The sequence below is a fragment of the Streptopelia decaocto genome (assembly GCF_964273445.1).
Source record: "Streptopelia decaocto genome assembly, chromosome: 1".
NCBI classification, from domain to species: Eukaryota; Metazoa; Chordata; class Aves; order Columbiformes; family Columbidae; genus Streptopelia; species Streptopelia decaocto.
In genome coordinates, this window is record NC_138663.1 from 161168734 (window position 1) to 161312912 (window position 144179).

Below are 144179 nucleotides of genomic sequence, written 5' to 3' on the forward strand. Positions count from 1 at the left end.
CTCCTAAGTCTAACTCCCTGCTCCTTGCAAGACTACCTAGAACTATATGCTCTTATATGACTAAGAGCATTGATCTAGATGTTCCTTGAACTTTGACAGGCCTAGTGCTGTGACCACTGAACACTCTATCAGTGAAGAACCTTTTCCTTATGTCCAGCTGTCCATTCACACTCAGCGGGTTGAGGGCAGAGTTAAATTTTTGGTACTCTGTACGGTAACAACAATTGCACAAGAGGTTAAAATAAATCATGAATTTACAAAAAAACTTAGCAGAATTACGGTGAATAGTGGCTTGACAAAAGTTTTTAAATATATCATAAAACTTAACAAGACTTCAACAACAAACCTCACAAAAATATTACCCTTATGTGCCCAGAATACAGTTAGAAATAGAGGAAGAGAGAGAAAAGAGAGATAGATTAAGATATCTGAAGAAAGGAAAAATTTCCCCACTCTATAGGTCAGTCGATGCAGCAGTTGATCCAGTGACCATCTCTGTTGTTGTCTTGGTGGTGAGTGTGATGAAATGTCATAATGCCATGTGCACATAGGTGTCCTAAGTGAAGAGTTTTTATACTTTAATCCATTTGCATGCAAGATAGGAGAGGGTGGCTCATCTTCCTCTGCTTGCTCTTCATGTTAATTAAGGAGATTGTTCCAAAAATAGGTCAGTGGTCTTGCAAAATTGGTCAGTGGTCTCAAAAGTGCCCAAAAGTGAGGAGTTTTGTCCTCTAGGGGTAGCTGGTGATTTGTTGTTTCCCCTAGCTGGTCAGTGATCACTGAATGACCCTGCCTTGGTTCCATCCCAATAAATCAGGAATGAGAACTAAGGTCTTGGTAGACCTCAAGGAAGTAATACTGTTCTAGCTTTTATCTCAAAAAAATATGTCTTCATTTTGCAAAGACCTTCAGGATCAAACACAAGTTCTGTCTCCACAGCACTCATCTATTACTGCCAGAAGTTACAAAAAAACAGCTGTTTAAGGCATAACAAATATCGTTAATGAGACCTTTGTTTTGAAAAGAATAGGGAAGCCTCAAGGCCATCACACCAGTCTAAACTTCCACTATGTTAGCATCATTCCACTTCCTCATATCCTATCACTGGCCACCAGAGAGGAGATCAGCACCTCCCCGTCCGCTTGAGGAAGTTGTAGGTGATGAGTTGTAGGGTGATGAGGTCACCCTTCAACATTCTCCTAGTTAAACGAACTGAGTGACCCCAGCCTGAATCTGAATTGATGCAGTAATAATTGTCAAGACTCTATCCTGTCTTTATATTAATATTTGGAAAGATTTGTGACAAGAGACATGCTGCTCTCTAACAGAAGGCAGGTGGGGGTCCCCATGGGGTTACAGCACAGGATCTCACAACCAGGACCCATCCCACCCCACATCCAAGAGCAGAGCAACCGCGAGACACCAGGGTAGCCCCAGCTCTGGGCATTGGTCATCTCCAGGGGTAGTACCAGACTGAAGCTGGGCCAGGCCACTAGCCTGTGAGTGAATCCAGCTTGGGGGGCCCACGGCTGGGCAAAGGAGGGCTGTGGGTGGCCTGAGACTAGCCCTGCTGGCAGCATCACTGGAGTAGGAGCTGATGACTCCAAGACACTAACATGGGGTCCCTGGCTGTGGGTAGGGTGAAGAGACGCCTGGGGGAACGGGCAAGACCAGCCAGACCTGGTGATGCCCTCAGAAACCTTGAGATACATGTGTGAAGACAGGACTCTGGCAGCATGAAGATGACTGGAGGGCTGAGATGGATGGATACCAGCTCTTTAGGTAAAACAAACATGGAATAAGATGAGACAGGTTGCCTTTATATGAAGAGGCAATTTAAATGCACAAAGTTTTGTTGTAGAAAGGTCAACAGGCAGTTTAATAGCTTAGAATTAGAGAATCATAGTTTCATCTGAGTTGGAAAAGACCTTTTATATCAAGTCCAACACTGCCAAGTCCACCACTAAATCACGTCCCTAAGCACAAAATCTAAAAGATCTTTTAAATACCTTTCGGAATGTGGCTAAACTGTAACTTCCCTGGGCAGTCTCTTCCAATGCTTGATAAAACTTCTGGTGAATAGGTTTTTCTTAATATCCAATCTAAACCTGTCCTGGCACATCTTGAATCCATTTCCTCTTGTCCTTGTATGGTTTACTTAAGTATGTAGCAGAAGTGCAGTAACTAGAAATGGAATGAGAAGAAAGAACAAGAGATAAATATTTGTACTGAATAAAAATAAAAAGGATGTATTGGAAAATACATGAAAATGCTTTATTGTCATGTAACATTTTATTCTATGGAAATATATTAAACATAGCTCCAATTTCTATTAATATATTAAGAATGTTTTAAAGACAGTCTTTATTCTAAAGTCTGATTTCATAAAATATATTGGAAAAAGGTTCTTTTTAGTTAAACTACTTGCTTTTCAATGTATTGGCTATTTAGGTCACTGTTACACCTCAACATTTTTTCACTGAACCATACCTATTAATCACCAAAATTTTAAACTTAATGATTTTAAGAAATATGTAGATGTCTTACAACAGGTTTCTGTACCATCAGTTGTCCATGAAGCACAGTTTAAGAAGTACTGACCCAAACCCTTACTAATACATTAATTATCTATGTGACATTGCAGTAAAATCTAAAAGATAGAGGGTTCATACCAGATTTACTGTTGTCTTGAAATGGAAGTGTGTTAAATAAAAGGAAAATCAGATATCATGTCATTTCAGATGTTATTTTTTTTTAACTAAGCAATCAATTAAAATTCTGTCTAGTCATATACTACTGACCTTTAGTGAGAATGAAATTATTTTTAAAACTTCTTTTTTTTGTGGATAAAAATTGGATGTATAATTCTTATCTTCATGTCTGAAGCTGAGACATGTTGAAAATCATTTTATGACATTTTAAAACTATTTTCATTCATTTTAAATTAAAAACAAATATTAGGAAACACTAAGGAATGTTCAGTTTACTGGTATGACTGAACATACCACTGAATAGCTGTTATGGTAGCAAAGTAAAAAAAAACTGTTAACTTACGGTAAAAGGTGTTTGATACATAAGGACAGATGGCACTTAAACCACATATGGTGTACATATATCTCATTAATTCAAAAATTGCCAAGATAAAACAGAATAATGTAATATAACTGATATAATAGAGGCAATAATAGGGCCTGATATATGGTATCCAAAAATCTCTACTAAGTAATGACCAAAACCCTTTTGTCTAGTCCTTGACAACCACTGACTTTTGTGAGGAAAAAAAAAAGAAAAAAAAAAGGTCTTTATTTTACAGAAAATTTCAATTGCTTTTGTCAGGCTAATTAATTTTGTTTGTTGTCTCATCTTCCATTTTATTAAAAAAAAACAAAAAAATTCAAGGCACTGTCAATTTTGACACTGCCACTCAGTTCAGCAGACTATTGAACTTCAAAGAGAACAAACAAGAATTTTCCAAACTTTTTGGACTTGCCTTCACCCGAATGTAAAGTATGGAACCCTCCATATTCAATGAAAAGAAGTACTGTTTCCATAAAACTATTATTTCTTTCCAAATATAAATATCAGAAATAAGCTTAAAGAATCCTTCAAATGGCATTTTCTTTCTTTGTGTGGGAAGTCTTGTTCAAGCAAGATGGGTTCTTCGGTCATCTCCTAAATATGAAGGAAATTATCACCTATATATCGATGGATTTTCTTCTCACAATGCTGCATGTGCTCTCTACCCGTCCTTGTTAACCTATGTCATACCACATCCATTACTATTTGAAACATAAAAGAATGAGGAATAGATGTGAACTCTTCATGCCCAGCTCTCCATGTATCTGTAATATTTTCATTTTGTAGGGAGTACTAACTTACCCTTAATTGTTATGTTGCTGTCACACCTGTTGCCTTTTTATCTTTTTAAACACAATTCTCTGTTCTGCTGTTTATTTAAGGAAAAAAAAAAAAAAAAAAAGGAGTGGTAAATATTGTCTAGGGATTCAGATTCACAAATTGCTGCAAGTGAGCTGAGTTACAATATAAATTTAGTGTGTTCCTTGATTTCAATGTAAATGTGAGGTAAATAAACATATTTTAAAGATCACTTACAACTTTCTTTCTAAAGGTTTAATTTTGAGAGGAAGAGAAAAAAACAACTCTAAGAGGGAAAATGAAGCACTGCCAAAATTATGTTTTTTTACTTTATCAGCACATATGAATATCTTATTGATGTTTATAATAAGTAACAAAAACATAATTTCAAACCTTTCACTGTTGTGTTTTGTTTTGTTTTGTTTTGTTTTTTCTCAAGTTCTGTTCTTTAAATAGAGCTCTTAGGAATCCCTGCATGTGCAAAAACACCTGTCAAACCTGAGAGAGCCAGCTGTAAGTATTTTAATTCCTCAAGGAAATATTTTTATAAGACTTCAACTTACAAAAATACAACATAATCAGTAGCACTTCTTTAATAGTGGAAGCTGATATGCACACATGATTTTTGAATGAGAAAAAAGTGCTTTTTTTCCTGCAGCCTTAGAAACCAATTACACAAGACATTTTTAAAAATTCATGTCCCACATATTAATATAATTTTTCTGTTGTTCTTTCCATATGATTGAACTATCTCATCTTCACTTTTTGTCCTACTCTTAGTCAAGTGAAATTTTCGTAGTGCTACAGCATCAAAAAATCTTACACTTTTTAAGTAAAAAGTGTATCACATAATTTAGTAAAAAGTTTTCAATATTTTTAAAACTATTTCTGTAACTTTTCATGACCTGTTCTTATCATCCCAGTTTTATTAGTCACATGTATGAAGATATAACAGATTTTCATGACTTCGAGATAATAATTTTATTTTCCAGTGAAATATACGTACAGAAAATGTATTATAACAAAATTGATTTGGTGTCAATAACTAATTAAACCACTGAATCATCCTACGGTCAAAGTTCAATTATAATTCTCAGAAATAAATAATTATGACAGGATATTTGTAATTCGTGTTCTGGTAATCATAACACCTCTCATAAATATAAGAATTTGTTTTTATCATCTCTGTATAAGGAAATGACAAACATTCAGGTCCTGAAACTGGAAAACAGGCTTTAATTGAGTGTTTCCTTTTCTTGTTATGCGTTGTAATTTTTATTGATTGGAATTTATATATTTTATAGGTTTTCATCTGACAGGCTACTTACAATATGTAGCTCCAGCTGAAAGGAAAAAGTTGTCAGTATATAAAGTGTTACTGATAATCAAATATCATTTAAGTCAATAAAGATCTGTAAGGGTGATTGTGAGGAAGAAAGCTAAAAGCTATTCAAGAGAAAAAAAGATATTATGTTGAAGGAATAGTATAAAGATTGCCTGTTGTTATTTGGAAGTCTGGCCTGTTTGCACAATCCCTGATAACCCTACTGTTTCATACAACAGGAGAACAGCAGGGACTTTTCAGCCTCTTTTGACTAGCTGTTCATTGTAAAGAGTGAGGTAGTTCTCAGGCTGAGCTATCTGATGGATAACTTACTGCAGCATGTGAGATTTAGATTTCTCTGTTTTTCCTTGACAGAGTATAATACTATGTAAGGCAGGAAGATGAAAATTCATGAAAATTTACTAGCCCAGGGATAAAATCTGTTCATTGTTCTTCCTTTATGGAAGCAGAGGATAAGTCAAGGAAACAAAGCAAATCCAAAAAACAAAACAAAACTGCACCTAACAGCAGTTATGCATTTGATCATCAATATGTCTGAATTACAAAAAATTCTCTGGTCTTACCTTCTTGGTTACAAAAGTATTTTCCTCTCTTCCTGCACTTATCAAACTGATCGTGTAATTTGAGGTGAAGGTAATTAATCTTCAGGTTCTTTCCCAAAGGGGAGGCTTAATGGCTTAGGTAAAATAAATGTATTAGCATAACACATGGGAAAAAATAATTACAAATCCAAATGGATCAGTTGATTGTACACACACACACGCACACGTTGTACATATTTTCATTCAGTGAAATGACCATGCAAAGAGAAAAATACATTTTTTCATCATTATAGAGAATGAATTGGTCAAAATAAGATCACTAAGATAAGAAAAAAGGACATGGAGCAATAAAACAAAGACATATTGGTTAGGATGCTAACCAGGGCCTTGGCACATCCGATTTTAACTCTTCCGATAGCCCCAGCTTATCTAGTGCCCTGTGACACTAGAAAGGGCTAGATTCAAAATGATATTTTTGGTCAGCTCTTTTAGGAAAGACTTTATTTTAGGCAACCTGGGTTTAACATAAAGCAATATTTCAGTGCATTGAGTGCAACTTGGGTGTAACAAGTACATAATGTCAACAAGACACCAATATTAAAAAGCCCTGTCTTAAAGTACTTTTATAACTTAAGAAAAGGAAAGTTAATTAGGAATCACTGCAAGAGTCCAGGGGTTAATTTACAGGTTATCTAGTAAGATAATCTTTTGTTAAAAAACATATTTTCTAAACTCTCGTCTCTGAGAGAGACAGCTGTTAAGGTTTAATGAAATTTCATTATTACCTCTGTGACCATCCTTTCAGATTCCTTCCCAGCATGGTGACAGAAAAATTAGTCTGGATTCACATTTAAAATAGAATATTTAGTTAACCTAAGCAAACTGGACATACGCAAATCCATGTTCCCATACAAGAAGCACTCATGAGTGCTGAGGAAGTTGGCTGATGTCATTGCAAGGACACTCTCAAGGATTTTAATCAATCATGGTGATTTGGAGAAGTGCCAGAGGACTGAAGGAAGTCAAATGTCACTCCCATCTTCAAGAAGGAAACGGAGGACCCAGACAAATATAGGTCAGTCGATCTCACTAGATCCCTCGGAAGCAGACGAAGCAGCTAATCCTGGAAACCATTTTTAGGCCTATGAATGACAAGAAAAATCATCAGGCATAGTCAGCATGTACACACCAAGGGGAAGTCACGCTTTACCAATTTGAGAAACTTCTCTGATGAAATATCTGGCCTGGTAGATGAGAAGCAGGCAGTGGACATTGTCTATTCAGACTGCACTAAGGCTGTCTGGACATAGTCCTGGGCAAACAATTTTAGGTGACACTGCTTGAGCAGGCAGGTTGGACCAGCTGACCTCGAGGTGCCTCCATAACTCAACGATTCTGTGATTCTATGAACCTCAAACATGAAAACACAGAGTAGCTTCCATGTTAAGTTGAATCACAACTAAAATCTTTCCATGTAACAACTTATATGTAAATAGTTTTATAAATATACACCTTTTGGAAAACCATCTCAGAATATTTACTTAATTAGAATAACAAATATTGATTTCAATGTGCCCATTGCAATAAGCACAGTTATAATTGATCTGTAATTTTCTATTCTCACTGTGTTCAATAGTTTTAACAATGTAATATGGTATTAACTTCCACAAACATTTAAAATGTCTTAATACTTTCCAAATTAAAAACAAAGAAAGAAGAAAAAAAATCTCTAGTTCATAAACTAGTTACCCTCAGGTAGCTTGAAAGACTCCAAAACCAGAAATTTTGTTGTTGATTTGAAACATGCCACACTATGACTAACTATCCTTGTCTCCTTTGAGAAAGTTCAAAATCTTGGTAGCACATAGTGACACAATAAAGTAAGGGAATGGCAATTCACAGTAAATCAGTAAATATTTTTAAATTTTATATCCCATAAAATTAGACAAAGAACTCATGTCTTTACTTGAGGAAAGTATACATAAGAAATTAGCTCACTATTTTTTTTAATGCTTTAGCAGCTTTAGTATCCTTAGAGATAACGCCCATACAACTTAACAAAAACAAGAAGGAAAACAATGTAGAAGTTAGATAACTCTCAACTCAATCGTTTCAATAGAATGTATTTTTCTCCAAACTGAGTAGCTATGGCATTCAATTCCTTGACAAGAGAAAAAAATCTGACTTCCTTCTAATTTTAAATATTCATTGTGACAAGCCGTACTATTAACAGCTGTTTGCCCGAGTCACTAGATGACAACGTTGCACCTAGTGAATGACTGTGATTGTTCAAATATTCATTTTTAAATAGACATCTTGACTAAATATTTTCAAACTGAGAAATACTTTTGCATGTGTTATTGCCACTCTAGGCCAGGCAATTGCCTTGATTCAAAGTTGGTAACATTCTGTTAAGTGGACACACTGACCTGTGCAGTTCAATACTAAATTTTGCTTTATTTAAAGATGCAGGTATCATTAAAAATCTCTGTACAGATGGAAGGGAGCTAATGAATCAATACATTCAGAACTCCAATAAATAAGACACAAGCATCAAGTAAAATCAGTTACAATGATTAATTTTTTTTTTTTTTTTTTTTTTTTTTCAGAAAACAGCTGCAAGCATCCTCAATTTAAACTGTGACACCTGAGTGAAAATTAATTTGGAAGTCACCATAATAGCTTGATGAAGTTAGGCAGATTAGTCCTACCAGCTGTTTTATCTCATTCTAATACAAATTTTCTGGAATTCAATTAAAGGGGAAAAGGCTTTGTCCGTATACTGCAAGTTGCAAGAATAGGATATGATGAAAAGACCATGTTTATTCCTTGGTCTTGTTTGTTTATTCATGTTTTTCCCCATACATGATAATGTCACATCTATCCTGTTTCCCCTAAAATAAGACCTAACCCAAAAATAAACCCCAGGATGATTTTTCAGGATTTTTAAGGATTCTTTTAATATAAGCCCTACACCAAAAATAAGCCCTAGTTACAGTTTATAAAAAAGTTAATTTAAATAGTGTCCAGGCAGCTATATATGTAGAAAAATAATAAGGTTTGCAGCAAAAAATAATATCAGATCCTGTCTTATTTGGGGGGAAATAGGGTATATGTTTTAAGTTAAATAACAAACTCAAATGCCAGCATTTGTTACTGAAAGTCACAGAAGCTTTTCTTCTGAAAGATCTTTCATTAGAAGCTTACTTTTGTTGATTTTCCACCCCCCCTCAGTAGATACTGCCTCACCATATGGCAGCAGGCTTTTAACTAATAAGTTGGCACTTAGAGAAGAAAGGGAAGAATATTGTTTATGGTTAACTTTAAATCACAGGTGCAGTTCCAGATAAAAGGACTGTGTTCAAGTGCCAGCAAGGCACAGCACATTTAATTATATTACTTGCCATCTCAATGAAACAAACAAGGACTGATTATTCAGTTTTGACACATTTTAAACTATGTTATTTTCCCTCATGTCCATGAAACTTCTTTAGTATCAAAGTGATGAAAGCTTATTAAGCTTCACTAAAAAACTCCAGGAAATGCTTTATCATGATATGTCAAGGTCTGGGTGTCTCAGGAAAAGGTATTTTATCAAAGCATTTAGACGAAACTGCTTTTGAAAAGCTTGTTGGCATGGAAGTAACCTATTGTTTGCTTCAGTTGGTAATTCTGCCTATGCCAGGGAATTAGAAGAGGTAGAATTACTCTGTGGTTGTGAGTATTACTTCTAAATGCCACCTCAGTATGGGAAGGACAGGCTGGCACAGAAGGTCAGGCTAAGATGAAGAGACTACCAGCTAAGTTAATTTTCAGAGGTGCTCACCTGAAGCTCTGCATCAGTCTTTAGAGTGGGACATATATCTAATTGTGCTAATTGAATGACAAGTTAGACAAGTTAATCAGAACATTCTCTGAGGGTTACTTTGGATACAGAAACGAAGAGTGGAATTCAGCTCCAGATTTTATACCCCTAAATTAAAGTGTCTAGATGTGGTCTGTGTTGTTTATGAGTTTCAGCTGCTATAATACTCAAAGAAAAGCAAAACCACAATTCTTTGGTCTCGTCATAGAGATCTCATGCCTCTTGAGGCTCCTTAGGGTAAACCACTTGTCTTTAAACTGGTGATCCAGAAAGACACTCGTGTTCCTTAGGATCTGTATTAGGCTCTTCAGCCTTAGGAGAGTGCTTTATATACATAGCCACTAGGCATATTTTTAAGCAGTTATGTTTGACCCCTATTCAATATGCCTGATGGAATCTGAAGATCTAAATTGTCAAAAAAAAAAAAAGGGATATTAAAAGTTCTTCGTTAGTAGTAATCTTGATATGTTGCTATAAAAGCCTCACTTTGGAAAACTTAACAGGTCAGTGTTGGAAATATAAATACAAGTCATAGCCAGTGTATTACTTTATTACTTTTTTTGTCTGGTGTCCTCACAATGTGATATATTAATCATCTTCTATTTGTGGACATGACATCTAATTAAAATGTTCCCAAACTGCCCCCTTGCCACTCCTTCCCAAAATAAATCTATGGTGGATGATAACATACATAAAGGTAATTATGCTGAAAATTTATTTGTTGAGTAATCTCTTTTCTCTCCTCCGCATTACTACCAGAAGACTTCAATTTTATATTTGGAATAGTGGAGTGTTTTATAGTTCTTTCTTTTTATTGCTATAAAAGCAAGTTTAACAGCATTGATATTTCCTAGAAACCCAAATACAATATTTGTAAAGACAAGTGTACATAGATAAATAGTAGTACTGGCTCTGCACTGCAACATCTATGTTACAATGTTTACTGCCAAATGTTATGTTTTTCCACCTGGAAACAATGTTGTCATTTGTGAATTTTCCAGAGTAAAGAGTTTGTATGCTCTTGAAAAGAAGATAGCCACTTCAGTGGCTGCATAAAGAAGCCTCTACAGTTTGGTAAAATAAAATCAATTTGTTACCTGAAGGAAGCAGATCAACATCTTCTTTATTGTCTTTTTAGGCTGAATAATGGAGCAATGACTCATGCTCAAGCTACAACACTGGTTTCACAGAGATATATTGGTATAAAAGCTAGAGCAATGGAAGTGAATCAAGACTATGTTTTAAAATATCTTGCAATCATCAATTTATTAGACCCTATTAACAAAGCTGAATGAATAAGTGCTTAGCTTAACTTAAAGTCTGCTGTCTATCTAATCCAGTGAGACCTTGCTTTTTACCATAAACAAGCATATCAGGGAGGGTAAATGGAAAGTTATTAATATTTATATGAATATCTATGTAGATTTTGATTTTTCAGGCTAATTAAAAATGGATTCACAATGAGCATTTGGAAACATTTGTTTTCCCTGCATCCTGCAGAGGAATTTGTCTGTAACCTCCTGTGTCTTATTTTTCCTTGAGAACAAGAGATCTACCTATTGAAAAAGTTCAGGAATTTCCATACAGAAGTAAAACTGAAAATGGTATCACTTCATTGCATCTGCAAAAAAAATGTTTTTCTTGGTATTTTAAATCCTTCCAAGACACTTTTCACAGATTTCCAAAAACACCCCTCAGAGAAAGAAAGACAAGACAAAAAATCTTAATTAATATCAAATATTTTTTTTCCTAGATATGTATTTCCAAAAGTACAATGTTTCTTCCTTAATTTTCTCAGAAAGGATTACATACACATGGAGAAACACAAATAGTCAGTAGTGATTCTAAGTGGAAAACTACTGCACATCGAGGAGTTAGTGATCCACCAAGGAAGCACGTTCAGGCCTGTGCTGTGTTGTGAATAGCACTTCATCTGTGTTGTGTTGAATGTATTCTTTTGCCGCTGGATAAACTTAACCAGGTACTCGTAACAGATAGACTTGTAGGCGGCTACTACTTACCAGTGGCATTGCACCACCTGCATGTCCTTCTCTTTATGTTAAAGTAAAGCAGAATGTTGCCGTGTGAACATCTTGTGCTTGACACTAGAAATGATGAATAGAGTTGCTTTCTTCTAAGACAGTGCTATCAAAACTCTTAAGATGAAGAAGCCAGAGAACCTTTTCATGGACAAGATGTTTACTATGGTCTTTGCCTGAATTGGAGCTCCATCCAATGCAGCACAATACGTAAGTTTATGGAAGGCATGTACATTTACCTATACTCTTATCTGGTTTTCATGTTAGCTGTGTTATGGTGTTTGAGTACCTATTTTTTAAATTGGTACTATCAGAAACACTTGCTCAGGTGTGTTACATCACCCATTTCAGATCTAGATCAACGATTTAGTAGTTCATAGACCTTTATTTAGGATATTCTTATGAATAATTTTTAGTGGATTTACAGTTGGTTTAATTCCTTAAAGTTTGGCATTAAGTATTCATTTTCAAGGTAAATATGTCAGAAAAGATGAATGACTCTGAAAGCATGTAACTTAACACAATACCAACATTTTCTTTTGTCTTGAAACACTTCTGAAAAAATAGATCATTAGCTTCACATCCAGACACCAAAAAGTATCTCAATATTTATCAATGCTAAGAGCTTTCATGTTCCTTTTTTAATGTATATTTTACTTATATGAGGAGGAAGAAAAAAAAAATAAATTGCTGTTGTGTTGATTTATCTGCTTGTATTTAAGAACTGTAAATGTTTAAAAGCACAAACCCTGTTTACATACTTTGCATAACATTTAAAATAACATCTGAGAGTGATCTTACTTTTTGACTCTTAATTCAAAATCAATAAGATTTAATTGCATACTTAAGTATTTTGTTATGGTGCTAAAAAGCAAATGGTCAAATTATTCTATTTTCATTTTAAAAAAGAATAGCCCATGAGGAAAGATCATCTAAATTTTCTCAGTCTTTTTTGCTAACCTTTCTAGTTATATGCAGTTCATTAATTTAACAACCTTGAATATTATAGAAAAGAAATTGTTTATTTCATTAGGGCTAGTTCTAAATAAATCATGAGAGACAAATGTTCTATTAGCATCTCAGACGTCTTCATCATTAGTGACTTCTGTTTATATTCTGCTTGATACCGCTTTTCCATTGTGATAGTTTATATTTGTACAGTGCATTCTTATTTGGGATTTTTGTCTCCAATAGAAATAGAAAAAAGAAAAAAAATGTGTCCTCCCAGGGCAATAGTAAGTAGTGGAGATGTCATGTGAATGTTTTGAAAAAGGGTGACCATATGTGACATAACAACAAAAAAGTTAGTATTGTACCTTATAAAGGCCTACTGATGTGCAGTTCTTTACATGGTGTGCTAAAATAGAAATGTTCTTAATAGATAAGATTATGTCTCTGTGCTCTTAAGCTTGGCAGGTTAGAGGCTGTACCTGCCTATGTATTAGCTATATGTGATTTGCTAGATTTGCACTCCATTAATCTGTTTAAGCCTTCAAAACTGGGTGTTCTTATCCCACTGCTAGTTGCAAACTGTCTCTGGCCACGTCCTGATTTTGTTTAAAACAAGACCAGTTCTCTTTTAGTGAATTTTCCTTTCATTTAAGTTCCTCTAAGTAAATGCACTTTTCTGAATTTGGCTGCATGTTTTTTTCAGACACTGGAGTCACTGCTGCTGGAGTAACACCAGCTCCGCTGCGGAGCTGCTGTGCTACCCCGGGAAATTCAAGATTGGTTTTGTAAATTTCGCATTCTCTTCTCTATTTATTTGTAGCATTAGTAAAGCATTTTTAATTTTCTCCTGCAGTGATAAGGATGTTGCATACAGAGATGCAGACATAGCATTCATGTTAAGAGTGAGAGCAGAGCTGAGCTGAGCTGAGCTGAGCCTTCTTTTATTAATAGTTCTCAATGTATAGGTTTAGAGATATGGGCGTGGACCAAGAGGTTAGGCAGGATGTTTTTTTTTTTTTTCAAAAAAATGTTATTCCAAACACACCACACTCGTGACTGTTTTTAGTCATGTTCCCATGCATACCTTGTGGGTGGCATTACGACCCATTCATTCACAAATCCAGACCCAACATTTACACATCATACATACCGGGGCAGTTTTCTGTCCCAAGATATCATTCTCACTGGCCTGGGCTATTACTCCTTACAGTCATAGAAAACATACTTCTATATAACGTGTCCAAGGGCCTGTATGTTTGACTAATTGCTGTGATTTAATCATGTTAGTATTATCTCTTTTTGGACCCTCTGGATGGTCATGTTGGTATTGATCTTCCTTTATCATCCAAGTGGCTGGAACTAAACATCCTGCTGTTCCCACAATCTCCATTTTCTTCCTTTCCTTAGTGAGAAGCGGGAGAAGTTAAGAGAGAGCATCTGCCACAGTTTATTGTTGCCCTGCAGTAAATGATGACAGCCCAATATCCTACCATACTATGTGTAGGAGTTGTTCCGGAGAATGCCTTTTAGCATGGTCTGAAGCTGTTTTGAACAGTTTTGCACTATAAATAGCCAGACTCCAGGGACAAGGAATGTTCTGTTGCAATATTTAGTTTAGAAGGATGCCTTTTCCAGATTAAAAAAAATATTTGCCTTACAATAAAAGTCTGCTCCCACAGTTATGATCCTGTAGCTCTTTACACAGTAGAAAGGGTTTATTCACTCCTTTCTCAAAGGCTTTTTGAATACATTAATCACAGTTAACTTTTTCATTTCTATATTGAAGACATCTACACTTAGGCTTTCCTTTACACTTTAGAACCTGAGTCATCTGAATTCTTTTAGACTCTACTTTAAAGATAAGGATTAAATGTGCCCTAAAGATACCTATTTTTTTATCTTCTGACTCTAAATAAAGACTAGATATTGAGCTCAAGAGTAGATGTGTACTTTACAGAGATTTAGACCAATTCCTCTAAAAACACAAAACATTTTAGAAGAAAATGCAAACATTCCTCTCCCACCTATGGTTTTAGGATTAGTAAGTCTGCGTTAAATCCACTTTTTTTTTTTTTTTTCTTTTTAAATCCCACTTTAAGTTGTCCTAAAATTAAGATAATTATTATATTAGTTATGAATCCTGATAAATATATTGATATTTGATTACTGTAGACATACATATCTCTATTTTGGCACAATCTTTCCCCATATCATACTATAATTAGCAATTATACTATATATCATAGTATTTACTTAGGTTCTAGTGTTTAAATATATATTCAGTTGGAAGATTCAGTTTCTCAGAGATTATTCCTTTAACAAGTTTGGTGCACTATGGCTACAGAAATCCCCTCAGAATGAAAAAACCAACAAACAAAACAACAATGACAAAACAAACAAAAACAAAAACAAACAAACAAACAAATGACCACCATCACCAAAAAAAACCTTAAAATACCAGATAATTTAATCTTTTTACTAATTATTGGTGACTATGTAATTTACTTCTGTAAGAAGGTAGGATGGGTCCTCTGCTCTAATTTAACTACAAATTTTAAATTGGATTTTTAACATAGGATCTTAAACCCAATGTATATAAATACTTGAATCTAAAGAAAATTCCAGTCATTAGAACTAGTTATGGAGTACATCTCACATACTCTAGAATAAAAATTTTCTTTATATTTTCAAAACTGTAAGAAAACATACTTGGTTGCCTAGGGTCTAATATATTTTTAGTTGAATGTATTAACAAAATCTGAAGGAATATGTAATGATTTCCTGAGGCACCAAATCAATATCTGAGATTTGCTCTGGCTACCAAAATGTATTGTCATCTGTGAGTCATCTTCAGCATGTAAGAAGGCTCAGATAATCGAGGAGACACTACTAAAACAAGTATATTGAATCTAAGAAATTCCAAGGACTTTCATTCAAAAAAGAAAGTTGAAAGAGCATATATGGATTTCCAGGAACCACACACAAGCTGAAAAACTTTGAAAACTTTCAAACATCTGAAAAGCTCTGGTGTAAACATTATAACATTGAGGGAGGATTTCAAACACTATTAAAAGAAGATTAATAAATGCCTTAAAAGTTTCTGCTAATGGTTCAAAATATTTTGATTTATGTCAGAATTTTTCTCTAGCTTTTAGTGTCAAGTTTTAATCCCAGCTGTCAATCAAGTGCCATGCAGCTGCTCCCTCACTCTTCCTACTGCCCTAATGGGATAGGGAGGACAATCAAAAAAAGTAGAACTCATGTGTTGAGAAAAGGCAGTTTAACAGGAAAGCAAAGAAAGAGAAAGCAAAACAAAAATAAAGCAGACACAAACAAACCCAAAGAAACAAACAACCTCCCCCAAAAAACACCAAAACCAACAAAAACCTAAAACTAAACCAGAACAAAAAAATAAAAGATGTGCAGTGCTATTGCTCACCCTCGTTGATCGATGCCCAGCCAATCCCTGAGAAGTGATCCCCCAGCTAATTTTTTCCTAGTTTATATACTGAACATGACCTCATATGGGATGGAATATCCCTTTGCTCAGTTTGGGTCAGCTCCCCTGGCCGTGCCCCTTTCCAGCTTCTTGTGCATCTCCAGACTCCTTGCTGAAAAGTCCTTGACTTGGTATAGATATTGCTTAGCAACAACCAAAACATCAGTTTATTTTTAAGATTCTTCTCATACTAAATCTAAAACATAGCACTATACCAGCTTCTAAGAAGAAAATTAACTCTATCCCAGCTGAAACCAAGACAACTGATTTTACTGAGAAATTGTAGAACTGATAATAAAATATTATTAAATTTAATTAAAAACTGAGTAGAGAAGTTTTAAAGAAATATTTTATTTTTCAGTAAGTTTATTGTTTGAAAAAGGTAAAAAAAAAAAAAAAGAAAAAAAAAGACAAAACTAGACTATCTTGGATATATTTATTGACTAAGAAATCTGTCCTGTTTATTAAATCTTTTCCTCAGGTATAGTCTTATAGGATGTTAGTAAAGCTAATGTGTTGCTTGGTGTTCAACTAAGAATATATATGTACTTATGAGTAAAAGGAAAATTACAAAATGATAAAAAAAATCACTCTTAAATATGTATATTTTAGCTCTGTATTGTAAGGACCAAATGGAATCTCCCTGAAAACCAAATGCACAAGATTTACAAGTGAATACAGAGGCATTCATTTTTAACAGGTGTTTTGTTTTTGAATATATATGCAGACTTTTGCCTGGAAAACAGAAGAAGACAGCGTAAACCACTTTTTTTTTTTTTTTTTTTTTCCCAAAAAATAAAAGTATAGACTTATGAACTCCAAATTAAGTGTGGAAATGAGATTTTACATGTATGACAACCTCTGATTTGAAAGTCAGTTTGAGTAACTGACAGATGAACTTTTCCTGCGAAAGATTGCAATAATTAGGCTACAAAAATAACTTCTGAAGAGGCAGTATTTTATAAATAGTATTCAACAGATACAGAAATTATAACTTTAGGTCTATGCATGCACACAGTGGGAACTATTAAGCAATCATTGTCTGAGATTTGTTGTTGCTACATTATTGAAGAAAACCTAGACTAATAACAGAATATGAAGAAGTAAAAGGAAAAAAAAATCATAAAGCATGGTTCACATTTGTATCTTATTTATTTTATATCAGTTTCTAAAAAAGCTTATAGGAATATGGTAAGCAATAAAACATGTAGAATATATTTGGGTGGTTTAGTATGCATTATATGTCACTTTACAGGGAATGCAAATAAAAGGTATAAAAATATATAAAAACAATGTGTCTGTTAACAAAAATAATGCTACTTTTCACACAAATATAGCATAGTTTAGAATTTTTTAAAATACATCCTTATCAGTCTTTAAGACAAGCTAGTACTTAAAAACTTGTCATAGTTACTCTGTAATGGAATGGAATTTCAGTAGATTTTCTTCCAACGGAATTTCAACAATAATTTGTTTGTTTTAAAGCTCATTTATCCACACCCTCGGATTTCAACTGTGCATATTTAAACGTACTACTTTTCTCATAGGCTGTTTTCTATTGTTGTTGTCATTGTTGCTGTTTTTTTTCCAAATTGCACTGACATTAAGACCATCTGTCAAGTTGTGAAGTGAATGATACTCAAATTGAGAATGATATCTTTGATAATATACATATATACCACCTATGCAATAAAAGCAGAAAAAAATAGATTGCATTTAAAAATAATAACTATTTAATATTTAGAAGGTTCTGTGATTTAATTTAATTTTTTCTGGGGATCTTTTTGCTTGTTTGTTTTTGTTGTTGGGTTGTTTTTTTATCTATGTCTTGGAACATAAATTATCTGAAGAAGCAACAAGTTTCTGTGTTTCACTGGCTGAATATTAATTATTAATATTTCAGAGATGCTACACAATGAGAAAAAGCTTTTGCTAATGCAGATCAAGTAACTGTGCCAGTTTTAGTAGAGCACATCAAAATGAAAATTTTGAGTTCTAACTCATTATCTCTAAACTATAATTTGGTTACCAGATAAATAGATAGTTAAACCATAGCATTTTATTTTAGTATTAGCTATCTGTGCTTCATTTATACATCTAATAATAACTGAGCTTCTATAAAGCAAACTTGTAAAATTCCCTAAAACCCAGAACATTCAGTACATCCATGACTGCTGTCATATAACGGCTACAAGAAAGGAATTACCTGTCAGAGATACGTAAAGAACGGTAGCTAAAAGGAAATGGTAAATAATACTGTTAATGTAACTGTGTTCTTTATCCAGCTATATGATCTGAACTAGTGACTTCCAGAGATGAAAGGATTTTTCTTTAAGAGACAAGTTCAATAAGACATCCATACTTCTACATTAATGTATGATGGCTCCATCTTCTTAAAAATGAGGAAAAATGTTACAAGAAAGTCATGGAATGAGAAGGTGGCAAGCATGTGCTTTTGGACCAGAATGCTTGGGAACTCAGCAACATCTATAGAGAATCATACCTTAAGGAGATTTATTCCATGAAATAATGTTCAATATGTTTTTTTCTGAATGATAGATAAAATATCGATAATGAAAAACAATTTGATTCCAAGATAAAAAACATTTAAGTCTCAACAATCTTCTTACTTGACTTTGATTTGAACTTTAGAACTACACATTGAAAATGACATCTATAGTAGATCCAGATATTTTATGACTTTGTTTCAGTGTTTAAAAAAAAACACTTGGTAATTTGTGTTCACAGATACATATCAAACATTTTCAATTTTCTGCTCAGATTAGTCTGGAACTAGAGCTATAAAGAAGCATGCAGACAACAAAAAAAAATGTATTGATACTCTATAAGCCACTCTTCAGTATATTATACTAATGAAACCTTTACATTCTGACTTGGTCTTGCAAAATTTTAGGAGTTTCAGAACTGAGATTATTTACTCTTGTATATATATATTACAAGTTCACACATTAGTTATTGCTATAAAAATGAATGGTATTTATATTTACAATATTTTATATTTACAATTTAATATATTTACAATATTTACATGAGTCAAATACTTGGACGTATAGAGGAATCTCATGGCACTCTGCTTCATGGTTCAGTCCTGTGATCCCCTAGGCCATATGCTTTTATCATCATAAGTATCATCATTTCAGGATATATTCATTTGGTCATTTTAGAAGTAAAAAAAAAAAAAATATATGTAACATTTTAATCGGATTATGAAAAAAAACCTATGAACTCGAAACCCTACTTTATTTTCCTCAGCTGTGATTGACTGCTTAGTAATATAAGACTAATTTTTAAAACTGAGCAGACAATGTTATAAAAAGAATTTAAAGATTAGCTACTTTTTATTTGTCCTCTTGCCACAGAATGTAGGATGCATCAGGCTTAACTTTCAGACTTTCCTTAGACCCCTATATTTACGTGAATCAGGAACAGGTTCAGAAATCTTTGCTGAGGACTGGAATGGGGACTGTTCTGATTGGCAGGGAAGTACTGATGAGCAGAGTTTGATTTCTTGTATCAGGATACTTAGGTCTGAATGCAAAGAAACTGTGGAACTGGCATGAAAATGGGATTCAAACAGGGCCTGAAAGGAAAAAGAACAAAGGGGTTTTTGTTTGTTTTGGTTTGTTTGTTTGTTTGGTTGGTTGGTTAGTTTTTTTTGTTGTTGTTGTTTTGTTGTTGTTGTTTTTATAGTATCTCTGTGGGATGCACTTTGAAAGTGTGTATCATCTCCTGAGGTAGAAATCAGCACAGGGTTCAGTGTTCACAAACCTGTCCTTAAGAACCCTGTTAGCACTGAAGTGCATACTTACTAAATATAATTAATAGCTTTGACTTGGAGCTGTAGGAATACACTCAAACAGGGATTGGAAGGTGAGTTTGACAGGGGGTGTGCGTGAGAGCTGGGTGGTTGGCTTTGGACAGAAACAGAGAATCTGATCTTGATATACAGTGTAACGCTACATGCATCCAAATGCATCCATAGTTACCCAAAACACTTGTAATGACAATACCTATGGAAAGGTTTTTGGCTACTGTCATCTAACTCTCTATTAAATGAAAATATGCCAAATAAATCACATTTAAGGAGTGTTGAAATAACACAATATAAAAAGATAATGGCCCATTTTTATTGCAGTTGCAAAGGAGATGAAGAAAATATCTATTTGTAGTTACACGAATGGATAAGTGTTGTTTGCTTTATCTACTATAGAAATGGGGATATCTATCACAAGTGAGAAATGTTGTTATAGCCTGGGGGAATCCAACATGTCAGAGTCTAATGTCCAGTTCTCGATTCAGTAGCCATTCAGCTGACTGCAAAGAATGATTTCTCAACTTGGAGATCAGGCAGAAAAACTGCATATTCCTCATGGAATAAATATTTATTATACCAAACATATGGACAGTTAAGATAGCTTGGATTCACTGACCCACATCAAAACATGTAACACAGAAATGAATAGAGAAAAAAATATCTCTCAAAGTATCAAATGAAGGATTAATGTTGGTAGTGCTGAATTAGTTGGACGATACTGATAGACAAAGGAATTTGGTCAGCAAAAGCCTTTCTGTTCATTTACAGATATACAGGTGGGCTAGAGGCCCACAACTCAACATCCAGCACTGGAATGAACAGAAGTGATAGTTCTGCATATGTTGACATTAATATTACAGCTGAACACATACACCTTCTTGAAATTGCTAGCAGTTACACAGCATGTTTAGATGATTTTTTTTTCCAAAGAAAATTAGGAAAAAGTGCTTGTGACAAATGTGTATTCAGTTATCCCTGAATTATCTAATGTAGCAATTCAAACTATACCAAGGTATTTTTCTGCTTCTGAGTCCTCTTTTTATATGTCACTTACAATGTTTCATGTGTTATTTTAAAATGTTCTCCCACATGACTACATGTACCAAAAAAAAAAAAAAAAGTATCAGTGGTATAAACTCAAGTTCTCTCCCTTCTGTGGTCCATCCTTAACATTCTTAAATACCAAGTGACTTTTTCAGCTAAGGAGTAGAAAAGTGCTATAAGAATGCTGGTACTCCTGATCAATTGTGCTGAAAGTCCAGCAAGTTAAGCATTTAAAATTATTCTAGCCTCTGTTGGTTAATTATGTTTTTTATTGCGGCATTGAGCTTGCCTCAAACAGACTGTAGCTACACAGACTGAGGTTCTGTCCCGAACGGTGGCTGTTCAGGTCTCCGGCTGCAGGGAGTGCCAGAGCCTGCTGCTGCCGGGGGAGGGAGGCCAGCACTCCACCTGTGTGAGGTGTGAGCAGGTGCAAGATCTGCTCGACATGGTCGTCAAACTTAAGGAGGAGGTTGAGATGCTGAGGACCATCAGGGAGTGCGAAAGGGAGATCGACTGGTGGAGTAACACCCTGACGTGGCAGTCGGAAAGGTCCCAGGGAGGTACCTCCCAAAAGGAGATGGACCTCCTCCCCTCTCGGACAGAGGCAGAAGTCCTGAGACGGCCCCACCCTTGTTGCTCTCAGGCAGAGGTAGGGGACCGAAAAGACGACGAGGGTTGGAAGCGTATTCCGGTTCAGCGTCATGGGCAGCCCCCCTCCCTGCCTGCTTTGTCTCCCCAGGTGCCCCTCCGTAATAGGTTTGAGGCCCTGGATCTTGAAGAAGAGGTAGGTGAGGAGGTGATGCCAAGCCTGCCTACAAGATCACGTAGGAAGAGGCAGTCGACTTCACAACTTAAGACTGCCTCTGATAAGAAAGAAAGAAGGGTGATTGTAATAGGAAACTCCCTTCTGAAAGGAACAGAGGGCCCAATATGCAGAGTTGACCCTCATCTTAGGGAAGTTTGTAGTCTACCTGGAGCCCGGATCAAGGATATCGCTAGAGAGCTCCCCAAACTGGTGCACCCGACGGACTACTACCTGGTCTTCCAGACAGATGGGGAGGAAGCTGCTTCCGTAGTCTGAGGGGGATGAAGAATGATTTCAAGGTCTTGGGAAGGATGGTGAAAGACTCAGGGGCTCAAGTGATCTTCTCTTCACTCCTTCCATCTTCAAGTGATGATGTGGGATGGAATAGGAAAATTCACTCTCTAAATGGTTGGCTCCAAGACTGGTGCTACAGGCAGGGCTTTGGATTTTTTGATAATGGTTGGTTTTATAAGACACCAGTCCGGACACTGTCACGTGGGAAAGGTTTATCTCGCAGGGGCAAAAGGATGCTGGGGCAGGAATTAACTGGGCTCATTTGGAGAGCTTTAAACTAGGCTCGAAGGGGGATGGGGTTGTAGCTGGGCTTGTCCCAGTGGGGCTGCATTCTAAAACTGATGAGGACCGGGTGGCCTCCTATGCCCCTAGGGAGAAACTGGTGTGCTCTGCTCGCTCCCTGAAATGCCTGTATACCAATGCGTGCAGCATGGGGAATAAGCAGGAGGAGCTAGAATCCTATGTTCGGTCGGGAGATTATGATCTGGTGGCAATTACAGAAACATGGTGGGACAGTTCACATGACTGGAATGTGGTCATGGATGGCTATGCCCTTTTCAGGAAAGACAGGCCAGCCAGGCGTGGTGGTAGAGTTGCTCTCTATGTGAGAGAGCAACTACAATGTACTAAATTCTGCCCAGGAGCGGATGACAAGCGAGTTGAGAGTGTATGGGTCAGGATCAAGGGGCAGGCTGGCAGGGCTGACACTGTTGTGGGTGTCTGTTACAGGCAACCAGATCAGGCTGAGGAAGTTGATGAGGCCTTCTGTGGGCAGCTGAGAGTGGCCTCACAGTCACAGGCCCTGGTTGTTGTGGGTGATTTTAACTTCCCTGATGTTTGCTGGAAGGACCATTCAGCCAGCCAGCCACAGTCCAGGAGGTTCCTCCAGTGCATTGATGATAACTTCCTCATGCGGTGGAGGAGCCGACTAAGAGAGGTGCACTGCTGGATCTCATCCTCACTAACAAGGAGGGTCTGGTCGAAGCAGTAAAGGTTGAGGGCTGCCTGGGTTGCAGTGACCACGAGATGGTGGAGTTCAGCATCTCGTGTGGCAGGAACAGAATAGCAAGTAGAATTGCAACCCTGGACTTCAGCAGGGCTAACTTTGGCCTTTTCAAGCAATTGCTGGGGGAAATCCCATGGGCAAGACTGCTTGAAGGAAAAGGGGCCCAAGATAGCTGGGTGCCATTCAGAGATTGCTTCTTCCATGCTCAGGATCAGAGCATCCCCACACATAGGAAGTCAAGGAAGGGAGCCAGGAGGCCTGCGTGGTTGAATAGGGATCTGTTGGGTATGCTCAAGCAGAAGAGGAGAGTTTACAGGTCATGGAAGCAGGGGCTGGCTACTTGGGAGGAATATAAGGCTGCTGTTAGAGGATGTAGGAAGGCAGCTAGGATAGCCAAGGCCTCCTTAGAATTACAGCTGGCGAGAGGGGTCAAGGACAGCAAAAAGAACTTTTTCAAATACATAGCAGATAAAACTAATACCAGAGGCAATGTAGGCCCACTGATGAATGGGGTGGGTGCCCTGGTGGCAGAAGATACAGAGAAGGCAGAATTACTGAATGCCTTCTTTGTCTCTGTCTACTCTGCCGGAGGCTGTCCTGGGGAGCCCCGTACCCCTGAGACCCCGGATGAAGCCAGGTCAATGGAGGAGTTTGCTTTAGTTGATGAGGACTGGGTTAGGGAGCAATTAAATAGTCTGGACATTCATAAATCCATGGGTCCAGATGGGATGCATCCGCGGGTGCTGAGGGAGCTGGCTGAAGTCATTGCTGGACCGCTCTCCATCATCTTTGCCAAGTCTTGGGAAACGGGAGAGGTGCCCGAGGATTGGAGGAAAGCAAATGTCACTCCAGTCTTCAAAAAGGGCAAGAAGGAGGACCCGGGTAATTATAGACCGGTCAGCCTCACCTCTGTCCCTGGGAAAGTAATGGAACAGCTTGTCCTTGGTGCCATCTCAAGGCATATCAAGGATAAGAGGGTTATTAGGGGCAGTCAGCATGGCTTTACCAAGGGTAGGTCATGCTTGACCAACCTCATAGCCTTTTATGAGAATGTAACAAGGTGGATGGATGATGGCAGAGCGGTGGATGTGGTCTACCTTGACTTCAGTAAAGCCTTTGACACAGTCTCCCACAGCATCCTCACAGCTAAGTTGAGGAGGTGTGGTCTAGACAATAGAGTAGTGAGGTGGGTTGCAAACTGGCTTAGGGAGAGAAGCCAGAGAGTGGTAGTCAATGGTGCGGAGTCTAGTTGGAGGCCAGTATCTAGTGGAGTGCCTCAGGGGTCAGTGCTGGGGCCAATATTATTCAATATATTCATTAACGATTTGGACGAGGGAATTGAGTGTACTATCAGCAAGTTTGCTGATGACACTAAGCTGGGAGGAGTGGCTGACACGCCGGAGGGCTGTGCTGCCATCCAGCGGGACCTGGACAGGTTGGAGAGTTGGGCGGGGAATAACCTAATGAAATTTAACAAGGGCAAGTGTAGAGTCCTGCATCTGGGCAGGAACAACCCCAGGTTCCAGTATAGGTTGGGAGATTACATATTAGAGAGCAGTGTAGGGGAAAGGGACCTGGGGGTCCTGGTGGACAACAGGATGACCATGAGCCAGCACTGTGCCCTTGTGGCCAGGAAGGCCAATGGCATCCTGGGGTGTATTAGAAGGGGGGTGGTTAGTAGATCGAGAGAGGTCCTCCTTCCCCTCTACTCCACCCTGGTGAGACCACATCTGGAATATTGTGTCCAGTTCTGGGCCCCTCAGTTCAAGAAGGACAGGGAACTGCTGGAGAGGGTCCAGCGTAGGGCAACAAAGATGACTAAGGGAGTGGAGCACCTCCCTTATGAAGAAAGGCTGAGGGAGCTGGGTCTCTTTAGTTTGGAGAAGAGGAGACTAAGGGGGGACCTTATTAATGTTTATAAATATATAAAGGGTGAGTGCCATGGGGATGGAGCCAGGCTCTTCTCGGTGGCAAACAATGACAGGACAAGGGGTAATGGGATCAAGCTGGAACACAAGAGGTTCCACTTAAATTTGAGAAAAAACTTCTTCTCAGTAAGGGTGACAGAGCACTGGAACAGGCTGCCCAGGGAAGTGGTGGAGTCTCCTTCTCTGGAGACATTCAAAACCCGCCTGGACATGTTCCTGTGCGACCTCACCTAGGTGTTCCTGCTCCAGCAGGGGGATTGGACTAGATGATCTTTTGAGGTCCCTTCCAATCCCAAACATACTGTGATACTGTGATACTGTGATACTGTGATGATACTGCATTGTAACATGCATTCATGTAACATTTTATTGTTTCTGAGTCTCACTGAATGAAGTCCAGCTAATCCTCAGGAAGAAACTAACCAACCAAAAAACTGCACCCACAGCTCTAAAATCTAACATATTTACGTATCATATATACTGGTAGTACTATATCAAAGGAAGAAGAAAATATGAAGAAATAAGGGGTTCATCTCAAGAGCTGAATTTGCATATAGGTCAGCATAAAGTATCTCTCTACTATCTATCTAAACCCCATTTTACCATGCCCTCTCGAGATCCATCTGCTGCCTAGTATGGAATCAGAAATACCATGCACTGCAGTGATTTCTTTCCCTTAGTGTTAAAGAATGAATCAGTGGACATGACATTAGCAAAAGCTGTAACTTTTGCTATTATATATCATTGCTTCCCAATCCTCCAAAATCCCATAATGTCATTTGCTAGTCTCATACTGTAAAAATGCTCTCTGGTTAATATGTATGAAGGATCATATCAGTCAGTCTGATTTGTATGTCTCTTACATAACTTGGGTCATCATCCAAATAAAATGTTTAGGATTTTCTTCCACTTAGATGAGAGCTGTGTTGTGGTCTGAACAGAAACCAACTTGAGTAATCAATGAGAACTCTAGAAGACATCATGGTGCATAATGCCTTGTAAGGGCTGTTATAGCGTTGAATATTTTTATACCCAGTAGAGGCAAACACTATTTTCAAGGTCTTCAGAAGAACATGTTGTTTGTTCTGTTAGGAGTATTTCAGAGACATCAAGCTCTGTTAACTAACTGTGAAAAGCATTTAGGAATTTTGAAAGATTGTCTCACTTGACATCTGTAGTTGAGATCCCACAAAGCAGGAAATCTGGATCTCTTCCCAGGTGACTCAGGATGACTTGTTCTGCACTGTGAAGCACTCCAGGACCCTTCGCCACAGAGAAGCTGTAATTTCAAAAAAAATGCTACTGCAAGGAACAGAACAGCTTCTAACTGAAATATCTGCTATTGTCTGCTAGATATGGTTGTTTGGATGTTGCCATTACATTATTAGTTAAGCTTTTGTCACTTTTGAAAATAAATATTATGGGTAGCTGTGCTTAAAGGGAAGGATAAGAGTTCACATGGTTTCCACTTAAAATTTTGCTTTAGTTCACAGAACAGATAATTATAATATCCTGTGATACAGGGAATTGACAATTAACTAATTAACACTTAAAAAACTAACACTTGACACTTAAAGAACTAACCCTACCCCACATCACTAAAGACACTTAGAGAGCTAACCCTTTAACCCACATCACTGTGGCCTACCTAACCAACTAACTCATCACACTAGACCAAAGGTGACCGTGTACAGAGAGAGAGGACCTGGGTTCATGATCACTGCGCAGCTGCAACCAGGAGGAGTCAGAGGTGGAGACTATGGAAATGGTCTCCAGGAACTCATTGTAATAAGAACCGCTTTCTCGGGGACAGGTTATGAAAGTTCCTAAAACTTTCATGAATATGTAACACTTTACTGCATTTAACCAAGCTCGCAGGTACTGTAATTTTACACACGCATTAGGTGAAATGATTCCCCGTGTGTCTGGCATTGTAAATAAATGCATACCTTCCTTATAACTTCAAGGGTTGTAAGGTCATTCTGCACCTCACCTGTTCATTCTTATATGCTAAACAAAGTTTTTTCAATCTTATAAATTTGCTGTACTACTTCTACAAAAGATGCATGTATAGTTAAGATGATTGGCAGATCTAGGAACACTTGCTGCTGTTTGGAAAACTAGGGATGTAACACTAAGACATATGGCTTTCATTTATCATTAGGACCATAGGTTTGATGCTATATTGACAGTTGCTGACAGTTTGCTTTTTGGTAACACACAAGACATTATCACAAAGAAGGTAACGTAGTTGTTTTGTTCTAGTCCATTAAACTTGGTATGAAGTTACTGTAACAGAATAGTAAGTGGAAATAATTTGACATCCTTTATATCAGACGTATAAGGATGACACCTCTTAGGTTTTGAATGTTATTGTTTTTCATTAGACACTTTCTGGGAGTTGTTGGATCTCTGGTGTTCCCCATAGTGAGATCCTGGTATTCTAAATCTGGGTATATAACCACAAATGTTCACCAGTCCACTCACTATATGGGAATCATGTCCTGCACTTCTTGAATGTTCCTCTCAGCTTTCAGAGAAAAATATCTATGATGGGAACACAGAGAAATATTTTTTACTTTCACTAGTAGCTGTGCAAGACTTAAAATACAAAGACCAAGTACTTCAGAATTTTCAAAATTTATTCTGTTCACACATTACATTAAATATATACATGTGATGATGGAATTTTTTCTAAACACCACACACAACCATTTGCTCACCCCTTCACCTGCCAATGGGATGGGAAGACAATTGGAAAAAAGGTAAACCTTGTTGTTTAAGATAAAGACAGCTGAATAGGATGGAAAGGGAAATATATATATGTATATATATAAAAAGTGATGCACAACACAATTTCTCACCACACAGTGATCAATACTCAACCTGTCCCCGACCAAGCATGACATCATATGATGTGGAATATTCCTTCGTACGGTGGGGGTCAGGTCCTCTGGCTGTGCCCCCTCCCAGCTTCTGCACTTGGTATGGCACAAGAAGTTGTAAAGCCCTTGACTACCTAACAACTAAAACATCAGTATATTATCAACACTATTCTCATTCTAAATCCAAAACACACCACTATACCAGCTACTAGGAAGAAAATTAACTCCATCCCAGCCAAAACCAGGATATTACTTTATAAACAGAGTAGAACATAGTATATGTTCAAACCTGTCTGTCACCACAATTTCTAATGTATAAGTGTCTAATTAATCAAATGCTAAAAAAATAGTGCTGTCCATGATAATAAAATGTGCTCAACTAGTTCTAACATTTTGATCCTAGATTTTTTCTAGCTCAATTTTTCCATTGACATCATTACTTCCTCAAATGTGACTTGATAAAACAAAATGTTGTTGATGTTGTAGGTCAGCAAAATGTGTCAGATAAAAGCTGCTGTTTGACATCCACCTCTGATGCAATTTTCTTCCAATGAGCACACTGAGACAGAACTATGGGCAACCTTCACTCATCAGATCAATCTGTGCAAATCCACATATTTCCTATTAAGTTTTTCATCTCTGTTCATTTATTTATGGTAGTATTCATTTTACCATTTTAGAAATGCAAGGTGATGTCTTAAAATTAATCCATGTAGGTTCTACTACCATTGTTTCTTTTGGAAATTTGCTTTTAGTTATCTTTTAGTGTTTCACAGGAGACTCTGGGTGTTTAAGCATGTGTCTTTTTGAATTGTAAGACACACAATGTTTCTCTTTTTCATCTGTCTGACTCTAACTGAAAGAAACCTTTATATATATGTTTTCCACAGCTGATATCTACACTGGCTTTTCTCTATTTGATATGATTTATCTCTCCCAGTCCTTGAGGCTCTAACAATGTTTGAATCATGCTTCAGACTGTCAAAAGTGGTGGTATACTGTCTTCTAATTACCATCTCTGATGCCATTCACTTCAGTAACCAAAGAAAACTTCAGCATAAATTAATCTGCTGCATAACATCCTAAAATAATCATTTATACCCAAATCTGGTCAAAAGACAGAGATTTTGTGGAAGAAGCTTTCTTTTTTTTATTTGAAGTGAAATTGAAAATTTATTTTTCTAGAAATGTATTTGTTAGATTATGTGATAGTAAATATTGTGTCCACGCCCACAAAGGAACACAGAGAGAACAGGGTAGATAAGAAGCCCCAAAAATGCTCTGCCCAGCTATTCCCAAGGTCAACACAGGGGCCATCGGGCCATCAGGCCATCAAAGGCTCATCTTCACAGGCACAGAAGAGCACAGGGAGGCACAGTGGCACATGAGATTCCAAATTTAGGACTCAGAGGAAAGGACACCCTGTCCAGGCCCCTGCTAGATCTGTCCCAAGAGACCTTCAGCCCCATGTCCAGGCATGAATCCATCAAGAAGAGTCAAGGGGAAAGGTTCTCCAAAACACCCTTTGGACTAATGAAGGTTGCTGCCTGGGAGTGTGGGAGCCTTATAAAATGCAAGGGAAGTTTTTTGGGATTGCACAGGACTCATTATGGGAAGTTCAGGGGAGGAATCAAAGACTGGGAAAGGGAGAGGTTTATATGACTTGCAGAGGCACAACTGTGTGAAACAGAGGGATAGCGGAATAAAGGTTCATGTGCAAGCAGGGGCTGGTCAGTGTACTTGTCTGGCTGTGCCCTTTGCCCAATCAGAACTATCTGTTCTGTCTTCACATTAAATTCCTTTCTAACTCTTCCCTGGATGAGGGGTATCGATCTTGTGTGTATGGGGGGGGGCTGGAAGTGGTTTAGCTTTCTTGAACTCCAGCAAGGGGCTCTCATCCATGTGTGTGTTTGTAGGGAGTCTGTATTGCCAGCAACAGGAGCATGCACAGCTGTGTGAGTGTGCGTGATTCCAAGTGAAGATTAAGATGAACCAGTCAGCTAGCAGGTGAAGTGACCTGAGAGTGTGTATGTCCCTAAGGGCCAGCCTGAGTGCAAGAGCACCTGTACTTCTCTAAGTGTGAGAGCATGGGGCAGGGGGGTTATAGGACTGGGGGCGTCCTGGTCAGATTGGGGCAGTGGGGGGAGAAAGAGTGTGTACTTATGTACAAACAGACATACATAGAAATGTATCTTCTCACTAGTAAACCACCATCCTGCTCAGCCAAAAGGGAGCAGGATGAGGCCATTGGTGCTGTCTGTATTCATGTAAGTGCTTTGAATGACTGTCTGTGATCTGAGGCCTACCTATGTATGTACATATGTCTGGTGGGGGGTGTGTGTGTGCACTCTCTGTGCTTTCATCTGCTGGGAATTTTCAGACTCACTTTTAATCTGTCCTACTAATGACATTTTATTTTATTATGTTATGCTAGATATTAAGTATTGCTGTAATTTAAACGTTTAATCTTCTACTTTGATAGAATCACTGACTGCTGGCTATTCAAAATGCTTTAATAGATAAACTAGAAGAAATACAATGTGAAAGCACTTTATTATACTTTGACAGTAAAAAACAGTAAAACCGCAGAATGTAATAGTAATATTGCAGTTTTGTGAAATATTATGTAATAACATTAAAATAAAAATAATTCCAAAATAAATTTTTAAAATTAAAAGGTATAAAACAACAAAAAATTCCTGAATGTTTTTTTCTTAAAAGATGAATAATTGTATTTATCCTCTTTATTTTATTCCTTGCCACTGTTTCAATCTGTAAGAGTTACATTACCATTGTTTTTTAATATTTTTAAGCACATTTTAATAAAAGAAAAATATTTAGAAAGATAACCTCAATTCATTTTTTCAGGTTTAACCCTGAATTTGTATGAAAAGCCTTACCATTCAGAAAGAAATAATATATTTATGTTACCTAATATGAAGGAGAGCTTAATCCTTTTCAGTTTTCTGCTGGAAGAGAAGACAAAATGAATTTGTTTAAGAAAAATACTATGCTAAAGCAATAATGGAAAATGATTTAGACATTTTTTTTTAAAAAGAAATCTTTTCTAAGTAAAATGACAACCAGTCTAAAGTCAAGAAACATAAACATATTATACAGAATTGAAATTCTGTGCCTTTATATTTTATCAGAACATTTCAAACTATGCATCAAAGAATGAATGGAAGAAAAAAAAATGGAAAAAGAAAAGTGCTGAACTATTGAAAAGGCTGAGTGCTGGTCACAGAAATGTTTTTCAGTCTTACCAATGTTAAATGACTTATTGTGTTACATTTGTTAATTATACTTCCACTTGTTTGGACAAACTGTAAAACAGTTCTGAGAAATGGTTTTCTTAGATTTGTAACACAGAATACCACAAGTTTTTGAAAAGGAATAGCTGCAAGTTGCTTTTGCCTGATACTGTAGTTCTTCATTCACTTTGATTTTGTTTTCAGAGCTCTTCTCAGAGTGCTTGGAAGTGTCAGTGTTATTTTTATAGAATTTGATTTAACATTGATGTTACGTCTTTCAATAAAAGATGGAATCTTAATGCACCTTGAAAAACATTTGATAATCCTAATTTAACAAACAGTTTACCTGCACTACTTTTCTACTTCCGTGTCATGTAAGAACTTTGTAGAAATGTCTTTCAAGACTTAAATATTTTGTTATCTTCTATGATTTTATATGTGGAGAGAAATAAAATAAATTCAAAGAGAGAAGAGCAAAAATGAACAATTGAGATGTTCTTAAATCTGCTATGAGATGTTCAGGTTCACAAAGATGTAGTTAAAAACTCAAGAGCTCTCCGTTATCCATTGAAATGGTTATACCTAAAATTTAATTTAGAAAATATTAAAGGATTTCAGAATTTTAAAAAAGTTTAAATTATGTCTTCAATTTTTTTTTGAAATGTAAGTAATAACTTTTTACTACTCTCAAACATTAGTAGAAATGTGAGATTACAAAGTGAAACTTTTAAAAACTGGAAAAAGTGTTTTTTTGTTTTGTTTTTGTTTTCCCAAACAACTAAACATTATATTAAACACTAAAATAATTTTTAAATTACCTTAAGAATGTTGACTGCTGCTGAATAAAGTTCCTAAAGAACAGAAGGTCTTAGAACCTTTCATCAATGAGGAGATTTATCAAAGACTACACCACTATTATGAGAAATAAACATGGATTTACATTAAAATTATTTCAGTTTATTTTTGTATGGAAGCACTATCATTCATTTATTACATATATTAAACAACAAAGCATTAACACAGCTGTGTGGTTTCCTGTTCCTAAGCACACATTTTCTATGTCTAATTTACTTGCACATAAAATGATTCACATAAACATCTATCTGCATGAACTTTATATTCCTCAAAACAAGGAGAACAAGCAGTTTTCAGTAGCAATACCTAGATCACTGGGAAAAAAATGAATTACTATATAATTACTACAATATCATAACTTTGAGTAATAAGCAGCTTAAAGGATAACAACTGTGCTAATTAAAGTTCCATTTCTTGAACTGGAGTAATTTAGAGCATGTATTCTATTAAAAATGAATGTGTTTTACTTTCACAGAATCACACAGGTGCAATCCTTTAGGAAAGGGAGAACAATACCATGAATATTTATTTATTGGTGAATTCAAAAGATCCTAGGGGAGAGTGCTTTTATGCATACAGATTTATAAATTGATACAAATTATTACTAAGGGATACAAGTGGGAAGAACCACCTAAATATTATTTATTAAAAAGAAACTAAATACTAAGTGTAGCATTCAGCTTCAGGTTTTTTTTCCAATGTAAATGTCTAAATGTAAACTAGAGGTGAAATCCAGGTGCTTAAATCTTGATGTTTTAGTAGCATCTGAAATGCTCAGGTGTTTCATTCTTGAACTCCACCTACTACTAGAAGAGGTCATGATTATTTATAGGTGCTTCTTTTGTCAGCCCAGACAAAGATCCCGTATACCATAGGACATCTTAAGTGGCACAAACCCATTCAAATTAAGGGAAATAATTCAGCTGATTATGAAATGAAGAGCTAGTCTTGTAACTAGATTGACTATTATAGGAACTTAGGCACTTTTTCACAAGTAAGAACAACATGTAAATTAAAAGGGCAAATATAAAAGAGCCTAAGTGAGTTTAACATTAGCATGAGAGTGACTTAGGTGTACAATATTAGATGGAGGAGAGAATGGTAAGAGTACAGGTGGGACAACTTGTGGCTTGAGGAAAAACAAATAAATTATTCATTTTCCTCTTAGTTGTTTTATTATTGTACCTCTTTTCAGGGAACAGACTTTCATGAGATCAAATGTGATAGTTACTGTTCTGATTTGAAAACATTTTGCACTGAAAAAAAATACAAGTAAATGCAAATGTGAATCAGGTTCTGTCATGCACAAGTGATTTAATAATATGTACAGTATCAATGACTTCTGTGTAGAAGATGACTTCTTCAAGAAAAAACTTTCATAATGGTGGATGAAAACATATATTGGAATAATTTGTTTCTTAACTTTTTTCTTAAGGGGATTTTGTTGTTCTATACATAAAAGTAACAACAGCTTCAGCTACTGAAAAACTGTATCAATCCTCATAAGATACACATTTTGAGCTATCTTAAATAATAAAAACAGCAAGAATCAACATTATTTGGTGTATTTGTTGAAATCTAATAACAGTTTTCCAAAAAAAATGCATTTTTTCTTTTGATTTTCATTTATGTTAAAAAAGAAAGTAAGAAGGTTAAAATATTGCTTATCTTTTTTAAAAGCTTTTGAATTATATAGGAAAAATGGAAAACATTGATCTGACCAAGTATATATTTTATAGTTGACTAAATCATTCTAGGTTATCTCTCATGTCCAATAGAGAGAAATAGAATCTATTGGTATGAGTTTCATCTCACTCTGAGACAGTGTGGTGGATTTACCTTGACCTCAGCAGGACAAGGGGAGAAAATAAGACAAAAAACTGTGTTGAGATAAAGGCAGGTTAATGAAAAGAAGGAAAGGCTGCATGCAGGAACAAAGGGAAAAAAAAAAAAAAATCTCTGCTTCCCATCAGCAGGGCCTCAATACACTTAGTGCTTGCTTCTAAAGACAAACGCCTTAATAATAAATGTCCCATTCCCTTCCTCCTTTCCCTCAGCTTTTATCGCTGAGCAAAATATCACATGGTATGGGATATCCCTTTGGTCAGGCTTGGTCAGCTGTCTCAGCTGTGTCTCCTCCCAGCCTCTTGCCCACCCCCAGCCTACTGGACTTTGGGGGAAGGAGGGGGTTTGGAGAGACAACCTTGATGCTATGCAAGTAGTGGTCAACTGTTACCAACACCATTCTAGCTACAAATAGAAAGCATAGCACTATGAGGGCTGCTATGAAGAAAGTTAACTGGTGTCACAAAAAGTTGCAAACAGTATGCAAGAGGATTTTTAAATTTTCTACAAAAAAGACAATAGTTGTCAATCTATGATCCTGTTTGTGAGCAGCTCTTCTCACTACTTGGATTTTATATGAAACATAAGCACAACCTTGCTTCCTTCTGTTGCTGTGTAAACCTAGTTAAGTTCTCTGTAAAATAAAAATCTAAGATAAAACTAATTTTAGGTTTGTACCCCAAACCAGAAAGAAACAGTTCTGAATTAAAGTACTTGAGTAATTTACATCTTGTCCTTTTACTCAGCACTTTCTAATTAACATATTCATGCAGCCATACATTGAATTTGCTGACAGACTCCTGAGGGGTTCAGCATGTTTACTGCTCTAAACTGCCATTTGGGATGCCAGCATCCTACAGCGTCATTTTACCTTGTTCACCCAAAAGTATTTCTGTCTGTATTTTCAGCTCCACAGTGGGAGTACCTTAATTACACTTAATTCCCTACTTTTTTGCTCAACTAAATGTATTCAGCCCCTGTCATCTCAGGATATACAATATTTTCTGTTAAGATGTGCCTCATGGTGTCTCACATAAATCCTATTTAGACATAAGACTATCAGGACATGTTTTGCATTCTGCATGGTGGCTAACATTTTCCTTCATACTATTTCAAATGGAAATATATTCTAAAATATGTTTGTTTCTGTTTTGTTTTCTTTGTTGTGTTGCTTTTGTTTTGTTTGTTTGTTTGTTTTTAATAAAACTATGAACTTTAAATTTATTGATTTTTTTCCCCTATAGAGAGCCTAGGTTAATTTCGAATCTACTAACGTATGTTTTGTTGAAGCCTTCCTGGTGACTGTTTATGACTAATGTGTAGCTGTACACTGAAATAAAAAATGCTTAGAAATCTAAATTCATAATCAAAGTAAAAGAAGTAATCTCCCATTTTTCATTCCCTCATAAGACACGAAAACACAGTTCACTGGATGTTCGTAATGTTCTAATATAGAAATAAACAAACAAAGCACAAGCAAGGTGGAAGAACTGAAAAGCCATTAGACAGCTGATAGGATTTTGCCCTAGTTCATGATTTTAAGAACAGCCAGTAAAGTTAAGAAGGAGCCGTTCACCTAGTCTAGTTCACATTTTCTCATTACTATATACTGCTTTGTTAGTCCAGCAATAAGTCAAGATATTCTGTCCTACTTAAAAAGTTTGGTTTCTCGCAAGAAGCACAATGGACTATAGGCTAAAACACCACATTTCATTTATCAAAATGGTTCGATGGTGAATACCATTATGACAGTGATAGTAACAAAAGAAGAATAATGAACTCAGTGCAATGTTTATGAATAAAATTTACTGTCTGATTTGATAAGATAAAATACCTTTTCTATACCCTATGGAAAATTACCTGTGGATGGATGCTTGCACAGTTTTTTTCTAGGAAAGAAATTCACTTTCTTCTTCTAAATTTGTACTTAATTTCAACTATTCTGAAACACTTTTTTCATTGCTGAACTTAATTATGTTAGCAAAACTTCTGCATGAGTACATTAAAAAAAACCTCAGAAATATATTCATGAAAGATACCTTCTTTGATTATTTTAAGTTTCTCTACTTTTGATCATTTTGTTGATCCATATATATTAAATAATTATTTTAAACCTGATAATTTTATATGGGAGTTAGTTTGCTGTTTAGTATTCAAAAATGACTAAGAAATTATTTACTCTTAATTATGAAGCTTTCACGGGAGATAATTATGAACTATTATTCATTATTAGTAATGATATATATATTTAATCTTGAGCTAAAGCTAGTTCTAGAAGGAGCTGTATCTGGTGTAGTATTAGCCATTTTCTAAAATTCATTAGCTATTTAACTCTTATTGGAATATTGCTAGTAAGTCATACAAATATTCAAAGAGTATCTTATGGCGGACCAGTTTGATAATCTGCCTAAAAAACATCTAGTTTCAATCAGAAAGCCGTTTTGTTAACAAAAGAGAGAAATTCATTTTCCCATGAGGATTGTCACTAAACAAAAATAAAATATGTAGAAAATCTGATCAAAAGTACCCACTTAAAAAGTAGAGGAAAGAAATCTCAGGAAATGCAGCCACCACTACATCACTTGAAATCTGTCAAATAAGAGTTTATATGAAAGATCAGCAAGGTTAGGAAGTCATAATTTCATTTTACATCTACTACACTGCCTGGATATCCAGTTTCAGATGTGTGTTTGAGTACATTATTTGTTCAACACAAGAGGTTTGAACTATTCACCTCTTGAGACACGTATTGAGTACATTTTTTTTCTAGTACGAAAAAACATGGCTAAAGATCTGAGAAAAAAATATTTTTAAAGGTTTATCAGCAAGATTTTATCACATAGATGTATGATTTTGCATTTACAAAATAAAGTAAAAGTAGAAGATGTTATTAGTCATTAAGAGATCAAGAGGAAATTTTTCAAGAAACAAATAGTAAAAAAAAAAAAAATTAAAAAATCACTTTTTCTTGATATATGAATATTACAAGGTGTCCAAGGCATGGGTCAAGATTTCAGTTTGTATTCCAGACCTGTAGTTTTCTGTTCAAAGAGAGAACTGTAAGTCTTTAATTGGAATAGCAGTTATATTTGTGTTCATGGACAAGACAAATAATAAAAAATGCAGTGAGGTCAAGTTGTCCCTTTATAGATTGAAGTCCACATAGCTCATATCCTATTTCATATGAGGACCAACTGCAGGCACTTCTAGGTGCCTTGCCTTGCCTTGCCTTGCCTTCCTGTCCTGTCTCACCTCACCCTGCCTCATCTCACCTCTTTTGAAAATATGTAGGAGATATGCAGAAAAGCCCACTAAAATACAGATGGCAATTACAGAATCCAGATTAAATATAAGTGTGGAAGTTGAAGGTCACCATTTTCAGAAAGCTAGAAGAGGTGCTGCGGAGAATGCCTAGAATAACGGAAGGATAAAAGACAGAGTAATAAATAAAGAGAAAGTGGTGTAAGTAATGGTGGAAAAGTAGAACAGGAGAAGACATGTGGGAGGTGAATAATGAGGAAGACTCTAGACTAGATCTGTGTTATCACATATCAGGATAAAGAAGGAAAGAGTTGTATGTGGAAGCAATAGGAACTGAAAGTTGAGAAAGGAAAGGTAACATGGAACGATAAATTGAGTGGAAAGAAAAGAGAGAATAAAATAAAAGGGTAAAAATAGAAAGCAGATAGAGTGTAGAAACATTAAACTGTTATAAAAGTTTTCTCTCTGTAAACAAATACAAATGTATATACAGACAGAACCTTGAAGAGCTCTACAACAAAACTTAATGTTTTCTTTCTTGTATACAGTTTGTTTTCACCATTAATACAATGATGTGGCACATTAATGCATCATCACAGTGACAGCACTATAATGATATACTATACTAATACATCATCAGAATAACTTTGATAAGAGCTGTCCCTCTGGTGATACATTAGTCTAACCCATCATAATAGAAGCATGTATTCCAAACAGATGTAGGACAGATATCACTTAAATTTTATTGTCATTGTTTATTTATTCATTCACTACAGAAGATAATATCAAAAGCAGAATGCTTTTTAAATTTCATTAAGTAAAATAAATAAATAAATAAATAAATAAATAAATAAATAAATAAATAAATAAATACAGGAATATTTAAGTACATACGATACATAAGAAAGTAGGAGCTCAGCCACTAACTATAAAACTTCAGAACAGCACATGCTACCACGTCTCATTAGAATGAATCTAAAACCATTACTAAATTATGGAAGTGTTTTTAAGTGTTTCTGAATAAATACTTTTTAATATCCAGACTCATAATAACTTATTTCTACTTGTATTTATAAACACTAAAAATACAATAATCCAAAGCATATATGATCATTAATATATTAAAATAGGGAAAGGCTGTATCTTCACATGTATCTGTAAACTCTGTAATATATGTTATTATCAGCACCAGTGTTTCTGAAAGGGTAAATAATCTAAAGTATGCCTGAATTTGACTTAATGATCTCAAAGTGAAAATATTAATCAATATTTCTGACACTAAGTTGCCTCATCACAGTATCATTGGACCTGATGTGGAACAGAAGAAGTGGATCATAATCAGTAGGGTTCACCATGCTTGGCAGCCTCTCAGTAATGTGCAAATGAGAGTTCCTGGTAGGCAGCAAATTTGTCTAGAGATAAATTGTCTGGACAATAAATGGGTGCTTTGGTGTCTCTCAGTAAGTAACCACAATCACTACTGCTTTACATGGTTTTCTGGTGGCACTGGTTCTAATGTGGGTGGGCAATTGGATCTACTTTGGTCAGCTTTTGCTGGATTGAGTCCATTACTCACATGCTCTTTATTCTTGACACCCAGAGCATCTTATCTGTTACGCAGGGACACTTTAGTGGAAAGAGGATGGTTCCTCCTTCTTCCTTGAACATCAACAAGGGTCCAGTCTCTTTCATCTCATTAATTACTTGTGTCAGCCAGCTCAAGGCTGAAATCAGGCTCACCTTCCACTTACGCAGCCTTAAGACTGGGCTGTTGCTCAGTCTGAGACAGCATGCAATACCGTGTAACTATCTCCCAATCACATTCCCGGATACTATGCTGATTGTTGAGCTCATCTCATAACATAGCTACACTTTTGAAGAGTTCTGGGCACACTTGCAGCCATGACATCCACTGCTGCTTTCATGTGCTATAGGCAATTCCAGGTGCTGGGGCTCCAAGCGGCCTGACATCGGGTCATTTTTTTCAGCCTTTGAGGGGTCAGTTTGGGTAGACATGTCAGCAGAGCTAGGCTGTAATGCTTCTGGGTTTCAGCCTCAGCCTTGCAGTTGGGGCAGGTAGACACCATTTTCTTTCAGCCGGACACAGTCACCTTGTAGTTTTATAAAATAGTAATTCTTTTGAAAGATGTCATCCTTCTAATCTTAAATCTCTGGTGACCTCAAGCTTCCAGGTGCTATTGCATGGCCACCAGCTAGCTGGGGTGATTGTGAGGAGTGCAGCCTAAACCTGTGGGTGAACAGAGCAGGCAGCAGACTGACAATGGTCAGAGCAAACCCCCCGGCATGAGCAAACTGCCAGTGCTGCTCCCTGTTTGCACACCCTGACCACTGCCTCTCCCTAGGGACTTGCCCTGTGCAGCCACCCACTGTGTGAACTGGCTGCAGGGACTGACAGCACTGCCCTGCTCTTGTCAGCCCTTCTCACGAGATCTGTTGCTGCCAGCTGGTACCTTCCCACACAGTCCCTGATTTTGCCAGTTGAAATCCTGTAGTGTTTAAGCCATACACTTGGTAGAAGTGCTAACTGTGAGACCATACTTTAAATAGAGTCCTATTAAATTGCATTGGAATAATCTTAGCTCAAGAAGATCAAAATCACATAGAAATGTGGTTTCTATTCTGCTGACTAGTATTTCTACATTTTTAAAAACTTTCTGATAAGCTTTTATGCTGACTCAGGTATTTTTATTTTTTTACTTTTTCCTACACAGCATTCTTTGAGATCTTAAAGCATGAATTGAATATATTTTAGCAAGCATCCATCTGCCATTCTGCTGGCAATTAATTAACAGCCAAACAGAAATATTGGAGCACTATATACTTAGTTTATTGATTTTTTGTGCAATATAGTATGTTATAGCTCACTATACAGACTTTCTGTTGTCATACACAGAAACCGCATTAACTGCTGACAGGTTTGCTTCATATATTAAAGTGTCTAGAAAGAATGAAGCAATGAAGTTTGGATGAAATTTTGATAATGAGAGATTAGAGAAAAGAGGATTTGAGAAAAAAAATCATTGTTGAAAGAATCCAGTATCACATGTCACTTCATTTTAATACACTTCAAGTATCAGCATCAACGTCACTGTTTTATGTGGGAGCTAGGAAGTATTTATCTTCTATTTCACCAGTGCCTACTAATTTAAAATGAAGTCTTACAATATAAAGAAGATACTAACATTCTTTGGCTCAGGAGTGATACAAATTTTATTACAGATAATTTTCTCTGTATCTTTCCCCAGGTAGCTACTCAGTTTTCCACAAGTAATATTCATCTGCCTTTCCATATCTTTATGAATGTTAATGGATTTGTTACCTTCTCTGTTGTTGACATGCATTTCTGCTCCACATTTGCCAGCTGTCCTTTTGACAAATTATTTAAGTGATTAACTAATTAACATAATTAAGAAGAAACCTGTAAATTACATACTTAACTTCATGTTTGCTGCTTATGAAGAAGAACCTGTGTGTTCTCCTCCCACAAAGTGTGGATTTCTTGGTAGCAGTCTCACAATTCTTGAGTTACTGAGACCATCACAACTGTAAGTCATCAGTGCATGTAAAAGGAAAAATGAAGTGAAATAGTGATAAATTCACACACAGAATAAGAAGTAAACAGTAAAAAATAAATAAACAAAAATGCTTATATTTTACCTAAGATTCAAATCAGACCCTTGAAGCAAATCAAAAGGATTAAATAGCGGAGTATAAGTTTTACTGAGGTGGCAAGGCAGGTGGCAAGACATTGGCATGGAGAGTCATAGAGGTGGTCTCTATGAGGTGAGGCCATGGGTTGCCCCATTCTGGACACAGTCTGCTCTGGCCAGCTCCAACCAGTCCACCACAGGGCACAGCTGAAACCCTCTAGCCAAGATGGTAGTGCCTCTGGGAAAACATTTTTAAGAAAGGGCAAAATAGTACATGGCAGTGTGAGGATGAAGGAAAAAAAGCTATGAGAAACAATACTGTGAACACCAAAGTGAGAGAAGAAGGAGGGAGAGAAGATGCACCTGCAGGTTCCGTGGTGGAGCAAGTATTTTTCTGCAGGGCATGGAGAGGATCACAACAGAGAACATATCCACACTGCACCCCATGGAGAGCCCATACTGGAGGAGGCTCCTGGCAGAAACTCTGATCCATGTAGAGGTGCCTATGCAGAAGCAGATTTTCTAGTAGGTGCTGTTGCCAGTGGACAATTTACACTGGAGCAGTTTGCTCCTGAAGGACTTCAGAACATGGAGAAAACCCACACTGGAGCAGTGGAAAAGTATGAAGAGGAAGTACTAACAGAAAGAAGATATTATTAAGAGATTCTGTGTGCGACAAAGCACATGGGGACTTAATGCCACCTCATGGAGAGCTCAGGTTCTCTGTGCTGCCAACGGAAAGGGCAGATTTGTGGAGATTTCAGGGAAGCTGAGCTAGAACTATTCAGAGATAGCCAGAGAGCTGAAAGCATCTGTACTCTCATACTTCCCTGGAAGTTTGAAGATGGAAGAATCCTGAGGAACCTGATGCAAATAGGCATATATGATACCCTTTCTTGAGGAATGCCTTAAAGTTTCATTAACTGACCAAGGAAATCTCAGATCTGAGTGAGACATCTTAAATTAAAAGACATCAAAACTTTCCTTCCCAGTAAGCTGATGTATGCTGGGTCCCTCAGTCTAGTCTAGTTTCTTATTCAGCAAGTTCAGTGCTTTCCTGCATTGCAGTGCAGCCCATAACATTCCTTCTGGTGACTTTTGAGGCTTCAGAACTGCTCCTTACCAAAGTCCTACCTGTGATTCTGGAGGCATCTCCAAGAGTCTATGCAGACAGCTGTCTCCCTCCTTTCTACATGTCAGTGCTGACTCTCCATGGACTTTCCCTGCTGAACAGGTACAGTTGCTAGAAGGAAGAGGCACTCCCTTCTAAACATTTCCAGCAAATGGAGTGTGCCACAGGTAGGACAAGGGAAACATCATCCTAAGAAGTTCCTATGAACAAATTAAATGGGCATATACTCCCCACAGAGTTATTGGATGAAAACAGACAGGCTTCTGGCTTCCTAATGAAGATTATGTAACTGGAAAATAGTAAATACCAGGGATGTATTTCCCTGTGTTGCTGTTTCTCAGACTGGTTTTGTTAATAACAATCACAGTGAAAGGAAGATTTCAGGACAGGCTTAAACAGGTATGAGAACACCAGACAATTTCAAGCAATATGGTCTGTTTTGAACTTAGTTTTCATATTTCCTCATTAAGTTAATATCTGAGTATCTCTTTCGGTCTTTCATTTGTACAAAACTGTTTTTTAAGTGATAAGCTTTGCTTTTCATTAAAAAACATGTTGCAAGAAAATACCAAAGATCTTCACAATCAATTTCAGCTACAGAGATTTATTCTTAACCTAAGGGAACTTCCAATAGACTTGTATTCCAATTCATACAAACAAGCTGTAAAAACAAATTGTTTTACTTTAATCCTATGGTCATCATCAGGGTTTCTTAGTTACTCCACTGTGGCATTTATGGTAATAAAGATTTCTCAAGCTTTACAAAATATTTATAAGGTTGCTCCTGTTGGGGTTTTTATGGTATTATAAAGTGCTTTAATTTCTAGGTTAGGTAATATGATGAACAACTCAACAGCAGTTTGCACTGCTGAAACAGCTCAGAGAGGCAAACCAGAAAGAAAAAAAAAAAAACAAGCAGATGAACACTTATGTAATATAATAAACATTTTTTTCTTTTCCATTCAGTTGGTTATTTCCAAACTTAACTTTTTACCTGTTCTTTTCTTTTAGAACATATTGCAGTGTATACATTGTTGCTAAGAAGAGCAAAGAGTGCAAATGCATTTGTGTGTGTGTGTGTGTGCACAAATTGGAATTGTAGCAATGCAATGAGATGAAATGATTGAAAGACAGTTCATGAAACTGTGTCACTGGGTATAAAGTGCTAGATGTCTGACAGTGAAGTTATTATTTTTGTTAACTTTTCCAAGTTTCTTTTAGAATTACAGAATCTTTTAGGTTGGAAAAGACCTTTAATATCACTGAGTCCAACTGTAAACTTAGCACTGCCAAATCCATCAGTAAACCATGTCCCTAAGCGCCACATCTATATTTATTTTAAATACCTCCAGGGATGGTGACTCCACTACTTCCCTGGGCAGCCTGTTCTAATGGCTGAAAACCCTTTATGTGAAGATTTTTTTCTGGATATCCAATCTAAACCTGAGTAGTCTGAGTGAAGAATCATAGGATGCTAATCACGCTCAACTACTCCTACTGAAAACAGAGTTGCCACTGTGAGTCCATCTTTAGGGAAGCTTCTGGCATGTCTTCTGGCATTACCCTGTCTTTCCACTGACTATGGAGGAGGAGGACAGGTCAAAGAAGTACCTCATTCAATTTCTTACATAATTTTCTTACATTCAGGTTCAGAAGTTTGTTTTTTTTTTTCCTGGAACACAGCTTGAATCCATTATGACTCTTCATATTGCTACAAATATTTCTGCTACCAACAACATTCTTATTCTCTGTGTGTGTGTACATTCATAATTCCTTTACATATATATATGTTACACAAATGGTAAAAAGATGTAATTGTATTTTTTGTCATTAAATTTTCAGTCATATGTAAGTATGTATTTCTTATCTATGTATTCTTCCACCACTTTCTTAGATTCATTTATTTCTATTTTATCTTTATTTATGGTTTCTGATACTACAGAAATACTCTGCTGTCTGGTGACTTTTGCAGTATAAATTCCAATGCCTTTTTTGCAAACCAGTCTTATCTTCAACTTTACTAAAATTTGGTTTAGCTTCATTTAAAACAAACAAACAAACAAACAAACAAACAAACAAAACTGAAATAGACCTCTTCTAACTTCCTGAGAGAACCTGATTTTATGTTTTTACCATAGGAGTTAACCAAATATCCTGTTAGCACGTGTAGCTGAAAAACCTAGTGTCGTTAAGATACTATTAGCACATTAATGAATATGACAATTTAGAAATCTACTCCATATTAAGAAGTAGTGTTTCATGGTAACTGTAAGCAAAATCTTAGCATAAATACTCTCTGGATTAAGCCTTATATGTCCTACAAAATTCCCAGCTGAAAAAACTGAGCTGAAGTTGGAACACATGTATTATTGGAGATGTAAATATGAACTGTCAAATATGAACTGGTTTTACTTGAAATTTATTTCAAGATTTTGCTATAAAATCTAAGATTTTTTTTTGCAATTTATTATATGGTTTTAATCTCTGCTAATCAAGTAAGCTTTGAGTGTTTACAGTTATTCCATTACACGGATAAAATCCTTAGTTAATAAAAGTTTAACACAATTGAAGCTTCCCAAGACCATTAAATCTCAAAGTTGTAGTGCTATCAGATGCACATGTCATGAGAAGACATTCAGAATTTAATATTTAAGCATTCTACAATTATAATGAATGTAAATCTCCATAAGAATAAAAGATATTTCAGAATCAGGTACAGAATATTCCAAGTGAGAATGACCAAACTTTATCTTCAGTTACTGTCCGTAACTGACCAGGCATCTTTAATTAGCAAGTACTTATGCATATTTAATAATTTAAAAGTGATTTAACAACAATACAATACAAGGCCTTTGGTTATTTGATCATTAAAGGTTAAAACACTTCTTGATACAGTTGCATAAAGCTGATTTAACTTTTAACAGAAAGAACCACCTTCTTTCTCACAGCTTGAAGAATGTTGGATATAAAATCAAAACTCCAAGAATGACATATAAAATACTTTTTACTGTACCAATTCATCTCCATGGAATTACACAAAGTTTGGAATTTCCAGGAAGTTCTTTACATGAGCTTAAATTTATGTACTCTATTTCTGTGTCTTTCTTTTTTTTTATCTATTAAATGTGTCTAATGATATCACTGCATAGCATCAGTTGACTGCTTCATTCTTTCTGGTTGAAGTAGAAGGGAATTAAGCAGTTAACTATTTTTTTATAAATTTGTCTCAATACATAAATATGTTTCCCTTACATAAATAAATTATGATCACAAACATTTCACGACAATGAATTATGTGATTTTAAAAAGCCTTAAATTTTTATGTCTACATATGTATAGTAACATTCTATTTGGAAGCATTGCGGAATTTGATAATCAACTGATAGTTAAGCCTGAGTCCCTGCAGTCCCCTGAGTAACCTGGTGAGCTAGACTGAACACATGTTGACAAGGTGAAACTCTGTCCCACACAAATTACTGCATCATAGAAGGTCTGAGACTGTTTATTGCACAAGTACACCTGAGCGAAATATTTTATTTCAACCTCAGTGTTTTCTTCCTGGTTTCTCTTTACCAGGTCTTTGTTTAGCATATGGTGTGATGTTATTCTGAAGTGCCTAACTTTGCCTATAGACCTAAGGTATGTAGTAAAGAATTACTGATAGACTGGATCTTGCTTAGCTTCTAAACACAGAAGTGTTTTTATTTTAATTTAGTCTTAAGCAACAAGCTTATGAGCTTTTTATTATACCAATGACATTATAGAATTCCATTATAATTATACATATTATATATATTATGTGCTATTATATAATTCTGTTATAACGTTATACATAGTATAGTAACAAAAAAAATTATCACAGTCTGGTGAGTGTAAATTGGTGAAGTAAGAATACCAAGCTATGCATACAAGACTGTTTTATTTTCATATTGAATATTTTAGCATAAAGTCTATACCCTTCAATGCTTATTTTTGCAGCAACCAAGGAATCTGTGGTGTTTCTGCAGGTGTTCCTCTACTGGTTTTGCAATAACTACTTTAAGAGATAATAGATAACTGAGCCTGATAAGTCTCTGACTTCAACTGCTTTTCAAAACTCTTAGATGGAGAGTGAGATGATCATAATAAGAGATCCAGCAAAACAGTACATCATATATTTGCTTTATCTGTCATTGATTTTTAATATATTCTACAATATAATGATCATACATCTCTATTAACTTTTATTATATCTTTATTTTTCAAGACAATGCTAGTTCAGCCTGAACTGGAGAGGTTTTCCTTTAAGTAGCTGTAATTCTGAAAAGAGAAAAAATAATTTTCCCCAGGTAACTCTTTTTTAGGGACCACTAAACCATGTCCTTAAGCACCACATCTACACGTCTTTTATTTACCTCCAGGGTTGGTGACACAGCTACTTCCCTGAGCATCCTGTTCCAATAGTTAACAACACTTTCAGTGAATAATTTTTTCCTAATATCCAATCTAAACCTCCCCTGGGGCAACTTGGGGCCACTTCCTCTGGTCTTATCACTTATTACTTGGGATAAGACACTGACACCGACCTCATTACAACCTCCTTTCAAGAGAGTGATAAAATCTCTCCTGAGTCTGTCAGGACTGCCTTCCAAGGGACTCTGTCAACCAGTGTCCTAAACAGGTCAGTCTGTCCTCCGGAAGTCCAAGACAGCAGTTCTGCTGACCTCCCTCCTCACTTCTCTGAGAATCAAAAACTCTATCATTTCATGATTGCTATGCCCAAGACAGCCTCCAAGCATCAAATCAGTCCTTCTTGCTTCAGAAACAACAGGTCCAGTGGGGTACCTTCTCTAATTGACTCATGTCACGTCCCACCAAGAGCCGGGGAGAGGTGACTCAGATTCATCAGTCCCCTTTGTTGGAAGAGAGTATACATGACACTTAATGTCTGTAAACAAAGCGTTTTATTTTGCAGCTCGACACAATTGGTAAACAATTTAGTGGCAGAAAGTATTATGGCATATGTGGGGTTTTATACCTTATGTTATTTATTACTTATTAAAAGAAAGGCAAAAGAATAGAAGGAGAGAAAGAGAGACAGAGATATCATCACTCTTCCGGCTCCCATGATGTGGAGGATGGGGTTTGTATATTTTAGTGAGTCCTCCAGTGCTTGACTCAGTCCCTGCAATGAGAATGATGTGGTTCATAGTCTTGGATCCAGTGATATGTAGATGTGTAGCATCCTACAGCACTTGGCTCAGTTCCCATGATGAGAATGGTGGGCAGAGTAGTCTTCAGAACGATGGGATGTCTGCCAGTGCTTGTACAAGTGCACTTTTTATAGTCAAACTCCTGCCTCTCAATTGCCTGTTTATTTAAACTTTGATCTTCTGTGAAGGTATTACTGGGGGGTGATGCAAAAGGTCCTGAAGGGTCTCAGGTGACCTTGAAGGATCTCAAAACATCTTCAGAGGTCTGGTGTCTTCTGCCTGAGTGTCATGCTGGGCTTATCAGTATATGGAACCTGCATGCCCCTGCTTCCTGTTGCAGCCAGTCTTTTGCTTGCAGCTTGTCATTGTCATGTAAATCACAACTCACCCTATCATGATGTCCTGTCTCCTGCTGCTCATTGCTGCAGAACTGATTTTGCCACAATATCTGAGACATTACTCTTTCAGTCTCTCACAGCTGTATCAGGAAGTTAGCAGCAACATACTAATAAAGTTGTTTGACTAACTGTAAATGTTTATATATGTATGTGTATTTATATAATGTATGCAAATATATGTATATAAATATGTGTTTGCATATGCATACAAACACACAAGTATATATTGCCAAAGAATATGGGAGTTAGTACTTTTGTTTTGCTGTTTTCTTTTATTGCTTCAATTTAAATAAAGTATGGCCCTGAAATGTGGAAGAATTTATGTCTGTGGCAGATATGAATCTTCTAGAAGCTGAAAAAGGAGCATATTAACAGAAATTATTCACCATATTTATTACTATTCAAGGCTATTTCAATTTAAGTAATCCTTCAATAAGCAGAAGAAAATGTCTGTCATTATCAAATATTGATAGCTTCATATATCATCTTTTATTTTTATACATAAGTCCTGTTGAAAAGCATCAAAATTTTATGGTTGTTCCTCTGCAGAGGAGAAGATATTATATTATAAATTACTTTCTGAATGTAAGCTAGTTGGCCAGATTTTCATCTTTGTTAATGATTTCTAATGATTTTCACTGATAGCAGGCTCTAGTGAAGATATAGCCAAATTTTATTTACATTGAATTTTAATTTAGTTCAGTTCAGTCTATACTAAATTTATAGCTTAAATATTCTGTAGGTTGTTTTGTTTTGTTTTATTCTTTTAAACTGAGGAAGTGCCCATTAGTGGATTAACTCTCCACTTTGTGTGGCAGTATGTTTACTGACTTCATTGTAAATGAGATTATTCTTACCTTGCAATGCCTTTTCACATTGTAGTAGACAGCAGAATTTCTGAGATAATGTAACTAAATATTTATTAACATTATTTTATTGTGATTGACAGATACCTGTCTTTTTAGTTTATTTTAAGGTTTTTTACATGTATGTAACAGGTCGCCCAGACTGTAGGGGTATTTTTTACAAACTCTCTCAGGACACATAGGACTCAACTACTCCATGTTTTTCTGCCGTTTCCAGCAGATCTTTCCTGATTCTTGCAAGCCACTGGAGAATACTTTTTCCTCTTCTGACCACCTGCACTACTGTCTGTAAAAGTAGGATATAAAGATTGAGCAGAAGTACTGTGCTAGCTTTCAGGTATTTTAGAGTCTTGTCTTGGCAGCTTAGAACTTACCTGTGATGGCCTAATAGAACAGTGGAAGGACAAGACTCCTTTGGGATGGATGTGCCATGAAATGAAACACTCACTTGGAAATCACACTTAACAAAACCCAAGGCATGACAGGCTGCAACTCAAATATTTATAAGGCAAGGTCCCCAGCCTTTTGACCACCTAAAATCTCATTGTTAAGACAGCGTAGTCTTTTGTTCTGCCTCCTTCATTTCCCTTTGTGGGGGATAGACTGTTCTTGTGCTTTGAGAAGGTTGTTCATGCACAGTTCCTGTTACTCACAAGCTCTTTTGATGTACATGGATGCTTCACAGGGAATCCCTCATAGCTGGTCTCTGAGCATTTTCAGTCAGCTATTCCAAAATCCAAGGTCTTTGTCCTGTTATGGATCTTCTTTGTGCTCAGCAGGATCTTAAACTCCACAATGTTGCGATTGCTATATACAAGGCTACAATTTGTAGTTATGTTGTCAAGTAAGTCTTCTCAGTTTGTGAGCAGGTTAAAACTAGCCATGTGCTTTTCCTGGTTGACATGTCCAGCATCTGTAACAGGAAGCAGTCCCCAAAGAATTTCAAGAACCTGACGGGTGAGTTGTGCACCCCTGTGGTGTTAATGTCCAGGTAATTATCATCGCGCATAAGGACCAAGTTCTGTTGGTCCAGGATTTCCCTGAACAGCTGAATTAAGGTTTCATTGGCATCATCATCCTGACTGGAAGGTCAGTAACAGATGCTTAACATAAGATTCTGCCCTGGTGGTGATCTCTAATCTTGATTCACAGGCATGCAATATAACTTTTGTAGTCTCCGCAGCTCACCTCCCTACACTCAGATTTCTCTTTTACATAAAGTGCAACCCCACCTTCTCTTCTTCCTTCCTGTCTTTCTGAAACAGTTTGTAGTTATCCATTGTCATCTTCCAGCCATGTGAGTTTTCCCACCAGGTTTCAGAAATTGATATGACATCATAACTCTCAAACTGGGCACAGAATTCCAGTTCCTCCTGTTTGTTGCCCAGGTTACCTGCACTGGTATACATGTACTTGAGGTGGTTGGACCCTGGTGTTTTTTTTTTTTTTTGCTTTGGAAAGAGTTGGAGAGCATTCCTCACTACTCTGGTAAGAGTGATCACCCACCCAGTTGCTTTACAGGTGTCACAGCTTTGAGTACTATCCCCCAAGTTAGTTTAAAGCACAATTTACTAAGCCAATCTGTTATTGAAGATTCCTCCACCTTTTCTAGATAGGCAGATCTCATCCCTCCCCCATAGCCTGTATTTGTCAAAGAATGTCCTATGATTATAGAAACTAAAGCTTTGATGATGACTTCAGCCATGAAGCTAGGTATTGATCTGCATGAAGCATGGACTTCTACCTGGACCCCTATGTCTGACTGGCAAGACAGATACTTAGCAGACTGTTTTCACTGGGTTAGAAAACCATAAACAAACCTAAAACCTGTTAACCTGGCTATTATTTTTAGTAAAATGCCAGTCATTTCCTCTGCAACATTGCATACTATTTTCTAGTTATTTCTTCTTTAAACATGTACTACTAAAACTAAACACAGTACTTCACAGAATAACACAGACACATACTTAGTGGTCCTTTGTACTAATGTTTCAATATTTTTCTGTCTCAAATTGAAATAACATCTCGGGCCGGGTTGGACGGGGCTCTGAGCAGCCTGATCTGGGTGAGGATGTCCCTGCTCATGGCAAGGGAGTTGGACTATGGATGGACTATAATGGACTATGATTTAAATTTATTATAAAAAAAAAATTCTGGCTTTTGACACATCCTTATAGATGTGAAACCTGAAAAAATCTGATTTTCATGTTACATAGACAACTTAGGATTTAACAAAACTATCTCACAACACGACAGGGTTAGACCAAAAAATATTTCAATAAGACAAAAAGAGGGAGGAAGTGATCACTTTGATCAATGTAATGAAATTAACTCACCTCACTGTTTCCCCAAGAAGAGATTATTTTTATTATTTATTTATGTGATGCAACTGGATTACTTTTCTTTCGTTAAATGCTACAGATTTATCAGCCAGTAGGAATACAATGTGTGCTTCCGCAAGAGTTCTGGAGTCTATTTTCTAGCCTCAGAATAACAAATCTTACAAGTGCTTTAAAAACGGATCAGCACACAGAGGAAAGAGGAGATGCAAATTTTAGTTTAGGGATGCATTTTTTCTATTATATTATTACATCATTTTGGGGTAATTTTGGTGGTTTATATAGTATTTGAAGTTCTATAGCTGTAGCTTCTAATGAAAAAAGAAAACAATAAAGCCCATAGCAATTCTTCAAAGATGACCTTTGAAGTTCCATTCCAACCCTAACTATTCTATGATTTTATGACTCCTGCTGTGCAGAAGCAAACACAGGTGCGGAATGGTGCAGGTTCCTAGGAAAGACTTACATTGCACAGGTGAGAGAATTCAATTTCCAGGGGTGTGAGGAGAGACAGAGGAAATGGCTTCACAATCACGGAGATGATTTTGGAGTTCAGAACAGTGCTGTTCCTGGGAAGAAGAAGAGAAAGAGATGCTTTAAATGGGACAGAGGGAGTTTTGCAGAGGGGTGAATCCCACTGTATTGGTCACTGGTGCTGCAAGGTTTGGTGTACACAGTGCAAAAGGACTTGACCCCTTTACCTTAAAATACCATCAAAGACACTTGCTGCTGATGGACCCCATCCTCTGCCCTTTGATCTCTCCTCATAGATACTTTACATTTATGAACCACATAGACCCCTAAAGCCTTTGGACTTAAAGGCTGTATCTATCCCAGTATTAAAATGATCCTGGACCCATTTTCTGTCCCTGACATGAGGAAACAGAGCTCATTTAATATCCTTTGAAAAACAACCCCTGTTTCCCCTCTGAAAGGCTGGCTTAATCTGCACTGCAGTAAGTGTTGGTCATGGTGGCCATTAAGAGCAAATCCATGGATCAGCCCATGATCCTGCCCGGCTCAGGCACTGGTGTGTATCTCCATTCTCTGAGGATAAAAAAAGAGGGGGAAGGGCAAACCTTTCATCTGGATGTCTAAATGTCTATGCCCAGAAAAATACTCTAATAAATCTGTCAGCCCTAGGAGATTTGGCTGTTGTGAGGGGCAATAAGGGAGGAGGTATCTCCCATACCTGTGCTCTTGCTCCTTGAAAAGTCAAAACCTTTGTCAACGTTTCCTGGGACATTAGACACCTAAATACACAGGGGTTCATTGCATTTCTGCATCAGGAAAAGACTTGGGTGTTTAAATAAGGAAAAGTTTCAATAAAAAAAATTTCAACCGGTGTTTGAAAATGCTGCCTGTTAGTTCAACATGAAGGAACTGGTAGTAGAATAATAACCAAGCATCAGACTACCTCCTGTGTAACCTCATCTAGATGTTCCTGCTCCAGCGGGGGGACTGGACTAGATGATCTTCGAGGTCCCTTCCAATCCCTAACATTCTGTGGTTCTGTGGTTCTGTGGTTATCTGGGATCACATTAGTCTTCTCCTTTGTGAATGATCTCACACATGCAGGTTTTTGTTTCAGTGGTATTAGCAGCTGCTCAGATTCTAGCTGATAGCAGAAATTCTGGGTTTTTGTCTCTAAATTCATTACCTTGCACTTTCTACAATTATATTTTTCCAATTTGCTTTAGATAACTTTTCATACTATGTTATATAGCCCATCCTAGATAGCATTCAAGTCATCTTCTATCTTGGCAATAACCCAAAAATTTGCATCATCATGATATTTTGTTAGCAAGATCTGGACTGTTCTCAACATAAAGAATTAAAACACTAATAACTGGAGCACTAGTCTACTATCAGTGTTTCCAACCTGATTCTCAATGCATCAAAATTTGTTGTCATGTTTGCCAGCTCTACTGCTGGTAGAACTTCAGAGTTTATAATATGTAGGCTTTGTTTTCTGTAATTGTAGGCTTTATTTTCTCTAATTATGTCAAGTTTATTGAAGTAAAAGAAAGCTTCATTCAGTGTCTTACATACAAAACTATTCTTACCTAGAGTCTCCTAACAGCCACCAACTGCATTCTTCCATGTTTGAGGCAAAAAAACCCCACACAAATAAAAGGTGGTAAAAATGAAAGCAATTAAAACTTTTTCAGTATTCAGTGACTATACCATCAAGCTTTTAGAAATATTTAATGCATGTGAATAGGGAGAGGGACATACAGTGTGCTTTTGCTGCCAATTTAAAATAATTGAAGAAGTACTACAAAGAAATCCACAGAAGAGAAATTACCTGCGCAGAGCAACTTCCTAAGTGACTGACATGAAGAAAAAAGCTGCAAGCATGGAGCACCACTAAAGTTATTAATCTGAATGACAAGTAAGAAAAGAAAAGAAAACAGTAGATGCTGACAGTGCACACCATGAGCAATGAATCAATTTAGCTTGACACTGACACTTTAGAAAAGACTTTCATCTGATCACATGGTTAAATACCATCATTATCTGCATACAAAAGTGAGGCATTACAGCTTTTCCTTTTTCCTTTTTTTCAGGTTAAAAGCATATTTTTCCTTCCTTCCTTCCTTCCTGCCTGCCTGCCTGCCTTCTTCCTGCCCTCCCTCCCTTCCTTCCCTGCCCTCTCCTCTTCCTTGTCCTCTTTCCTTTCTCTTCCCTTTCTTTTCACAGGTAACAGAATGGCTGAGGCCATAAGGGACCCCGAAAGGTCATCCTGGTCAACCTACCTGCACAAAGTAGAGTCACGTAGAGACAGCTTCTCAACACAATGTCCAAGTGTCTTTTGAAGATCTCCAAAAGCAGAGACTCCACAACCTCTTTGGGTGACCTGTGGCAGTGCTCTGTCACTCACAGTAGAAAACTGTTTCCTGATGTTTAGATGGAACCTCCTGTGTTTCAGTTTATGTCTATTGCTTCTGGTGCTCTCTCTTCTTCCTGCCTTCCTTCCTCTTTTTTTTTTTTTTTTTTTTCCCCCAGAGTCTTTCTCTTTGAACTTTCTTACTTTCTTTTATTTTTCAAGCTTTTTCTTTTTTTTTCTTTTTTTTTCTTTTTTTTTTTTTTTTTTTAAATAATAGTTTCACTTTCTCACTCTATTTAGTTTATTATTGAAGCTTTTATACAGTTTTGATGACTTTCTGGAAAAACACACAGTGAAAATATGCTCTTGATCAGTGCCATCATCTCCACCATGTCATCATCCCCATAAGAGAGGGAGATTCTGAAAAATGAGAGCATTGTCTCACTAATTGTTTGGTTCATGTGCTGTGATGACCAAAATACTTTGTCCAAATTTTCAAAATCACACATTCTTGTAAAATGTAACTTGAACTGTCTTTGTGTATGGTTACTGCTTTTTACAGCACTCTCCTGAGGGGGAGAAGAGATTTATTTCTGTCCAAGAAGCCAAACTTCCTGGCTCCAGATTGTGTACCGTTATCCTAAGGGTATTATATAAAAGCTAGATGGTGGCCCAACAAATTCCTCTAGCTGTGCTTCAAAATAACAGCAAAATTTACTGCCTATAGCAGGCTCTAGGCTGCAAATCGTAAAAAGCCTTAGTCAGGATTTCAGGTACTTAGTTTCCGGTGCTTTAGATGGAAAATTTATACAGATAATGTGTTCATCTTTTTTTCTAGAAAAGTAGAAAAGTCTTGTGCCACAGTTTCTTCCCTGTACATATTTGGAGAGGTGTATCAAAAACGTAGGCCAAATGTAAAGTCCTTCTTACATCCAATGTTTCTAGTCAATAATATATGAGGTCTTCTTAACATTTCACAATGTTAAGGGTTTTTTTACTGAATATAGACTTACTATATTTATTATCAGTACTACACTATTTTACAAGTTTTTAATGATTTTGACAGATGGGTGAATCTAGTCTATTTTTACGGTCTTTATTTCTTTTTAATAATAATTACTGCTTACGTTATTTAACCAAGCTTTAATTGTTTCACATTTGTAGGTAGAACCAGGGGATAACCTGTGCTTCCTGTTATTTTTTCCTTCTTGTGACAGACTATTAAGGTTTTTAGGCTATTTACATATTTACATTCTTTGTATTCCGTTTTTAAAGGAAATTACTGAGAGAACTCCACTAGACTCTCTCACTGCAAATACCAGTAACCCTTGTCTGAAATTCCTGCATTACCTAGTCTTGAAACAATACTTTTTGTTTCTAACTTATTCATCCTTGGACCATATTTTCAAAAGGAAGCTACCATGTTACATTTTTTTTTTAATTGTAATCCGCTTTTGAAATGAATCATAAGGAAAACAATATTTTACCAGTAGAGGGAGATATAATGCTAGCAAAATATTTTTCTTTTACGTGATTTATTACATGCTGGAGGAAGACTTTTTTAATTAGGATTTCTTTGTGTTAATTGACCACAGCTCAACAAATATTTCCAGTGCTGCAAAAACATAAGCATCTAAATGGCAGTGCTAATGGAATATTTTTAGTATGAAGTATTTACTGGAGACTAACTGAAATTGTTCATAACAACAAAAATATCATCAGGTACTGGAATTAAGATTAGATCCTTTGACGCTCATTTCCTGCACACATTAAAATTAACAGGTCGTGCATATACAAGAGATGTGAAGTAGTCCATATTGTTTCAGAATATGAGCTTGGAAAACTTTTTATTCCAGCAAAATCATATCAGCCTTATTTCCACTGCACTTCCTTTATTTTAACTTGTTTGCTACAATTCTATGACTGACTCTGTTCTGCAATGAACGACACCACAGAACTCCAGAAACAATAAGGACAAAAAATTCAAACCAACAAGGTGTCCCTTAAGTAGAAAATACATTACTTTTACTAGTGTGTTCAAGTACAATCTTACCATCTACAGTATTAGAAGGGCTAACTAAATATTCTCATGGGACAATATTTTAAAGTCTTGGATTGTGTGCTTCATGGGCTACCATATAGATTTCAAATAAAGTCTTTTTGCAAATACAGTAGAATTAACACCATTATTTATTCTTTCTCTTCTCTCCCTTTTTCCCCTAGCCCTAAAATAATGTATGTAATCTAAGCGTCATCAGAAGGGCAAAGACTTAGAGGAACTTTATTTAAGATTTTTTTAGTGAGAACTTCTCTAAAAATTAACATAACAAAAGCAGTGTTACCATTAATACTCTTTCTATACTCATATTCATGAAAAAATGAACTTCCAAAAGCAGAGAAAGATAATTTACCCTCTTCATTAACTTATACATGTCAGCATGTCATATACAACTTCATTGTTCTTAATGTCAATCTTATTATTGTCCAGCCTTTTCTAATATTAAACAGTTGAATTCATATCACTTTAAATTCTATATATATGTGTTTTGTGGTTCTTTTTGTTGTTTGGGTTTTTTTTTTCCCCCCCATAAGAATTCTGCAGACACCTCTGCAGAATCCTAATAATATGACAGCAAACACATTCATACGGTGGTATACAGATTAAAAGAAATGGTTCACCTTTGTGAGTTTTAACTTTAAAGGTGTCATGATGTCATGATTTACCTGAAACAAACTTTTCTCTATTAGCTAGTAGCTTACACAAATTGTTGTTTTACAATCTATGCTTCCTGGAACAGAGAAGCTTTCTTTGGGTAGCTGTTTTCACTTTTAAATGAACATGGATTTTCAAAATCAGCAGAACTGATAGATCTTTCAATAATTTGGCACATTATCCTGTCTAGACTTCTCTGTTAGTTCCACAGGGAGCAGTAGAAGATAAAATTGAAAAAAACATGATGTACAATGTCTTATGAGATTCAGTAAAAAAAAAAAAATAGATAACAACAACAAATACTTCTGACAGTGCAATTTTTTTATGTGGGCTATTCTCATCTTGATATGAACATAACAGTTTTAATCATAATTTCAAGAACATTTGAATAAATACTTTTGGGAGTTTGGAAGCAAAACTAAAATATTGCTTAAATTATTCCTGCTACCAAGGATGATCAATATAAGATAAATTATATAATCAGAGATGTACATTAGAAAAGCCCATTAACTAAAACAAGATGTTAAAATTATGCTATATGAGATAAATTAACATATATTTGGTTTCTTTGTGCTGTTTATCTATCACTGACAAACAGATTACACAAAAATACTGTTCACTTAGCAGCTGGTTTGATTAAAACTGCAAATACTGCATCTAAGTGTTGCTGAAGAGTAACCTTTGTTGCTTAGTAACACCACATATAATCCAAGTGGTGACACAGAAAGCTAGAATCCTGCTGACTATTAATCACTGAATTTGCTATGCTTTCAAACATTTTCCTTAGTTTGGTTTAGTATGCTTCACTCTTTTTAATACTTGCTCATAAAATTTGCTATCAGCATTATCACAGTCATTTTTACATTAATCTGCATATATTATTATTATTAGAACTTATATAATAGAGTGCAGCAGATTTTTATTAATATGTGAAAACCAGCATTCTGGTATACAATAAAAATAGGAAGTAAAGATCTTTATATTCCTATATAGAACATGAAAAAGATAATTTTTTTATCAAACACAAAGATTCTCATTAGGGACTGAGAGGTGAAAATAATTGTGCTTCTAGTATCATGAGTTTATTTACAATCAGATCAACATCTGGCACTGAAAATTTAACGTGCAGAAATCTGGTTGTTCAGTGTTGTATTCTTATTCAAAGACTGCCCCCCCCAAAAAAAGGTAAAAATCTTAGAAGGGATTTTGAAATCAGGATTTGCAAGGAATTAGAATTATTTGCATGGTAGCTTTAAAATAGATGCTTCACTTGTTATCTCCTGATATTTCTTGCTGACTTATTAGGTTTTCAGCATTTATACTAGAGACCTGAGGGGTTTTGGTTTTTCATCTGACTAAGCAACCTGGGACTACATCAAAGGACCCAATTTCTTTCAGATATTGGAAATTAAAATTTAACAGAAGGCTAACTTTAGGTGGAAAATGCATCACCATTCAGTTACTCTAACTGTACGGAGAATATATTTGAGAACCATAACCCTTTTCCCTTAGGAATAAATAGTTATGGTGTTGTGAAAGAACATAGATTTAAATTAGGGCAGTCATACACTGATACACAGCTTGAGTTGTGATTTCAATCATAAATACCTGTTTTCTGCAGTTTATCAGTTGGTCATAAAACTTTGCTCAAGGCTAAAGAGTGTTGCACAAGATATAGTTTTACAGAATAAGCTATTGGGATTTTGTTTGAAAAAAGAACACACGGAAGAAACAGTGCTATTCTTTTTGACTAAAATGCTGACTAAACATATTTTGACTGTGACTCAAAACTATGTATGTAAAAATTTCCTAAAATTGTTGTCATATTGGACAAGGAAAACAAACAGGATAGAAACTGGGACAATGATGATATATAAATTGAAAACACTGCATCTAAAATTAAAACAATATTTTTATGACAGAAGAGCAGGATACTCTCCCTTAGAGAACTCTGGAAAACCAATAGATGAACTGCAAAAGTGATTGACAAATACTGGTATTTACAGAGGACAAAAATTGACCTGTACTCCTCTGAATATTTTTGTACTGAAATTATGCGTGTTTTTAGAACAAATATTTAAGGGAAAATTATTAAAGCCTCAAGGAATTAAATAAATATATGATCTGAGCTTACACAGGAGTATATTGTGTTACATGACAATTGCTGTTTTGTTATATTAAAGAGAAAATATTAGACCATGGAGCAGTCATTATTGGAATTGATTGAGGATTAGGAGCAGTCTCAGTATCTCAATCTTCAATTCTGACCTTGGCTCAAAAATTGAACTGAGGTAATGAAATTAGATGATATCACAAAGTTGGCAGTCATTTTGAACAGAGGGGAGCAGTGAAATATTATACATAAATAAATTAATAGCTTTAGGGAGTGAAGTAATAGGATGAGGGGGAATTTATGAGAACAAAGTGTTCAGGTCCTTTCATTTAGAGGCTCGGCACAAGAATCTATAGTGCAGTCTTGGACCTAGAAACAAGTTGGATTTTTTTCAGCTGGGAAGAACAAATTAATGCAAAACAACCCAGGTATCTGTATATTTGTAAAGTATGTTTATAATACTGACAGTAAATCAATAGCAGAATAAAGCTCTGAAAAGGGCCTATGGTCCCCCAAACCAGTAAGCAAGTTGATTCCAGCTAAGCAGAAGTCTTAGTACCTTTGTGCAACCTATTAGTGAGACCTCATTTAGAGTCAGTGTACAGATTTAGTTACTCAAGGATCACAGGCTACTATTTAGAATTTAACAATTAAAAACAAAAAAAAACCAAAAAAACAAAACAAAACAAAAACAAAACAAAAACCAACCAACCAACCAACCAAAATAACTAGCAAAATATTACTTACCTAGCAAATGAAGATTCAGATATTGTGTCTATCCTCTCAAGTAGAACACACTAGGTGAAAAGCTCCATCAGTTGATCCTAAACTATTCACACTGCTTAGTTCCTTAACTCTAGTTTGGACTAGTTCTATAATATTAACTCTTTCTGAGATAAAGCCTCACCCCATTGTTCTGAAGACAATTTACTTCTATGACCACTCTTAAAGGTCAGTACGGACAACACAAAGGCAAATACCTTTCGCCTTGCCTTACTTTTTCCAAAAACCCTATCAGAAGGATTTGCACCACAAGACTAACAATATTTATCTCCAGTATTATACCATTAAAAATAAATAAATAAATAAATAAATAAATAAATGAATGAATAAATAAATAAATAAATAAATAAAAAGCCATGCCGCAGTCTCAGACTTTCTGAATTTAAAAAAAAAAAAAAATCATAGCAAAACTGTTTTCTAGAGTCACAGCAGCAGCATAAGATGCCTAAGAGAAATCCAAGGACAAATTTTATGGAGCCAATCTGCTCTAGAGTAAGCTTGTTCTAAATTTTGTTGACATACATCTTTGTTCTTCCTGGCCATAAATGGAAGGATGATGCTGTGGAACTGATGTGTTTAACAATATAGACACAGATAGAGGCAATACATTTGCTCTCTAGAAATGCACCAAGGGGCAAACACTATGAAAAAAACTTGAGGACAGTATGGGCATAGAACCTTAAATATATACATAGTCCCAAATATACTGCAAATTAAAAGCAATTATTTACTAATGATGCAAGTAAAATACTGGAGCAGCAACCCAAAGAAAACAGTGAACTTAAGAAAATGGAAATACTTTGTGGGCAAAACATAATGATTTTATGAAAGCCATTTTATGAGATGATTGTTTGCAGTAGAAATAGACAGAAACAATAAACCAAGTTGTTCTCAGGCTTATGTTCTAAAATGAAAAATGTTCATGACTGAATAAAAAGTTCATAATTTATGTCACGAAGATTCATATGGTTCCGATTTTAAAGTAACACTAAACTTCACAAACTGAAGATGAATTTCAGGCCTGGCCTTCCCAAAAGTTTGTTAATATGCTTAACTTTAGCATGCTGACCAACTTTTTTAGTGTAGTTACAGAGACTTTCTTCATTACCAGTAAAGAAGAGTCCATCCAAAACTATTTTGGCACATACTTCAGGTGCCTTATCTCAAAGTCACCTTCTGAAGGAACCTTTCTTTCTTTCTCTTTCTTTCTTTTTCTTTCTTTCTTTCTTTCTTTCTTTCTTTCTTTCTTTCTTTCTTTCTTTCTTTCTTTCTTTCTTTCTTTCTTTCTTTCTTTCTTTCTTTCTTTCTTTCTTTCTTTCTCTTTCTTTCTTTCTTTCTTTCTTTCTTTCTTTCTTTCTTTCTTTCTTTCTTTCTTTCTAATTTTACACAAATATATAAAGTAAGGTATAGCTAAAGATTAAATATTTTTGAAAAATACATGTTTGAAAATCTAACAGTAGCAACCTCTCAAACATCATTCAGCATGAACAAAAATATTAATGATAGATTACAAAATATTAATGAACAAAAACTATTAATGATGGATTTTATATGCTTCCTTTACTACTTATTTGCATTTATCTTTATATATATGAAATTTAAGATTAAATAATTTACACTGTCATGGGATAAATATCTCAAACATGACCCATGACGTAGCTTTTCCCATATTAAAAAGATAACTGATCTCTACAGTTGATAGTCCCCAAAATTTCACGGCTACAATAAACAGAAATTAGATTTCTTAAATCAATATCAGAGCAGAAAATTGTTCTAATACAGAAGTGTCTAGAACCCCCTTTTTATTTTAATAGAAACTCTTTTTGTAGAAAGGTTGCATTGAGTGCCTGGAAGTGCAGGAATATCGTGATGACTAGTAATTACAGAAGACTATCCAAATTCTTACCAAGGTGCAAAAAAGTCCTCATTGGCTGCAACATCATCTTCTCTCCCAGGAAGAGTGAGCAGTCTTCTAAACTCTTGAATTTGTGAACCTATGTAAAAATATTATTTATTCTTTTTTTTCTTTTTGCCTATTTAATCCTATTATTGTACTTATTTCTTACAAACATAAAAATTGTTATATTGACCATTCAGATAGAAGATCAACTATGACCAGAGTTCTGTCTAGAGGGATGAGCAGCAGAAAAGGCAGGAGAGATCACCAACACAGAACAAACGTGAACCTGTATTTATATCAAGCTGTTGTAAACTGTGCTTCAGAGCCTTAATGAGCCAGAGGTGATGACTTCATATTGGCAGAATATTTTTTTCTCCATTAATTTATGCAAATGCTGTCTGAATACAGATAAGTACATGGACTTCTGTACTGTATTAGACCAGGAAGCCAGCTGTGTGATATCTTGTTGTGAGAGGAGCCACACAAAAAACCCAATGACGTAGCATGCAAATATAATGATTTCCTTAATTCTTCTCCCAGATCTGAGTTATTTACAGCTCAGTTACCTTCAATAGGTTTGCTTAAGTACCTAATTACCCCCTCTGGATTCCATTTCTTGCTAAACCTTGAGTGTATATAAAATTTAAGCATCTTTGCAGTAAAGTAAGTCTTTGGTTCTGAGTTTTGTGTGATTTTTCTGTAAAGAATCATCTTTTAGTACTTCACTTAGATGTTAATAGTCTCATTTGATGTGCCCTGTTTCACATATTCAAATGAACTGTTGACCTATATGTACTGACTCTTTGCCAGACTTAAAACTGTACATTTATTTCCTATCCCACTCACTTATTGCTTTCCAAGCAGAGGAGTTTTACTACTCATTTCTTATGTAAAAATTGGTTTACAACTTTAGCAATCTTCCTTAAAGACCATATTCAATATGCGCTTGATACAGGAATTTACACTGGAAAATAATTTTATTTTTGCTTCTTTCCTAATAATTTCCAACATTTGCTATTATTTTCTGACCACGACTGAACTGGTGCCAGTTTTTCTTTATTACAAGGTCTCACCTCTGTGGTAATAGCCAATGCAGGGTGCATATGTTATATGTTTGCTTTTATTCCAACCACTTTATATTAATCTACACTGAGATTCATTTCTCCATGCTGCTGCACAGTTTCTCGATGACATAAAACCTGTTTTTAAGGTCTTTTTGCAGTTCTGCACAATCTGGCTGTATATCCTCATTATCTAGAGTAAGTCTGTACTATCAGCAAATTTTCTGCACTTGGTGCTCACATCTGGTTCGCTTATGAATATGTTAAACAGCACAAATCCCAGCACAGACCATTAGTGAGCTGTAGTGACCTTTAGTGACCATTTATTTTTACTGTGTTTCCTGATTTTTACCCAATTATATACCCATTCAAGGCTAATCCTATATTTTCTTTGGCTGTTAAATTTTTTTAGAAGTCCTGAATGAAGGGATGTGTCAAGAGCCTTGTGGACATCCAGTGAGACTAACTGAATCCTCCTTATCCACATGCTTGTAGACCCTTTCAGATTATGCCAATAAGTTTAGAAGGCAAAACTTCCTAAAAATAAACCAATTCACCCATTCCAAGTAAATCACATTTACAAAGGTATTAACTAATTCAATTCTTCCCATGTTCAGGTGCTCAGGTGTTTTAAGAGATGCCAGTATTAGCCCAATACATTTTTAAATTGTCTCAGAGCTCTTTGATGAACACTGGTAGATTCCTTCAATTAATTGTTGATTCATTCTATGTTTGTTCAATGACATCTTCTACAATGACTGTCTGATGAGTCCCCTACAAGTTTCTTTCACAATATGAGACTAATGTGCAGGAATTTTTTTTAGTTTCTCTGCAGTGGTCTTGTTTTCCCTCAGCACTCTATTACGTATTTTGGCCCTACAGACATCCCAGGAGCCTTTCTTCACTCTTGTATTTGAAGAAAACTTCAGTACTGGATTTTATCCATTTTGATATCTGTTCCACAAATTATTTGTGGACCTCTTCATTGTGCTTCTGCATTTAATCTGCTCTAACATTTATTTCTGCTTTCTCGAGTTTAACATGCTATTAGTATTATTTGAAGGCTGTCTTATTGTTTCTATTAAGAAATTAGCGTGAAAACTCTTCTGGCTTCAGAGCCATCAGAAAGCTGTTTACCATTACAAACAGATTCTGTTTACATCCTGAAGAAAGAGGATATATTTATTTAAATGTGGAATTAAATGAAAATCCACATAGAGGAATCCATAATCATTTTACAGGGTAAGTTTATGTACTGATGCTTATTTTTCTTGAAGATGATTTCATTATTAGCATTAATTACTTGTAGAGATTTGATAATTAAAATGACAGGTATGTCAGAACTTTGGGCAAATGGCTAAACCTGGCAAGCAATATGTATTGTTTTACTAAACTGCAATGAGTTTTGTTGTTTCTGGCATGGCAACAGTGTTGGATGCTAACCTGAGAGAAGAATTTTTTTGAATACTACGAAATGTAGTTTTCCATACTGGTATTAGCCCTTAATGCTAAAAGAAAAAACAACAGCCTTTCTTAATTCTGTCATAATTGGGAGATGAAAGATCTCAAAATTTCTAGATTCAAGATTTCTTCAGACTTGAACCTTCTTCTGTTTCCTGTGTTAAATTGGAAGATTTTGTTATTGTTATTGATGGTGATTTTTTTTTTTTTTTTCTGACGGCCCATTATATATTGGAGTGACCTTAAGGAAATTGTCTTAATTGCAGCCAGAGTACAACAGCGATAATTGCTGGGCCGATCTCAGGGCCAGAAGGGAAAATATGTTGTAAGTACGAAATGAGAAAAAGAAAAAAGAACATTCTAAAATTACACTATTGCTAACACTCATGTTTATATTTTTTTTTTCTGTATTTATTTTGCTTGTGTAAATTTATTTAATCCACTTCCACCTCTTCATAATTCATTATGCTAAACTCTATACCAATTTATAGTTTTTTCTTTTAGCAAAATACATTACCATCACTGCATAACATCCACAGCCCATCTATATTTCTGAGTAACAGGGTCTGTAGCATTTTTTTGTAATTCATTATTGGTACATTGTAATACCACTTAATAGCATAACACATGTTTTAAGCCTCTTCCAGCTGGCATGGTCAGCTACTGCTAGCTCCCAAGTTCCTAGATAATGTGAATTTGATGATCGTTCTCTGTTGCAGAGATAGAAGAGTGCATAGCAATCGAGCTAATCACTAGTTCTGTATCTATAATGTTCCTATAAAGATTTGTCACAATGACATAGATAGGGTAGGCTTAACTCTCATTTAAAATGTGAGCTCTCTAATCTCTGCAATTTCAAACCTATTTAACACAAACCAGAGGACTCTGATGAGTACTAGCAGAAAGGAAAATCAGGACAAGATGATGTAAGAATATTAGTAAACATTAATGAACCTTTTTTTTTTTTTTCTGCAGACATAGCAGTTATGAACATGCGTACATGGATACATATCTGCTGTCTTCCTTTCCAGACAGTCTTTACAAATTTGTGTCATCTAAATATAAGAAGACACTCATAAAGTGCATAGATTTGAAGAACTCCTAAGTCAATTAAAAAGACAAGAGGCTTTTTTCAAATTGACGTATGCGTAAAGACTTGAAAGAAACATTAATGATGGATAATATGAAATCTCCAATACTAGTCTAACAAATGAAGTCAAGAATTTTATTAGTGGAAATATTAACATGTTCCTATCTTCTCTGAAAAAACATAAAACAAAACAAAAATCAAATGAACAAAAACAGCAACAACAAACACACAAAAATATAAAACAAAAAAAAAAAACAGTTTAAAAATACCTCAACTGTAAATATTTTGATATGCACAAAACCTCATTTTGTGCATTTTTGATTGCTTATGCAGGAATGGCAAAATAAAGAAAAATACTGGGAAAAAATGTTTAAGTAAGTGCTTGATTAATAGGATGAATAGAAGCATCTTTGTTATCATACCGACATTCATTATAAATGTTAACTTTTTTTCCTTTTTTTTTTTTTTTGTATTGGTTCTAAATGGAGCATTCTGAATCAACAGAAATTCTTATTATTTGACCATGTTGATTGGAAAATAGCTACCTTTAGGCCTTAAGATACCTCTGCCAATGATAAAAGGTTCTGCTAGGATTTTTTTTTTTTTTTTGAGAAATCAAAATTAAAATTATGCTTATAAAATTCAAACATTCAAATAAGAGAACTGGGGTAAGGTTTCTGACGGAATGTTTTTATATAACATAAAGTTATTTCTAAGGCCTTCCCAGTTTCAGCTATGTAGATAATTGCATCTTGACTAATCAACTAACTTCTCTTTATAATTCAAGGAGATACATATTGCTTTCAAAACAAAAGTTCTTCTAACCATTTTAGATATCTATATTATGATGAGATTAATCATGTTCTATAAGTGCTCATTTTTATTCATGGAATAAAGCCTCTAGCTGGCAAGTGCAGATATAGATGTCTGCATCCTACAAATTTAAAGGTAGATGAGATCAATCCCACTGTATTTGACTTATCTTATTGGAAAAGAATATGAATTGCTACATAATTCTTGCTAAGTATCTCATGTTGTGGAAGGAAATTGCATTATCAATTGTATTAGAAATAGTGGAGCCAAAGATAACTTTTGCTGTCCATGATGACTGCAAATATTAAATCTACTTCCTGTATCCTACTGCAGAGTTTTTTAGATTAATTGTCAAAATTCTGCCTGAAGAAGCCTAAGGAGTAAGAGGGCTGCTTACATTATTTCTGCTCCATTAAATTCAAAATGCCCTGAGCTTGTTGTCTGACAGTAGTCACATAATGACTGGTACCCACACAGTTGAACATGCTGATACACACAACATCAGTAGATGTGTCAAAATTGAATTTTGATAAAGGACCCTGGCCCAAGCTAACTCCCAAACCATGCCCAGGAATTACATGCAAAAGTGTTAGCAGCAATGGGCAAAGATCAAGCAAAGGTCTGTTGTCCAAGTTTGACTTAGATCAAGTTGGAGAGTTAGAGAAGTTAGAGAATACCCTCTAACACTATTTGTACCTATAATCTAGACATTCCCTTAATCCCGTGAATAGCTCTGATTCATACTTAAGAAATTGAAACAATGAACGCACCATACTTTTTACTGCAATAGCTGGTTTCTTGCTTGCATTTTGGATATAAATATAGTGGGAATAGAGAGTGCTTCATAGGTCAGTCTTCTTCACTCATTTGCCACCACTCCTAAGAAATAACAACCACACATTTTTACATTCACAAGCTCACTAGCTTCAGTCTGTTGGAAAGAGTGTACATTTTGGTAGAAGGAGACAGAACAGATTTTGGTATCATTCCCTCTGGTAAGGGTTGCCAGCCATCACTACATAAAAGAAGAGAAAGGAAAGATACAGGTGGAAAGGAAGAGAATTCAGGAAGGACAATGGTGAAGCAGCAAGGGTATGGTTATTTTCAGAACTTTTTGGCATTTTTTTGTCAGGAGAAGATGGCTGTCCTCAGATAAGAAGAAGGAATTATTGAGGAATATTAAAAAATGACAGTTTAGACACACATTCATTTACTGTGTTCCATCAAATTCCATCAAAGTTTCTTAGGAGAAATGAGTTTGTACATATGCTTCCTAGAATATCATACGTCATATTCAGGAATAATTTTCCCCTATTCATAGCTAAATTATATAGAATGTGCACTGGTAGTTAATTTTATATTCCATAAAAATTAAGTCACTGAACAAATATTTGTCAATTATGAAGTGGTGACTTTTTTACCAGAGTACTTTTTGGTCAGTTTTCTTTTTCACTGTTCAATGTCAAACTTTAACAGGAAGTACAGAACCATACAGAGAAGTATAGAGTTAGGAAAATGGCTTCACTTTTGGTAAATAAAATATAAATATAAAATGTTCAACAATCTTTTAGAAAACAAATTTAAATTTGCTTTGACTAAACTGATGATTGAGCTTTTATTTTTGAATGTGCCTAATGCCTATTCTTCAGCTGTTACTCAAAACTGTATTCTAAGGTTTTATATTAGGATAATTTGACTATACAGCTTCATAGGATTTTTAGAACTACTTTCAGCTTTTTCAAATAAACATGAGTTGTAGTAGATACTGCAAATTAGGGGAATTTCAAGTAAGTCCCTTTTTACGACTTCCTTATAGCATTTCCCAATAATTATTTTAAAAAATACAATAGTTATTGAGAGAAAGTTTTCAATAAAAAGTTTTAGATCCTGTCACTGACATAACTGTAAAATCTATTTTCTAAGTAGTACAATGCAGAATATTTCAACTTAATTCACAATTCTTCCTTTATTTGTTCATGTTTTACATTTATTTTCCTGGTCACACTTTGTTTTTGTTGTCATTGTTGTTTTGTTTGTTTGTTTGTTCTGGTTTTGTTTTCTGATATTATTTGCAATGCACATTAAAAAAAATATACAAGCATAAGTAATGTCTAGTATATTCTACCACTGAAGTGCAGCATTGCTACTAAATGTGTACCACGCGTTAAGAAAAAATGGTACGATGCTTGAGCTATTATTTGACACTAAGTCCAAAAGTTTAAAAGAAAAAAATAGATATTAAAGTTTAATTATAACCTATTTCCCTTCTTTTATACAAATCACATAGTCTCTAGGTTACCCATGAAATTTCTAGATCAAGAACTACCAGTTTCTTTGAGCTGAAATGTAGCATATATTTTTTTTCCTAACACAGTTGTCACGGAGGCACCCCAAAGTTAGTTAGGGGACAACAGGGTCCAAAACAAACTTTTATTCAGCAAAAAAAAGTACAGCAGACTGACTGGTGGAAGATGGGGTTTTAGCTCTCCAAAGTGACTTGAATACAGGTACAAATATCAGATGAGGTAATTATTAAAGGTGCAGCAACTAATACCACTAGAGATCCACAGTGTGCATACACATGGCTTCACCAAAAACAATGTCAGAGCTGTCCCTGAGTCCAGGAAGAGTACACACTTGCCTGAACATGGTGTGGTATTATTTTAAAGGAATACATGTACTCGTATTGAGTACGGAAAGTGTACACTCGTGATTATGTGAGGATTGATTTATAATACACTTGCAATCCTGCGAGGAGAAATACACATGCAAATATGCATGGCATATTACACGTGCTTATGCGGAAGCATGGGAGAAAAATACACTTGTGATTATGCGAGGAAATAATTTATACACGTGCTCGTATTGAGCATGGAAAGTATACGTGCAAATGTGCATGGAAAGTAAATACACTCGCAATCCTGTGAGGGTTAATTTTACTCACACACATGGTGGCAAGGCAATCGGAATCTCCATCCCGGGGTGGGAAGTGGCTCCTGGTGGCAGCAGCTCAGCTCATAACGCCAAGAGGATCATGCAAGGGGCGGGCCTCGACAAGAATCCTGTTTTTATAGGCTGATCAGATCTGACTGTAGGCATTCCAGAAGCTTCTCTGCATCCCCACACTGGCTGTGGGGTGTCCCTGAAGCTTCCAAACATCCCCCATACTGGCCGTGGGCGCCCAGTGGCTCCCTGGTGCCTCTGCGTTCCCTTCTCCTCTCCCTTAACGACCCTGGCCAGCGGGCTCTGGGGTCAAAAAAAAGAAGCTGTTAGCCTCAAGCAGCAGAGAGACAGGGAGATGTGTCTAGCCTTCCATATCGAAGGAAGGGAGGGGGAGAGAGGGGGGTTTGCATTCTGCCACAACAGTAAACATGAATCTTAGGATGCTGAAATATTATCTCAAAGGCATTGAGAATTCTGTCTATCATGTCTGGTTTTTGCTTTTTTTTTTTTTTTAGCAAAAATCTCTTAGGGATAACTATAAACATTTAATCCAATTGATTCTAGTCTTCTTTGAAGTGTATTTCCCAGCTGATATTGTAGGACCATCTCTCAACGGATTTCAGGGGGAATCTGAATTAGGCCTTAAGTTACTAAAGAGTTCTTTTTCTATTTGTATTCCGTTTCACTTCGGGTCTCCAGCACTTTGGTGACATCACTGAGGCAGGAGAGGCAAAATCTTAACATTCCCTTTTGACATAAATCTTTGAAAGGAGACCAAATCTTGCTCACTGAATTATAGAAAACATTTCAGATGAAGTCTGAAGAAGTGCTGGTTTTGGATGACTTGAGTAATTAAGCTTGACCAATATTTCTGTAAGTAAATAAGAATAAATTATGTTTTTCTTAGGTATTCATAGTTTGTTCAAGAATAAAATTCCTTACTTGGTGGAAAACAAAATCAGTAGCATGTCATTTTTGGAATTACATGCAGTGTCTGCAGTCTGACTCACACATACAAATCAGTTGAAAAAGGATTATTGTTTATTATTTAATGAATCAGAGTTTTGATGTATATTCCTAAAGTGATTTATAGTTCACAATTTTCTAACTATTTCAATACTTGTTATTGATAAGATATGTATTTGGGGAGAACAAGGGATAAATATAAAACCGCATACATTTTTGTTGCAGAATTTATTTGCAGTATCTTGCCCTTTTAATGTCCTTAAGTACACCCTAGACCCCTTGTATAAGTTCATCTGACTTTTCTCAGCAGTACATTTCATGTCTCTTAATATCAACAAATTAACAGGAATAGTTATACCAAGCAGTCTGGCAAACTATTGTCTATGTTTCAGGGAATGGTTTATCCCTATGAATTGCAGTAAAAGGCAATTCTATCTAATTGCAGTGAGCATATTGATTTCCCTTATGGGTACTAACACCAGATTCGTAATTGTTGCTGGTACTGAATTTAAAATGTCCCTACATTTGGGAAACAGAAGACCCAAGTCTGCTCTTGATCATATGATCCTTACTTGTTAAAGTCTGAAATATCCTCGCTGTGTTCTTACAGATGTCTTTATGCTACCATGAGATAAAGACTTCATTTTTCCAAAAAGAGTTTCCAAGTTTCAGTTGTGATCTGTTTTACTTGATAAGCCATACACTTTATTAATCTAGTATAGAAATTTAAAAAAAAGATATATAGTATACAGGAAGGTATGCAGTCATCCCTATGCACATGCCTTCACCTATACTGTCCTGGATGATAAGCTATGAGTATTTGGTTTAAGGTAATTAACCTGCAACTTCTATTGTTTTCGCTTTAATAATATTCCACCTATAATATCTTTGTCATAAAATTCAGGAGGAAAGAGAATGAGAAAGAAAGAGAAAAAAAATGTAATACAACATGCAAGGTATTTCCCCCTCCAAAACAGTAGTTCAACTTATTGAGCTATGTGGTGGTAAATGAGTGTTTTCTTTACATGGTGTTCATGGTGAAACTGTTCATCTGTATGATCTGAAGACTGGAATTTCAGTCAACCAGTTTTCACTGAAGTAATTATTAGTCGAATACGTCTTTTTAATTTTACTTCATAAACTCAAACCTTGATTTTATAGCAGTCAACATGTAGCTACAAGAAATAACTAAAAAATATAATATTAGCAATGCAGTTTTATTATGCTCATTCTTATCTTTTCAAGAATAAAGAAAAGTGAACCTTTTAAATATTTTTTATTAGTTTATGTATACATAATTTCTAACATAGGCTGGAATTTTTAAGTTATTACAATTACACTGCTTATTTTTCTTCTAGCTTGCTACTTAAAAAAAAAAAAAAAAAAAAAAATAGAAACAAACCCCCTCCAATTAAGGAAAAAAAAGCCTTTTGCCTGGAACACTTTTAAGGAATATCAACCTTATTAAAAAGTAGTATAATTTACAGATAAAACCATGCCCCCATTAATCCAGGATCTAGTGATCCAATAAGATTAGATCTTTTATTCTTATTGCACTCCAAAATGTAGTTTTCATCACTCTTTCACTGATGAAATCGTTAGGAGTGAATAAATTACAATAAGCCATTTTTATATGTCTTTCAAAAAAATCCATGGCCCTTCTCTTTATTTGAAATGAAACAGAAGACTAATGAAATCTTTACATGACTCTAGTTAAATATGGGAAAATACCAGAAGAATATCAGGAACAATTTTACTCATTCAATATTTTAAGACAGGAGGAACAATAGTTTAACATTCAGAGAAGGCTGTTGTTCAAATCATGTCATAATTTTAATGTATGTTATATATTTCTGTATTTATTCATATACATACAAGAGATATAATTCAATTATTTATTCATTGCACTGGAGACATTCTGCTTTCAAACATCAAGCATAGTCTGCATTTTCGTGGAATTCCATCCAATAGCACGAATATTTGAAGGAAGATCAGTGAAACTATAATACTTCACAGAATGAATGGAATAGATAAGTGCAGAGCTATTGTCCAAATCCTATATAGATTTATTTTTTTTTTTTATGCTTAGGAAGTATTTCCTTGTTGTTTGAATTTATTTTTATAAATTATTATTAACAGTAATATTTTTACTGGTTTCACACTGATCTTTGACATTAGGATTGATTGACATAAAAGATAAAAAGGTAGCTACAATATCTCTCTTAAATATATGTATGTACTATTTTTGGCTAAAATGTATCTGAAAAAATGGTAATACTTCTCTCTAGGTTAATAAGGAGTTTAAAAAGACCATTAAACAATATTAAAATAAAAATATTAAAACAACGAATAAGAATGAGAATGAGAATGAGAATGAGAAGAAATCACAAACCACATTGAGAAAGCCTTGATGGGAATATCATTATGGCAGACATTCAAAATAAACCCACAGACACGCACACACACCCCTTGTCCACAACCCCCACAAAAAGTGGGCATGTGAAAATGTGCTTCATGATAACTTCTCCCTTAGCAGGAAAGTAAAATTGAATTTTTCTCTCTATTTAGTTTTCATGTTTCTGTGTGATGATTTGAAGTATAATAGGGAGAATATACTAAGTCTTCCTCTAGGGCAAAGGTTGGTTAGTGCAAATAAAATAGACCCTTCTATTAATTTCTGCCCTGGCTAATTTATCAGAGAATTCAGGTAAGGTTTTGTGCACTGGACTGAAGAAGCCAGTAAGAATTATATTACACAGCGTAAGCAGGACAAGCCTCAATTGCCTCAGAGAACATTCTCTTAGTAAAAATCTGAAAGAGGAAGGATGATTTCCAGAATGTTCTGGGCTTCTGGTAGGTGTATGAATTAAAATGTCTGTCAATGAATTTCTATTTCGCATGCTTTGTTGACTTGAATTCCCAATGGCTTAAAGTGGTACTGCACTTGCAGGCCAGTCCTCCCATTAGCAGGCAGGTTGGAATGAGCATGAAATAGCCGTTTCCAAAAGTTACACCTCTCCATGTAATGAAGGAAAGTATTTCTGAAACATGTTTATGTCCCTCTGTGTGGAAATGACAGGATTATTGAGCAGAGGTTACTGAAGGTTAAAACCACTGAGATTCCCATGTGCTTAATTCCAAAGATTCTGGAAGAGGTCACAGAACTCCTTCAGTACTTCTTTGAATCTGATATTAACAGAAAGGGTAAAAGATCAAGAGTTTGAGTGACATGCAGAAATCACTTTACAATCTGTGAGGTTGTAAAGAAAGTATGTTTATTCGGTGCTGGACACACATGGGGATAATTCCTCCAAAGTGTGGCAACTCACCAGCTGCTGCAAACTTGGTTAAATGCTGTAAAATATTACATATTCATGAAAACTCTAGGAACACCTATACATATTCATAACCTGTCCCTGAGAAGACAGTTCTTATTACAATGAGTTCCGGGAAATCATTTCCATAGTCTCCACATTTGGCCCCTCCTGCTTTCGCCTGTGCAGTGCCACCTGGTGGTTGTGGGCCAGGTTCTTTTGGATGAAGACCGACAGTCTTCCTCGTTTGCACTTGTAACCTTTGGCCTGGTATGCTGAGTTGGCCAGGGCTCAAACTGATGAGCTAGTTAGAACCACAGGATTGTGAAATGTAACAATAGCACAAATATAATTTAATGTATACTGTTCCAAATCCATATTTTACACAAAACTTAAAGATTTATTTTTACCTGAAATATATTTTCATATTGATTTTTATTCCTCTTACTCCACTACCTGACAGTAGATTAAGCAATGGACTGTATTTTCCTCATTATTATGTGGGTCTCTCACAAGCTGAGATATTGTAGTCCAATCTGAGCTGAAACAGTCATAATATTTAATACAAATACGTGTCTCTACATAGGTATGCTACGCTGTATTCTTTGTATTTTTTCCTGTCACATCTGGAAGAATTGCTACTGCTGTTACAGCCTTGTTGATCAGTGAATTGATTAAAAAAAAGGTTTTATGTTAGGTTGCTTATAAATATTTCAGGGACTGCCACATGCCAAAAAAAAAAAAAACAAACCAACAAAAAACCACTCTGTAAAGTTTCTTCCCCCATGCTAGCTTTTTGTTGCCTATTACCCTATTCTGAGAACTGCACTAGCATCCTAATATTTCCTAAAGCAATTCATACATCCACATTGTCATATTTAGCTGTCCACTGAAATCCTGACTGCTTAGACATTTTGCAGAGGGCAACTACCAAAGAAAAAATGAACACCTTTTTTTTTTTATCATGTTTGACTGTATGAGCTACAGTATGCATAGTACTTACCTTCTCATAGTACATAAGAGGTGTGAGGATGCTTGACCTGGCCAAATCCTATTGAAGTTCATGGAAGCCTTCCTGCCAACATCAATAGATTTGCAGCAAAGCCTCTGTAAATCATTCTGGCTGCTCTCCCGCTTTGCTGCACAAAGAAGGTCTGTTCAGGGAAACAGCTACAATAAGACACTTTTTGTACTTAAGTAGCAGATGGGCACATCTCCTATAAGATAAGATGATAAGAAAGGCATAGTCGTTCATACCAAGACTGATCTTACCTGATAATAGACAGCTGGAGAAAGAACAAATTGCTGACAATCACTGTTTTTAGGACTTTCTGATAACGAATCTCATCCCTTTTCAATACTTTTGCATAGTATAGTAAGGGTAAAAAAGAACTTCCCTTTACATGGTCTATCTGTTGACTTTGCTATTCTGAGGAAACAAATTAAAACCTGAAAAAAATTATCTGTTAACCTTCTTTAGTCATACACATTAAAACAGTTCTTTTCCAAGCTGAGGAAACATAAGCTATTTATTCTCTTTCTGTGAAAACTGTTTCCTAGACCTAGGAAAGAGGCAGCTGAAAATCTGTCTACTTAGTCTGGTCTAGGACAATAAAAAGTTAATTTTTCCTTCTTTATTTACTGTAACATCATCAGATCTAATATATTTTGGGGTTTTCTTTGAGATATGATAACTAATACTTCACTCTGTTTTAAAACTATAGATGAAAGAGCACACAATACTCTTAAAATACTCATATTTTTTTAATTTAACAAATACCTTCCTAAGATTTCCTGCTGTGCCACTTACTTTTTCGCAAATGTGGAATGTTGAACTGATTTTTCAGATGGTCATCCATAATGAATTTAAGATTTTTTTTTTTTTTCCAGTGGTAATGGGAAATTTGGATATGATTTTTTTTTTCAAAATTTTCCTTTTCACAACTAACATTCATTTCCTTCTGCCAGTTGCACCAAGTGTTTTATTACTAGAAGATTCTTGTAGATTTTTGTCACTTTTTTTTATGCTCTGAAAAATATTTTTTATCGTCTGCATGCTGTCATTAATTTCTTTTTCAAATAATTTTTTGATATATTGAAGTACATTGAATGTATGTTCCAGAGAGTAAGCTACTTAATTTGGCCTTACCTTTAGTTTACCATCTTCTTGCATTCACTAAATCCAAAAGGACGTATTTCCTCTTATCTGAATTTCTATAATATATTTATATCTATATTTACATATACACTATGTATTTCTCATTTTGCTAGTAGCTCTTGCCATATTGTCATATTCATCTATTAAGTGAGGCTTCTGAATCTTCTGAATTTAAATGGAGTAATGGATTTAATAACTAGCTACTTCCATATGTATTGAAAAAAATTGCCAACAGCAACTTATTGGAGAGATATATTAATAACATTTTTTTTCACAGAACTGTAGAGGTCCTAATATAAATGTATACATACAGAAATGTACTTAGGTAAACATGTATATATCTCTTTAACATTATAACTTATTTTCTTGTACAAATAGAATGTAATTCAAGCACACCTACCTTAAATCTGCAAACTTGTACAGCTAGAATGTAATTTACAGTGATCTACCCTTAAGTATGCAGACTTATAGGCATAGGAAAGCATGAGAGTCCCTCATCATGTCTGTGCATGCATGTGTGTGTGCATGTGTGTATGCGTAAGCAAAAACAGCCTGCATTCTCAACAGTGTGAAGGTAGAATTCATGAAAGAATTCATATGACTAAAGGCGGAGTAACACCAAGGCTGTCTTTAGGGTCAATAGGGATAAATCAACACATCTAGGATGTGATCCTGATCATCACAGAGTCGATATTTACATTCAGCCAGAATAATTAGACCAACAACATCTTGTTTCTCTTTGTTGTCTAAAAAGTAGACAATGAAGTCCTTGCACTGGAACTCACTGTCCTGCACTGGACATTAAAGTTTACATTTCTCATGTCTAAAAGCAGATGTGGTAAGTTCTTTGAACAATTGCACTGAACTGAATGAAAGCCAATATGTTGTTGAGCCTTTTGAATGAGATACCTTAATTAGACAATTAAATACAGATCTGAAGAACAACATTCTAAAATGTTTCCCAACATATTAATCCAATTACAATTTTTTTTTCTAGAAAATGCCTTTACATATAAGATATGTATACCTTTGTTTAGTTAATAAGATGCTAACAGAGAGACGAGTTTAATTTTATTGTTTAAAAAATTAATACAGGTAGATAGTATGATGAGCATTTAAAATAATATTTCTCCTCTTGGATGGCATTATGAAGTATTCAGACTATATAGTGATTATGCATTTTTTTTTTTTTTGGTGTTTTACAAAAGGCAAGCAGTTGGAAAAAAAAAAATCTTAGAATTTTATGTAAAAACATACCCATTCGTCAATATTTCTACCAGAAAGTTTAAGGTAAATCTCCTTTCCACAGATTTCAAAGGAGCCAGACAAAGATCTCAATTTATTTCTACCCGTTTTTTACAAGAAATTACAAAATTGCACAAGTGGAACTTAAGTATTTATTGCAGTAACATAAGCTGAAAGAAGAAAAGTATTGCTAGAGATATAAATCAATTCCTGAGTGCTTTATACACCTGTCATTTTATTCTCTTCAGAAACCTTTTCACCCTCTGTGGAAACATCATTGCAATTACGGTGGTGGTAGCAAGGCAGAGTGATGAGGGATGCAGTCTTTTTCCCCCAAACCCAGAGAGAGTGCATGACCTCAAGAAAAGGTGGTTGAACACTGCCTTGCTTTTAATGTAAATCACCCAGGTAAGGTCCAAAGGTCATGAAAGTCTACAGGAGAGAATTCCTTGAGTGTTCTGTAACTCACATACTTGCAAATAAATTTAAATGAACATGCAAAATGTTTTCCACATAGTATATGAAGGTAAATAATGGGGGAAAAAATGAAACAGCTTTCAGTGACGTTAATGATTAGATAAACAAAGAAACTGTTTGGATTTTAGGGTGTGGGGTTTTTTGTTTGTCTGATTGTGGGTGGGGGTAATGTTTCAACATTTGTTCTCCATTGTTTTTTGGTTTTTTTTTAGTTTTGTTAGTGATCCTTGCTTTCAGCAGGTGAGTTGAAGAAGAAAAAAATATCTACAAGAGTTTGTCAGACCTGCAATGCATTATATTTGCTGGTACAGTTAGAATTATATACTTAGAAGCTGAATGTTAGTGTTTAAGTGGAAAAATCAAAGAGAAAGTACTTGTTGAGAATACCTTTTAAACTTTTACAGTGTAAGGGTATGTTACTCTCTAATGCATTATTATTTCTTGAATTACTTGAGCAACTTTCCTTCCCTGGGCACTAAAGTTATTGCATATGACTCATAAAAACACCCCAAAATTATAGAATCACAGACTCATTTGGGTTGATAGGGAGGAGGTAATCTAGTCCTACCTCCTGCTCCAAGCAGGATTAGCAGTACATTCAGACCACGTTGCTTAGAGTATTGAAAACTCCACAGACTGCACAACCTCTCTGGACAGCCTAATCTGATGCTCAATTATCCTCTGAGTGAACTCGCTTGCATTCTTTTGTTTCAATTTAGGATCGCTGTCTCTTGTTCTCCTGTTATACACAGCAGTAGAGACCCTGGCTCCATCTTCTCAGTAATTTCCCAATAGGCTCTGGAGAATGCTGCTGTTAGGACTCCCACAGCTGGGTCTTCTCCAAGCTGAAAAATGCCCAGGCCCTCAGTCTCTCTTCAAAGATCAAGTGCTCCACCCATGACCATCCTGGTGGATGTGGTCAAGTTTACTGATGTCTTTCTTGTCTCGGGAGGCCCAGAACTGCATGCACTATTTGCGATGTAGTACAAATATATTCATATTCCTTGATCTATGCAGAATTCATTGGAATAAGCTGTGATGCCTGAAAGGTTTGAAAACTGGGATAGCTATTCATGTCAGCAAGTTAAGAAAGTCTACATAAAATGATTGTTCCTTGAATTCTTAAAACAATGCAGATTATTTTACAATATTACTTTAATATGATAATATTAATAGAGTAAGAGGTTTCATGCATATTTTTAGTTTATTTTAATTCCATTTTGACAAATTAGCCTTTGAGCAAGCTTCTAGCTCAACATTTAACTTTATCAGTAATATAAACTATGTAAGAATAAATGTGTTGAAGTACTCTCCTAACTGCCAGCCTTTATTACAGGTAAAATCATGCCTTTAAAATTTTTGCAGATACAGCAATGCTAGAGTAGCAAGCTACTTTTTTAAAGTACTTTTAGACAGATTTGTATGTACATGTGCATGTACAGGTATTTGTGGGTACAAGTGTGTGTTCATGTACAAGCACTGTATAATGCTTGCAATGTTTTTGACAGAGGCACTAACTATGCCTTAAATGTCATTACTAATCATTTAGTACACATAAATAATAACATTCTTTAAAGCTGCTTGGAAAAGGTTAATGGCAATGAAATTTCACTGAAAAACAGAAATAACGATTTGATGACTATACCTAAGATACATTGTGACATCTTACAGTCACAGGCCATTGAATTTGCTTGGAAAATAGCCATTGCAAATAAATTGTGAGTAGTATAATAAATAGCATCATAAATAAAAGTGTTATAGCATATTGACATTAATAGGAACTTTAATTCAAATTAAGATGTAGTCATCACTGCAAGGCAATACAGCAAAGGAAACCAAAATGATGATGGAACTACATATAAAATTAACTACTGAATTTCTGTTCAGAAGGGATACATGTAGTTGAATATACTTTTTGATATACATTCTTGTCCATCATGGAATCTACACTGTACCAATTTCTCTTCAGTGAGCTCCAAGATGCTGGTGTACCTGTGGTGGATAGCCTTGGCTAACAGCCGATTTCCCACCCAGCTACTCACTCATAGAGTTTACTACAGGTTTTCTCTGCTGCTCCTTCCTCCTCACATATTTTTACCCTGATCCAGCATGAACTGTCTGCAGGACACCTCTTCCTTTAGGAAATACAGACCTTCTCCTTTGTAGAGCCCTCCATGTGCTGCAGTGTATCTGCTCTGGCACCATGGAGAACCTCCTCTTACTCCATTCGAAATTCCCTGTGCTTTTTCTCTGTTAGCTCTCTCCTACTCTGCCTGTCCAGTGCTTTTTTGCCATTTCTTAAGCATGCTTTCCCACAGGTGTCACCAATTTGGCTACTGGTCTTAGCTGTGTCCTGTCGTGACCCTTTTGGAGCCACCTGGAAACAGCCATATCTGGCATGGAACAGTCTCTGGCCACTTCTCACAGAGGCTACCCTTGCATCCTCCCCACTCCCACTATCAAAACCTTGCCAACTATACCCCCTTAAAAAATCTCACTGTCATAGTTTGGGTGATGTTTCTTATTTAATTCACTGATGTCTTGAAAAACATGGTTAAGCATTTTTATAAATGTTACTTTCTGCCTTGTACTGCTTTTACTATATTTTTCACATACACCAACAAGTTATTAAGAGTTAACTATAAAACTTATATTGGCACAGATCCCTCCAAATAAGTAAAAAAATGGTGGAACAAGAATTTTATGAAGACAATGAGAAAGAAAGTCTATAGGGGATACTAGGCTTTGAAGCTGTGCTGCTTAAAGTGTGTGCTCATGTAAATGCCATGGTTAGGATGGTATTGTGAATATCTTAAGTGTGCAGCAGAATTACTTAGAGGTAAAAATAAGCTCATCCCCAGGATTTTTTACTACATGGCCTTTCTGACATCTACCAGAGCAGTCTCATTGCTGAGACATAGGATATATATCAAGAAGATATGGAGGAAAACTTCGCAATTTCCCCTACTTTTTAACAGCTTTTCTGCAAAATCTCTGACCTTTGAGTGTTAGACTTACAGTTTCATGTGCCAGCTATAAAAGATAAGATACCTTGTTTAACAGGTAAGTCTCAAGCAGCCCATTACATTCTGTCATGGGACTTTTTAATCCCTCTCTCTAATAATTACTTTCTGCCATCAACAGTTAGGGCTTCAGCTAATTACCATTAATTTCCATACTTCCCTTTGACTTAAATTGGACTACTCTTGTATCTCACTTCTCAATCTATATTAAAGTACAGTGCTTTCCATAATACTTTGATAGGCCATATGTTAGAAATCACTCAGTTCAAATGCTTTAAGTCAAAATCCTGATCAAAGTGGTTTATTAATTTATTAATGACAGGTTATTGACTGACAGTCAGTGAACCATACATTCAGTATCAATATTGGTAATACAAGATAAAATCCATACCATTAGTTTTGCAAAATATTACTAAACACTTGGATATTGTCGCTACGCTAACCAGGTGCAGGCTGCTCTCCGTGACCCAGCTGCGCTATCCAGACTGGGTGCCCTGGGATCACTGCCAGCAAGGACAGACCTCCAAGGCCTCTATCCCCACGCTAGAAATGTTCATGCTTCTTTTATTCTTCTTATCAGGCTGATTTTTTGTTTGCTTCAAAAGTCATTTTGGTATTTCCCAGTTACTGTTGAATCTAGCTGATTACCATCATTAGTTTGGGTCTGATATTTGTCTTCCTCTTCAACAAGACGAGTTTTTGACAAATGATGTCAGAACAGTTTTGTTTATTCAGTAGAGACACAGAGACACACAAACAGTTACATGTACACAGACATACACACTAAATGGTTGCACGCAGTCTTATCTTGAGATGTTTCTATGCAGGCCAGTTGCTATGGGTGGATCCTGCAGGCACTCCCACATCCTTCTTCCCCAAACATTTTTTTTGCAATTTGAGAGATATACTAAAGTTACAATAGAGAAACGATTGTGCAGAGAAATTCATGAGAAGTAGGATACTTCTACTCCCTTTCTCTTCTTTTCAGACCTATGTGCACACGCACGTAGACACACATGCTTTTTGAGCTATCTGGGAATATTACAAATATTGTGCTAATAGAACTGGAGCTGGTGACCTAAAATAATGTCATAAAATAAAACAGGTAATATTATTTAAATTTAAAACTTAGCTAACTTTACTTAGTTGTGTCTAGCCATTATCTGTGGAATCAGGAAAATTAAGTTAAATTTCATTGTGTTGTAAATGATGCAAAATATTTTATAAAATCATAAGGAGGAATGAAAAAGAAATAACAAGAGCAGAAAGGGACCTTACTTTCCATTCATTTTGTCACAGAATATTTCTGAAAAATGTGTACAGTTCTGCAAGGAAAAAAATATCTAAATTAATTTCATACCTAGCCAAAGGAGAACTTTTTGCAAAATTTAGAGACAACAAAATAACATCATTGCAATTTTTATATATTTTACTGGGTTTCTTTCTCTATATTTTATGGAATTCTTGAGCTAATATAGCTGTACTTTGAGTGAGAGAAAGTGGATGGCATGATTTTGTGATCCTCTGTAGGAACTGTCATGTCATGTAGCACCAGTCAGGTCAGTGTTAATAGGAAAAAAGAAGCTCTTTGAGTGCAGTACCATTTACCTCGCTGATGAACACTACTAATCTTTACATGAAATAATATAATAGATAAAAAAGAATACAGATAAAGACACATAGGTTGGCCTTTTTTCCTACCAGGTTGATAAATGTGTTTATGATCATGTATTTAGAAGGTATCCAATGAATAGATAAATAGGTTTAGAGCAATGAACCACTCAAAGTAATGTTAGTGAAGATTTTTTTTTTTCCCGTTTTTCTTGTAACTGTAAAATGTAGGTAAGATTAACTGATATTTTTAAATCCCATCAAATAATATTGACTTTCTAGAGTCCAAGCCTAGAAAGTTCACAATTCAGTTTTGGTATATTCATACACAAACACACACACATGCAAATTTGAATAGTTATGGAAATGATTGTGCACTGTTTCAATATTATATTTGCGTAGCAACATGAAATAAGTATCGATTGCTCTTTGATCAAAGTTTTTTACATTAGACAATCTTCTGAAGTAAAATCTGGATTTTCATTTTAAGTACTGGAACATGTAAACTTTTTTAAAAGGAACTTTTCTCCAATGACAAAATTCCAGGCAGACGCTTACAGAAAGAAGAATTAACTGAAGTGCTCAACACACATATCCAGAAAATTGCCAAAGGCAAGGTTTAAATGAACAGCAGATTGGTGCTGTTTAAGTTCAATGGACACAGCATGTCACTTTGAGACACTTTCTTATCCTGTTAGTGGATTGATCAGAACAGAGCTCTGTTCCTGGTTCTGCCATACAGAAGAAATGACCTTCTCTGCCTTGTCAACCTGTCAATGTAGCTTGACCTATAATATAGACCTAACTTTTGCTCTGTGTAACTTTTAAGATATTGATTCCCCAAAGGAGACATAAGTGTTAGATAGTAGCTGGGATTGATTTTGAAAAAATGCTGTCACATCGTTAAGACTCAGAAGCATTTTCTGAAATAAAAGGTGTGAAAACCATAAAAGCTTTTCTTCCAGTCTATTTAGTAGGCTGCAGATCAAGATGCTAGATCAAGTGTCCTCGAATTTTGATCATTGACTCAACACCTCCCATCCAGGAAACACAACACATTTCACATCACCACTGAAATATGGATGTCAGACAACTTAGAAAAACCTTCTGATAAAGAACAAAGTACCCTGGTCTTAACTACTGAATAGCAGATTTTCTATTCCTGTGTAATTTTCTATGCTTATGTCTATTTTTCTCCTGTCTATGAACTGTCTTTTATAGCTACAGACACATTCATTCAGACTTACACAAAACTTAAATAGTTGTGGGTGTATTTATTTATTTAAGCATTAATTTTACAATTATGCAAAATTTACCAGTACATCAACATAAACAAAGACTCTGCTACAATAAAAATTTGAAAATATCTATAATGTATTAGAATTTGATTTTTTTTTCAAGCAATTTAATTTTGTTAAGAAAAAACAACATCAAAAACCCAGAAAACAGCTTTTCTAAACCTTTCTCACTTAGTATTAAGTTGGAGAAAAACACGAAAATGAAAATTTTCTGTATATTTGGACAATATTAAGATTAAAATGTTCAGATAAACCATGGGTCCCTTTGATTCTTCTGAGTGTGAATTACATTTTTCATGGTGTCTATCTAAAAATGAGTGAAATGGACATAATGTTTAACTACTACATTTAAATATTTTTAACATGTGAATTCCAACACTGAAAAAAAGTCCTTTATATGAAGGACAACAGGAAATTTCAAAATGGCAAAGACTTGAGATCATTTAAATAGAAAAAACACTTAGTAAAATTACTTGGGATGCACTCCTACTTACACAGGAATCTAGTATAGTTTTAGAAATTGATAAAAGAAAAAATATTTCAGATAGGAACTTTATCAATGACTTTCAATTACATTACTTTTCCTCTTTTGAGAATTTTAGTCAGATGGGAAACAGCCCAGAGTGTGAAGCTTTTGTGATAGTGAGTTCTGAGGCAGTCAAGAAGAGGTAGAATATTGCTCACCAATTAGAGTAAACAGCACACAGCATCATACATGCCTGGGATTGGTAAGATTGATATAATGGTGTCACAGAATTGATTTTTATACAGCTTTGATTTAGTAGCAATTTAGGATTTATTGAAGCGGGTCACAAGTTTAATATATGATCTCCAATAAGTCTTAATCAACATCTGATTAACAGATTTTAAACAATTCAATGGGATCTGTTGTAATCAAACAGTGACTTGATTAAACAGAAAAAAAAATGACAAGGGTCAAACTATGCTTACGAAGAGGTAAATCAGATCATGTACATATAGGCATGCATACAGTTATATGGATAAAACCACATGCATACTGATGTATAAAACACACACATGCTTGCCCGCATTAATCCACGGATACTTGAATACATGTGAACACACAACATGTGCTCATTAAGCCATAGATGCTTAAATATGTATGGATTAATAACTATATGAAAATTTCCCTCTCAAGATTTGCTAATTACTCACTTTTATTGTGTCCATATTCTCAAGGGGCAATTGTTGAGTCTCAAGGAATCTATCTTTGCCCATGGCTTCATTACATCAGTCCATCATGAGGTGACTGTGAGGGCATCCCACCCAGAGTGAGATGCAAGGTGACAGCCCACTGTGACTCCAGAGAGCTGAACAGGTCTCACTTAGGACTGGTATTTATAGGGTCGTGAGATCATTAACTTTACTCAGTAAATTTCCAGTGTGCTGGTTTGACTGAAAATGAGTTAATTTTCTTCAAGCAGTTAGAAACCTTTCTTTTCTGTAGCTAGCACAACCATTGTTTGAATGTAGTTTGAGAACAAGAAATACCACCCCAGGACAGAGTTAATGTTTTTAATTGCTCTGCTCTGAGAGCCAAGGACATTCTGAGTGCTCTGCCCAAAGGTGGGGTGGGGGCGTAGGAGGACACATAAATGGGGCAGACCTTGACTGACATCCAGATTGATCAATAAGAACATTCCATCCCATTAGCATCATGCTTCATATTTAAGGAAAGTTATGGTCTTCCAGTCTCTCTCGTTCGCTTGGGCTCTCTGTCGGAGCCAGGACAGAGACCTGTTTGGTGGAGTTATGTCTGAGACTTTGTTTAGTTTGGCCTTTTGCCATCCTGCTGTTTTGCAGAAGCCTCTGAACTGTAGTGCATGAACATTTTGTTATTTTATTAAACCATGTTTATCTCAACTCAAGTTTCTCCCTTTTCGTTCTCTCCCCTATCTGGGGGTTTGGGGGCAGGGAGTGAGCAAGCAGCTATTGTGGTAGTATTGCTAGCTTGGTTAAACCACGACATCCACTCTTGCCACACTTATGATGAGATAAGTTCTGGTGCTTTCCACTGTTTGTCTACATCCAGAACTCTTCAGATCATAAACTTCTGGTACCAAGCTGCTCAGGCTATGATGAAGATGGCAGGTGAGTTAGGTTACCAGGAGTGCCTGACTGTTACCACCTTTCTCAGGCACAGGGGGGTCTTTTCCCATATATTAGGAGCTGCAAGGACACCGAAGGAGTGTCTTTGGTGTCTTGTCTCACTAAATTTGCAAAATGGGAATTGATTCCCCCTATATGCCCTTTTCTCCCATGTATCCAGGTGCTCAGGTGGTCTAGGAGGGGTTGCAACCACAATCGCTCAGTGAAGGAAACATGTAATGCAATAGCAGATCAGCTTCCTGGAGGAAAGGGAACTCACGTCTTCATCTATTTTCTTTGCAGGCTGGAGAAGCTTAATTACCAGAAGACAGCACAGAGGATGCTACATTTTTTGCTGTCCTTCTTATTTTAGAATAACTTCTGTAGCAACGTTTTCCTTCATGGAACAAGCTAAAACTTCAACTCAATTATTTCCAAAATTATATCCCTTTTTTCCTAAAACAAGGTTGGGAATCCTTAGAAGGTACTTAGTACACATTGGTCTTACAGATGTAAAGATGAAACTGCTCCAAGGACAGAAGAAACTGAACTTGGTCATGTATTATTGTTCATAAAGTTTTTCTTCAAAATGAAATGCTCTTAACTGTGATCAGAAAAAATGTATAAAACTGTAATCAATCTATGGAATACTGTATTTTATTATATGTATTGAAGATGCATTAGATTTTCTCTCATTTTCTTTATAATATAGTAATGATATTGAGAAATACTTTGTGTATATATAATTTATACATACATATGCTTCTTTCCTTATGTGTGTTTTAGTCTTTATAAGGTATGAATAGCACTGAATGTATGCAGTACCATGTTGCATTTACCACACCATCTGCAACTTTTCTCCTCACATAGATGTGTTCATTTTTTGTAGAGTTATCCTTGCCCTATTAGTAACTGAGTGATTCATATTATTAATGTGTTTATATTAACAGCAGCTGTATAAGAGAAGGTATATGTATTTACCTACTACAAACAGGAAATACAAACTGTAGGCATTGCTTTTTATAACTCTAGGGTCTGTCTGTATTACTATAGTGCAACTAATGTGCTCAAAATGCTGCTCTCTTGAAATTCATTACAGATGGAAGTACTTAACATTTTGTGAATAATATTTGCTGGCATCAAATTCATTTCCTAAAAAGTAACAAGCACTCCACAGCTACTTTAGAAACAGTTGTTAGCAGGCAGTTTGATATGGTACAGCAAAACCACTAAAATCTCAAGAATATAACAAAATTCTCAAATTTATTTTATTTATTTTATATTTTTACTTTTAAGTCAAAGACAAGTTCTGCAGCATACCAGCTACAGTCTTACCACTCATGCTGAGAGAAAAGTCATTCTTTGTATTTAACAGTGAAAGAATCCCATAGAAAATATCTCAGGCACACACACAACGGGAGCAACCATGGTTTTCTTATTTCCTTAGTTCTAGGACAAGCTGAACCTCAGAAAGCCTCACAGGATGGCTGCTCCATGGGGTTGGAATGTCCCCATGAGGCATCATGGCAGGCCCTGGCAGTCATAACCTATCCCACCACCCAGCTAGGAGCAGGGCAGTAAGGGTGCACGAGGGGCAGCCCCAGCCTCGGCATCAGGCTTCTCACTGGGGATGGGATGGACTGAGGCCAGTCCAGGACATGGGCCTCCAGGTGGGGAGCTGGAGAATAGCCTTGCTACAGCATGGATGTAAAATATGAATATACTGTAGAGAGTCCGGAGAAAGGCTACTAATAAGATGAAGGGTTCAGAGCATCTCTCTTATGCGGAAAGACTCAGGGAGCTGGGACTGTTCAGCCTGGAGAACAGAAAGCTCCCTGTGGATCTTATCAAGGTATACAAATACCTGAAAGGAGGGTGCAAAGAATTTGGAGCCAGACTCTTTTTATTTTGGCCCAGAGGAAGGAGAAGAGGCGACGGGCACAAAATGAAACACAGAAGGTGCTGTCTGAACAGCAGAAAATACTTTTTCTCTGTGAGAGGGTACCTGAGCACTGGTACAGGTTGCTGAGAGAGGTTGTGGAGTCTCCTACCTTGGAGATATTTAAAAGCTGTCTGGGCAACTGGTTCTCAGTGGCCCTGCCTGAGTAGGGCTATTTCATATTATAATCCTGAGGTCCTTTTCAATCTCAATAATTGTCAATTCTGTGTTTTATCCATTTTTTTAGCTTTCTGAAATTTTAGTTTTTTTATAAAGCACCTCGGAAAAAAATGGGCAATTATTTTTTACACTCAAAAAATAGTGCAAAGTATTTTGTTATTTCAAATCCTGCAAAATTCTACTATTACTATGAATAATGATAAACCCTAGATAAACCCCTGTTGCTTTGTCCTTTTCTGAAAATTTTCTTTTTAATGCAGGTTGTTTACAAAATTAACAGAAAAGAAAGCTACATGGTCATAAACTGAGCAATTGTACAATGGTTTACTTGCTTCTGTCTCTCAGCTTCTTACAGCTGGAGCTTTCCAGTAAAGCACAGATTTTATAGAATTTTATAGTGAATTTTAGAGAATAATATGCTTTGAATTAATCAACAGAATCATAACGTCACATGAAATTAACTATTTTGCGAAATCTTCTCACCAACATTTCACTATCTAATTAGGCTTATCATTCTCCTTTAGAAATATTATTATTCCAGCTGTAGTTAATACAGTGTCTATGACATTTGATTAAAAAATCATGTTTAATGTTGACTGCATAGACCATGACACATATTAAAATGCAAAAAAGCCATAAAACATATTTTGTGTTTGAAATGACAGTACAATATTCACCCATTATATAGATAATTAAGCAAATTGAAAATGGATTCTCCAGTTATTAGCATTTAATGACATCCCAGTAGTAATTATCTTATGAAATAGTGACTTAGAAGAAAGATATGAATGACTGACAGCCAATGAAGATGATAAATAAATGTGTGACATTTTGCTGAAGTGTGATTAAATGCTGGACATAGGTTTATGATAAAACAAACTCTTTTCCTTTTGAATAAAAAAGAAGCTGAAGATTTTCCCATTAATATATTTGGTGAACTCTGGAAGCAAATGCAAGAATCATCACTAAATAATGCCTGCTTCCCTGGACTGGATAAAACAGATATTTCCTGATACGATCATTAATTACTCAGTTCACTGTGGATCAGTGATAATTGCACATTGACTGCAAGGAAATAAGTGGCTTATAATTAGCTGTTTCAAAGAAAACTAATTAGAAGAAAAATAACAACAAAATAATACATATGAGAAGGTGGTGGTTAAAAAGAGGACAGGTAATCATACAATAGTAATTAAATGATGTGGTAAGTGACAGATGCTGCATATTAATTTTTTGTATTTATTTGCATTTGTGGTTTTTTGTTTTTTTGTTTGTGTGTTTGTTTGTTTTTTAAGAATCACTCATTGTACACAAGCTCTGAAATAGCCCCTTGGAAAAAAAAAAAAAAAAAGAAGTTTCCTATCAAGTGCACATGGACAGTTGTTGCAATTTTCTATTCTACTTTTCATCCAGCAAAGGCAGTTAACACAGTCCTTCGGGCTCTTTGATTCTGGCATTTTTAGACTTCTAATAAAAGAGGAAAATAATGTTATCTGGAAAATATGGATGAATTCCTTAAAGATAACCATCCAACAGGCGTGTGTGTGGCTTCTGAGGTGCATAAATGCTTGAAAAGTATGGGGTAACTAATGCTTATCTTATAGTCTGTGCAAGTGTGTATCTCACACTCACAGAATTAAGCACGATTACACACCTATCCTTAAAATGTTGTCAAGCTGTTCTTACTAAGTGAAAATGCATGTTTGTGAATGCATATATTTTGTATTGTATATAGTATACAGATAACAAGGATGGTTTTTATTACTACTATCTTTTAAGTCATCTGCAACATCAAACTTTGTATGCTGGTGTCAGGGTAGCCATTCAGAAAGTCCTTGAAAGCCCTGAATCCTGGACTCTCAGCAGGCAAAGGTGTTTTTCCCTTCTCCTTGTAAAAGAGGGGAAACTATGTAGTAAAATGAAGAATAATGAGTCATGGAGAGGGTAAAAAAGAATAATGGAGCAGGAACCTACTGGAAAATAGGGTACCCTGGAAAGGGAGACTCCTAGCTAAAGGAGACCCTGAGGACTTCCCTTTACTGAATATCAGGCTCTATCTCCTTTTCTTTCTTCCCAGCACCCCCTGCATTTGCCCTCTTCACTTCAATGAACTCTAATTTTACAAGAAACAGCTCTTTCCCTTGGCTATGCTGCAGAACATAGTTTATTCTTTCAAAACCTCTTATAGCTCAGGGTTGATGCAATGCTCCAAAACATTAAACTGCTCATAGAGAATATAGGCTGACGAATCTCAAGGTCATTTTTTTTTTTCATTTGTTTCACTGCTAAAGTTTGTTCTTTGAAAACAGAGATTTCATGTAAATAGAGGTTGCAAACTGATACAATTTTTTAATTTAACTCAGTGATTTAAAGATTAATGAAACTTGACTTGTACATGCCTAACAAATTAGTTCTTCAAAAGACTCAAGAGAGTCTTATATCTGAGTACAGTCAATCTTACTTACATGCTTTTTAGAACACTGCCGAGCATTTAGGTCCTGTGTTTCAGTTTGTGCGCATTGTCTTTGGTCCTGTCACTGGGCAACACTGGAAAAAACCTGGATCCATCTTCTTTGCAGAACTTCTTTGAGCTTAGTGTATTGAATGCTTTTTCAATAGAAGAAGGTTAATCAGAGACAGTAAAAAATATCTACATTTCATATGCATTCTGAAATTAATAATCCAACCAAAATCAGAAAAAGCAAGCTCACAAGTTTGCTTTTCTAAAAAAAAAAAAAAAAAAAAAAAAGGTTGATTGTTTCAATAAGGGTAGGAGGTCTTGACTTTTATAATTTTGATTTACAAAGCATAGAGCATCCAGATTGATAATACATAGCAAGGGGGAAATTGCAGTAACCTTTTCCATGAATATGTCAGTAAAATTAAAATATGGTAAAATAGAACTTTCAGAAGATCAGATAGTAATTGAAATTTCCCTTTAACAGATCTAATAAAATAACCCTGGCATTTATTAGCAAAATGAAATCCTATAAATAGTACATTTAGTAACTGAATTGGTGATTCTTCGCTTTCAGTGTCTCAGTTTGGTAGTTCTTAGCAGGCATCACTTTTTATTACTTTTCCATTCTAGAATTAATTCAATAAAGATCAGATTTCTTGTCCTGGAGAGATGCCATAAAAATTATTTATTTACCCAGGCTTTCAGTGGAGACAGACTGTGTAGGAGTGACTTTCACATGGATATTTGTATGTCCCACACACTTCCTTAAAATGAAGAAATGCACAATATAAAATGCTTACAAAAAAACATATTAAAATAGAAGTTTTCCTTCAAATAAAATGTAAAATTTAGAATAAATATTCAGTCCTTTTTTATGACTCATTGTACCATATCTCTGAGACTTGCCAGTAACAATTCAAAAATCTTAGTTCAGATATACAAATTATAAATATTCATGTGTTTAAATTATAGAGGTATCCAGGATTAATAATGTCTCATATTCTTGCACACCTACAAGTAATAAAATCTGTTTCTGGCAGATTACCCAATTTGTTAATCACCTGAAAAAAATAGTTTGAAAGAATTTATTGCCTGTTAAAACCTGATAGTTTTAGAGCAAGCAGTAAGGAAATTCTTTTGTCTGTAAACAAACTTTATGCAAAGAAAAAAAGTTATGGCAGTGTTTTGAAAAAAAAAAAGGAAACTCAAATTAGTCTTTGTCATGGGATCCAAGAGATGACAGTGGAATAGTCATCATTGACTACAATGTACTGCATTACTCCAGAGAAAAGGAATTTGGTGCATGATTGAGTGTGATTAAACAATATGCAGATAACGGAGTAAACTATATTATATATATACTGATATATATCACATAAAGCAAAACTGGCCACTCCTCCCCTTCTCATGAAAATATTAAAAAAAAAATAATAATTCCAATTTCTATCCAGATTACTGTGCATAACTTTGATATGATCTACCTGAAATTATGTTTACCTCTGAAATACCATGTTGATTTAAGTTTAAAATATTTAAAATTGATATATTTTAAGGGATAAAACAATGTCAGTCATACATTTCATGTTTCATATGGTGACCTGTTATTTGAGAAACTGAGAAGAAGAATCAGTACTTTCATAGTGTCCGCATACTTCCATTGGTGTCATTTTGTCAGGTAGTTATGAAAGAAGGAAAAAGAAATACTTTGCTCTTTTCATTGTTCCTCACACAATTGTTCATTACTCAGAATCAAAACCTACTTACAACATTATTCACTTAATATTTCATATTCAATGTAAAAATTTCAGTGTAACTTTTTGAACTGATAAAGGAGGGCATGGGCTCTGTGTATTCTGCTCTGGTGGTAGATATGAATGAAATGTAATAGCAGTAACAAAGAGAGAAGGAAAAGTGGAATGGGAAGGGGAAGGGGAAGGGGAAGGGGAAGGGAGGGGAAGGGAAGGGAAGGGAAGGGAAGGGAAGGGAAGGGAAGGGAAGGGAAGGGAAGGGAAGGGAAGGGAAGGGAAGGGAAGGGAAGGGAAGGGAAGGGAAGGGAAGGGAAGGGAAGGGAAGGGAAGGGAAGGGAAGGGAAGGGAAGGGAAGGGAAGGGAAGGGAAGGGAAGGGAAGGGAAGGGAAGGGAAGGGAAGGGAAAACCATCTTCATGTAGCTAAATCAGTCTTGGGGAAGATATCTTTCCCTGACAATTATGGCACTGAAAATTTAAATAAACATGGAACAGATTTTGGCTTTCCTGCCATAATTTCAAAGAAATATAACTTCTCATTAGTTATTGACTGGCAATAAGTATTTCAGCTATAAAATACAAATTATGGATTGACCAGTTATAGGCATAGACAGATTTACAGTCTTCTAATTAGCCTTCTACATAAACAGAGATATATTATTAGGCGTAGCTACAGTGCCTTGTATACGTCAACTACGTGGGAGACAAACTCCACCTGTGCAAAAAAGACTCAGTATATAAGTTTATTTCTTGAGAAGTTTCCCATGTTTATCTCATTATCCCCTCGATCTTACTCTTCTTGTTTGGTCTGATGGTGTCTTGCATCTCTGAATGTATTTAATCTATATACATACATGTCACACATCTGTAAGGCATCCCACACATTTTCATCTTGTTCTTTTATATCCTCATTCAAGTGAAAAGAAACCGACAATGCTAAGTGATGAATCTATGAATTTTTTTTTAATTTTTTTTTTTTTGGTCTCAGTTCCTTACTAAATATGATGCTTTTCTGACAGACAGACATTCTAAATCTATGCTGAGAACCATCCCTCTGAAAAACATAGACTCCACCACTCAACTATGATTATGGCAGGATATGTTTAACTTCAAGCATTAAAAAATAAGTACAGCTGAAAAATATAATTTATAATGTACATGAAAGTAAAAGCAACCTGGAAAAATTGAATTTCTTTGTCTGCTCCCGTGACCTGATTGTATATCATAATTTAATGTGTAATTTCTTCGGCCTAGGTTACTCCAACTTTGTATTTGCCAATGCATAGCATTATTCTATAGCTATTTGCTTCTAGTCAGATTGATATGGTTTCAAGTTCTCTGGATTTTAAGCATATATTTCTTAAAGAATGGACTCGATTATATTGAGGATGTTTTACAAGGTTATTCACTGTGTAAATGAAATGCATATTTTAAAAAAGACAGTTTCTGAAGATGGATTAATTAATTTCCTTTATCTCTAGCTAGATTGCTAGCTGTTCTTTTAATTCTTTTGCAGTAACTAAAACTTGCAGAACACAGCTAATCTTCTACATGGTGACTGAACGTTTTGCCAAAGGAGTTCATTACTGTGTTTAGTAATGCCACAGTGAAAACACTGTTAGTCTTGTCATTATAAGTCTAGATTTATACAATTTTTATACTTCTGCACTGAGTTTACATGGCAAGATTTTGATACTGGGGGCGGAAGGGCTGCAGGGGTATCTTCTGTGAGAAAAGACTGAGGCTGGCCCAAGATGAACAGAATTAATAGAATAGAATAGAATAGAACAGAACAGAACAGAACAGAACAGAACAGAACAGAACAGAACAGAATAGAATAGAATAGAATAGAATAGAATAGAATAGAATAGAATAGAATAGAATAGAATAGAATAGAATAGAATAGAATAGAATAGAATAGAATAGAATAGGAGTAGAGTAGACTATTTCAGTTGGAAGAGTTCTACAATGATCACCTAGTCCAACTGCCTGACCCATTCAGGGTGACCGAAAGTGAAAGCAGGTTATTAATGCCACTATCTAAACACACGTTCTTAAGGGCATTATCTAAATGCCTTTTAATCACTGACAGATATGGAGCATCTGCCACATCTTTAGGAAGACTGTTCCAAGGTTTGACCACCTTCTTGGTAAAAAAAAAGAGTTTCCTCACTGCAAGTCTAAACCTCTTGTGAAGCAGCTTCGTACCACTCCCACGTGTCCTATCACTGGATATCAGGGAGAAGATCATTACCTCCCTCTCCACTTCCCTCCTCAGGAAGCTGTAGAGGGCAATGAGGTCACCCCTCAGTCTCTTTTTCTCCATACTAGACAAGCCCAAAGTCCTCAGATGCTCCTCAGTAGGACATTCCTTCCAGTCCTTTCACTAGCTTTGTTGCCCTCCTCTGAATGCATTCAGGGACTTTCACATCCTTCTTAAATTGTGGGGCCCAGAACTGCACACCGTACTCCAGGTTAGGTCACACTAATGCTGAAATAAAGCAGGATAATCACCTCTTTTGACTGGCAGGTTATGCTTAGTTTGATGCAACCCAGGATGCAGGTTGCCTTCTTGACTGCCAAGGCACACACTGATGACTCACATTGAGCTCCTGTTGACAAGCACACCCAGATCCCTATTGTGAGGCTGTTCTCCAGCCACTCCTCTCCCAATTTATATTTGTGGGCAGATACACAGAGACAGCTTTAGCTGGCTCCAAAACAAACCCACTGCAGGACACAGCTGAGCCCATCAGCAATGATAGTGGGGCTTCTTTGATAATATATTTAAGGAAGGCTAAAAAATTCTGCACAACAGATGTGAGAGGACTGTGAAAAATTGTGTGATGCAGACACAAAAATGCCATACAAGCACCAAGGTGAGAGTGCATAGTGGAGCAGAGGAAAAGTGCAAGGAGGAAGGAGTTGTAAAAAGTTACTGTTACGCACTGACCCACTCCCTGTCCTTACCATGCCATTTTGAGGGGTGTCAGCATCAGGAACGAAGTTGAGTCTGAGAAGATGGGAGGGTGTGGGAAGGTGTTTGAAGTTTTGTCTTCAGATCACTCTGAAGGTCTGAGGAAAATAGTGACTCTGTATCTGATACAGATACACCATGTAAGAGAGACAGCTGAACACAATATCAGTATTTCCCTTTTCTCCACCTGTTTATCCCATATTTAAGTAAAACACATAGGAAGTTTAAGACAGAAGTGGAAATGGCATATGCTTTATCCTCATCTTATGCACTGAATAACAACAATTCTTCTTTGCCTGAATTTATTATTTTTCAAATGGTGTAGTCGCCTAGAATTTTTTTTTTGTGATGATTTCACAAGACAAGACAAATATCAATATGTAAACATGATTTGTTTAATTTTGTTCCAATTATGCATTTAATAATCTGAAAAACACAAATTATATTTACTAGGAAATAAGACAGAGATGAAAAACATGCCTAGGGTTGAGAGGTCTCTAACTGTACTTTAGATTGTAATATTTAATGTTTGAATCTATTTTCATTGTTTACACAAAATGATATTTAGCTAAGAAACTGAGAACTCTTTGTGTATTTAGTGAAATCAAACTCAGCAGACTGACGAGATGAGATGACACGAGATGAGATGAGACGAGATGAGATGAGAATGCCATCTTTGCATAGCCCCAAGTGAACAAATTTGATCCTATGAAAAATTAGGAGGACTGTCCTTATGCAGAAGAAAAAATGGTGGCTCTAAACCTGATCTGAGCTTCCTAGGTCCTTAGTAAACATCTTGCTGACAATTTGCATAGAAGAAAAGCATGGCCAAAATAAACCTTTTTTCCATGAGTCTCCAGCTGCTGGCCTATTCTCTAAGCACCGTCAGCTGCAGATGTAAATCAGACACTGCTGCTAGCATAGGAAAAATTGTTCTGCATTCTCTGGTCACTGGATCTGTATAGGTTTTAAATTGCTTTGCACAAAGCTTCAGCAGGTATCTAATCTGGCTGTCACTGACAAGCAAGCATGACATTTAATTTTCTAAAATATGAATTCATGTATGTATCTTAATGTACGAAAGTGATAGCACTGAACTCACCCTGTCTGAGCCCTTCTGTAATACATGTCTTTCATGAGCACACTCGGTCTAGGCCACATATTAAAAGATAATCACGAATATCTGCTAATTAAAAAGAACTTCAGAATAATTAATTTTAAATTAGTTAGAAACTTTCAATGTATTTCTTAGGCTTTAGTAATAATGGTGGGATTGTATTAATTAAAATGGACTATTTGAATCACTGTTAAAACATAATTAATGACTTGAGCTTTCTTGTCAGAACTGTTACAGGAAAACTAGTGAATTACACATGGGCTCAGAAGAAGTCAGTAGTACATGAACTGGAAGATATGAGGACAATAAAATCTACTAAATTAAAGAGGGGGGAGAGACATTTAAAGTTTTGCCCATCTATTATGCAATTTTCTGGGTTTTTTTCTAATACCTATCACAGTCGTAGCTACACATTAATATATTTTTTTTTAAAGAACTGCAAGAGGAAATTTCCCAGTAATTATAATATTTTACCAGGAATCCAATAAAACTAGTTCTCTTCCAGTTTCTGTCTTTTACTCAAGAAGGCAAACTAACTGGTTGTCTGTATTTTAATAATTTACAATGTGTTACCTGATGAGTATGCATGCAAAATATTTCAATGCAGGTTCTTTAGAATCAGGATAAACTAAAACAGGAATTAGTCTTTCCTGGAACTTGTTCTAAAAAAATTGTTCAAATGAATGTTCATGTTACTTCTGGCATAACTGTCACTTAAGCATATGAATTCTCAAATGCTATTTATTTAAAAGAAATGTCTTGCCTGAAATAAATTTGAAATACACTGTTGCTACTTAACTTTATGATTGTTGGATGTTGTGTAAATATATACTTTCCTCAATACCAAGGAATCATGAGATCCACCTGGTTGAGTTCCTGAGTCATTATATTGAATAGTTCCAGGTCATGGTCCTTATTATAATTACCAACAATTTGTATATTTTTTTCTTACTTGACTCTGCTGCTTGCTGTAATGAGTGGATTGCACGATAAATTAACTAGAATATTTAAAGAATCGGTCCTTTTTCAGCAGCAATCTGTAAATATGCTGTGATGTGAACAGGGTGATTCGGCAAGTATATCTTTGATAAAAAAATCTCATTTGTGGTGGTGATTGGTCTGCAGGTACTGAAAGTTCCAAGTGCAATTAGAAGCTTCATAATTTAACAATAATTGAAACAAAAGAAGCCACAATCTAAAGGTTAGACAAAATACACGTAGAGAGGGTGCAGAACGATTTGGTCTGATATGTCCTATTGATCGCCTCCGTAATACATTTTGCTCTTGTAGATATACCATCTAGTAGCTGGAGTAAACCCAAAGCCACAATACACAATAAAGGAATTTAAAACAAACAAAGGAACAAACAAATAAAAACCATAACAATAAAACTTGAAAAGTGGACTCTAAAAATCTAAAATTTATCTTTCAAAATATTAGAATGTTTTACAAACAAATTAAAGCAAATTAATCTTTAAGCAATGTGCTAGCAGGAATTACGGACTTGGAGTTGCAAATAAAGTATTTGACTTTTGTGTGGACTTTTGTGTGTGGTGTTTATGTGCAAAAGCTTTATAGACATGTACCAAATAAGAAAAGTTATCGCTTCCTCTTTCCAGTAATTTCTACTGCTAACCACAAGGCCTGGAATATTGGTTAATCACATGGACCAATGGGCATACAAATATGTTTTGTTTATATCTCTTTTATAACATATATAAAGTATAGAATTCAAAAACATATTGTAACATCTTTTTTGATTAGGTATCAATTAATTAAGCTAAGTATTTAAAGTCTATTTATGTACTTATACATAAAAGCTTCATATAAAGCTTTAACTAATATGATCATACAGCTAAATAATCCCAGAATAACTGAACTCTGTTATATGAAGTAATAACAAAGGTATGAAAAAATCCAAACCTTCTACCCTATTTTTAAGATTTTTATCCCTCAAATTTTCTTTGTCCTTTAAATTTTCTGAACAGCTAGTGAGAGAGCCACATTCAATCATCTATAAATGCAAGTAGTCATTTCTGATTCCAGGATTTTTGTCCAAACCTAGATTAAAAATCTTACACTCATTAATTTCACAGTACATTTAATGTGTTGTACTTTTTACCAAACTTCTTATTATATAGGAGATGCTTTGTCATAAACAATACAAGTTTACCCAGTGTCACGGAATATTACACGGAGGCACCCCGAGGTTAATTTAAGGGACAACAGAGTCCAAAACAACTTTTATTAAACCGGTGAGAAACAGGGTTTTAGCACTCCACAAGTGACTTAAATACAGGTTCGGATATCAGTTGAGGAAAATAATGGAGGGGCAGCAACTGATATAACAGGCAGTCCAGAGAGTGCATGCACGTGGCTTCACTCAAAACAATGCCGGAGCCGGCCCTGAGTCCCGGAGAAATACACACTTGCCTAAACACAGTGCAGAATTATTTTTTAAAGAGATACACGCACTCGTAGTGAGTACGGAAGTGTACACTCGCGATTCCGCGAGGGTAAATTTATAATACACTCGCAATTGTGCGAGGAAATAATTTACTTACACGTGCAATTGTGCACGGAATCCTACACGTGCTTATGTGGAAGCACGGGAGGAAAATACACTCGCGATTGTGCGAGGGGCTCTTGGCGGCCACTCACGATTGTGCGAGGATTAATTTAAAGTACACGTGCAAATGTGCACGGAAAATACATGTGCAAATGTGCACGGAAAGTATAAATATACTCGCAATCCTGCGAGACGTTTTACTTACACACGTGGCGGTGAGGCAAGCGGAGTCTCCATCCCGGGGAGCGGCGGGGGGCCGTGGCTCCCGGCGGCAGTGGCTAAGCTCGTGCTCCGAGGGACCCGCACAATGGGTGGAGTCGCCGACGAGAATCCCGTTTTTTTTTATCTGATCAGATATGACTGTGGGCACTCTAGAAGCTTCTCTGCACCCCCACACTGTTTGTGGGATGTCCCTGAAGCCTTCCATCATCCCCCACACTGGCTCCTTGGCACTCCCTTTTCATAATGGCCCTGGCCAGGGTGCTCTGGGGCCAAACAAAAGAAGCTGTTAGCCTCAAGTAGCAGAGAAAGAGGGAGATGTGCCCACTCCTTCCAAACTGAAGGAGAGAGGGGGGTTGCATTCTACCACACCCAGAGAAAAAGGTTTTTTCTCTCCCACCCTGCCCCTTTTAAAAATGGCACAAGGAAACATGTTTTTTCACTTCTTGCTTTCTACCAGTGAAAATCAAGCTCATGACTAAGCCTATAAGATTCATTGTTAAGAAAGACATGTAAGTAAATGCTGCTGGAGTCACTATTACTTCACTTTCTCTCAGTATACTGATCACATCATTACTCATCATTTGCTTATCTAAAATTACTTGAGTAGGGACATTTTGTTCATTAGACTGAATTAAGGTTTATAGTCACAGCTCTTTATGCAAATCAAAACACCCTAATGCACTTTAATCAACATATTTTTAATAAATATATCTACGTATATCTCAAAAAATATATCTCGTATATCTACGAGAGCAAAACTTTTTGTTTCTTAATCAAATTATATATATTTGAATATTTAAAAATATTTGAATGAGTGTAATGCTTTTACTAAGTCAAAATGAACACACTTTCTGAGATATATTTGAAAGAAATATATTTTCAAAGAAATATAACTTAATTTCACTTAAGAAGGTAAAAGGGGTACATATTGTGTTGGCAGATTCCAATACTGAAGTTTCATGTCTAATAACTTTTTACTTTCTCACATGAGAAGACTTCTTAGAGTTGTCAGGTTAATTTCCAGAGACAAAACTTAGTAGAAGTCAATGAAGAGGCACCATTTTATGCCAACAAGGATTTTATTGTGTTGCATTTTTGTCTGAAAGAAAATAGAAAATCCAATGTAAAACTGCATAACAGATATTTCAAAATAATTTATAATTATCAGTGTGGTTTTTTTTCTTTTTTAGTTCTCACTTTCCCAATCTTCACTTTATTTCAGAATTATTTTATACGTAATCCCTGATAATTGATAAGTACTATAGTACTTATAGTACTTATAGTACTCAAAGGTCTATGATAGGCAATGATTTGACTTTTTATAGTTGCTTTTCAAACTGGTCAAGTATTCAGTTTTATCACTAATTAACAGATGTCAGAACATAATATTTGTTTTTTTCCCTGATTTCTTAAAATACTAAACAAGACCAAATGAAATGGCTTTGCGAAATTATATGTAGTGTTCCAACTTAGTTAATTTTTATCAATTAAGTTTGTAGTCTCATCAGAAGAAAACGTCATGTTATCTTGACATATATACTTGTCATAAACATCTGTTAACTTCTTGGAATAACTGACATTATGTATGTTAACTTCAATAATACTTTATTGATTCTTTGCCGCATGAGTTCTATATTTTGCCTGAGCTTTCGCAAGACCAAGGATCTTGTTATTACGGAGATTACCCTCTGCACTCTTAAAATATTAGCAAAATACTCACTCTACATTGTTAGCATCCAAAGAGAAATGGAAAAATAAGCATTAATGGCCCATACATCTTGAAGAATAAAAACTCTTTTTGAGAAGTTTTACAATATTCTGATATTAAAGTATATGTAACTAAAATTCACTTTTAGGATATGTGTGAGTTTTTTAATAGAAAGACTACACTATGGTATTAGTACATCCATCATCTTTTCACAAAGTCAGAAATCAGTACTGTCTGAAAACGAATAATTTTTCTGTTAAACTTGACAGCTCTGTTATTTCTATCTGTAAATGGACACTTTTGTTCTTAAGTGTTTAATATGGACTTCTTTACCTCTGCTTTTTTTTTATACCTCAGTTTACATCTTCATCATTTATCTAGTTTTTCCTTAGAAAGTCTGTTTTATATTTCTTCCCTTGTCTATTTCTTTGTTATACAGTAAAGTCTCTTCACTCTTTTTGCAATCTAGGCTACATTTTTATGTCAGTATGCCTTTTCCCTCATTATGGACTTTGGATGTCACCCTTTACAACATTCATTCATTATCTCAATCAGCATATGCATATATACAATGCAATAATGTTATGATCACATAAACCTGAGCTAAAACGAATTCCTAGTTCTGTGATCAGTTCCTCCTTATCTGTCAAGATTAAGAAAGGTATAGTTTTATCCTATGACAGACAAAAATCTTCATGTTAGAAAAGAGCCACCTATAATAAAAAAAATCTCCAGATAAATTGGTTCCATGAGCGTAAGAAATCCGAGGTATGCCATTCAAATCAAAATCATTCTGTACTCAAATGTGATTTATTAGGCTTTAGAAGGTATCATATATTGCGTCAGTTGTTCCCTATTTAGTAAGACTGGTCCCCATTTTAAGATAAAGATATTTTCATGTTACCACTGTCATAATCAGTGATACTTCCATTCTTTTCTCCACAGGACATCACTTTTTTTCCTTTTTGCTTTTTCAGTTCTGTTCAAAGTTTCCAAACTAGTTTTCCACAATTCTACATTAACCCATGTAGTCCTACAGTCCTGTAAATACACTACTGCCATTGCTAGCAACAGGCCACAGACTCTGTACTAAGTTAACAACGTAGGAGCCAGACTGACAGACTTGCTTTGTCTGAACTTCTTTTGGCATGTTTAGAGGTCTATCTTAGCTTGTTTAGATGTAACAGTGATTGTCAAATTACTAATTTTTAGTGTTGCTTAGCTTTGTATAATTATAAGGCTTAACACCTCTTGTAAATATATTTTAAATAGTTAGCAATTATTTTGTGTGCAATGAACTACCTATAACTGTAGAACAATAATGCAGCATAGAGGAGTAAAGGGCTGGGGTGACAATGGAAGATTATGTCATCACTTCAACAACTACACTAAAAAGCACACAAGTTGTTGATAAACATTAAATACAAGTAGAGCTGCACTAGATTCCTTCAGTCTGGAGTTAAATCCCAGGCTTTTGAGATGAATAGTACTAGACACACCCTTTGGAAAATAAAAAGAAGGTGATTGGGAACAGTTAGCATTTACCAAGGGTAAACAATTCTTGATGAACCTGACTGCTGCTCAAAATTGACTCTGGATTCACTTATCTAATTAATCTTCAAAGCATTAATGTCTAATATGCCAAAATCATTATATTATTATGGCTTGGGTATTTACTGAATTTCCATTTCTATAACCAGCAATTTCTTAAGCTGTTGAATAATTTCATTAGCAGGCATTCATGAAAGGACAGATGAATACTTAGAAACTAAACCATATTCTGTGAATATTACTGAAAATGTAAAGCTAAATTTTGAGAGGTACACATTATCATTTGCACAAAAGTAAATTCGGTGTTTGCATTACGTATTCATTTCTTAGTGGATTTGTCTTCTGTTGTTTCCTATGATTTTTTCTGAAATAAAATGAAGCCGATTATTTTATATCAATATGAAATAGAACATACCATCTATAATAAACTTATATTAAATGATTAAACTAAACAGATTACCAAATCTATATAACTTTTAACCAAGCAAAGTACAAGGGTATATAAGTATTACAATACAAGAGAAATCACTAAAAATATTAAAAATACTCACATACCTAGAATTCAGAAAATGCTGAAGTTCTTTGCTTGAACTGAACTTATATGGTCTAAAAATAAATATTTTTGAAGGAAAATAGAATTTGGTGCAAAAATCTCTGGAGTCATATAAGAGATGCATGCATGTCAGGAAGGTGTTTCATCTGGTATGAAGATAAGCATCGGAAAAGGTGCAAGGACTCACCCTCAGAGGTGCCAACATTTATTCACTGGTTGTGGGGAAGGATGGAATTACTAACTTATACCAGAACTCAAGCTTTTAGATTACTTAAATTATGTGAAATGAACCTCATCCTTTCAGTACTTCAGACAACTTCTCCAACCTTATTCCATTTGTCCACAACTGCTCTGAGAGGAGGATAAAATGAAGAAAGAAAAAAAAAAAAAAAAAGCTAAAAAAGCAAAATAGTAACTTATCCATTTCACTGTCCTTGATTTCATTTGCCTTCAAGCTGGTCCATATTTGCTAGAACAGTATGATATATGTAGATACATGTATAATATATTCTCCCTTCTTTCACTGAGGAATGCAGAAATCAATACATAGAAAGATACTGTTATGTGTAGTTCAGAGAACTGTGCGGGTATAGCAGAAGTCAGACTGAGACATAATTAATTGCAGCATAACTTGAACCAGAGAAGTTATTTTAGCATTGAGGACAAAAAGGTAATTTATTTAAGAATTGGTGTCAAAGAAAAAGAAAAAAAAATATAGTAATGTGTATCTCAAGTGTTTTATGTTGATTATTGCCATTACAGTCAATAGAAGGCATGTGTTAGACCACAGGCCTTCAACATTTCAACTCCTACTGAAATAGTTTTCTCCTGTGGTTTCCCTGGCTTTTATAAATTTAACCTGAGAGTTATTCTTATGTGGACTTCTCTGTGTGTTTGCATTGTGCTTGATTAAAAAAAGCCAGTACATTACTGGAATTGATGCTGTTGGTAGTAGAAGCCTAAGAGCCTAAAAGAAGCCTAAGAACCTAAAGCAAGAGCCTAAAAGTATCAAAACATTAATGACATTTGAGTCATGTATTGATAAACAGTTCCAAATTAGCTAACTTTTATGCTTCCGAGCTAGAGCGATGCACTCATCTGTTAGTATATAAGTATACTAAATATGATAGCTGTGTCAGATTCAATAGTTCAAATATAATTAAACTCAAATCAATAAACAGCAATAGCAGTAAGATTCAAATCAGGTGTTTGTTTTCCAAATCTCATACAAAATTTTATTTTCCTTTTAATATTGAACTTCCAAACTTACGCTGAATTGTATTCTAAATATATTCTTTGATATATTTCTGGAATATTCCTGGAATTCCTATTACAATGTAATAAACACCACAAATTGATAAAAAGCACATAATTAAATTCCCTGGTAGATAAGAAAAAAATCTTATTATTACACCTTTATATTGTTTCTTTTCTAAAAAAGTTAAATCCCTACTTAGTTCTGTTTGGAAAAAAGCTTTATCACTTTGTACAGTATAAACATCTTCATGGAAGAGACATACAGAAGTTGCAGAATGTTAGGGGATACTCAAACAGACGTTCTCCTTATCTGTCTCTATGATTTTTTTGAGGTACTTTTAAGAAGAAAATAGACTTGACATGCTGATGTCTAGAAATATGTTGGCAGCTCCCAATTAGGACCTTTTCAGGAGAAGTATTTCAGGCTTTTTTACTTTGAACTAGAAACTAAAATATCTACATTAAACATATTATAATAGCATAGATGAGTCTTTATTCATTATTGTATCAAAGAGGAACTGACATAAAGTAATTTTAACTTTCTAGTTAAGGAAATTTAAATTGTAAAAAGAGAATTTAAGATTGTACTATAAAAATATAATTATATGTGTTATTACTTATCTAAATCTTGCTACAGTATGTTATTTACAAGTCAACTAATAAATATGCAGGAATGTGGTGCGGGTAGCTGTTTTGCGCTTTTTGGAATTACATTTGCATGTTAGGAGCTATTTAGTTCAAAAATAAACAAGTATTTAGCATAAAAGCCTTTTTCAGAATTCCCTGTTCAGGAAATCAAAAGCCATTCTATTAATGTAGTGTGCAATTAATTTATCTAAAAAAAAAGAAATCTCTGTAACCTCAAAATTTAATGAGACTTAATATAATGTACAGTAATGACACCTCAAATTTTCGACCTGTAAGTTACGGCAATTATATTTATCTTAGGGTTTATGTGTGAATATATATTTTTTCAGTCCCAGTAATTCCCTGGGATTCTATAATTGTCTCTATAAAATAGTCGTCTACTGTGAAAAGGGCAAGCAATTGTTTAAGAAATAAACATTTTGATTGTGGCAAAGAATCATGGACTACATTAGCAGCTTTTTTGATTTTTTCTATTCTTTCTTAGGTATGCTTACAGTCATGCTGTGGAAGTGACAAAAGACACATTGTAGAATGTGTTTTCTACCTTTTGTGATTGCATGAAACTTCTATTTTCTTTTCTGCTTCACGGGTGGAAAATAGGTATTTAATAACACAATCTGCAATCTTTGAAAGGTGTCTACAACCGAAAACCACATCCAAAGAAAACGTTAATCTAATTTAGAGCCACTAGAGTAATTTTTCAACTGAAAGTGTAGCTTCTAGAGTAGTTTGGGGTTGTTTGTTGGGGTTTTTCTCATTATTTTGTTAAAAGTTTAAGAAATTACTCAAGTAAAAGAAATACTCCATTTGACAATAGTTCAACATGTAACAAAATAATTAAGCTTTTCCCAGTTGACACAACATATTTCAAGCAATTTCAACAGGAGATGGACTTCTCTTTCACACACTCCACTCTCTTTTTAAGAAATTCTGTTCCATAAGTCTCCAAGATCTAACAGTGCCACAGGGCTAATTTCTGTGTTTATTCTCTTACAATCTATATGTGGTATATAACATCACCAAGTGTTTGGACAGTAAACCTTCTCCTCAAAGATAATAGGACACCATATAAGAACCATAACATTTCTTAAACAATGTTCTACAACACTAAAATGCAGTTTAGATTTGTTTTGACTTAAAATGAGATGGGTACAGACTATTTTGCACCACTTGAAAAAATAAATTAATTGTGAAGAGTATGGTCAGGTACTGTCTTCTCTGAATGAGCCAGTTCATACTACTTAAAATAGAGAAACATATACCCATCAATTTTTACTCCAGTTACAAACAAAAACATTTTGCAAGGAAAGACAACTCAGATTTTAATTTAACTTGATTCAAACAAAGCACAAAACAAAAATATATGTGTAAGTGTTGCTTTATTATTTAGGACATAAATCCGTCATCAGCATAGGTTTGCTGAAGATTAACTGTGTGTGCACTTGTGGTAATACACAACCAGAAAGCAGGTGAAAGGAAGTACAATTATTTGCTGTGTATCCTCTGCAACAGTAAGAATTTATCCAGGATAAATGAATAAGATCATACACTTTTAAGAATAAGATTTGAAGACGTCGGTGATGTCAGCATGCTTTATAAAATGTTATTGATTACTTAAATGCCTTAGATATCACCTGAGTATTTGAAAAGGCCACAGTTAAAAGTCATAATCTTCAGACTCATGACCTTAGAAACTTTTGTTTTCATATTTGTATTAAAAAAATGAAACCTAATATAATTTAAGAGTTCATACAAATAGGGGAAAAACAAACAAACATGCAACAACCCTCCCCAACACTTTATTTACAGAAGTGATAGATGTTAGTAAGTAAGGATTCATGAAGATCTACTTCCTGTAAATAATTATGTCTATTACTTTGTTGGAGAGTATGCCTTACCCTTCTATCCATTTAGAGCACTGTTTGATACAAGTACTTAGAAATTAAAAAAAAATACAAAGAAACAAAGAATACTTTCTCCATTACTTGAAGTTTAAATCCAGATTCAATTTTTGACTGAGATAGATTCTTTATTGCAAACAAATCTGTGTACTTAATGGTGAATCTCATGAGGTTCTGAGTTCTGTAATAAATACACGATCAAAATAAATAGGTACTATACTGAGTGTAGGTGTCAAGGTGTTGGAAGTAAAGGGAGTGAAGGGGTGGCCTCTGCAAGAAAAGACCAGAGGCTGTCCTGTGCCAAATACAGCTGACTCCAGCTGGCTCTAAAAGAGACCCACTGCAGGGCATAACCGAGCCCATCAGCCACCATGGTGGCACCTCTGGGAGATCATAATTAAGAAAGGGTAAAAAACATTGTGCAACAGTTGTGTGAGACTAGAGAGAAAAATGTGTGAGAAACAGCCCTGCAGACACCAAGGTGAGAGAAGAAGTGGGAGGAGGAGCTCCAGGATCTGGAGCAGAAATTCCCCCGCAGTCTGTGGAGCAGACCATCATGTAGTAGGTTGTCGCCCTATAGCTCGTGGAGGACCACAGTGGAGCAGATACACACACTGCAGCACACGGAGGTCCCCAAACCACAGCAGACAGATGTGACCTGGAAGAAGCTGCAGCCCATAGATAGCCTGAGCCAGACCAGGCTCCTGTGAGAAACTGTGGTCCATGAGTAGCCCATGTGTCACAGCTTAGCCCAAATTCCTCCCTGGACAGCAAATGGAACAATGTGCCACTTGCTCATCCCTCCCTTGTTCCCAGAGGGATGAGGAGAAGAATCAGGAAACAAAAGGCAAAATTTGTGGGCTGGGATAAGAACAGTTTAACAGAAGACCAGAAATAGAAAAGAAAAACAAAAAATTAGTAACAATAATAAAAATGGAAGAATAATAAAATCATAAAAAATAGTGAAAGAGCATACAAAGCAAGGGATACACAATGCAATCTCTTAACATGTGGTAACACGGATGTGAAGCCCATTTTCCAAGTAAAAATTCCCCTAAGCAGTGATTGTGAGCTACAAACCATAGCTCACTCTGAAGCCTCTCCCTACACCATCCTGGACAGCAGCTCATGCTTGAAATACAACACCAGCCACGCAGTCCTGGAGAACAAAAGATAGTACAGGGCTGCTGTGCTCCCCAGCAGCGAAAGAGAGAGATCTTCTTTCCTTGGCCAGCCTCCAGTTTTAAGCTGAGCATGACCATATGCATTACTGAATACCCCTTTGGCTAGCTTTGGTCAACTGTCCTGGATGTGTTGTGCCCCCAGCTTCTTATGGATATTAACCCTCCCTCATTGGATCTAGAGCATGACACTGGAGCAGTCTGTTCCTGAAGGACTACACCCCGTGGAAGGAACCCACACTTACAGCAGCTCTTGAAGAATTGCAGCCTGTGGGAAAGACCCACATAGGAACAGCTTGTGAAGGGCCATGTCCTGTGAGAGGGACCCCATGCAGGAGCAGGGGAACAGAGTGAGGAGGTAGGAGCAGCAGAGACAAAGTGTGATGAACTGACTTTAGCTGCCCGTTCCCTGTCACCTCTGGGTGGTTCAGATCTCCTACTGACTGGCAAGTACAGTTTGAAATTTACTAGTGAATATACAGGCATGCACACCAGGTTTGGGGAAGACACAGACCCCACTGGCTCCAGCAGCTAACACCATAGGTCAGGGTCACCTGCACCCTTGGTCTGACTCCAGCAGCTGACACTACATTTCACTCACACACATACAGGGCTCACCAGTAAGCTGGCGCTGAGTCCTTGCAGTGCACACACAGTATAGAGAGTGAGGTTACAAAGAGGGAGAGTTAAGAAAAGATTTAATAAGAAGATATAAGATGATAAGATGGACTTCAGTGGTCAAGCACATGGCCCAGCCAGACAAACATACAGATCGGTCCAGTTTCATATGTGACTGGCCCTTTTGTATCCTTTTCTGTCCACCCTGTCTTTGTTTTTTCCCGCTTCCACTTTCCCTGCATGTCCCCTCATAGGTTTGTACCCCTCGAGTCTAGACTCCCCCTGGTTCACACTCCTACTGGTTTAAAAGTCCAGATTGACCTTCTTGGAAATGACACCTGTAGTTTCTTGATAACCCATCAATTAGTGTAAGTGGTGAAGTTTATTTCTTGTCATTATCTCTGTGTTTGTTCTGTCAGGCCACTGTCTTGTATTTTTTCTGTTTCTCCCATTTTCTTTTGGTTTTTCAATAGGCAAGGTCCGCAATCAGAGATCTTGCTGGAATTAACATTCTCTCAGTCTCACATGCTTTCATTAGTTAGTACGGCTGATCAGGTTTGGTATTTTCTTTACCATATCAGTTGAAGATCATTCAAAAACAATTTATCAGGTTCTAAAGTATAGTTTTCAAGAATGAGACTACCATAAAAGAAAACTGAGTTGGGGCTTGCAATAATTCTATTTATTTCTTACAGAATCTCTGCAGCTCAGTGTGAGTTTTGGTTGTGAGGATCTATTTGCAGGAAAAACAACATCCATTATTTCGTAGATATTGTCATGCAGTACACATACTGATATGCCATGTTATTGCTTATTGTTCAACTATGCATGCAGACTGCTCACCATTAATGAAATTAAGAACTTTCAGCATGTAAGGGGATGTTTTTAAAATTGCCATTAGATTCAGACCACCTGTTTCAGTCTCTACACCTTCACAATGACATTTATTTGTGTAAAAAATTTATGTTGTTTTTAGTCAAGGTATATAAACTGCAGTTTGCATACATGTTTTTTCTAACAACTTTCTGAAATATCAATACCCCTTTCCTATTTTTTTTTTTTTTAATTTTTGTACTCCCTTGTACCAGAGTTCATAATGCATAGTGTAGATTAATTCAGGGCATGAAGACAATTCTGACTGTTCTTCTCTAAAGATAAAAGAGGTAAAAGTTATAAGTACTATTTGTAAGTTGATTTACTTGATAATCTAAAACTGGGGGGGAAGAAACAAAGATAACCCCAACCAGACAAAACACAACCCAACCCAAACCAACCCAACCAAAACAATAACGACAACCACAACAAAACATACAATCACAAACAAACCAAACAAAAAGAAGATGTGAATATATATGACATGTCATGGGAGTGAGTATTCAGGTAGGCACTTGTGAACTGTTGTTCTGAAGAAGTCAATGTTACACTAGATTTTAGGATCACATATCCACGAAAATGAAATGTAAGCTATCAACTAAGCAGCTGTATCTATTAAACAGTTGGACCCACATGCCAAAGAAAAAAAAAAAAAGACTTAGTTATGATGACACCCAGTACTGACTGCAGAACTCACCAGAGCTTGGAATATTAAGAGTATTGTATTTGAAGATTATATTTAACCAAGTGAGAATAGTATTTATGATTGAGATGTCTGGACCAGAGAGTAAGAACTGTTCAACAAGATGAAATAAGAACAGGTAGGAGTGGTTGAAATCCTCTAGATTTACTGTGCAATGCTAGAAGATTAAAGTCTCTGCAGCTGTGATTCCAAATCTAAAACTATTTTTCAGATTTTAAAAAGACTTTTGGGTATACAAAATAATCTCTCTGGACTTCCTTGTAAAGGAAAATACTGCATGCATTTTATAATCTAGTAATTAAAGCTCTCATTCAGGCCATGGGAACACTGGAATTAATTTATTCCTGTCAGAGTGGATTCATATCCTTTTTCTCTTAGCAAAGTAATCCATGCTGACAGAAAGAGTGTTTTGTGTTCAGTCTGTGTTACTGAATAAAAAAAGTAATAAAAAAAACCCTAAAGAAAAACTTAAAAAAACCCCCCACAAATTCAATGGAGAAAGAATAATTGTGAGTACAGCCTGGAACATGTAGTTATAAGGCAGAGGCAATGGTTAAGGCAGTGATACACCTTGTTTCTGCACTGAGAGCACATTTTATATTTAACTGAAGGCCCTTAATACTCTAAGACCAAGAAGCTGATAACATATCTGCACCTTTCCCAGCGCTCATTGTAAGTGTCAGCTGAGTTTCAGCCGATGGCATCATAAGTTTAAATTTAGTTGCCTTAAATCTTCCAGCCCACTTCCTTAGGTGTTTAAATATTTATACAGAACAGAGCTTCTAATCAATCAAGGAAACTGAAGAAAGGGGATAACATTCCCTCAATATTACTGCACATTGTTTTAAAAATACCTGTAACCTTTTTGCAGATTAATCAAAATTTAGATAAATGGTATTAAAAGACTATTAACTCAACCCTGTATGTTTGAGATAAATCAAGTTGCTAAGTAAGCAACCTACCCTAACAGACAAAAATCTGCAAGTTATTACTTACTAATGGATCCACGTAGGTCCTTTTGTCTGGTAGTGGAAACATGTACAAAGGTAGCATTCCTGCAATTTAAGGCATGAAGAATAACAGTCTGGCTTACTCAGTGATTCATGAATAACTTTCTTATGGCTGTCATCTGCTAGACTTTTAAAAACAACCTGAATCATGTTGCATTCACATAGGTATTTCCTCAAATGATAAAAAGTGAATATATATGTATATATATGGCTCAGTCCATTTATGATATTTGTAATTTTCCATGTATCTCATTTTGTTTCCTAACTAGAATTATATGCCTTTAAAAATAATACCAGATCCTTTTCTCATTTTTATGCACAATTTTGCTTCTAGACTTTGTAGCCAAAAAAAACCCCACCCACAATGCACCAAAAAAAAACCCCAACAAATAGCCCAACACTTGCAATAAAAAATGTGCCATTGCATTTTGTTTCACAAAATTTTATATATTTTCTTGCTTGTTCAGCAGTTACTTACTCTTTCCCCTTTGATGAAATTTTCTATTTGTGAAAGCCACCTGTCTGACAGCTCTGGAGGATGTAAGCAGGCAATTTAAGATGTGTCTCACTGCCCTATACACTCTACTTGATTCAAATATACCAAAAATCATGAGAAATGTTCAGTCACTTTTTTTTTTTTTTTTTTTTTTTTTAATCATGGAGTTTTCACTGAAATAGTCAAGAAGACTAAAAGAAATATTTACAGAGTCTGGAACACTTTTATGAAGGCAACTGTGAGTCTTTTAAATAATTCTTTTAAATAATAATTTTGTTCTTAATATTAATTTTATTCATTATATTTCAGTGATAGCTTCAACGAAGATGTCATTTTTTTGCTACTGAAGGAAACTTATTATTAGAGAAAGGAAGACATGTGAAGTCACCAGGAATCTTTTACTTAGAGCATTGGTCTAAAGAATTTCGGCATGGGACCTTGAATTTGTATTTCACTAATTAGGCTAATTCTTGTGAAAAAAAAATATTGAAAAGGTTTTGGTTTTATGTGGTATTAAACAGGTTAAAAAGGGAAAAAAAAAAAAAAAAAAAAAAAGAAAACCAAAACCAAAACCAAACCAAACCAACAAAAACAAAAAAACCAACAGACTATGGACACAAAAAGCATTTCTTATCCAGCCTTTAGGTAAGCAGTATTTAAGTCAAATGGATTGAAATACTATACTAATCCAACACCACCAAATGCTAATAAAAATAAACCTATTCAAATGTTTAGTATATTTCTTTCAAGGTAAAAAAGCTAAATAATCTAGAAACATCTATTTAAGCTATGAAGAAAGGAAGGATTCTGATCTGATTATCTATGATAGATACTTACATATTTTTTTATTTCTGTTATTTAATTAAAAATATCAAATTTGAACAAATTCCAAGTTACATTAAGAAGGAGAATGAGAGAAACGTGTTCTGTCTAGTCAACCAACTGAAAAACTTTTACACTGTCCATTTCACCACATTTAAACTTTGATGGCATTGGGGGATATAATGATATTCCCAGAAGCCACTAAGTGAAGAACTATACTATGTATGAAGTTCAGGGTACAGTACGTATTTTAAACTATTTGCATAAAGTGGTTCATTAAAATGGGCTTCAACTGGAGATACAGAAGTTTATGATAGGCACGGGGGAAAAAAAGTCTAAATGTGAAGACTGGTGACTAATGCAATAAATTATTTAGAGAGTTTCTATTCCTTGTGATCTTCGAAAATAGTTTTGATAAATACTTCCCAGATATGGAAAACTATGTATAATTCTTTGGATGATGACATGAAGAAAATCCATCCCCCGCCCCGTTATTTTTTTAATTGAAGGATCACCTGATTATTTGTGAGTAAAAAACCTGTGGCCTTTCCTGTTCCTCTTTTTTTGCAGGGGGTTTTACTTCAAAGAGTAGAAGCAACTCATAACTTATTTAACATTTAATTAAGAATATTGTTCTTTCAGGGAAAAAAAAAAAAAGAAAGAAAACTTTATTGTTATAGTTAAAACATTTTTAAATAAAATTATAGCAGTAAAACCAAGTTGACCTGCTTCCTAACAGTGTCTGTTTGGCAGTCATTGTTAGATACTTGAGAATAATGTTTGAATCTAAGAGCATCTAGAAAGACAATTATCACAAAAAGGTTTTTGTATCACGTATTTCAGGTGATTAACTAAAATAAATTAAATAAGCCTCTGGAGGTACTTGTGTCTCCCATCTGACTATAGAAAGAGCTTACTTAGCTAGTTTAGGCAATGTGTCTAATTCTAAGACAGAGGAAATTACAAGAAATGAATAGTATTTTACTTGTGTGTCATCTACAATGAACTATAATTTTTTTTGTTTCCTCTGGGAAGTCTGAATAAAACTGAACATAGTGCATGAGAAATTTTATTTTGATTCAGTAGAGTGTACACTTAAATGAAAAGATACATATAGAAATTAAACCAGAATCCTGATTCTGACAACAACTAATTAAGTACTGTAAAAGTAATGGAAATAAACTACATGACACCCATGGTACACTTAAGAAATTTAATTACATTTTTGGTTTCATATTACTGTCAAAACCAACAAGTAAAGAGATTTCCTTTATAGGTTTTCCTTTACAGGAAAATAGAATGTGAATGAGTTTTGATTCAGATTTTATGTGCACAATTAATTATTTTCTTTACAATTAATTATTTTTCCAGGAAAGTTGCTTAACAAGATACATCTTCCTTGGCTGACTTGAATGTCAAGCTTTAATCTCTGTATCATTTTATATGTCATGAACATAATAATTTGCAAAGAAATAGAGCAAACAATCTGAAGGCAGATACTAGATATTCAGTGCTTTTTAAATACACTGCTTTCTTGTGTTGCAGTACTAATTTTCAAATATACCTGCATATATTACTTTGAGATCAATTACAGAGTTGTAAAGGTGAGATAGTTATTGCTGATGAATTAAAGATAAGCATGAATACCCAGAAGAATTAGTAATGAAACAGAGAAAGAGTACACTGCTGTGAAATAAAATTAGGCGAGAGTTTTAGCTATTTGCCACCTTAAAAGTACTAGGAAAAAAAAAAAAAAAAAAGTCGAAACATAATAAAATTTGCCAGAGATTTATATTTGAAGAAACAATAATGCAGTTTCAGTCTGGTGGCTACAGTGACAGCTGTGAAGCCCAGCTAAAACCCATAATGATAATTAAAAAAAAAAAAAGCCAATATGCTTAATGAAGCATATTGAGAAATGCTGCACTCAAGAGCACATGCAGATATTCTATTCTGATATTACATTTGTAATAAGGGTAGGGTCAATATAGTCAGTAATGCATTTATTGTTCAAGTACCAAATGGTCCTCCACATTAATTTCTGCAGATATTAATTAATTGCCAACAGTGATTGAAAAGCACAAAATAATATTTACGGGCTCTCACATACATTTTGTTATTCTGAGAGAACAGGGAAGAAAAGAGCTTTGTAATGAGGCCAGAATTTCATTTACAAAATATATTTTAGAATAAGAGGAGAAAGGAGGAACTTATTTGTCCTAACATTAACCGTGTGCTAAGGTAGCTAATTTTGGTAGAATTCTTGAACTGTCCAATTCAGCAGATACTCCTAAATGTCTCTCTTAGGGTTGGGTGGGTCACCCAGGGAGCTTGAGTAGCTGAAAATAGATGACTAAAATTTTAGTTGCTCAAGTTGGATCAATCCTACTTTAAAGGTGAAACAAGCGTGATGATTAAATATCCTCCTACACATCTTGGATACTTAAGGATTCAAACACCTACGCCTTTGTTTATTACTTCTTGGCAGTCAGCTAAAATTGAAAACTATTCATGCAGAACATTTCTTGAAAGAATTAGTGACCATAAATTTACAGTCATTAACTTACTGAGTGGCTGCAGTGTGTGTACCTGGCCAGTTTTGGTTTTTTTGTGTGGGGGATACTGCATGGGTGGCTTCTGTGAGAAGGGGCCAGGGGCTTCACCATGCCAGAAACAGTCAGTTTCAGCCACCTCCACAATGGACCCACCACAGGACTTGACTGAGCCTGGCAGACAAGCTGGTGTTGCCTCTGAGGAAAGATATTCAAGAAAGGGCAAAAATGCTGGGCAAAGAGAGAAGGGAGAAACAAGAGTGAGATTACAATTAAAACAGACTGAGAAGCACTTGCCTAGAGAAGACAATTTCAGTGTTATTCCATAAAGTTAACTCTTTCAGTGGTCTTAATGTATGTATTTTTATGGACCACCAAATCACTGAATTAACTCAGGTTAATGGTAAACATCTTTTTGTAAAAATTAGGTTTTGCCCATATCATAGAATCATAGAATGGTTTGGGTTGGAAGGGATATTAAAGGTCACCATCTTCCACCTGCCCTGACTGTGCATGGACATTTTCTACTAGACCATGTTGCTCAAAGCCTCATCCAGCCTGGTTTTGAACACTCCCAGGGAGGAATGATCCACAACTTCTCTGTTCAACCTATCATTATAGTAATCTACTTTATTTCATGATACTATTGATATATTTGCTGACAGTCATGGGACAGCAAAGTGTGTCACTGGGACAGAAAAGAGTGCTAGAGTTGGAAGGAAGAGCAGAAGTGTCTGCTGGTTCTCTTGATGAAAGTGTGTTTTACAACACCATGATCTCTAACTTCAGCAGGTGCTTTAGCTTAAACTCGGGAGTATAGTGATGTGCATTAGTACAAGCTTAGTATGAGATCCAGTTATAATATATAATCTTCAACAGTTATGTGTAGTGCCATGGTGGTCCAACTGGACATATTGATTTCTTCTTATAGACAGCTTTTAATCAACAACATACAGAGATGAAGAATTCTTTAAAAAAATACATTAATTCAGTGAACAGTGTTGAAGAAAAAAACATTTAGCTCTAATCTTATGAGCATGATTAGACTCATGGCCATTCATAAAACTATTTACAGTTAGCTGAAAACAAGGTTAGAATTACAGAGTCAATTAAACTTTTTGGTAATCTGGAGGTAACTTCCAAATGGCACGATTTACCTGACCTAATTATATTTTAGAAATTATTTTGATTCTTTTCTGGGATTTGTGTATAAAATATTTATTTTAATCTATATTATAAGCTTTTTTATGAATATGCAGTCTTTAGTGAGTTGCGCCTTTTCCTTTTTTCTTTCTCTTTTTCCTTTTTGTTTCCCTTTTTCTTTTTTATTTTCTTCTTCCTCTTCCTCTTCTTCTACTACTACTACTTCTTCTTCTCCTCTTTCACTGTCTTTCCTCTTGATTCTAAAATAGTATCTTCATGATTTGAGATGAAATGGATGAATAGCACAGATGTGACTGTGGAAGAGAATAGGGAAAATGTGTGACTTTTAATGGCAAGAACAGAGCATTGTGTAATATTTTCTGACTGATTTCTCAACTTCAACCAAGGTGGTTGGAGGAATACTGTTTAACTGATTATTTTCTCCTATGAAAGTGCAGATTCCCACTAGAATAAAACAATTCTGTGCCATGATCTGGGTGGGACTGTCATGAATAAGCTTCTTGGATTCATTCTAAAATACCGTTGGATCCACTGGAAATCACGAGCAAATTATTATGTAAATTAAACAACAAAATCATGGAAGTGAGATACTTAGTTTATCTGCTGATGCTTATTGTTACTTTTCTGGGAAAAAAAAAAAAAAAACACACACACAAAAAAAAACAACAACAAAAAAGTCAAACACTTATTTACAAAATCATTTGCAGCAGAAGCTTTAGCAAGCTCAATATCTTATTAAAAACTTTCAAGTAATAGCTGAGAAGCTAATTAAAACCTAAGGGATACAGAAATCACTGTGTATAAATAACTAATTATTTGAAGTGTCTTGAAAATATCCAGAAGCTTCACAGAAACAACAAGCTAGCTAATGTTCCTGTACTATACATTTTACTCTAATAATGTTGATGTCAGATGAAAATGTCTATGCTTCCAACTTTCTTTTACAAGATAAATTTGGATATTAACCTCATATTCTGCTTCTCTCCATGTCACTACTTAAAAATCTAATACAATGTGGATCACAGATTAAAAATTCAGAAAAAAAAATGACCATAATAAAAGTTGTACGTTTTGTTTTCTGAAATATATATATATATTTATTTATCAAGGAAAGCACTGAAATGCAACTTTCCAGCAAGACTCTGAACCTGAAATAAATATATAAATAAATATCTAATAAATATATAAAATTGATCTTACAAAACTGCAATTACTTTTGCACCAATCAATGATTTAAAGGGACCCCAGGGATTTCCATATGCAGAATTACCCTGATGTGTCACAGAAGTTACATTTAGGCCTAACATTTAACATTACGAATTTGCCTAAATCTGCAAAAAAATATTTTTTTATCTTATCAGTAGTTCAAATTATATAGAAGGAAAATCAAACTCCACTGTGCCAAACTCCCTGTGCCAAATTCAGTGGGAACACAGGGGCAATACAAATTTGTAAAAAATATGTCTTATCTGAAGCAAAAATGGTAAGACTTTGCAATACAACAGCTTATCATTTAAATTACTAAGTAAGAAGACAAGGAAAAAATCCATTTCATGAAATCTGGCAAACGGCCATGCATCTGGTTTTTAGCATACCATTTCTAATTGAAATCTATTCATAAGTAAAAGTTATCAAAAAAAAATTTCAATGAGCTGAAAAAGGCATAAACTCTCAATAGAATTTGTATTTAGCTTAGGCATCAAGTGCAGATTATCATGATTTATCTTTTTGACATGAGTGAAATGTTTCACAAGAATTTAATTCTCAGTTGACTGCAATATTTCCATGTACCTTTAATAAGGAGACATGGGAAATAAAAATTTGTAATGCATCTACCAGTCTTGCTGAATACTTCATAAAAAAAAAATATTTTAATATAGCAGAAAATTATGTTCTTGTCTCACTAAGCAGATCTGTTAATCTTCTCCTCAATACTTCATACTTTTATTTCTAAAAAAACCCCAGTATAAAACACTTTGGTTTCACTCTTCTTCCATGTAGAAAACAAGATGCTTTTTTTTCCGCCTTTTTTTTTTTTTTTTGGTTGTTTTTGGTAATAAAATATATAAAAGAATGATGAAGGTATTTGGTATCTTCTTGAAGTTATTCACTGGAAAAATAGAAGCCCTTTTCTGATGCTGTATGCCACACGGAATTATTTTTTATCATATGGTTACTTTAGCTATGCTGTGAAATTCAGAGATATAATATGAATCTAGGTAATAAATAAGACATGATCTTGGTGTAATTAAGGTCTTATGCATCTTGCAGAATTGTGAATAAAAAGAGCTTTTTCACATACTTGCAATTAATTGCGAATCTATTCAAACCAATTGTGAAGGAAAATATTTTACTGTATGATTTATAAGCATACTTCATATTTTCTTCTTGCAAAATAACTTTTTTATCTAAGGGAAAAATCATGAAAGCTTTCAGAAAAAAAAGAAAAATAATTACTCTGTATGATGAGTAAAATAGTATCCCTTGTCCCTTTGTCTCTTTTCTATTTACACATGAGAGACAGAGCTGTTATTCATTGGTTCAGTTTTTGTCGACATTACAGGAAAAATTGTTTCACTTCACTGAAAACTTGAAAGAAATTTCAGTGAGCAGCATGAAGGTTAGTCACTTATTAATCAATCAACTTTGATTGCAAAAAAAATACATCTTAAGGGAACTTCAGAGACCAGAAAGAAATCTCTGCTGCTATGTTTTGTGCCACATCCTCTCTGACTACTTACGAATGTTCTTGTAGGATCCTGCAATGTTATCAGAAACACCTATAGCCTCCCTTGGACAGCCACTGATGGAAAACCAGATCAATTTACATTACTGCTAGTAGGGAAAATATGTTATTTAAGGAATCTATGCAAAGTCTGTCCCATTTGTGCTAGACACCTTTCTCAAAATTAAATGCTTTACATTTAGACAGCTAAATTTCTTTAAAACAGCTTTATCCTGAAGTCCCTAAATTAAGGAAAAAAAAGAGGGACTAATAGTTCTCTCTATCCTAAAGAGATAGTAAAGAATGATGAGAGATAAAATACTGAAATGTAAATGTCAGCTACTGCAGTTCATATTTGTGATTTACAATGGGGATACCAGCTTACCAGCTGCCAAGATGTTTCTGACTACCCATAAACATCAGTAATACAAGTAATTTGTAACAAGCACAAACTGTTATCTACCACACTCTGGGATTTCCACACCCCACACCCCACACCCCCCCCAATATTAATTTCTAAGTACATTTCTTCCCCTGTGCTTTAATGTAATACTGTTCAGAATTATTTGCTGGTCTTTTTCAGAAGTTGTTCATTTCAGACACACTTAGTTCACAATACTTTGTTATCCACACTACTTTATGTTTGCAGCAATTTCCTTGAAGTATCATAGCACTGTTTATTGCTTGCTGAGCATTTAAGCATTTATTTTCAGAAAATCTTTAAGCTTAGTAAAAGGATCCTCTTCATAATGTATTCAGCTGCAAGAGAGAGAAAACATTAGAATCTCATTAGAATAAGTTTATAAAATACAACATTTGCAAGAGATAGTCAAGTGGTTCAAAGTAATTGTGTAAAAATTAGCAATGACTTTGAAAGAAGTATAAGAAAGGAAAAGGTTGAAGTAGTTACATACTTAACAAAGGAGATTATAAGAAGTAGAATATTCTTCTTCAGAAACAGAAAATAAAACCCAGCAAGGAAAATGTAAGGCTATAAGACTATTTAAAAAAAAAACAAAAAACAAAAAACAAACAAACAAAAAAAAACAAAAACAAAACAAAACAAAACAAAAACAAAACAAAAAACAAAAAAACCCACACAAAAACGTGAACAACTTGCTATTAAAACTAATATTCAAAACTTCTTCCAGTACATCAGAAATAGAAAATATTCCAGAGAGCTGACAGGGTGATAGATGATCATCTCAGGATTGAAACATTAAGGGAAAGATAAAACATAATAGAAAAACATGCACAGCAAAGGAGTTTAGGGAGTTTCTTGTTCCAGATTCTGGCTCTATAGGGGAGAATCTAAGAAAATGCCACACACTGACATGTTAATGGTATACTTTTGGAACAAATCAATAAAAAGCATAGAACTAAAATCTTTCAATCAAAAGTTCTAAGAGGAATCAAACAAGGAATTATCAAACTGTTAACTGGTATATTAAATTGTCTCATCTAAATTTGCCTTATTTTCAGGTGAAAGGGAGATGGGAAGTGTGGAAATAATTTTTAGAAAAGGATTAATTCAAGGTAACTCATCTCAAAAGGAATTTAGTAAAACCGAAGGTATTAAATAGAGGCAACAAATATATCTGGATTTTTATTATGACTTCCATATGTTATGAGATTAAAATTAATTAACACAATAAAAAAATTGAAGAAAATATTATTATAGATCATAAAATCATAACTGTCAAAACAAGGTAAGTAAAAAAAATGTTAGTTGTATCTTCTAAGACACAAGTTAGTGGACCATGTAAAATGATTATGTTTGTGGTTAAAAAACAAGTCAAAACCAGTGCTATGTCACATAGCATATAACTTAATTCATTTCAGGTCATAAGATATATGAATGCTAAGTTTGTTTGTGCAAGTTAATGAGAATGTTTACACAAAATCAGGATAGTGGGATTACAACTTCTGGATCTAAACCACAGAATGTCCACAGGTATAGTTGTCTTATTCTTTTACTCCTGATCTCAACTGCTGGTCTTGTCAGAAACATGTTACTGGACTAGATAGACTTTTAGTCTCTTTCGGTATAGTTATTAGTTTTATATACTGTAAAAACCTAGTGCTTCTTCAATGCCAACAAAGAATAAAAGTTTTAAGAATTCATTCTGAAAATCCATTTTGAATAATATTCTAACAAAAATGTCATGAATTAATAAAATGGATATGCTTGTTTAAAAGGCTTCACGTTAAAAGGCTTAGCAAGCTTTAGTATAGAATGAGAACTGCAGAAAGTTTAAAACAGAAGACTTCTCATTTAACAACATATGAATTTTCTTTAATTTTACAATTTGTATGTGACTTTCATATGTGAACTGCCTGTGTAATTCCCAGTTCTAAGTTCACCTACATTTAATGTAAACCATCTCTAATGTGTTTTAAGCTGACTATACTTAAAGCTGCTGCTTCTGAAATCCCAAAAATAGATCTGTGTACAGGCCACAGCCAAAAGCTTTGTCCGGCATAACAGACTTGAATAGGGGAGGGAGCTGCTTGGAGTAAACTGTTAAGCTACTTCATTATTTACAAAAAAAACAAAAAAATACCAAAAAACAAAACAAAACAACAACAATAACAAAAAAAACAACAACCAAAAACAAAAACAAAAAAACACCACACAAACCAAACCAACCAACCAACCAACCAAAAAAACCAAAACCAGAAACAAAAACAAACAAAAAAAAGAAAGCTAATAATATGTGTCTAGATCTGAAAACAACAACAACAAAAACAACAAGAAAAAAACTGAAATGTCTTGCGCTGTCATTCTACATAACAATTCTGTTGCCTTCCTTGAAATTCTGCTCATTAAAAAGGTTGGAAAGAGATGGGAACAAAGTAGAAATATAGAGACTTTTGATGTGGTCTGTTTTCTGACTGATTCAAGAAAGTTAGAACAGTAATGCTCAGTATTTTCAATAGCATAAATGACTTTTCACCTGGCTTCACCAAAGACCACAGAAAATAGTAACATTACTACTTTCTGCTTAGGCTCTTATGAGTTTCCCTGTAATGAGCTGTAGCACTTTAGACTTGCATTTTGAATGGTATTTTTTGAGTGAGCTGCACTTATTCTTTTTAAAAGATCAATCATGGTAATTACATGGCATGATAAGTTTTACATGGTGCTTAGAGAAGTGAAAAATAGAAAAATGCTTAAAAGAAACAAGAAAAATATCAACGAATTAAAAATCAAGAAAAGAGGATGGTCAAAAAGTAGGATAAATGGTTAAAGAGATCATCTCCTCTCAGATTAAAAAACAAACAAAAAAAAACATGAAAGCCCCTCCCCACCTCATTAAACCACAACAAACCATTTAAAAAAATAAATTCTTAAGCTCTTAGGTTAAAGTCTCTTGACAGAGTGAACATTCAGTAGACTAGCTTGTCTGTTTTTAATCATGAATATGTTGCAATGCACTGTATCCTATTTTCGTCAGATTTTTATTAGGATTTTTAATTGTTTTTATAGAGGACCATAGACTAAAAAGAGCATTATTCAACAAGTCCATTGTGTTGTTACATTGTGCCTATATTTTGTGCCTGTTTGGAAGTATGTTGCACATCTCATACTGTTATGGTTGTAGGACAAATCTTAAAAATCTGTTTCTTCATGCCCGATGTGTGTTGCAGGACTACCTGCGTCTCTGGATTCCAAACAGGAAGAGAAGCATATTCTCTGGCCTCACTGCCTATGCTACATAATTCACAAATTAATCTTCATATGGTTAAAAACTGATTTGGGGGGGATAACCTGACAGAGCTTTCATACTTAGGATTCTGGGTTGTATTAATTTTTGCCTAGAGGGATTAAAAATGCCTTAGTCTTTAATTAAATATCTTTGAAGTATCTCTGTCTCCGATATTTCTCAGGTTTTTTTCTCTCTCCCCTCCCCCCAAAATCACTTCACAATGAAGACTCACAACTAAAAGTTTTGGCTTACCATAAAACATGCCTTTCAACTATGTAGCAAGAATAAATTATTTTGACAGTTTGAATGTGGTGCTAGCATAACAGAGGAGAAGGCATTTTCACCACCTCTGGTGGCCCTGCTCATCAATTCCTCCCTCAACAATTTAGTGTTGAAGACATTAAACCCCAGCTGTGCAAGGGCAATTTTTTAAGTTCCTGTTTTGTTCAGTTTGGAAGAAGGGTCTACCGTAAACTAGTTAAGTACCTTACTGACTAGATTTTCTGACTAACTCTATCAGAAAGTATTCTTTCCTCATTGCTTTACTTGGATTACCACTCACAGTGCTTAGAAGTTTCATGCTTCTAATTTCACAAGATAATAATTTGTTGAGTTTTACCCCTTCAAATGAAAGGATTATTTATGAAGGAAACCAAGGAAAATACTTGATGTTTTATCACCTACAGTATGAGAAAGTAGAGAAGAAAAAAATATTGCACATGGTGACCTGTCCTTTCTAACTGCATCCTGACCACATGCATGCAAGTTTACCACCACAGCTAGCACCTCCATTTTCATATTGTCACTCACTCATCATTGTAGAACTTCATTCCAACAGTAGTAGCTGTGACCTAAGGAGCACCCACTTGAAACAATTACTAGAGTGACTGTGCCTTGCTGCATCACTCCCATCTTCCCACTCCCCACATGGTACTGAAAATAATTTGTAACAGAAATGAAGCACAATGAATCAGCTGCCTCTTCGTTCATTCATATCTTCTACACCTCTACCTGTTTAGAAAGGCATATGTTGCTGGATGTTATGGCATCAGCAGATGGAACTCTTTGTACTAACTTTGTAAAGCATCCATTTGTAAACAAGAGGCCCCATTAGAGCACCAAGCCCCATAAGGCTAAGACCTCAAATGGAGCTTTGCTACGTCCTGTTGGGATAGCACAGAATTTATGGAGATTTATGTATCTTACATATAAAATAGGTGAATTCACCATTGAAAAAGAACACTACACCATTGCTTGCTTGAGACTATTAATTTGATTAAGGTTTTCCCTTGGATCATACAAGATAATCAGACTTTAGTTGTAACTGTGTAAGTGTGCCAATTTATTTCCTTCTGGGAAAACACTAATGAATAACATAATTGTAATAAACTGCTATATAGTAGTACTTGCTATCTTTCTAGATACTCACAGAGACAAGGAATTCTCCAGAGATGAATCATAACTCAGTCACAAAAACCTCACAATCAAACTACCTTGGAGATGCTGCATGTCTATTCCCATTCTCCTAGACAGGGACTCATAAATAAGGTTTTTGTCCACTGGGAATGTGATGTTAATGGTGAGTATCATGAGCAATATGATAAACAACTTAGTATGAAAATTATAAAGGAAGATGAGAAACACATGGACTACTTCTTAGTTATTTTTGGAAACTATTGCAATATTCAAGAAACTCCAGTGTGAGGAATTCAAGATAGCACGGATGGTCCAAAGACTATTTTCTGTTATCCTCTGTCTGAAATAAAATAAAAACATTTCTTCATTGTGATGAATTTATAATCAAAATCTGTTCTGAATTGCCATATCATTTCCCTAGAAAATCTGTGTTACGTGCAGAAGGATTTCTTCTGCTGAACTGATGAGAAGATTGTGAAACAGAGCTACTCTTTCAGTTCTGCCTCCTTATTGCTTCTGTTTGGTCTCTGAATATAATTCAAGGGCTAGTAGCAGGGCAGAAAAAAGAGAAATAACTAGTGGATCTGTACAATGGCGAATTTGGAAGTGCTAGCACTTCATATTAAAAAAATTACCAGAATAAGATATATTTACATATTTACAAATACCTAAGTCTACTATTTAACAAAATTATATCAAAATGTAGGCATATCATGCATCTTCAAAATAAAAACAGAATTTGCAGACATGATCATGTAAAAAAAAAATACTCCTGGTTCACATCTTCTATTATATTTCACTTTGATCTAAAGATAATTGAAAATTGGAATGCATTTTGCAGTGTCAATTAACCTAGATTTAAGAACAGGTTACAAAGGTTAATTTAGACTGAACGTCAAATAGTCAAAAGAAAGTTTCTTGCCTGTACCAAGAGAGCTAATGCATACAGTAGCACTGTTTGTGCCAGTGAAATCGACCTGGTTGCATTCCTTGCTGAAGGCAACCATATCTGCCAGCCTATTAAGTATCAAAATATTATACATAAAATTAATTGAGAAAACTATCACTTTATAAAAGAGATTCATCCATGAAGCTCATAATTTAAGCTGGATGATTTGGATGCGTAAACTTGACTGGTCCCACTATCAACATTTTCATAGCTATACAGAATGACTGAAGAAACATAAACAAAATGAAAATAGTTTGGGTTTTTTTGAACACCGTTCCCCTTCCCTTATGCCTTTTTTGACAGCTCAAATTGAAAACATGCTGTGCTTCCTCTGTAGCTGACCTACAAGGGGTACTATGACAAGATGTAGGGCAGTTGTGAGAGATTGAGCAATAGCTGGGAGCGGTGTAAAAGCGAGCAGGAGGAGCTGTTGCTTCAGCATTTGTTTCGTCAGAAATTCAGAGTGAGCTGTATAAAAGAGTGTTAAAGATTGCTCTTTTGGCCTATTTCGTTCTGAATGCTGTAATAACTCCTTATCCACACAGTTTACACAATACCTGGCCAGAACGTCAACCGTGCAACAATCTTCACTTCTCAAAGTGTGACACAGGCATACTGGAGGTACTACTCCCATTGGCTTTACGGGAGTATTTCACTCCTATTAGGATGCTCATATGAAGTTTAGCATCAGAGCTTTCATTGCTACCATATTGAAATATGAATGCTGGTACTATTATAGTATTCAAAGATCTAACAAAAAAACCCAAACCCATTTCTAACAGAAATAACCTTAAACAAGAAGACACAAGTCTTCAAAGATTAGATTGATTGGTAAAATGATTTTGTGTCACCCTCTTTTTACCAAAGTTATGTTAACTTTTTTTAAATATAATTTTAATTTTCTGTGTCAGTATACAATCATATTGACTTGAATTAAATTTTTCAATGATATCTTCAAAACACTGTATGTTTTAGGGTTAAAAATGCTGAACATGTTTAAAACTAAACCTAATTTTAAGCATGGAAACATTTGGCTAAATAGTTAAAACTCTACTTCAGTCTTGAACTCCTATTTCAGTCTTCTGTCTGTAACTAATTGTGATATTTTGCTAACCAAACAAAAGAAGTTCTCTCCAAAATACCAGAAAGAGCAGCCCCCCTGCCTTTGTAGTTCCTGTTTTAGTTCAAAATACCTCAAGTCTGTAGTCTGTTGAGTTAGAAGAGATAATTAAATCAGAACTATGTGCAAATATAGCTAAATACCATGTGTAAATACAAGTGAATGTCAAGGAGTCCTGTCTTACCCTGTATCCTCAAGTTGGAGACCAGTAATTCTTCTAATAATAAATTTACTTGGGGGTCCCCAGCTTACAGTTTTGGTGGATATGTAAATGCAGGTGGGTACTTTCCACTGATTAAAGGAAGACAAGAGATTATGAAATCTATTTCTCAAAATAATCTGAAAAAATATATTCATCTGAATTTTAAAAGTTCTACCTGTGATTCACATGTGTAGAACATGGTTTAGTTCCAGCTCCACACAGCCGCTCGCTCATTCAGCACTGGTGGGAAGGGGGAGTGAATCAGAAGGGTAAAAGTGAGAAAACTCATTGGTTGAGATAAGGACAGTTTAACAGGTAAAGCAAAATCTGTGAGCACAAGCAAAACAAAACAAGGAATTCATTCACTACTTATTGGCAGGCAGGTGTTCAGCCATCTCCATGAAAGCAGGGCTCCATCACACGCAACAGTTACTTGGGAAAAGTATCATCACTCTGAATGTCCCCCTTTTCCTTCTTCCCCCAGCTTTTATTGCTGAGCATGTCGCCGCATGGTGTGGAATATCCCTTTGGTCAGTTGGGGGTCAGCTGTCCCAGCTGTTTCTCCTCCCAACTTCTTGTACACCCCCAGCCTACTTTTTTGCTGGGCACCGTTAGAAGCAGAAAAGGCCTGATGCTGTGTAAGCACTGCTCAGCAATAACTGAAACATCCCTGTGTTATCAACACTGTTTTCAGCACAAATTCGGAACAGAGATACTATTAGAAAGCTTAACTCTATCCCAGCCAAAACCAGTACAAGTAATGAGTTTATAATAAAATATTATCTGCATTGTCTTGTAGTTTTTATGAACAAAATAGGTAATTGCACAATTACACAAGTAAAGAATATTTGATTTCCTGTGCTTGTACTAACATTTGTGTTCTGCATATGCTCTATTACTATAAACAGAAATCTAAAAGGAGGGAAACATTTAAACTTTTGCTGAGTTTGACACAATGGAAGTTCACTAAAACACGTCTGGGACTACTATCCATTCATTCAGTATAACACAGGGTGATAATAAAAAAAACAGCTCTTCATGGATGTGTTGCAAAAATCTAAATTATTCTGGGGGGGGAAAGAAAAAATAAAAAAAGCAAACCCCTGAAATTTGGGAGTTAAAAAACAAAAAGTTTGCTCTGCTACAAATGTAATGAAGAGAACAACAAAAATAAAGAGAACATTTTGACAAGGAGGATTTCAGAAAGCTGTAGCTTATTTGATATGGAAAAATGAAGGCTGAAAATGCTTGTGTATAAGTAAATCAGGGAAATAAACACACAGAAAAGAGACACTTCAGTTAGATGTCGATTCTTGCACAAGAAAAGGTAATATGAATTTTCTACAAGAAACATTAAGCTGGAAATTTTCAGAAAGATTCTGAACAGAACAGAGACGCTTTGCAATGGCTTTCCAAACTGAATGCTCTCCACATGGAAAGTTTAAACAGTAGATTATATTACATGCTATTACTTATGTATTTTACTAGGAAAAAAACACAAAAAGCAAACAAACACACACAGAGGATGTATTATTATTATTCAGCTTTCTTTGCTTTCAATGAGGTAGATGTTACTATTGAAGAAATACAAAATGCAGAAAAATGCAGATAACCAATTTTTAAATGGGTATAGAAGAGGAATATTTATCAAGTTTTTAGGTGGATTTGGGTCTTGGAATGCGGGTAATCAAAAGCACATACATTATGCTATTGTTTTTTTGTATTTATATGCTACATATTCATATATTTATATGCTACTCTTTTACTTTATTCTGTATATGCCATTAATAAGCTTCTAGGACAAATAATGCAGAATACCCTTAGTGTAAATGAGAATCTGTCACATTCATAATCACATAGGATTAGCCATTAAGTAGGAATTTTAAAGGTATCAGTGGCTTCAATCCTTAAGTTCAATAGAGATGTTACTATTGGATAAGAAGTTGCATTTGTGTTTTATTTACACCTTTTATACTTTCAATGATATATCACTCTTGGAAAAATTATATTTAATTTGTTCAACATCAGTTATATCCAGACTTTATAGAATGTTTTGGGGATGTTTCAAAGTGTGTATGTATGTTCTATTTGATATTCATTCTTCTCAGACAAGAAAAAAAAAATCATTTTTCTACAGGTATTATCTGTACAACAATATTAAAGAAACATTGAAAAATTGAGACAGCTTTCTTAGAGGAATGATTTTGATAAGTTTTATGGTATTAATGCTAATAATGCACCATTAGTTTTCAACTGCTCCTAATTAATTCACATTTTAATAGTTTATATCTTAAATATCTCAACACATGAGGGAATCTGTAGCATTCTTTGTTTCTTTTTTTTTTTTTCTGTTAGCTACACTTCTGTGGAAAAAATGTTGAAGAGTATACTTACTTCTGCAAACAAACAAGAAATAAAAAAAAAAAAAAAAAGTTGCAATAGCCTAACATTATTTCCTCTTCTGTCAGCTTTCTATTATTTTTTATCTCCAAGTTTTGTTTTTTAATAGTAAATGTTTTGCATCAAAAGGCTGACTTGTGCAGATGGAATCAAGGGAGAAGATGCAGTTTGCCTAGTATGTCTGGTCTTTAGAAACTATGAAATCTTAAAAAGGCTAAAATTCAAGGTCCACAGTGAGATGTTTGTCAACTGTTCAGCATTTATTTACTTAAGCTTTGATGGGATTTTTTTTTTTTTTTAAGACTGAAATTATTTAGCAAAAAGGAATAGTAACTCAGCAAAAGATATTGCAGTACTCTATGACATACATATATAAAATAACTGGAATCAAACTAGCATCATCTCATGACAGTAAACAAGAATGTATCATTAAGAAATGTGAAAGTCTAATTCAGAAATAATGCTATAACAGCAATGAATGTATGCCTTTTCATGGGCAGTTCTGCAGTTAATTATTGATAAATTTTTCTCATCTTCATTCTGTAGCTAAAGGCTGATAAGCTTCTACAAAGAATTAGCAAAAGCAACAGAGAAGATGTGGCTGTTTTGAACATAAAGGGGTGTTCAAACCTGGGCTCAGAGATAAGGAGCCAAAGACAGCTACTCAGGCAGATGATTCTTTAAAATAAACAAAGATATATTTGTTCAAGCACAAATCGTTTAAGTGTCTGCACTTCTAATGGCTAATGTAAACCATTGAGTGCATTTCAAAGCAGCAGAGTGAAGCACAGGGAACTGTAGGTGTTTTGAGTTAATTACAACCAAAAGCAATTTGCCAGTGTTTAGAAAACTCTCGTTTTGTTAGTATGATGATTCATTGAATCTTCTCATGTCAAAGCATGTGCTAGAGTGCATATTTAAAATACTTTCAGCCAGTTCCATGAAAAAACTCAAAACATGCAAACCTACTCAGTCCTACTTGGGTGCCTAAGTACAACCTGAAAACAATTAAAAAAAAAAAAACAACCACAAAACAAAAACAAAAACCAAACAAACAAAACACAAACCAAACCAAACAACAACAACAACAAAAAAACACAAAAAAAAAGGAAACAAAAAAACAACCAAACAAAACAAAACACACACTTCAGTAGTTGCATTGCTCCAGGGGCATGCAAAATCCTTATTAAAGCTCGGGTGGTAATGAGAGAACTGTGCCTGCTCAGAGCACAACAGTCCTGAGCACATGGTGTAACTTACACCTAACTCTACAAATTTTAGAATAGGCTTACATTCTCCTTTAAATATCAGCTGGTCCAGGAAAAAAAAAAAAAAAAAAATGTGAAAAGCAAGGAATGTTAGAAAAAGAGACAGGACCAGAGATGGAAACCCAGGAAAAAATAAGCCCCAGTATATAGATTCTGAATTAGATTGTGCTAAATTACAAAAAATTTTATCTAGGAACAATATGGAGATGAAAGACATTCTTCTTTCATACGTCTTTTCTGAGTACTCACCTCTAATCAAGTAACTGATGTATCCATTTTATTCTTTACAACCTATTCCATGACATGCAATATTTAAAGTCAGAATCAGATTTATAAAATTTATCTCCTAAATTTTTTGTAAACTCTAACCAGAATGAGGCAGGAGTTCACAGGTCTAAGTAAAAGAGAAAGTGGAGAAGACACTTTGTGAACTAAGAATGTTGTCTTCTGAAAAGGAACTAGAAAATCAGGAAAACTAGGCAAGACAAAACAATCCTTTAAAGAAATGACTCAGAAATTGGTGTAGGTTTTCAAGAATTATAAAGCTACATTTAGGTGTCCAGAAGCAGAATTGTCTCTTGTTCTTGAATCATGTTGGCTAGCCATCAAAGAAGATGTCTTTGGTATTCTATGGCATCTACAATGACACTAAAGAGCTAAAAACTACATCTCCACTAATTACAAAAAGAACTCCCATGTCTAACATTTCTAGATAAGAGCATGTCAGATGTAGTAGCTGAAGCCTGGTTTCTATATCTACGCAGATACAATGAAATTTAACTATATCAGTCTCAGCCTGCATCTTACCTTATTTTGTTTTGGTTTGGTTTTGGTTTAATTTTTCTAACAGCTAATTAACAAGAGAAAATATGGTGGTCCTTATGTAAGAAATTAGTTGCAACCAAACTTAAGACCTATCTCTTGCTGAATCAGTACATTAAATATTCTTCCTCTGTTTTTGAATGGTTTTGATTTGACTTTCTTGTCTATGTCTAAACAGATTGGAGTGTACAGAAAGTAAAGTCAGATAATGTGTTTTATCCTTCCTTTTACCCCAAAATTATATAGCTAAGGTTCTATACTCAATAAATAGATATTTTCTCCCTGAGTGACTGCAGTTTGAAAATCTTTGAGGCTGCACTACAATGAGGAGTGCAAATGTAAAATTCGGGCATTAAAATATTTGACCTAAATTTTGGCCTAAATAATTCACACTGGGGCATTTTCAAAAACAGAAGTTCAGTAGTAACTTTCCATCTGTAAATAAGTAGCTGACTGATTTTCACAAGTACTGAGCATCTTTACTGCTTACCTGTTTTTCCTGCTAAAAAGATGTACCATTCATGTGCCTCAAATCAGGTACCTTAAAGCTGGATCTCAAAGTCTGAGCTAGTTACTAAAAATTCTTATAATAATCTTTGGAGAGAAATGCATACGTTCAAAAGGAAATTAATACAATTATGCAACAAGAAATATTAGACTGATCAGATTAATTATTATCTATAAGTAGTAATTTCCCTCATTTGAAATAAAAGCATCATTAACTTTATCAGCTGGAGAAGTCGGCCTTTTAGATACGTGAATCTAGGGTTAGTGTTAAATCTAAACTCAAGGATTCTATTTTTAAAGACACTTTACTGTGTTCATAATAATTAATATTCATCTGTTGATATTGCTGTTCTGAAGGAATTTAAAGCAGGCAGCTCAATAACTGAGGTAGAATTCTGAAAACCTTCATCTTAACAGATCTTAAAATTTATATTTAAAACATTTTAATAAATAATTCTCATTTATGAGCCACAAAACACAAAGGGAAGGGAAGGGAAGGGAAGGGAAAGGAAGGGAAGGGAAGGGAAGGGAAGGGAAGGGAAGGGAAGGGAAGGGAAGGGAAGGGAAGGGAAGGGAAGGGAAGGGAAGGGAAGGGAAGGGAAGGGAAGGGAAGGAAAGGAAAGGAAAGGAAAGGAAAGGAAAGGAAAGGAAAGGAAAGGAAAGGAAAGGAAAGGAAAGGAAAGGAAAGGAAAGGAAAGGAAAGGAAAGGAAAGGAAAGGAAAGGAAAGGAAAGGAAAGGAAAGGAAAGGAAAGGAAAGGAAAGGAAAGGAAAGATAATGTCTGATTAATGAGTACTAAAAAGTAGGAAGAAAAACAAATTGTTACAGTCTTGCTGCACAATGATTTAAAACCTGGTTAGACAAGTCGAGAAATTACAAAGGATTGTTACAGAAGATTTTATAAACAGATGAAGGAAATATTTCTATAAACAGCTAGTAGACACATGTTCGGATCAGTGGAATTACACAAGCAATCTTGATAGAGCCTATGTGGCTGTGTAACTGCCATACTGTTGGACAACAATGGTAAACTGTCTTGGGTTTTTTTGTTTGTTTGTTTTTTTAAGATTATTAATTTTTTTTTATTTTGTAAACAGAACAGATAGAACTTCGTGAGTGACTGAAGATATAAAAGCAGTGCTGCACACTTTGCTAATTGGAGAATAGGAACAGAAAAAGAAAATTCATCCTGGAATATGGAGGTACAAGCTACATTACATTTTGGCTCAACTAGATAACTGCCCATCAATAAAATGGTATTCCATGTTTTATACTTCAGTGAAGAAGAAAAAAAAAAAAAAAGTATTGTTCATTGTTTTTTTTAAAAGAAATTTGATTTGAAAGCTGAAGAGAAAGTCAGACCTGCTCATGTACTTCCCAGTTTTTCTGTCAGGTTATGTCTATATGATTGCCTTTACTTTTTTTTCTTTTTTTAATTTATTTTTCAGACCTCTCTTAATCATTTTTGATACTAGTAAACTTTCTTCCCTTTTTCTACAATCTCACTTTTCTGTTAGTAGTATAATGATCAGAATCAAATGCTGTGTTATGGCTATAAAACATACTTCTGCATACATACCATGTTCAATTTAGTGATGTTCCTTGCAGTATAACATCCTATATGAGTATCAAAACAAAGTCTTTAGCACTTCCAGGCCATTTATGAAAATGTCTGAAAATATTGTACCTAAAAATATAACACTTCATTGCACATCTTCTATTTACCTTTTACTTAATACACTGTTCATGGGGGTTTTCTCCTTGAATTCAGATTTTATAGTGCAATAGTATAAATCAATTTTTTTTTTTTTCAAAAATACAAACCTGTAAACTACATGTACTGAGATTCTTTCTCATCAGAATATCTTAGGAACTGTAATAACAAAAGCAGCAGATAAAAATGAATCATTACAATTTTATAGATACACTAGCTTCTTTTATAGCTAGAGAGAAAGGTAATAGACATTGTAGCTTCATATCAAGGTTTTCCTAAAATTGAAAAAGGGATGTATACTCTTACAAGCCAAATGAAAATGAAGTTTAATTAGAATTATGAGTGTGGAATGAGTATAGAATAGATTACTGAGAAAATTATAGTATATGCCTACTACTCATATGTTGCACTGAGAGTAAAAACACACTTGGAAGGGAATGTATGAACTATGTATGAATGTATGAAGGGAATGCATTTACTATTCAAATGTGAGAATAAAATAATTTTGAAATAATTTTGAAATATTATAGTCAGACAGTCCAAAACCATCGATTAGCACTTTGTTCCATAACTCTGAGAAAAAGATATATAGGTTGCTAAAAATTCTGCACTAAAAGTAGAAGACAGGGAATCATATTATGCTAGCAACTGGCCTATATTTCTTGAATTGTTCCTATCTTCCAAAAAATTAATGGGTCCTAAGAAGTTGTTAGTTATGAAGGAAGTCATGCAGAGTCCTTTTCTTTTTTCTTCACAGAGTAGTTTCAGCCTAAGGGAATAATTATTGACTAAATAATAATAGGAAGAAAATTAGAAATCAAGGAAACAAACAAAACCAACAGAAACAAAAAACAACAAAACCACAACAAAAATAACACTGATTCTGTGTTATTGGTCTTAAATATAACAACATATAAAAAACATATAAAGCTGGCCACATAAAAAACCTTATATTTACAGATTTTCAAGTTTATTGTTTAAAAAGTATCATTGGTGAGAAAAGCTGTATTATTTTATCATGCCTTTATATTATGCCATTACATTTCCATCAAGTTGCATTTTAGATCAAGATAGGCTATTCTATAATCTTTTGGAACTAACTCTGAACAATTTAATAGACATTACTTTTTACTGATATTTTGTGTTTGTAGATTGCATTTGTGTAGTGTCAACAGTATGAAGAAAGGAACATATTCACTTGCACTGAGGAAGAAATAATCCAAATAAGCTATCTGTTGCATTTAATATTAACGTTAAAGTTTTCAAGATTTTCTGAAAACTGTATCAGAAATATAAGGGACTGGTTTTGTCCCAGAAAGTACAGGTATTATTCATCTTACAGCATAAGTCATATGTATTACAAACCAGATCATACCATATGTTGAATTTGATCCTGAAATCATTCTGAGTGATTCAAGTTTCTTTTAGGAGTCCACTCAGCTGTGATAATCAATGCAAAAGATAAAACTGATATAATGAAATAAAAATACTATAAAACAGCGTAAGCAAAAAAAAAGCCATATGGGGTTCCTGTATAGATTCTGTAGTTTCTGATTCATAGAACCATTAACTTTTTATTTTAAATGACAGCTAACTTAAAATAAATCTGAAAGACACACACACACAAAAAAAAAAAAAAAAAAAAAACAAAAAAAACCAAAACACAAGCCTGCAAAATACGTTTATATAAACTCTCATAACCTCTTTTGTTACTCTTTAAGAAAGAGGAAAGAAAGCAGGAAGAAAGGAGTATACAGGCAAGCACGCTTATGTACATATATACAGAAATACAACATGGTTTTGGGTCTTCTAAATGCTTTTTTCATGCATGTGCTGTAAGAAGCCAAACAGTTCTAAAGACTTAATTTTTGTAAGCATATAGATTTTTCTCCACACTAGCTGAATTTTTTAAATTCAAGAAGGCAGAATGCAAAGTCCATGAAAACATGAGTGAAAAAAAAAAAAAAAAATTCTGCAACAACGTAGATTATTCTAAGGCATAAAAGTGGGATGAATGTGAGGACAAAAGGAAGAGAACAGAACTTTGTAGATGAGGACAAAACATTCAGTCTTTTTGCCAACAAGTATGACCTCCTTTTGAAACATCTGCTTACAGAAAGGGAAAGAAATGTTCTGAGCAGTCTGACATTTTGTAAGTGAATATTTAGAATTAATAAGCAGATAGATTAAAGAAAATACTTTATTGGATGAAGAGAAGACTAATAAAAACTAGTGACTAAGAGTTATTGTTTATAGACAAAAACTAGTGTCAGACTTACATTGGTGTATTGAGCACTACAATATAACAGAAAAATGGTGAGGAGGAGTAGGTCTAGTGAAATGTTCATAGCTGGATGTCCAAATGCTTGAGGGCTTGGCACCTTGCAAACAAAAGATAGATAATACTGCTATGCACAGATATATGGAATAAGTATAAAACAGTTTATATTTAGTGCCTATATTGGGTACATACATAAATCACTTCACTGACAAGCCATTTTATGCTTATGCCAGAGGTGGCGCAATCCCTATTTAGGAAAATGCCTTAGAAATTTGCAGCCACATAACCATGCTCTCCCAGGCCTGGGTTTTCCCTGCTGCCTTCCTGCAGGGTGCTCCTGGGGCCTACACCTGCTGTGGGATTCATGAGTATACAGAATAAAAGAACATTAATCTCAGCATTGTTGTTGTTCATTTCTGAATGCAAATCTGTTCCCCATATTTCACATAATAATTTGTGAGAATAGAGAATAAAAGCCACAGTGATTCAGCCACTGTAGAAAGTAAAATGCCAAGATATTCAGAGTGCTTATGCAGAAGTACAGAATGCAAAGAAGTAAAGAATGACTCATAAGGTGAATTCTCAGACTGTGTGTGAGAAGCTACCTGATGAGAACTTGGGTTACCTACCTGGAGAAGCTGAAGAAGGTTTGTGTGCAGATGCTACCAAATCTGAAAAGTATGAAAATATATAAAAAGGAAGCAAGATGAATGAAGAGGAAGACACTTGGTAGCATCATCCATAGGGATATATACATGAAGCAAATGCCACATGATGGTGCTGAAGAAATGGTAAAAAAAAAAAAAAAAAATGTAGGTAATACTAGCAAGAAGGAAGAAGAAACATAAGGAAAGCAACCAAAGAATCACTGATAAAATACAAAAGAGAAGGAAAGGTCAGTTACAAGATCTCCTAGAGAAGAAGCAGCAGTGGCAAGATTAATTGCACAGGAATTTGATTGGGCAAGAAGGTTGCCGTGATTAGATTAAGGGTCAGTTTCAGTGAAATGAAAACCTGCTTATGTGGGAGACAATCTGGTGCTACAGATTGTCTTCCAGTGTTGCTCAAAGGAGTGCAGCAGATATAACTCTGAGAAGGAGACAGTGAGATAGAAGCAATTATAGAAAATAATTTAAGCGTCTAATAAACAACAATAATTTTGCAGTGATTACACTGGGTCAATTTTTATTGTCTTCTGGAAAGCAGAGAAGAACATTCTTTATGTATTGTACATATTTTATCAAAATGGAGAAGGCATATATAAGAAAATGAAATGAAGAAGATGGTAAGTGGCATAGAAAAATTACAGTTGCAATATATTTTCCTTAATTAAACAGAAGATTCATTACAAAAGTGGCTTTAGAAATATCTTGAAAACTTTTGAACTATTTTCTGTGTTAGCAATTATGTAATTAAATGTATTTTATCATGCACTTCAAAAGTATTACTTTGTCATATCACTGACACTGCTTTTATGTCAAAAATAAAACTTCTGAACTGTCTTGCTTTATATCAGACACATTAGATCAGTAGCTTGTCTTTTGCTACTATGTGGTACTGATAACAGTTATATTACTCCATAGCTTGGAACATTTCACTCTTTTGATTTATTATTTAACAAAATGCCATTTTCCAATGAAAATACTGGTGGCAAATTTCTGATTTCATCCATATTTGATGTGATTTCAGTGTGGTAAAAATTTCCTTTTAATGACATCATAATTTGTGGCAAATTACATTCAGATAAGGGGTATGCAGTGTGAAACATCAGATTCACCAGAGGAAAATACTAGTAAATAATACTTGTGCATTTTAATAATGAATAATAAATCAAGAGGAAATTTTTAATACTCTTACATTTTATACTTTTATATACTTGTTGCTATGTATATATAAATCTAAACATGTAATAAACATGTTGTGGAATACATTTATGGCTAATTTTTCTACCTGACTTTTAATACTAATTTGTTCTAGAAATAAACTAACAATCCCTTTCTCCCAGTGTATTGGAACTTCATAAATATTTACCATATGTAATTGTTTTCATGAAAAAATAAATTACCTGGATCACAGATGAACCTGTATTGTTAAAAGGAAACATGGGAGTTTTTATTATGTTTATTCTGTTGTTCTGTGAAGAAGATGTATATTTATCATCCCAGCTCGTACAACACAATTTTGTTCATACTTATTGCAATTACATGGAATTAGTTTTATTCAATTACTGTTGTGCTGAATAATATAGTATTTTAACTGAACAGAAAACTAAAGCAGAGATGAGTGTAGTTTGTTCAAATAGCAAAATGCTGCCCACTAGAAGAAAACAGAGCTTCAGTGACTTCAGGCCCCCAAAATTGTTGTTTTGAATAAGATTAAGTAGCCTTTATTCATTCTAGAATTTATGTATGTAAACAATTCCCTTGATAAAAATTAAGCAACTAGAGATTTCCAGCCTTTCCTTGGGAGTATTTCCCTTAGGGTAGTAATTGTAGAACCACCTTGTCATGACATATCTCTGCAGAACAGATTATTTACCATAGCTAATAACCAAACTGAGAGAAGGTGATGCAAAACCTTTTTCTCATTTCACTTTTTCTCTAACTGGTGTGAAATTTTTGGTAAAATGTGAGAGACAATGAAATACAGAAATCTTCATGTAGTATATCACATGCCTTTTGAAGACTATAAATGAATGTTAAATTTTGAATTTGTCACCCTAAGCTCTTTTTCTAGGCAATATGTTTTTTGACACAACATACTAGACTTCTTACCTATAGATGCACTCCGTCTGGTTACTGAGGCTGTGAAGCTAGCAATAATAATTCCTTATAGCTTGGTATTCATTCTCCATTTTTACAGTATGCTGTACTCCCTGTTGGACAAAGAACAAACATCAGAACTTCTTGCTGACACACCTAGGATATGCAAGGTCTGTACTTTTTCATGTTAGTCAAGCAAGAAATAGAGACAATTCCCATGAGTGAGAATTTTGTATTCCTGCTGATACTGCAAGTTGTTTTCCTTCTGAAACTCCGCTGAAGAATTCAACATCTTTTGCAGCATAGATTATATAACTACAGAATGGGTAGAACTGTTTCAGCTTTTAAATCCTTTATCTCAGTCCATAGTACTAAAGCTAATATTCACAGTCATTGAAGAGAAGACTGATGACTGAAGTGAAATATAATAAATTCAAAAGATCTGCTGACTTTAACAGATTGCATAAGAAAAATATCCCAACCTCCTCATTTGCATAAATAAGTACATGTAGACAATGCATATCTGATATACATTCATATGAGTATTATTTATTTAGGTGAAAAGTATGTGAGGTAGTTCCTTGATCTTTAGGTAGGTAGCTAGTCCCTTTTTTCCTTCTTGCTTCTAGTTACTAATTTTATTAGAAGATAGATAAAATTGCCATAGATGTTTATTTTTAATATTAATCTTGTTTTTAGTATTTAAAGCATTAGTGTTATTTCTGTCATATATAATGAGATCACGAGTGACAGAGTAGTTATTCATGAGACAATTTTTGTCATTAAGTATACAGTCTTCTGCATTAAAAGATTTCTGATTTGTGGTACAGTATCTTTACTGTGAGATGTCTGAGGAGTAATCTATAAAAAATGAGTTTGAGATGATCTTACAAAGATAAAAGAGACAGTGCCTGAAATGTATCTTGTACTATATGCAGTCACTTAAAAAGAGAACTGATGGCATAGTATGTATAAAGCATTAACATTCTGATTTAGTAGGCTTTCAAATCCATTTTGCACTGAAAGAAATTATTTTATGCAGTACTGAGCAAAAGAAAATCAAAACCACTTATCTTTAATTTAAATACAGAGATATTGGAGATGAAATGACTTTTCTTTTAAGAAAACATTTCTGAAGTAGCTTGTCGTATAAGAAAAAAAAAAAAAAAAGAATACACTTATAACATGAATGAGGAAAGAAAATTTCCAAATTAAAATTTTAGGTTTTGATGAAGTGTTCATTTCTTCTAAGCATATGGGCTCTTAAAATAAAAACAAAAAACTCAACAACAACAAAAACACCAAACCAACCAACCAACCAAACAAAAAAGAAACTTAAAAACTTAAGTCCTGACATCCCTCAAAACTGAAACCAACCCAAAACCCCCAAATGAACAAAAAAAATATAACCTAAAGAGTCTCTTTTGACTATATAAGTATCTTTTATATAAGTATCTTAGTACCTTCATTAATATTGTATTGTAGAAATGAGCTAGGGTAACCACTGGACTGTTTTTATTTGACTTTTAAATGAATTTTTAAATGAATAAAAAGTGAAAAGGCTATATGAATGGTAGGTATTACTGACAAAGAAAGGAGAAAACATGTACTGAGATTTTAGACTGCTAGACAATCCCATTTTGGAGAAAGAAATTGAATAACTACAAGTCAATTAGGTAAAAATTTTAGAACACCTAAACATCGTTAGGCTATCTAGAAAAGTACTTTCACTGTATTTCTACCTCTTCCTCTACTTCCTTTTGAACTCCAGGTCTTCTGCTATGTATCCTGTCAACACCCTGCTCATATCATCATTCTCTCTGTATTGTGGCATGAGAGAGCTCAAAATAATTTTGAAGACAACTGTCATTAATGTCCTAGAAGAAATTAACATTTGTGAGACTGAAGTTTAAATTGGATCTAAAATAAATTTTTACATGTAGTAATATAGAGTGTACCAAAAGTGGCTTAAATTAAAATGTACATAAACCTTTCTCTGTCAGATTAGCAGATTTTCCAAACAAAATAAATAGAGCAGATTTAGCCTTATTTGCTTCGAATAAAACAAGGGGAGCAAAAAGAGTAACTACGAAGCTACAGGAAATTTACTAGACAAGTTTCTCAATTATTTGTTGTAGATTGATTTAATATGATTTTTCTATTAATAGATTTGGCATTAAAACCAATAATTTCCTGATCATAATGGGTGGAGAGGATCACTGTTGCATAGGATGACCAGGCTATCTTGTAAGGAGAACAAATAATCTTGGCAATTGGAGTCATAGACATAAGGTGACATTCCAAAAGATTAACAAAAAGCTATGAATTGAAAATAAATTCATAAAAAAATAACAGAAAGCTCTGTTCCAAAGTAGGCAACTGTTTTACTTGAAAATGACAGCAAATGAATTAATTATTTACTCATCATTAAAATATATATTTTATAGTAATATATTAGTCAATAGTAAAATTTGAGAGTATTGATTACTATGTAGCCATAATTCATTCAGAAGGGAATATGATTTTGATCACCAATTTTCATAAAATATGGATTTGAACATATGCAAGGGAGCTACTAGTATGTTCAGGACACAAAATGGTGTTAAAATCTTAAACTGAGGAAACTGATGTGAGAAATAACTTACAGACTATATGTGGAAAGCCTTTGAAAAGTTTCTGGAAAAGCTTTTTTAGTTAGGGAAAGGCTTTTTAAATTAAGAGGATATGCTTTTTAGGAAAAAAAGGATATATTCTGGCCATTAAAAAAAAAAAAAAAAGAAAAAAGAAAACAATACATCTCTAAACAGAAACATTCTGTCCTAGAGAAGTTTCAGTGCCATCCCTGGAGGTGTTTAAATGGCATTTAGGCAAGATTCTTATGGACATGGTTTAGTGCCAGAGTTAGGTTATGGTTGGACTCAATGATCCTGAGGGTCTCTTCCAACTGAAATTATTCTATGATTCTATGGTCTACTTGTGCTTTAAAATAAATGTGTGTTATTTTATGAAAATTATTAAAAAATTCGTCATCTTGTTTTCTTCATATCTAAGATTTTCTAGCTCCTTGCCCTTTCTTTTCTCCACTGACATTGTTGAGATGTAAGAAATGTAACATGCAATTGTCATGGAAAAATTTCCGAGGCAAAGAGGTAATTAATTTTCTTGGAATGGCAAAGTTGAAGCAAGCTAAAGCTGAAGAGAAAACAACAACAACAAACCACAAATATTTCAATCACTAATTACTACACAGAGTCATAATAATTGAATAAAACCTCACATCTGATATCACCATTAGTATGTTATTATTTATCCATAAATTTACTACTTGGTCTTTTTTATTTGGCTCATTCAAAGTCCTGCAAATTATTTTAAGAAATGAAAATATCTATAAAACTCTCAAACTTCCTACCAAGTTGAGTACATTAAAATGTAGGGAATGAAAGAACACAATAACAAGGTATTTAATATTTTAATAGTTTAAGAATGCTTTAAAGATCAAAGAACTTTTTAAACTCAACTTTTCTACAATTAATTCAGTAAATTTGAAACAAGTACCCTTAGCATGAATCTGTCTCTTTCCTCCATTTAGTTCTTTTCCAAAACAGCCTCCCATTGTCCTTGACTGCTGCCCATTAATCCTGCTCTCCACAAATCTTAATTGCAAACAGCAGTGCACCACTTACTTAAAGTCATTAAAAACTGCTTAACCGTTTAGGCACTGGTACATAATATTTTTACTAAGTCCTTCACACAATGTGAGGGAAATATAAATAGGGTGGGAAGAAAGTTCTTGAAGTGAGAAAGGAGGCAACTGATATTGCTGGAAAAGAGAAAGATAAAATCTCACAATCAATTTGGTATGTTTGTTTGTGTATATTTATATTTGCATATTATTATTTTTGGAAGAATAATATTCCAAAATGCTCAGGCTTAAGTCATAGCTTGATTCTGCTGAGCATCGTGCACATAACTGATGTCAGAATGCATACTAACACTTGAGAGGACTGAAGTGATTTGCCCACATTGACCTCTATGAAAGTTGTCACATGTCATGCAGGCCAAGAGTACACAGGCTTCCCAGATCTCATGGCCATTCAGTAAACTGTTTCCTCTTTGAATAGCATACAAAGAATTACGATTATCATAGTCCACAGACAAGAATGAATGCACAATGTTGTCAATAAATAATCACAAAATTTTTATTTCATGTTGTGTCTTTCTTGCATTAAAATTCACACCATATCCTTCTTCTGTGTGTGGAAGACTGCCACTTCCGTAAGTATAAAATGTATACACTGTCACTGTCATAGTGCTTATCCCAATGAATCAAACACACTCTGCAAAAGCTGTGTCTTTGACTTGTAAAAACAAATTTTTCAGGACACCTCCAAAAATATTATATGGAAAGCTAAATTTTGCAGAGAAGGCGGCAGCCATTCGATGCTATGCTATATGTATAAAGCAAAAAAACCCAAAAAAAAACCGCAATCGTGTATTTTCCAAGCTCTTTTCATTTGCTTGGAGGAATCATCTTAATAGAACACTGTGGAACACAAACTAAGCTCTTTAATCCCATACTGTGTCTCATACATAGTTAACATTCATATTTTTTTTCTATGTAGTTCTTTTTCAGCATATAGAAACAAGAACTTCCCATGAGAACTTCGCCCCCCCCATGGACATAAAGCGTCAAACACAATACGGCTCCAATTCATTTAAGTTCTGTGAAGACTATTGCAATTCTATGAACAGTCAGTATTGATAAACCCTAAATAGCATTTCCAGTTTATCTGGCAGCTGTCTAATAGATTAAGACTGCATCTTATATAATATCTATGTATACTATTCAGCATGAAGGTCCTACAGGTTATGTGTGCCAAAGAGTGTTCTGAATATCCTACTGCTCATTTGTGCTTGTATCAATAAGAAGACACTTAATGAAGCAAACCTGAAAGTCACAGAGTTGTCTAGACCAACTTCTTCCAACTCCTTCAAAATTATACAAACCACAGATGAAAGGAAAAACTAAAATCTATATAGAAATTATGCAGAGACATACCAAACCTGCAGAGTGCTGATGTTGTCTCCTTAAATCCTGTCTGTTCCTTTCACAATTTGATGAAGGCTGAGAATACATAAAAGACTATTGTACATCAGCAGTCCTCAGGCAGCACGGTTAGGCTGAGCCTAACTGGCCACTGGATGCTGCTGTTGCTTCAGAGAAATGTAGGAGTAAACTCATTAAACTGGCTGCTGATCCCATAATTCATGGAGACAAAATGTTCAGAACTAATTCTTTCAGGACTTTTGCTTGTTTTTAATTACCTTAATCTCATAGCGACAGATGTCACATGCTAGGTTTTGAGAGCATGTATTTTGTCTCTGCCAAAGGAAGATCTTTCATCAGCCATCATTTTTCATTTTTTCAGACTGCTAACACTGTACCACCTTTGACTTTCTACTGGTGTTGATACTTTCTACTGAGGAAGGTCATACTTATTCCTTAAGGTACACACACGCACAAAAAAAAAAACACACAAAAAAACCACACAAAAAACAAAGAACAAAAACCAACAACAACAACAACAAAAAACAAAACCAAAACAAACAAACAAACAAACAAACAAAACAAAAAAAACCCTCAACAACCAACCAACTAAAAAAAGCCACATCTTTTTTTATATTTAGAGCATGCCTCATATTCAAAGCATAAATGTAGTATTTTTTTCTGCCCTTATTGCGCTTATTTCTACCATAGTAAATGTTAGATTCATATCTATTAAGATGAATTATAAATGGAACATGTAGAGGCTGTGTGATAGAACTTTGAAGCATCTATTTTTGTGACATGACTCTATCGCTGACTGAGAGATGTATGAATACTGAGATAGGTGATTGAGTTTGATGTGATCAAGCTGTCGGTTTTTCCTTTTATGATATATCAATGTTACATTACTATGCAATGTACTTACTACCCTTGCTATCATCATTTATCAAAATGTCTCTGTTCCACAACAGCTAAAAAAGAATGTAATCAAGGATCATAATTCTAACATACCAAAGTTGGAACAGCTGAAATATCATAAGCAACAAGTCTATATTTCAGTTACAGAAAAGGAAGATTCTTTATAGATAGTAATAAAAATAATAAATCATATATTAAGACAAACAAACAAACAAAATAAATACCCAAACCTTAATACTCTTCTTAGTAGATGTTGATTCCAAGGAAACAGAGAAGGAGAAGGCTAGACTTGCCTAGGAAAAAACACATAAAGTTCTTTGTTGTTTTTTTGTTGTGTGTTTGTTTTTCTCATGAGCACTGGGAAACTGGACTCCTGCACCATACATTTCCTTCTTTTCTAGAAGTGGCTAACATTTTCCAGTTGATAGTCAAATGGTTTAAATACTTCTTCATGAAAGAAGAACAGAGCTTCCCTCCAAGTCTGCTCCCACCACCAAATTGAATTTGGTCAGCGCAAGGTCACTGCTTATACTTGGACTAGCCCTTTTTGACAAAGGTAACAAACCTGTTCTCTTCTACTTGCACTAAAATTAACTGGAAAGGAGTCAAGTCAAGCAGACCCTTTGCCAAATATATCACAAGAAACAAAAAAAGACAGTTTTTGCAGACAAAGAAAACATTGACCAAACTGAAATGTAGTAATGATAAACTTACTGTAAAATTATCCCTTTCCTCTCTTAACTGTACAAAGGATAACAATTTGGTTCAGTTCACTGGTAAATGTAAAAATTTCTTAACTTCATATGTCATGATTGATGGAGCTTTAATTGTTATTTCAAGTAGCATTCAATCTAGAACAGTCTGTGATTGATAATCAATCAATCAAAGCTTGGTTGGAGACAATGCAAAAAAGAAAGGAAGTGGAGAGTTGAAATATTCATTTACAATACAGATAAGAAGGTTTCATGGGAACCAACAAACTCTAAAAAAATAAATTCCCATACAGAGGTTTCTGGGTTTGAGGTGGCTTGATTTTTACGTTGTCCATTGCAGTATTGCAAGCATAGCACTGAAGATCATGGAACTATAATCCTGAATGCTACAAACCTGAATACTGTCTATTCTCTGTTCTGGTTTGGGCAATACACATTTCCTGAGAGGACCGGAAAAGCAATAGGTGGCTTAGGGGTTTACAGAGATGGCATGCTCGTTCTCTTTGTGTCTCTCTATCTCTGTCAGTAATATAATCTGAAGTACAAGGGAGTTACTTACACTTCTGTCTTAGAACATGTGTTAAGCAGGAGCAAAAAAAAAAAATCTTTTAAGGAGGAATAGATCTCTCAAAATATGTCTACTTATTAGAAAAGGCAATTCCTAAATAAATTTATTTTAAAGGAGAGAGATAAAGGTAAAAGCTGAGGAGAGGCAGGTATGTTTATAGGTAATTCTGCAAAAGC